At 41.6% G+C, this 144,179-nt stretch overlaps 3 protein-coding genes and 1 long non-coding RNA gene across 25 annotated transcripts; 2 read left to right on the top strand and 2 right to left on the bottom strand.

Annotated features, from left to right (window-relative positions):
* Nucleotides 1-3,606: 3,606 nt before the first annotated feature.
* On the bottom strand, nt 3,607-17,063 carry LOC124051224. Its single transcript, XR_006841791.1, has 3 exons — nt 16,939-17,063; nt 4,896-5,007; nt 3,607-4,789 (listed from the first exon to the last, which is right to left on the bottom strand). It is a non-coding gene; the product is annotated as an uncharacterized LOC124051224 (long non-coding RNA).
* On the top strand, nt 17,032-27,161 carry egfl7 (EGF-like-domain, multiple 7). 3 transcript variants are annotated; one of them, XM_046374321.1, is made up of 9 exons: nt 17,032-17,223; nt 20,259-20,516; nt 21,126-21,248; nt 22,170-22,282; nt 22,766-22,861; nt 22,958-23,176; nt 25,040-25,116; nt 25,458-25,620; nt 26,614-27,161. In XM_046374321.1, exons 2-9 carry the CDS (start codon nt 20,437-20,439, stop codon nt 26,631-26,633), a joined length of 891 nt encoding a protein of 296 aa, XP_046230277.1. In that variant the 5' UTR covers nt 17,032-17,223; nt 20,259-20,436; the 3' UTR covers nt 26,634-27,161. The 3 variants fall into 3 exon arrangements, with proteins under 3 accessions (XP_046230277.1, XP_046230279.1, XP_046230278.1); XM_046374323.1 differs by lacking the exon at nt 17,032-17,223 and adding an exon at nt 17,789-18,638; XM_046374322.1 differs by lacking the exon at nt 17,032-17,223 and adding an exon at nt 17,789-18,679.
* A 2,187-nt stretch (nt 27,162-29,348) lies between these two features.
* Nucleotides 29,349-40,005, bottom strand: agpat2 (1-acylglycerol-3-phosphate O-acyltransferase 2 (lysophosphatidic acid acyltransferase, beta)). Of its 2 annotated transcripts, none has more exons than XM_046374325.1 (6): nt 39,607-40,005; nt 35,615-35,748; nt 32,766-32,941; nt 32,386-32,481; nt 30,823-30,860; nt 29,349-30,674 (listed from the first exon to the last, which is right to left on the bottom strand). In XM_046374325.1, the coding sequence occupies exons 1-6, from the start codon at nt 39,780-39,782 to the stop codon at nt 30,599-30,601; spliced, it is 696 nt and encodes a 231-aa protein (XP_046230281.1). In that variant the 5' UTR covers nt 39,783-40,005; the 3' UTR covers nt 29,349-30,598. The 2 variants fall into 2 exon arrangements, with proteins under 2 accessions (XP_046230281.1, XP_046230280.1); XM_046374324.1 differs by having other exon boundaries at nt 30,823-30,895; nt 39,607-40,004.
* Nucleotides 40,006-44,809: 4,804 nt separating this feature from the next.
* LOC124052144 (formin-binding protein 1) lies at nt 44,810-100,862 on the top strand. 19 transcript variants are annotated; one of them, XM_046376089.1, is made up of 18 exons: nt 44,811-45,386; nt 61,635-61,750; nt 65,740-65,796; nt 66,231-66,378; nt 76,894-76,956; nt 78,196-78,300; nt 82,843-82,971; nt 83,518-83,664; nt 85,185-85,376; nt 86,954-87,142; nt 92,106-92,120; nt 92,434-92,469; nt 94,622-94,731; nt 94,839-94,971; nt 95,370-95,491; nt 95,607-95,779; nt 96,264-96,422; nt 98,150-100,862. In XM_046376089.1, exons 1-18 carry the CDS (start codon nt 45,363-45,365, stop codon nt 98,155-98,157), a joined length of 1,926 nt encoding a protein of 641 aa, XP_046232045.1. In that variant the 5' UTR covers nt 44,811-45,362; the 3' UTR covers nt 98,158-100,862. The 19 variants fall into 19 exon arrangements, with proteins under 19 accessions (XP_046232041.1, XP_046232046.1, XP_046232047.1 ...); XM_046376085.1 differs by lacking the exon at nt 98,150-100,862 and having other exon boundaries at nt 44,810-45,386; nt 96,264-97,170; XM_046376095.1 differs by lacking the exon at nt 98,150-100,862 and having other exon boundaries at nt 87,047-87,142; nt 96,264-97,170.
* The last annotated feature ends 43,317 nt before the right edge of the window (nt 100,863-144,179 follow it).

Below are 144,179 nucleotides of genomic sequence, written 5' to 3'. Positions count from 1 at the left end.
TATTTACATTGTTACACAGCACAGCAGCAGCAGATCTTTTAAAGTACTAATACCATACTTTTAAAGTACTTTGTGACATGTAAAGGTCCTGCACTTCATTATCTATAGTTCCAATACTTCTGGTGTTTTTGCTGTTGCTACGCATCTCTGTTTGTGTGCTCCTTCTCTCACCCCCCAGCCTCACCCCCTCCCTCTCTCTCTCTCTCTCTCTCTCTCTCTCTCTCTCAATGCAGACGGCCGTCCATCTTGAGCTGGTCTGCTCCGAGGTTTCTGCCTTCGACAAGGCAGTTTTTCCTCACAACTGTCACCAAGTGCTTGCTCAAGGGGGAATGCTGGGTACTCTCTGTTTCACAAAATTTAATTAAAGAATTTGGTCTAGACCTGCTCTAATTGGAAAGTGTCATGAGATAACTTTTGTTGTGAATTGGTGCCATATAAATATACTGAATTGAACTGAATTACACTGAGAATGTTACTTAAGTAAAGGCATGTTATGTATAATCAGGAAAATATACTTTAAAGTATTAAAAGTACTACCAAAAATGTGCCCTGTGAATGTTATGCTATTGTATATATCATTAGATTAATCTTACTTGTTCTCTGGCAATATCATATGTTTGTCATATGCTTCTAAGTTGTAAAAAGTTCAAAAGATTTCCTCTCTAAACTTCTCTGTTGATTTTATTTGAATAACTTGCTTCAGATCTAAAGAGGTTAAGTTGTTTCCTTTCTCATTAATCATCCCATGACCCCTCAGGTTTATCTTTTGACCCTTTGGAAAGGGCCCGACCCCGAGGTTGGCAACCAACTAGATTAAACATTTTATATTAAGTATTAAAATTATCAGCTCCTCAACCAGCTACAGGAAGTGCTGGTTTGTGTAACACTGAGGGCGTAAAACCCAGTCTTTCAAAGGTGTGTGTGCTGTTGCAGGATTTTCTGCTTTTCCTCTGGGAGGAACTGAAAAAGCAGCTACGCACCTACGTGACACTCAGCGGTCTGGCAAGCCGGATGGAGGTGAATCACTCACTAGTCCTTAACAAGCTGAAGACGTTACTGTGGAAGAAAATTCCTAACACTCAGTACTCTTGACAACAGATTGAGATTATGCAACCCGTACTTCTACATAATGAGTAAATTATTACATGAATATAGTTTGCAGATGTGCAAAATGTGGTGTTTATTAATGCATTTTCTCTTTACATTATGTGTAATATCAAAGGGGTCACTCGCCCCTCTCCTCAGCTCTACAGAGCTTTTTTAAGCCTCTTTCAGCTCTTTGTTTTGGTTCAAAAGTCTACAACTTTACTTTCACCACTCTCATGAGCTTTATCTTCAGCCACAGCCAGCTGCTTTCAGAAAAGAAAAGCTCCGATAAACCAACTCTAAGCTTCCTGTCCAGCACTGAGCCAGTAAAACAAGGAGCAGCATGTAAGAAATAAAGAGCAGAAATTTCCCCCAGGACTCCATGTGGAGCAAAACAGACCTTTAAAGAGAGTGAATATTGGACTTTATCAGGGAAACACAAACACAAAATCAATGCTAACGTTGCTCCGTGTTTGCTGGATGTGAACATGTTCTGGCAACAAGCTGCACCATCTTCATGTAAACCAACCCCAAATCAGTTCTAATGCACGTTTAAGATCTTGTGTAAACTGTTTCACATGGAGCCAGAATTTAAGTTACGTTACCCAATTCCATGAAAGTGTTTTCTTGCCTGTCGTCTGAAATGGATGTTGATCTCTGAAGGGTCTTGTTTTCCTTACCAATGGATCCTCACCGCAGGGTAGACAAGCTAACCCGTCTATAATATGACACAAATCACCCAAAAACGCTGGAGAAAATCTTTCTTCGCCCAGAGAATTCAAAACAATTCAGTGTGTGTGTTTGTGTTCATTTTTTCCAATATATCACATTTAGACAGAGTGGAGAGCAGAAAAACCCTACTGGCCCACAAGAGGGAATGAGACCATTAAACAGGCCAAGACAGAGAGGAAGGAAGAGTCCATTTGACACAGAAAACCTGGAACACCTGCTCCCGGATCTGTACTACTGGACCAGCCTGGAAAGTAATTCTGAAACAGTGCGTTCAAATGTATATGAGTCTGTTACTGTCTGCTCCCTGCAGGAGTGAGTTGTGGTTTCTACTGGCTGCCAAATAAGTGTCAAGGCAATGTTCGACCTCCAGGTGGTTTCCTGCGGCCCCCTGCAGAGAGCTGAAGGTAGGAACACAGATATCCCAGCATGCAACAGGACAATACAGAGCAACAAAGAGCTAAGTGGAGCTCCACTTAGAGACTGAGTGAGGCAGCGCATACATTTCTACAGTACAATACTTGCCGTCATCCAACAAACACGCTCTGAGCGTCCCCATTGTGTCAGGAGCCCCTGTAGTCCACTATGTAAACATCCCCTCTGTACCACATCACGACTATATTCGGACCAGGAGCAGGAAGTGATTTCATGTCCAACATCCGCCCCAGTCTTCCTCTCTCAGGTGGTGAATGTTCCTGGCAGCCGACCTCCCAGAGCGGGGGGGTTGATGGAGAGCGGGGGGGGTCCAGAGAAAAGATGGGGCTGTGGCTGGACTCTGCTAATGTACTTGAATGGTACAACACGTTGTTACCTCAGTTATTATTGTTGTTATTCACGGTTCTTTCCTCCAGATTAAATCTTTCCTGAAAACATGTTAATGCTGTTGACACAAACGTGAGCTGCTGCATGTTACATTACAGCAGTCGATTCTGCTGTGTGTTGTTGTCAACTTTTACTTTAATTTAAAACTATAACAGATGTTTTATAGAATATATCATGACAATGTGATAAGGTTAGTTTGTAATGTTTTTTTTTTAATATATTTCATCTAGCAGTCTCATTGAGATTAAGATTAAGATTTTTAAGACAGATGTGATGTACCTATAAAGAATTTTCACCTGAATCTGCAGCTAATTTTTGACATTTTGTTCATCCTGCAAGTTTAAGATTTGGTTCACTTCTTCACATTTTGTCAGAGACAGACACAAAATGCAAACAAGTTTGTCATATCGGCTTTAAGGGTGATGACATGTCACTGTTGTTTTGGCCCCTAAGTGGCCAAAAAGCCTGTTATTTCAGGTTTATGTTTAGCTTCATTTAACTTAAAATCTAGTTTTAGGAGTTACTGTAAACATAAAGGTTCAGTGAGTATTTTTTTATGGCCATATAAATTATATGTACTGTGTATTCATACAAGTGAGGGATTGGATGTGCAAATGAACAATAAACATTTTTGTGTTTGTGCTCCTCTATTTTTGTTTCCACAAAACTGTTTTGAGTTTCGGTTGTGGGGGATTTAGCATTCAGCTCGCAGCAGTTTAACATTTAAATTAAATTAAATCTGAATAAGAAATAAAACCAAAACCAAAAGAAACAATAAATATTATTAAATCTCCTGGTTTTCATATTTTTCATGAAACACCAAGAACATTTCATCCACAATTCAATCATTCTTTTTAGTAGATTCACTGTTAAAGAAAATGAATAATAATAAAGTGCATTTTGATGAAAACCAGTATTCATTTAAAGACACAAATTCTTGAAGTTAAAACATTAACATGGTTCTGTAAGGCTAACATTAAGAGGAAATATGCTCAAAGCTGCTGTGCCAGAAACTGAAGGTTTTTGTTTTCTTTAAAAAAAAAAACATGAAATATAAAATATTTGCACAACCTTTTCTTATTGCTCTGTGTATTATTTGTTGAGGTAGAATTTATTATTCTCATAACATTATAAATAATCGAAATGTCTTCTGACTTCACAGTGAATTCAGAACGTGAACCTGAACATAATGTCCACTGTGGATGTGTCCCATTGGCGAACACATTCGGCTCCACTGATTACAACAGAGCAAGTGTGAAGTTTAGCCAGCGAACCTCCAGGGAGCTGAGAGGCTGACGAACAGGACCCACATGCCTGGATGACAGTCGTAAAACCTGATGAGGGAGCTGTGAGGTTCAAGCTGAGCCGATGCCAGAAATCCTTTACCGTACTGCATAACAACATTCTCACTCACATCGAAGACTGCGTAACCCTTCACACCCTTACCTGCATATGGTAATCAGGGATGATAGAGTCAACGTGAGGCATCATCAAGAACGAAAAAGGAAAGGAAAAGCACACACCGTTTTAGTCAACTATAACTGAAGCTTTTGTTTTAAACAAAATCGAACACGCGGTTTTATCAGTACGTCACTTCAGGCTACAAAATGATCCTTAAAATGGTACAAGCGAATCAGTCCGGTACGCCTGCAAAAGCACTGAAGCTGAAAGGTGGTGTTAAGTATTATTTTTACAACAAGACAAATTTGAGTTAAAGTCCTTCAGCTGTAACTTCAATCAAAAAAAAAACTATGAGGCATTACAAACACATAAAACATGATTAATAGCCAGTTTTATGGCTACACGGCAAGTAAATATAATAGAGATTATAAATGTGTTTGATTTTTTTGAATGACTCCAGCCTGTGAGGAGCCCTGAGGTCACATGACCAAAACCAAACAAAGGCTGCCGAGCGGTTCAAGGGGACAGCTGAGACAAAAAAGTCTGTGTTTCACGAGAAGAAACAGTGAAAGGACAGGAACAGCCAAACACACCTGTGTGGTGACCTTCAAGATAACCAGCCCTTTCAGTCTTGTTTGCTTGGGTGTGTGTAGTGAGTGAGTTAAAAGCTAAATAAACACACACTGAACTGGGGGGTCGCAGATTCTTCAAACAGGTAACCTGAGGCTGACCTGAGCTACAGAGCCGCCTCCTGTTGAAGAAGTAGCCACAGAAACGGACAGAAGGACATTCAAACTTACAAATCAGTCAAAGCGGGAGATCAGAATGTGTGGGTTTTATCATTACGAGTGCCTAACCTGATCACGGTCCTCCTGAGCCAAAGCTGAACTGCAACTTGATCAGAAGCAGGACTCAAACTATCCATCTACCATCTGTGAATCCCCACTGTGAGAGGAGCTTGGGAACAACCTGCCACAGACAGAGAAGTGACGGATGAAATGAGGAAACCCAAAATAAATGAAAGGAGGAAGAAGTAACAGCAGGTGGGGATGAGAAACAAACAAACACAGGGCTTGTTTTACACCCACCTGCTCCACCGGCTGTCTTCTATCAGCTACTGACAGATCCACAGTTTGACAACTGGCGAAGTGGATCAATTAATTATTAATTCTCTTAGCTTGAGCATACCGGATGTGCAAGACTTTTTAGCCCAAAAAATCCATTATTTTAGCCATGCCAGGCACAGCTCAGGAAGGGAAACAATGCATTAATGGTCCCCAGAGGACGAACCCTCCTGATTTTGGTGATCCCCTGATTTTTCCCTCTAATGCCACCATGAGGACTTGTGGTTTTGAGTGAAATACTGAAAATGTGCACAGCTGTTGGATGGAGCAGCAAATTCGGTACACACATTCATCCATTCCCGGCAGGGTGAATTGTTATCACTTTTGGTGATACTTGAACGTCCTTTGTGTCAAGTTTGTATTTTAAATATTATATAAATCACAGTACAGAAATACTGACATTGATTATTATTACTGATGCATTAACATATTCTAATACTGTAACTGCTTCTGCTCTTTATTAAACTGAAACTGAACACAATATCCATAATTGAATAACTGTGTTTCGTTACCTCAGAATGCGTCTGGCTCTCGACGGGGCCTTTCGCTTTTGATGCATTTTAAGCAGCCAGGGGTGTTCAGTTGGTTGCAATCTGCAACCACACCACTAGCTGTCACTAAATCCCACAAACTGAACTGTACTATTCTCTGCTGTTGTAATTAATGGTTTTAATTATGGTTAAAAATCATTTATTAATGCCCTATTGATCTGCAATTTGCCATTTATACAAACTATTTTTGGGTTGCCAGGTTGTGAAAAACCAGTTCTGACAGTGTATCCTCCTCCAGCATGAATTACTGATACTAATACTGCATAAAGTACCAAAACCAAAGAGAGTTTTCATGCTGTCTGCTCGGGTGGAGAAGCTGTCTTAAACAGATAAATACTCTGAGGGCACACACACACACACTCCCACTAAAAGCCATGAAGTGACACTGAGGGACTCGATACACAGCACTAAAGGCTCAGCTGCGAGATAAGAGTTAATTGCTTTAAGTTTCCTGATGAAGATGGAGAATGAGAGGTCGCTAAAGCCATCTGCAACCTTCATACCTCGCAACTCTGGGACTCCTTTTCATTCATTCTCCTTCTTTTGCTCTTTGACCCCCATCACACACATACAAACAGACACACACACACACACACACAAACAGAGATAATAAATGCTGCTGGAGAGAGAAGAAGTCACACTCCCAGAGTGCTGACTGAACTGTGAAAGTGACTTGCAGACAGCTGATGAACCAAGACGCTGATAAGAGCTGTTGGCGAGGCTGGTGATCAATGGTCAAACACCATCTGTACAAGTGTGTGTCTGGACATTTGTGCTCCTGTTTAAACTCACCAACCCCCTCACTGTTTAAGATTAAGTGCCACCCACACCCTGCCCACATGACTGCAGATAAATTAACAGATATGTACGCATATCAAAAGTCTGTCTTCAATAAGTTTGTCTAAGTTTGCTTAAAGGCTGTCAAACTGTGAGTTCAGTTAGTCGTCGTTCGAATCTATTTATTTATCAGGTTTTTTAATATTGTCCGTCACACAGTACAGGTGCTCATCACCTTATCTCATAACTTTGAAAAGTTACTTGAATATACTCCCCCTGTTCAGCGGTTCAGCCCTCTGCTTGGCTGAACATTGTCGTTTCTGAAAGAGCTCTAAAGACACACTAGCTGCTCTGCACCACATGGCAGGTGGTTCTGGGGAACACAGCGAATGTTTAGCAGCTAAAGATCCAAATATTTCCCTCAGGAATTGGAAGACAACAAAAAAGAGCTATAAGAGACTGGATATTGAACTTAGTCCGTTGACCATAAAGCTCCACACAAATGATTATGCTGCATGTCTAACTGCCAGGAGTTTAAAAAGGGAACTTTGCTGGCATGTTCACTTTTAAAAGTAATCATATGTCAATATTGTTTCTGCCGTCCCTGGGTGGTCAAAAAAACCCAACTTGTGTGCAGTACAAAATATATGCTAAACGCTAGCCAGGGAAACATTTATGTTTCCTTCCAAAACATAACTGGCAGTTATTTGTAAATTAGTAACACATAAATAAAATTTGACAGGTGAATAATTCACACATCAGCATGCTAAATGCAACCACAGGAAATCATGGAAAGCGACTAAAACAGATTTCCTTTTTTTTATTATTTTAATGAGTTAGTGTGGTTGTGGTTTAGCTAAATGAAAACAAAGTTAGCCAGCAGCTGAGCAGCAGTTCTATCACAGCGACATCCACAATCATGTTAGGCTCCTTTGTGCCCAGTAGCCTCCGATGGCGCCTTTTCATGTGAGAGTTGGTTCATTTTTCAACCTGATAAATCCCTGAGCGCAGACTGACAGGCTCTCTGGGAAGACGGATGGGCCTGCGGAGGCTTGTTAAAGGGGGAACCTCACCGCCCTCCTTTGGCCAGGAGCTGGGTGAGGTGGGGCGGTGGGGGGTCGCTCTGGAGGTCATCGTCCCACACATTAGCGGCCTTTAAATCTCACCACCAGTCACATAGCGCAACATGCCTTCATATCATTTCTGAGTGGGAAACCTGACCTCATGTTAATGTGTGTGTGTACATGATAAAACTGAACGTGCTGGGAAATGGCTCAGATGGTGCCAGTGACAGACCCAAGAGAATGATTAAGAGGTGGAGAGACAGAAACACGAATATCTGTATCCGTCGAGCAGGAAACCAAGTCATCACGTTTGTTTTGTCCTTGAACGCAACCTAATCCAACCTAAGTATGGTCGAGGAAGAAATAAAATTTATATTTGTTGAATTATTTTCAAAAATAAACTGGCAACGGGATTACCAGCATGTCCATGTGCCTCTTGCCGTGAAATATAGACAGTGTCGGACATCTTGCCTCATTCTCTGTGAGGCCTTTGTACTACATGTCATTCACACACAATCCAATGTGCAAACATTTCCTCCTGCAGAAATCACAGCAGAAGGTATCTATTTAACACTTTTTAACTGCTAGCACAGCTACACATCACCAGACAATGTTACTGCCCAAACAGACCACCCTCTTTGCACATCTCCCCTTCGTCATAGACTTCTAATTCCACCGCTGCTGCACAGCGTGGTCTGGCAGGGCTTTTATCCCCATCTCAGTCCACCCATCCCTCCTGTTCATCTCCTCATCTATCAGCCCGCATTGTGACTCATATATTATTGTAGCGTTAACACAGGGAAGCACCGGTCAACCGGAAGATCTGTTTCTGGAGATTGTGCCAGTAACTAAACGACGCTTCCTGTCTCCCACCCCTTATTCCCCTCCAAATGTTGCCTACAGAACCATTACATCAACATTAAAAGCTTCATGCTAAAGCCTTGCTAAATGCTTTCTATCCATTTAAACTGCAGATTAGAGCTGTATGCTTGTATAACCAACAATGAAGAACAATCGTGTTATTCATGCCACAGCAAACTTATCATACAGTCAACCAACTGTACCTGTACCCACTGTACAGGTGCAGTTGGAGTGGAGTGGAAAAAAACCAGATATTTTCCATTATGGGAACAGCCAAGGTTCACATATGTTACTAAAAAGTCATTTGCATGATGAACATTTGTCACATTCAAATGAATCGTGACAAAGTAAACAGTCGAGGGGAAAGTACAGCCTTCAAGAACAGCAAAGCCGACATGAGAAGCTCTCCCTCAGCTCTGCCAAAGACCTTTTTTCTGACTGCCATTGCCCACCACCGTCCCTGCAGCAGAATGCCATATGAATCAGAGGTCAGGGGTCACAGCAGGTTTGCATTGAATCAAGTACAAAATACACTCTGACGCGTTACAGATGTATCCTCACTTCTCACCACCAATACATCTACATTTACGTCAAGGGATTGAGGAGAGATTCAAGTTTAGGCCAAAAAGGGCGGATAATCACAACCAGGCTGGTTTAGGCTGAAAGAATGAGTGAAGGCTCCGAAGATGGGGATCAAAGAACAATTGAATAACAATTGGAAGACGTCGCTTGCTTGACGTTAAATGGCAGGGTTAACTGAACCGATGTGCATGGATAAAAGGCTGGAGCAGCAAATCTGCCTGCTTTTCTTGGTGTTGGTCAGGGTGGGGCAGCGAGTGGGAGGCACGGCTGAGCAAGTCTGCAGGATTGAGATAAATTCAGAAGGGAGTCGATAGGAAGTGGTCTCACATCACTTCCTCTCTTTGTTTTCGCCGCTATTTTCAAGGCTTGGAATGTAGTTCCTGTTAAGAGGTGAAGGAATTCAAAACAAATTCATTAACCCCTACTTAGGGGAGCACTGAGGTGGGAAATGTCACTGGGTATGGATGTGCTGTCGTGTTTATGAATGAATGAGTTTGTGCAGAGGGAATCAACGAGAACGCTTTTCGCCACCTCTCTGGCATTTTAGGCACATTTTCTATAGTTGGACCAAAGTAATCCAATCATGTGCAACTTGCTCCTTAACAACTGTGAGTGTCCTGTGTCCTGTGTCCCACAGTCTGTGGGAGAATGAGAAAACTCGAGCACCACACCCTCCTCACATCCTGTGGCAGGCCTGTCCTTGTGTCTCAGGCTGGGGTCCAGGGACATACCAAAGCCCTGCAGTCCCAGCACACTGACATAAACACTGACCCTGAAAAGGAAGTCTGCGTATACATGTATTTGTGTCTGTTTGCACATGTGTACTTGCTGAGTTGTGTAAGTCTAAGCAGTGCAATCATCTGCTGTTAACTTCATGCGTAACATGTATGACTGACATATTTTTCAAAACATTTTTTTCCCATTAAACTAAACCTAATTTGGCTCAACAAGTATTTCCACAGTGCTTAACACCTGGCACTTCCATTGTGTTGCACCGGTGAGGAGAGGATGTCAGTCTCACTGTGCTCACCAACAGTTTGCCTACAGGCTTTTAATAGTAAGTGGGTATATGTCTCCAGAGACATCTCAATGATACCCAGTTCTCTGCACACAGACATCAGGAAATCCACCACTTTTCTCCAGCAAAGACCTCAGTCCCGTTAATGACTCTCTAGGAAACGACAGTCAGCAGCGCAGGGATTTAAAGTGAAACACGGCAAACTTTTTCCAAATCCAGTCTGACGACCTCTCAGAAACGTGTGCATGAATTTCCAACTTCTTCTGGGTTTGCCACTGTGCTGATACAAAGCGACATGTTCTTACAAACCCTCATCACAGACGGGTTGCAGTCTGTGAATTTTGAGCAGTTCAAACAGAGTGATTTTCCCTTCTCAGATTTGTTTAATTTTAGTCATTTTTAGAACACTGAGAGTGTGAAACTGTCCAACATTTCACAAGAAACAAAACAAAGTAGAGACAAAAACATTCCTTTTGCAGAGTTAACTTTCTTGTAACCTGGATTTCCAATATATATTCACTTTAAAACGCAATTTTAGGAACAACTGAATTTACGCCAATTCATGTACATCAATCATTAAAGGAGTAGTCTGACATTTTGAGAAACTGACTTTTACAAAGAGAAAGTGAAAGATCAATATGAAGCCAGGAGATGGTTTTCGCTTAATTTTTCCATCCATTAAACACATAAGATAAACTGTGTTAATGAGTGAAGTTTAGAGATCCCAGAAAGGCTTTGAACAGAGCCTGGCAAGCTGCTTCCCCCTGCTTTCACTCTTTATGCTAAGATAAGTTATCTGCTTGCTAAAGCTTCATATTTAGCCTCTCCAGACAAAACAGTAAGAAAGCAACTCAGTGCATCTCCCAAAATGGCTGAGTAAAGAATACGCAGGTGTGCTGCTGCACGTGGCTGCTTTTAGTCTGGTGGCATTAGATCCATCAAGGGTTTGTACTAAACTGATTTTAGGAACCTTCATGGAGAAGAAAATCCGAACTAAACCTAACAATTGTTTTGCTGAAGGCTTGTTTATGTTGCATGCAAGCTCGGCCTGCCTTCCCTTGTTTTATCACCCTCCCTTGCCTCCATTTATTTGTAAATGCAGTGCGGTTCTTACTTTTCCTCCATGCCTGTCTCCTCAGTGCCATCAGTACTGTTGATCCGCAGACAATTTGTTGATCAGGCCATGCCAGTTGCACTTTGTGGGCACATTAGGATCCCGATGCTAATGTCTCTGACATAATCACGAGAGTGCTTTGCCCCATAAAGCCTGCGTGCAGCAGCGTGCAGTAGCTGTAAACCCCTTAAGAGAGAGGCCCATTTGTCTGCCTTGTTTACTGAAGCATTTTGCCGCTGTGCGTGGCGGACTCATCAGGGGTTCACAGGTCATGATTTCTATTTTCATTCTCTCTCATTAGATTGACTGACACCATTAGGAAAAAAGGAAAGTACGTGTATATTTTTTCCAGTCTGTGTAGGTAGAGTATGTGGTGGCCCTTGTGTTACCCCTCAGTCCAACAGGCACGTTTATAGAAGTGCTGAACAAACTGTCAGTTTCGATTTGCCTTGATTTGCTTTCCATAGATACAGTGTATGATCATATTTATACTAAATGGGTGTCAAGAAGAGTGGATATCATGTAAAACCGGAGACAGACAGAAGATCAAATAGCTGTAATGCTGAGCCTGTTGCACAAGATTCCCGGGGTTCAGCTGTGGTTTGACGTAAATCTCCTCCCGGGTCTCCGACTGATAACCACAACTGCTTCTCGGCCATCTGTGCTGAGTTAGTGAACTAGATACCTTTTTAATGAACCCATCATTAAGACTTTAGGAGAAACTAACAGCACTGGGCTGGTATTCCCTCCCTGTGGTCCACTGATGACTCCCCTAAATACAACAATTCAAACAGTACTGTACTTCATTACGGAGCTGCACCGCAAGACTTCGCTCTGCACACAAAATCAATTCACCACATCAGTGAGAATCAAGTTATAACCTGACAGACAGAGCAGGGTGGGGCCTCGTACACACACACACACACACACACAAACACACACACACACACACACAAGCTGATTCTCATAAAGCTCTCATCAGCACAGGGAGTCATGCTGCTCCACTGACAGCAGCTCACAATTTGCTTGAACTCCTGCAAGTTCTGTTAAACGTTCTGCCTTTTGTCACGAACTGCGCGGACTTTGAATCTGAGAGGAATCTGAAAAAGATCTGCAGCTGAGTTGGGAAATTCTACTTTAAAATGCGCAGTGAATTTTAATATTTTGATTTTAGAAGTCGCGGAGGAAAGAATGTCTTCCTGCCAGAAGGCACGCAGAAGTTTGAAGCAAAATACTCAGGCCATTTTGACTTTTGTGTGCATATATCTACTTTTATCCGTTTGTTATATGTGAGATATACAGCATGTTAACTTTTGCCATTAACAGTAAACACAAAGCACAGTTTGGCTGATGCGACAGACTGATAGGAATGTCATTAGCGTTGCAGATTTTCATGTTTCAAAGTATTGGACAAATTAAAGATTGGCCTCATGATGACGTTTAAGAAAAAAGTCAGAGGGTCACCAAAACCGTCAGGAATCATCGTCTGGGCACCATGAATTGCTGTTGACATGCCAACTGTATAGCGATGCCACGAATGAGGATTTTAAAACTTGAAGATTTGCTTTGCTGTGTTATATTTGAAGCTATTTGAAGACTTCACCTTGAGTTTTGAGAATTTTTTAATAAAAAAGAAGAAGAAGAAAGTTTGTAAATATTAGTTTTATCACAATTAGGTTGCGTCTTACTTCTTGGGGAGGATCTGATGACGTGTTGGGTGGTCTTGGTCTTAATGGACCAGCACTCTCACTCCCAGAGGACAGCTGTGACTGAACAGAAACCTTCCTGCTCCACCCTGATGTCACTCCTTCCCTTTTCATGTCGTATTCCTCCATCCAGCAGCATGGACGACTTGCCTGTGGCTGTCATCAGAGCATTACGTTTCACATCTACAAAACACCAGCATTTAGCTCAAACTGCTGCTGTGATAAAATGCAGCCCAACAAGCCCGGCTCTCATGTGACCAGCTGGTTGAATCCTTTTAAAAATATACCAGTTTCATCTGCCAGCACAGCAAACATATTTGATTAGATGTTAACAGAATAATCTTCTACGAAACATACATTTGTTTCATGTGTCTCTGAACATGTTTGAAGTGAATTATGCTCTCATGCCAGCCTCGCTTCTTTGTTTAGTCTATTCCTGCAAAAGTAGGATCATAATCAACAGAGCACCGCTCGTAGAAACAACACACAACACAGCAGAGCGCCAAATGACGAGGCGTCATGAAGGTTGGCGACACGAAGGCGGATTTCATAGCCAAGAAATATCAGATTTCTTTTCATGCAACAGAGTTCCTTTCTGTGACACCTCAGAGTCCAGGCGATGCATATTTGTGCAGGAACAGAACATTAAATCATTCTGGATACAGGCTGAAGAAAATATTTCAGGATTAGTGCGGCAGCACGTCGAGTGTCCACACTCAACACTCTTGTAGCCTCAAGAGAGAGATGGTTGACCACAGTCAACACCTCCAAAGTGACAAACTTAAGCCACAGATCAGGAGAATTTGATTACAGCCGTAAATAAGTCAATCCGGCTCACGTGTTTCTGAGACGCTGAGTTTGTCAGAATGTCTGTAAACACCCTAATCTCTCCACATCACTGATGACAAGGGGAGCTGGCAGCATGGGGAGGGAAACACTGTGTGAAGGAGAGGCCATTGAAAGGGACATTACGACATGCACTCACACTATGCACGCAGGACAAAATTAGTCAAGGATATTTATGGTTTTGTCTATTAGAATTCTACAGAATCAGCTTTCAATTATGTATTTTCTAACCCCCTTTGTTGGTTTAAGAGGAGCGCAGGAAGTGCGGGACCACCAGCACAAAATCTCTGGATAAGCGCATGCCTCGGCTTTGTCTGAAGCCGAGGGTGGCAGGGGAGTGATGCTATTGGTGGCAGGCCTTGGACATCAGGATGTCCTGTTTGGCTGCTCAGCATGGAAATGCTACAGAACAGAAACATATGCTCCACCTCTGGTCTCAGTCCCAGTTCACTTGTGAATCAGCAGACTTAGTCGGTAGCCTGGCATTTCAGCTTTTATTGCGACAACACGTAACAGTTGAATGAATTTGGATTTCAAAAATGAATAAAAAATGAGGGAAATGTAGGAATGTTGCTGCCAAACAGCAGTGAGTGTCCATATTGACGCCACATCACCCATCACAGTAAACAACAAACCACAACACAAAGTCTGACTTCACTTCTCTAGACGGTAGTGCCTGTTACAACCATATTAAAGTATCAGATTTCTCCATGTTCTATTGACCATTTCAACCTCATGCCCTTTTACAGTTTGGGATGACAAATCATGCTGTTAACTGGAAGCTAGTTAGCTTAGCGTGCTAAGGCTCTGATTCCTGCTAGGCTGCTTTTTGCTGACATTATTGCAACATCTGCAGAGTCACGGACAGAAACACTCAGTCTGTCTCACAGACACACGTGCATGCATGGATTCTCACAACAACACACAGCAGACTGAGGTAAGCATCAAAAGCACTCAGTACACAAAGACAATAAAGACATTTAATCCACATTACGGTCTTCCCTCTCCAATTATTCCTGCAGTTGTTATTCCTCTTGTTGTAAAGCTTTGCTGCATTTACTGTAAAGGTTTTCAGTGCGTTCATACAGATGCACGCCTTGTGCAATTATCTGCACAGTACTGACTTGAAATCTCTGTTAAAATATATTAAATGTACTTTTTCAGAGTTTTTGTAGGGCACAGCTGCCCTCTTGTTCATGCCCCATCCAGGGTCACTGCTACTGCCCTTTAGCAAAATCTGTCAGGCCCTCTTTGACGCAGATCCGTTTCCTGTCAAAGTGAGATTTTTATTGTTCCAAGGGAGCAGGCTCCAGAATCTCGCTCTCCCAGCCTTTTCCTGTTTCCTCTTAAAGAGGAAGTGCTGCTTTGCTTCAGTTTTTTTCCCCTCCTCCCTCCCGCATCTTCTCTGGGACAAATCTGGAACACTGACTGCAAAGTTTTGCTCGTGTCGGGCCAAGTCTTGATTTCAAAGAATGAAAAGAGTTCCTTAAAAAGGCATACCCCTCCCACTTCGGTCTTCCTCACACGAGTTTACACACACACACAAACATAGCAGCGCATTCACAAACAAGTGCACACACTGATTTCGCATCCTATATTCTAATGTGCCCCCTCTGAGCGATCAGCCTTGATGGTGTGTGCTGGTGTGTGATCACCTGCGACCCTGAAGTGAAGCGTTCCCATGGTGCCTCAGCACGTAGCCTCTTTGTTATCGCACAGAAAATAGTTCTTTGTATGCAGGGAGTGTCAGATCATACCATTCAGCCAGTGTGGGCCCTTAAGTGAACACTGACAGAGTGCCAAACACTAAACACTCATAACAAAATGAAACAAAATTGAGCATAAAAAAAATTATTATACTTCAGGTAATTTCTCATCATAAATGTAAGGCGTGTAGACTTTCTGGTTCATGTCACCTGAATCCCAGCCACCCAACCATAAATTTCCACATACACAAAACCGTTTTAGTCCGTGCGTGTGTGTCGGACTGAGTCGAGCTCGGCTTCAAGGCAGAAGAGGAGCAGCTCGTCTGTCTTTTATACGTCGTGTCAGCCGCCGCTTAAAGCTTTTGAGGCTCACATTAGAGACCCCATTTGAACCTGGTCGCGACAGCATGTGAGCAAACTCCAGAAAACTCTTACAAGACTGGGAGAACGTGGACAAACTGGTCTCATGAGGGGTCATTTCGGATCATAAACTCTGACTGTGACTGTGAATAACTCTGACTGTGAAGGAACACAAAACAAATCCTGCACACAATGAGATTCTGAGGAACAAAATGTGATCATCAGTGTGCAGGATTTTCTATTTCAGAGCGTGCCGCCTCGACATTCTTGCAAAGTCTTCACAGGGCCAAGGAATTTCGGTGGGGGTAAATACATATAAAATGTGAGGTTTAAAGTTAATTTGTGAATTTGGAAACAATTGTTGAAACAGCAGTTGAGAAAACAATCTCAGCACAAGGTTCATTTAGCAGCTGCTCTGTTCTCTTTGGAAGCGCCAGAACAATACTGAATGGACCTCCTTTATATGATTGTTTTCTCTAAATTAGGATCAACACAAACGTAATTTAAAGCTTGAACGTGCCTTTTGCAATTCACCAAACTGTGTCACAGCATAGCATCGCCTAGCGTACTCTAAATCTTCTAATTTGTTTTCACAGAGCGACTTAGCATCGGCCCAGGGACTACGTATGAAAAATGGCCTCTTAGGTAACTCTGGTGCAAGTTTATTAATGTTTTCGTCTAAATAAAACAACAAATAACTCAATGTGAATTAATGTGGCGATAAGCCTTCACCATTACTGTCGCTGAACTGCAATGAGCTCCAGCAGAAGCACACAAGCAGCAGGAGGAAAAAGAAACTTCTCTCTTATCATGCAACTGTTTGGCCTTAACAAGCTGCAATTTGACAGATTTGATCTCACAGTGACCTTAACCACTGTAAACATGGGCCTATATGAGCTCCCACTGTGCCATCAGTTAAAATACTTAAAATACCAGTAAGCTAAAGGTGTAAGGTTCAGTAAATACAAATAACCTTCCAGTACTGACGATCCCTGTGTTTTCTCCTGGACTGCAAAGGCAGCAGAAGGCCATGAGGTGAGGAGGCTGAAGGCTCTTGCCCCCTTCAAGATGTCTGCGCCACAATGTGGAGGGGGGGCAGAAAAATGCTTCAAAATCAGATTCGCGAAGCGGTTTGAGCAGGATGGAGAGTGTTTGTGCAGTAGAGGGGTTTTATCAGCGGCAAACACTCACAGGAATTCCGGTTTGGGATTGTCCATCCAATTCCTGCGTTCCACAGGAAGCCCTGCATAAAAAGCAACTGAAAAACGCCCGAGGACATTTCATTTGCCGCCAGTCGACTCACGGGGAGCACCTCGAATTAACCGCGAGGTTTTTTATCTGAGACCAACCGAGCCGAGCTTTAAAAGAAACTGGCACCATGGAAGAGTCGCGTAATCCACCGGTGCGGCGGCTCGTGCCCCTGGCCGCCGCTCAGCCTGCGCGCGCACACGCACCTGGTGACCCCATCGTGCGAGGGTAAGATTTTTACGCACATTTTTACAGGCCAGAGCTCGCGTTCAGGCAAGCGGCTCCTGCGCAGCTGTGTGGTTTATTTCAATGATTTTGAGTTTCGTTGTACTTTTTTATTTATCTTTTAAAAAACAAATAAGGTCAAAACAGGTTTACTGAAGGATGCAAAGGCAGACGTGCAGCTAAACAAAGCTAACAAGCTAAACAGATATAATATAACATGTTATTATCTGTAATTATCTATTATATGTATGACTACAAATGGTTATATGTTATATATATATATGCATAATTATAATTAGCTGGAGAACCAACTGCACAGCCAAGGCCGGATATGAGGCTCTTCTGTGGGGTTTCAGGTCCTGCAAAGCCCGTTGTCATAAACATTGTAAGGTTAATACACAGCTGGTTTTATGTGCACACAGCACGGTCGGTGTAGAACAGTGACACAGTAAAGTGTATTGGCTTGGCAAGAGGCTCGTCAAATATTGGGCTAAATTGCTAGAGTTTCTTTTTTTTGTTTGTTTGTTTTTTCACAAATACACTACGCTCAATGTTTTGGGATTTACTAATCAACATTTTGTTTTCCTTATGACATCCAATATGGCTGCGGTTGATAGTGAATTAAAGGATATGCTCACACTTTATCAAGCCTGTTTTAAAACATTAATCAGGTGCCCATGCACATTATATGAACAATGAAACTGGTTTTGCTTGTTGTCATCATTCCTTTTGTCCATACTGGCAATTATGAGCTCAGCTCCTGATGCGCGGAGGTGATGGGAGACGGAGTCCACAGTCCTTGATGGGTGCAAAAACATAATCCAAAGTTTCTCAGAATCAAGAGGATATCTTCCACGGACGTGGTCTTTTTAGTATAAAAATTCTGCTTTTTGTTTAAAACCTTCCACTGAAACTTATCAGTTTCAACACTGCCTGTTTCTTAGGCTACAAAAAAGGACAATAACTTTGGAAGACACTTACAGCACCCAAAATGTATCAGTGTTCATCCGGGTACCTGAGTATTATTTTGAAACAGACATTTAAAGAAATGTGAAACTATCCTTTAATCAGCGCGGACTGCCTCCTTAAGACACGAGTGCAGGGTCTCTTTACCCACCAGTCAGCTGGTAAAGTGTATCAGTAGGTTATGAATGAAAAAAAAAAGTCTGTGACGTCACGCACGCGCGCTAACCCAGTGCGGGTAGTCTGAGCTCCGGGACACCCAGCTGGAGGAGTGGGAGGAGGTCCTACCATCACCCCCCATGCTCTCTGACAGTCTGAGGAGAAACCTGACGAGTCGCGGAGTTTTATCACTTGGACTTTGAACGCACCGCAGCGGAATATAACGGGACTAACTTTTGCTCAAGTCTCGGGCGTTTCTCTACTTCCTGCAAGTGTCGGACTCCGTGTGTTCTTTGGTGGGGATTAATTTTAGGAAAGGCTGATTGTGCATTGCACGGTTTGTGATTGTTATTATTTTTTTTCTGTATCCATGCATGCGCCCTTCATTCTGGTTTGTTTGTTCCTTGGTTGGTTTCCGTCCTGTGCGTGCGTGTTGCTGTTGCGTAGGGATGCGCTTTTCTTTGCGTTTGTTTCTTTATTTGTGAAGTCATCCGTTTAATGCTTGAGGTGTGCGTGTGTTACGGCGACGGTGCTCCGAGTGAAGGATGTTGCTGCACAGTGCTGTGAAATAGCGCCCCCTTATGGCGAACGTAGGAAATGCGTCTGCTCAAATTACTCCTCATGTGTCAGTAGGTCAGAACTCTTCATATTCTGACGATAACCCAGAAAACCGTGGCAGAATCAAGCATGCGCTCTGAGCCCTGTGATCACAGATGTTCACCTGGGCTACAGTGTTAATTATATTTTATGTATTTACAATTATATAGTTGTAAAAAGTTGAATCTAAAAGCATGCTATTTGCAAAAAAAAGCCTTCCTTAACAGCAGATTAAGGATTAGGTTTTGTAGAGACCCTACTATACTACATCCAACTAGTATGAACTTTTTGGACATGCGTTTTGCCCTGCGGTACCTTCATCGTGGCCGATGTAATGATGCAGGATTGTTTTACACACAGACACACACACATGTTGCCTTCAAAGTGGCCCCCTGCTGCTCTGCGAGTCACACTCGCTGTCGGGTTTTGTGAATGAGCCAGCAGCAGATCAGAGAGACATGCAAGCTGTCAAGCGAGGCTCAGCATCGCTCTCAGGATAACTCAGGATTCTCTAGCAGGCTGCCGTCCTGTAACCTGCGGTCACACCTGGCTGGCTTTAAAGCCCTGTTAGAAGTTTCCCAGGGGTTTAGTGTCTGGTCTGTTAAAATACATTCCAGTAGGATAACATCGCAGCAGGAGCAGGTCCAAGCTGACTGTCATGCACTCTGGAAGTGCTGCACCATTCCTCCTCACTGACGGATGGATTTTAATCCTGTACAGTATGTAATAATCCAAGATGGTGTGAAGGGATAAGTCAGCGTTACTGTGAAGGTAGAGTTCTTTGTCCTTTTGACCTGTCCTTTGTCTTACAGTCTCAGACAGTGCAGGTGCAGGTCAGAAAGAGTTCAATCTGCTTTGTCCTCGAGAACTCAGGGCTGTTAGTTCATAAGTACTGCACAGATGCCCACGTATGCTGCTGTCTGTGTGCTTGTGTGGGCTCTCTGTGGCTCAGCGAAGTCCAACATCTTCCTAAAAGGCTTTCTGCATTGTAGGGAACATTAACCTCAAACTGATAGTTAGGCATCTACACTTGAGATAAGCATTCAAATCCACAGTGAGAGCAAACTCACTCTTGAGTTTCAAAACACAAACAATAAGTAGATTAAGTGTTTACTGCTGGTCATGAAAACCTTTCAGACTTGCGGACATAGTGCGCCTCAGAATGCCCTATCTACGTCCCCCACTGCACTGTGACCTTTACAATCGCTCACCAGGGAATGAGGAAAAATAATTTTGATTGTTTTTATTAAGTACAACCCACGTTGCAGTGCTGAATCTCTTTTAATGCTTAATTATCTCAAATTTCCTCTCTGTTACAGGTAGCCGGCGTCATCCTCCTGGAGGAAAACATACAATCGCAGCGTGAGGAGGACTTTGGCTTCGATCCACGACACCCCCCACCCTCCTCCCCCCGTCATCCTCCTCTCCTCTTCCCTCCGACTGGCACAGAGAAGAGTGTGAGAGACTGAGCGAGGGAACGTGGGAAAGAGGAAGACGATGTACCAAACGCTGCTTCTTTCCTCCTCCCTCTTCATCCTGCATGTGATGGGCACTCCGCAGTTCTTCGCTCACCACGGGTAACAGTTCACTTAATGCTCTTCCTGTGTTTATTATGGCCTGTCATTTGGTCAGCGTGGTCCTTCAGTCGCAGATCTCCTCTTCAGCTGTCATTCAGATCTGTTTGTTTTAGCGACCCCTGCGACATTCTCGCCCACTGCGAATGTGTACAAATTGCTCGAATGATGTTTAAACGTTTAGTACATTCTCTCGGGACCAAAGCTCAGTCTTAGACTGTTAGACATTCAGCATTGCGAGGGAGTCTGCGGGCTCACCTTGTCATTTTTAGTTGATTTGCACAAAGACCAAAATAAACTCAAAGCCAAACAAAGAGGTCAAGTGGAGCCAAAGAGGTCGAAGATCAGCTCTTAACTTAACACATTCAGGAGTGATTACACGCGTCAGTCAGGAGCAATTAGGCTGCATGCCTGTTTTTGGTGGCAAACAGAAACCAAAAGGCCATAATGTGGAGTTTTTAAGCTTTCTGAACTAGATGGGAACCACTTAGGGCCTAAATATCTCCGCGGTTATTTTCATCTACAGCTAGCACAGCTTCCGGTGCCCCTTGAAGTCGAAAGTTTCTTTTTCGGGTCAGCTTTAACGTCTGAACTCGTGTCTCCCTTGCGCAGGAGGAGGGTGTGTGGCCGAGACTTCCATCACAGCGTCGTCATGGCAACAGAGTCGTACGTCCAGCCGGTGCACAAGCCCTACATCACCCTGTGTCAGGGGCATCGCCTCTGCAGCACATACAAGTGAGTGCACCGGCACGCAACAACGCGCTGCTCAGCAAACAACAACAAAACAGGACATGTTCAGCTTCCGTTGGGGGAACACCAGAGTTTGCACGAGGACTCGGGTCAGGGTGGTGTCAAAACAGTGTCCCAGTGAAGCCATCACAACATGTTTATTTAATGAAAGGTCAAACAATGACGTGTTTAGGAATGCAAAGGGTTAGATGTACAGTACGCAAATTAACTAGAAGTCCCCCCATCCCACACACACACACACACACACACACACACACATACAACAACGACAACACATGATTTACACAGAACTGGGTCATGGTGGCACATATGTGGGTTGAATCTAAATATCAAGTACTTTGTGTAACTACGGGAAATGAACTGCCTGCCCACAGAGACCTCCGCCATGTTTATTTTGGACTGCATCTCCCTCCATACTTACGCACTCTCGATCTCTCTCCAGCTCTGATGCTTTCGAGTCCCCCCCTTACATTCCCTCTATTTTAAATCTTTTGTTTTAACTCTTTCCTCACCACCAAAATTCATTTTTCACTTATGGATTTTTTTCTGTCTCCATTTTTGTGCTCAGTGTCTGCTCAGGCCTCAGGCAATTACGGATCCCTTATCCTATGGTGTTTCTCCTGACTTTGATTAAATTACTTGTTTTCAGAGACTTCAGAGTCTCAGCAGGCTGTAGCAATAGTTGAGATCTGACTTTGTATCTCTTGCTCCCTCCCTCCATCCCTTTCATATCTCTGACACACTCTTGGAAGTGAGCGGTCTGTGGTTTCAGTATTCCCATTCTCTCATCAGCGTTCTTTTGGTTTGACAGAATGCAGGAGAGGCCCACCATGTTTGTGAGGGCGATGACAGTATTATGAATAACCAGGAAAGCCCTAAGTGTGTGTCTGTGTTTTGTCTCCACAGGACGGTGTACTCGGTAGCGTACCGGCAGGTGAGCAGGGCGGCACCTTCTTCACATTTCTACCCAGAGTGCTGCCCGGGCTGGCGGAGATTTCACTCTCACAACTGCAACCAAGGTAGCCTGCATGGACATGTGAGGGGTTTATGCGTTGATCCCTACCTGTATTACCTGCATATGTTATGTGGACAAGCGGAAAAGAAGTAGTTCATGTTGATGAAACATGCAAATTTACGTTCTTGCCAAGAGTCAGATGGGAAAATTGACTCTACTCTCATGCATGTATGGCAAGTATGACGTAACAGCCAGGAGGCGCTTAGCTTAGTGTGGAAAGACCTGTGGAAGCACAGGGAAGCAGTTAGCCTAAATCTATCTAAAGGTAAAAGTGTCAAAACTAGACAAGTTGTGGTTTTATGGGTAATGCTGGACTGTTTCTTCTCCAGAGAGTCCCTTTTCCCAGCCAAGAAGCAGTCCGGCACATACCTCTCATAAAACCACAAATTGTTGTTTATACACTTTGGATTTTGCTAAGCTAAGCTAAACATTTCTTGGAACGTCTCCCCCCGAAATGCTGCATCATTCCTTTAAATGTCTCTTTCAGCTCTGTGTAGACAGTCCTGTGTGAATGGAGGTACCTGCTTGAGACCTGACCGGTGTGCTTGTCCACTCGGCTGGACGGGACACCAATGCCAAACAGGTAAACGCCGACACACACATTCACCTGCGTAGCCACAGTTCCTGTGTCCACAGTTCCACACATATAAACCTATTTCTTTGTCTTCTTTGTTGTCAGACGTGGATGAGTGTAGTGAGCAGCGACCTTGCGCTCAGGAGTGCGTGAACACTGCTGGCAGCTATCGATGTACGTGCAGAGACGGCTTCAGGCTTGCCGGAGATGGCCGTTCCTGTCAAACCCTTCCTCCTCCTCCTCCTACTCCTCCTCCTCTTCCTGCCGCTCCACCCTCTCCCACCCAGGCGAGCCAGGCAACAGTGGGTGGTCACACAGATGCGGGTAAATGAGCAGAATAGCAGCACATGTGTGTGTGTGTGTGCGTGTGCGCGTTCGTGTGGTGTAATTTTGTGCCTTGCAGCAGCAAAGTGTCTGGAGCCCAGAAGAAAAGAACATAGCCAGCTTCGCGGTCCATTATTACTTTTGGTACGCGCTATGCCACTCTCAACTCGTACCGTGAGTAATAATGCACTGCGACTGGTGCCGACTCCAGACTGATGTCTTGTGGTCTGGGCCTGTGCGGTGAGACTGGGACCAGTTGGTCTTTGATAATGACTCGATTTACTCCTATGAGTCCTGTGAGTATAGCAAACATCTGACTCTAATAGAGCTCCCATACTAATACGGACATATTTTTATCCCGCGCACTCCATTAGTTCTTTTAAAAATGTTGCAATGTCGTCTCTTACCATGTAACAGTGGATTTTTGTTTGTGTTTCCTTCCTGTATCTTAGCAACAAGATAATACACCCCCCCCCCCCCACCATGTCTACAGACGTGGTAGTTGACCCCACGACATTCCTATTTAGTCTCAGCATTATTGCTTTTTTGGGAATTAATGCAACATGAAACTTCTTTTTGCGGATGTCTCCCAAATCTTTTCACCTTTGGGGATTTTTGTGAGTCACCAAACTGTAAATCTAAAGGTGATGCTGTCTGATGTCTGACTGTTAGAAAATGAAATATCTCTATGTAAATCTGACACTGCCAAAGTTCTCGGGCTCTGCTCCAAACTCCCCATATTTATCAGTGTTTCTGTGGACAAGAAACACCAAATTCAAACAAAATGCAACTCCTCAGCTAAAATGAGACTGTTCACTCCCATGGCACCACATGAGAATTCTGCAGAGTCAGCAAAAGGCACACAAAAAGGGCGACTGGGGTGTGTGTGTGTGTGTGTGTCTGTGTGTGTGGGTGGGGGGGGGGTGAATAGACAAAGTATGACAGATCTTTCTGCTTGGTGCAAGTGACAGAGAAACTCTCTGTCGCTTGTGGGAGTGCGATCTGGTTCAGCGTTCAGCTCTGAGATGCCTAAACGCAAGGTCAGCAGAGATGTTTCTGAGGCTGCATTCCATTATCTGTTCGTAGACACACGTCAGAGGGATGTTGATGGAGATCACAAATGTAAACACAGATTTCAGTGCTCAGAAAATAGAACCTCCTCTCCAACTCTGTTGTGGAGGAGTGTTGGACTGCATTTGAGTGTCTCCATCTTACTCCTGTTTTTTTCCTCTCCATCTCCCCTTTTCACTCTTGGCCAACACTTGTGTTCTCATTCCAGCTCCATCAACCCTGTCTGCTGGGGGTCATCGACAGCCCCCCTTTTCCTTCCCTTCTCCTAACCCTATTTCTCAACTCGTTCTTGTCTCAGTAACGGGCCACATCTGGGAAAAATTGAGCTGCTCGAGGTCTGTCTGCTAAAGCACAGCCAGAAAGCAGGGGGTCCCTAATTTTGTGTCCTGAACTGGGTCCCGCCTGCTGCAGGGACATTCCCCTCGGGTGGCCAGGCTGATGCTTTCCCCTGTAACAGATTCATGTTCACAGGCTGGATGAATGGGTCCTCGTCTATTTCTGGTGACCTTTCTTTTAGCTTGTATGTCAGCTCTTTTGGCTGTTCCCATGATTCCACCCCTTGCCCTAAATTCCCCTGTCCTCTTCCTGGTTTGGAGTTTAGAGATGTTGATGTGGCAATGAATCATTTGCGGAGAGGGATTGATGAGTGCAGACTGCTCAAAGGAATCTCCTGAGATATAAACTTTAGATCTGAGAGAGAGGATTAAACATTATTCTTGCCTTTAATCTGTGCTCTAACCCGTCTCACAAATTCCTCTGATGTATATTACTTTATTTGCATGGTTTCTGCAGGTGGAAGGCTTGGCCTGGTGGAGAACGTGACGGAGGAGGTGCAGAGCCTGAGGAACAGAGTGGAGCTGCTGGAAAAGGTACACAAGAAAAGTTCAAACACAAGCACACAAATAGAAAAGCCACTTACCGATACCTCCCAGCCCCCGCTCACCACCTCTGGTGATAAATGATGATAAATTCTGTGTTGCTGTTTATTCCCCAAACTAAAGATTTTATCGTTGAAATGTCAGACCTGCGCAGTGGCTTTTTAAACTTTTATGGGTTTTATTCAATGTGAACCTTTGGTGAAACAAGCCAAAAGCATAAATGAAGACTAGCTGTTGGAAGTCTCATTGATTTTCTGTTTATGAGGTGTGCAATAGTCTTTTTTTTCTTGGGCAGCTTTCTCATTTTCCCTCATCTTTTTCCTTCTGTGCAGAAGTTGCAGTTGGTGTTGGCCCCCTTCAGCAGTTTCTTCCCGATGTCACTGGATGAGGGCTTGTCGGAGAAAACTACCTTACTGTCCCACTCCTTCCAGCAGCTGGACCGCATCGACTCCCTCAGCGAGCAGATTGGCTTTCTGGAGGAGCGTCTCGGCACATGTGAGTGACCACAGGCTGACCTTCGCTTGTTCAGAGCTCAAATTAAAGCACCTAGAGGAGAGGAAATCCAATTTTTAGTTGAACGCCACTGGTATTTTCCTGTCCCATGAAAGCAGTTTAGAGATCCAAACCCAAACTTTAGAGATCAGAGATCACGGAAAAGCTAAAATGTAAGAATTTCCCATAAGTTAATAAAATGAAAAGTCCATATTGATAAATTCTAATAACATAATAAAATCTTCTGCCTGTAATGTAATTACGTTTTTTGGCAAGTGCGTAATAGGTTAAGTGATGCAATAAAAGCAAATCAAAGTAAAAGTGAGATGACACATTTGCTCTTAAACTTCAACCTAATTGAAACATTAGATAAGATAACAAGACTTAAGAGTTTGTCTTTGAAACCCCACTTAGCCACAATGGTGCTTTGAGCTAAATGCTAACTTCAGCATGCTAACAAGCCCAAAATAACACAAGAAACATAAAGATGTTTAGCACTTAAGTTGTTTACAATGTCAGCCATCCTACTTTAGCATGTTAGCATGCCATCATTAGCCAACTAGCACTCAACATTAAGCATAGCTGAGACTGGTGGGAATGCCATTAGGTCTGCAGGTTTTTGGTCATAAATCAAAGTGTGGAACATTTTCGAAAAAAGTTTCTCAATCCATCCGTTTACTGTGAACTGCTGGGTATTTGCACAATCTGGTGTCCCCACATGGAATCCTGACCCAAACTTTGAGAAACTCTATGTTGAATATTTTTTATTATATTAGAAGCTTAATCACATTTGGTTTTATTGTATTATGGTCAATTATTATATTTTTGGACTTCAAATCATGAAGCTCCAAGTATAAAAATCGTAAACCAACAATCTTTAATTTGCAAATTCACCTCAGTTAGGATAACAGGGACTACAGTGAAGTCACAGCATGAACTAATAGCATATGATTGTTTTCAATTTGTAGTCATTTTTTACACTCTCTTTCCCTGCAGGTTCCTGCCAGGAGAATTAGCCACCGAACGCGGCCCACAGCATTTCAAGACATCTCCCATGAAGTTAATAATGAACCAAACCTGTCAGAGATTGTATGGACCAAGATGGCTGCAGCGTGTAAGAAAGGGATGGCGGGAAGCAGAAACATCCTCAGCTTTTGTTATGCCGCGAGGCAGTCATCACACAGTTCGTCTGTGGTTTTCACTACTCCCAAAGGCTTCGTTTGCTTTTCTCCTTGGATTACTGTCAAATTCTCGATTGTTGTAACAGTACCTGTGCCAGAGTCAGTTTCAACATGACATCATCTCTGTAACATCTGACTCGAACCCTCTGAGGGTCAGAGGTCAAATTGGCCACTTTTGTTTCTGTGTTTGTTTAGCATCAGTGCAGCTGCGTCCTCTGTCGAAATCCATTTCTGGAGGCTGACATGGACATCTATATTTATCTATTTAAATTATGATTACTTTTAGTTATTTCTCAGTGCTCCAATAGACATTTTTACCTAGTTTTGTAACATTTTGTAATAAAAAAAGGTCCTAATCATAAACACCATGTGTGTTCACTAATATGAAAGATTTACTGAATAATTGTTCTGTAAACACTGCAGACATGAGACTTTCCTCATTAAGCTAACACATGTTTGGCATCTCCTGTTGAAATCTTGTATGCATGTACTGGAATGACTGTGCAAGAAGTATTCTGATCATGTATTTAGTATCAAAACTGCATTGAGAAGCAAACTCAATTACAAGCAAAAATCCTGCAATTAAGATTTTACTTGAATACAAGAAGGTACTTAAGTACAAGAACTCATTACGCAGGGTATCCTTTTTCACATTTTTATGTAATGCATTGAATTTTAATGACCTGTACCTTAACAGTGTAAGCAGCTGATTTCAGTTATTTTATATGATCAGTGTTTTTCTTTAAATAAGTGAAAAAGCAACAACCAGTTGGATTATTTCAACCTGTTTTGCAGATTTTTTTCTTTTTTTTACAGTTTCATTTAAGAAAGTGAGACTTTTCAGACTAAACAATAGACAAATTACACAGTAAAATAAAGATTTTTTTTGGCAGTGTTTCTTGTAAAAACAAGCAGTCAGACTTAGTATGCAGTTGATTAAAAAGTACAACACTTCTCTGTGAAATACAGTGACATATAATCCAAAGTAATATAAAACACAAATACTGCACAAGAGTTTAAATGCACAGTCGTTTGAGAAAAACAGAATGAATCTTTATTTATTCTTTTGCAAGGCATTCACATTTACCCAGAATATGTGAAATCAAGAACACTACATCATCAATATTAACCAGATACTATAATGGGCGTCTATACCATGTGTGCATATTTACACACGCATACAGTAAGGGACCACACACATACAAAGCTCTGCAGGATGTCAGCTCTGTTTCTCGTATCCATCTAAAGCTACCACCAATTATCATTTAATAGCTTTGGTGAAAATCAGAGAAAACTTGAAGTCCTTTTTATTTTTCCACCCAAACTCAGCATGAAAAGTGCTTTATTAAAGTTAAGAATACTTTGAATCTTTTCCAATATCTTACATACGACTTTGTAAACAACTGCTCAACAATCAACCAGCAGGGTCGCTGCAGAGTCTGTGAACCACCAGTTGAAGCTTGTGACACAGAGTTTACAAATCACACATTTGTATTACAAAATAACCGAGAGATCAACAGGAAATAAATGGATAAATGCTCCATTAGCAAGATGTCTCTGGTATAGTTCATATTTGGAAGAAAACAATTTGGTAAATTACTTTATGACATTCAAACCACTCCCTGCAATGGTAAAGTCTGCTCTTAGAGATAAGAAAAGGTCAATAAATATATTCAAACTAAGGAAAAAAAAAAACAGTTTGATTAATTAGAATTAGTAGGGGCACATTATTCCATACTGGCCTTGAATACCGGTACAAATGAAACCATCACACGTATGTAAAGCAGAAAGCCCAGCTGGTATCACTAAAACTACTGTCACACTCCACCATGAACAGCAGTGTACAGGTTTCCATTCACAAGATGATCTCCTCAAGGTCTGTGTGCACAACAGGTCAGTCTAAATTTAACATTTAATAGTCAAATAAATACATTTTTTAGATTGAATGCCAACTGTATGCAAGACAACATCCCACTCTGGACTTTAATGTCATAAGATGCAGTATCCTGAATTCTGACATACATTCTCAGATGGTGCCTGATGGGCAAAAGTGGCAAAAACAATTAAATGATTTTGCAGACAGTGTAAAGGCAGTGAGCAGTGTGAAATTTAAGACGTGGATGTAAACTAAAAACAGCTCAGTCAGTTCTGTCTTGTTAGTTGTCAGTACGTATTCCAAAAAAAATAGAGCTGATTAAGGGCAACAACAACAACAAATCAAACTTAAGGCCAACTTTTAAAATAATCTAATATTCTCCTGTGGGGTGAAGTATAGCTGAATCAGGAACATCACAACTAAAATGTTATTTACTTTCATACTGATGAAAGAAAAAAAAACAAAACAAAACAGAAAACCCTGAAACTCTTCTGAGATGTGAGATAATCCTCATCCTTATGAGCACGTACTACCTTATATCATAGGTAAGGAGAAATTCTATTATCAGTAAAGAGAAATCAGTCGGTGGATGATTCATTAAGCAGGTCACAGTCAGATGATTACGGGCTCACAATGAAAACTTTCCAAAAACACTTCTGTCATGGCACGGCAGGCAGCTTGCACTTTGAAGCAGTAATTTAATAATGTGACAATGCACAAAATGAAATCACCTTTTTGACACATGTTAAACGGGTTCACTTGTTACTTCCACTGGAGGAGCATAAACATGTGATCACCTCGAGAAAAAAAAAACAAGATTATCCAATGCAGAAATAAATAGAGAACAAATTAAGCGAGAGGACGCTTGCCGCTCAAAGCTGCACGCAGGTTATTTCTAATCTTCAGGAGAGACAAACTGAATGAATGCACGATGATACACCAGCAAAGCACATCAATGAGAACTGAACAGTCTGCTTCAATCCATTAAATCAGTACAGATGGGTGCTATTGTTACACACTGTCCTGTAACCTTGAATTCCTTCATGAAGTGTGTCATGGAGCCGTTGGTCATTACAGAGCCACTGCAGATATTGAGTTGAACTCATAGCGACAAAACCAAAGAAGTTCATGGTCGACCAGCGTCGACTGCTCACCTCCACACACTCCACCGCTCGTGGAGAACCCCAATCCCTTTGACTTTTAGGCAAGAGACTGGAATGCAGAAAGGGGGAAAACACGCTAAAAGGAAAGGAAGGAAGGAGATACAGTGCTCTGAACGAGTGTGTGCATGTTTGTGTGTGTAAGAGTGTCCAGAGAGAACTAAAACAAAGGAAGCATGAGAGGAACACATGATATCCAGACATTTAAGAGACAAAGAAAATGCCAAAGTTTACCTGCTAAATCAGAGGCAGATGGGGGAGATAGTGAGAGAAAAAGGCCAAAAGAAAAGTACAAAATGGTGATAAAGTAAGACAATAATAAAGCTTCCAAAGCCAGAGAACAAAGCAACAGTGAAGGTGGACAGAGCCATCAAAAAGGCATGCATGAAGAACAACACACATCCATACTGTTCGGCTTGCCGTCCGTCACTCCGCTCACGGCGTGCAGAGCAGCGCTGCTGCAGACACAGTGAGGGTCGGGACCGACTGTCCTGTATGGTCAGGCCGAGGCGGACTGGACCAGGCGTCAACTAGACAAGAAGAGATATCATGACAGGAGACCTGTGTCATGTTGTTTCCTGGCCAGGCGATGGGACAACCTGGGGAGAGTGGCGAGGTCTCGGGGAGGAATGGGTCTCAGACAGGGGCATAGGAGGAGAAGAGGTGGGAATACTGTAAATGTTCACTGCCTCAACGGCCCGTTGCTCTGGGTTACGGAGTCAGAGATGCTCAAGAAGGCAGAGCGCATCAGGTTGTAGGATTTGTCAGAGAGGGACGATACATCCTCTGACGTCATTCCCTTTGTCTCGATCTTTGGAAGGATCTTCAATCTGATGGTCCCTGCGGAGGCACAAAAAAAACTTCGCGATCAGAAGTCTCACGGAACAAGTAGCTTTTGCCCACTGACGCAGATGTCACGCGCGACGATAAAAAGGACTGCTTTACACCGAAAAAATTTGGAAAACTGAGGTCAGTCAAGCTGAGTTACCTGATTTGAACTGCTTTTCTTTCCGCTGGTAGAAGTTGCTGTAGGAGGAGAAAACGACAGGTATGACAGGTGCCTGAAAAACAAGAAGAAATAAGATCAAACACGCTGTCCAGAATACTATCATCACATCTGAATTTTCATGCTGAGCCCATAAATCTTAACTAATCTGACCCTTACATGTTACATTTGGCCATTTTCTTCCACCTAAACCATCCAAAAGATGAGAAGCAAACTTCCAGAAATGTTAGACTGAACCAACATCACATTCTCTCTCTCACACACACACACACACACACTCCATAAGTATGACACTAGCTATCTCCATCTCCTCTGCTGCTGCTAATGGAGGCCGAGTTGCACTCTCGAAGTACCCCCGAGTGGCCCTTCAGCAGGACTGGCTGAGCCAAACGTGGCTCCCCCTGGGGGCTGTCCTGCTTCCACTCAATCTGGCTGGCTGGGTACAAATGGAAAGGCTGTGCTCTAACTCGGCAGAGGCAAACACAGAGAGACAGAAATAGTCTATGTTCACACAGAAATAGTCTCAAGTGTAAAAGCGAAGCCAACAGGGAAAACCAAAACACAGATTGTATTCCTCAAACCTCAAACGAAGTTATTCGGCCACCTCATGCCAACACAAGCACAACAATCCCAAATCCAGTACATCTGTTCAGATGAACACTGTTTGTATATCATATAAGCAGACTCTGAACTGCACAGCCAATAAAGCCCTACAGAAAATATGAATGTGTTTGTTAATAAGGAGCAGCAGGGCTTATTTTTGTAGCCTCACAACCTGGGTGCATATCACAATCGAACTGATATTAATCTTCAGCAGCCTCGGGTGAACCAAGTTGCGGCTTCTTGCCAGATCTCATTCAGCAATAATGTTTTTTTAATGCAATCCACCTGTTTGACCCTGAACATGTGCTACGAAACATCAGCTCATGAACAGAGACCTCCCACCTGCATGCACGCAGAGCTAAAGGTCATAAACGCACACAGCTGATCTGGTGATTATTCTGTAGTCAGTGTGTGTCAGGAGCAACGTCTGCCCTCCCTCTGCCGTTTGGTGTGAGGCGAGTGTGCCAAAGTTACGTCACACACAACCAAAGGACAACTTCAAAGAAGACCACAACAGAAATATCACAATAAATGCATACTGATTTGATTGATCAGTGCTGCGTGTGCATGCTGTCATTTGTATATTGAACACAGTAAAATCATAATGTTGACTTGTGCCATAAAAGGCTGCTAGCTCCCCCATGTGTCCTGAATCTGCACATTTCTGGCAACATTCCCCCTCCCCCTCTCTTTCAGGAGACAAAAGTTGGCAGAAGCATCCTGGAGCACAGCCTGTATCATCACAGCTCTTTTTGCCAGCAGGGTCAGGATGTGAATGAACAGGGTGAGGGTGTGCATTACCTTACATGAAATAATCACATGTATGGATAGGATACAGACAGTATAGATTACATGTGCTCTACCAGGAGACAGGAACCTGAAAAGGAAGGTGAATTTTAAGGTGATAGAAAAAGAAAAAGAAGAAGAAGAAAAAGTCCTCACTTGTGCCTGCACTGCCAGGTGGAAAGCTCCTTTTTTGAAGGGCAACAGGTCACCTCTCTGGTTTCGCGTTCCCTCTGGGAACACCCACAGACGAATCTGTGGAGGTCAAAGGATGAGGATTGTAAGGAAATACAGCAAATAAATTATGCCTTGTCATCTGCAATTTGTCAAAAACCAGAACCTTGTGACAGATTAAGTATAAAAACAAAAGAACTACCACAAAAGAACTTCAACTACCATTAGAAACCAAAAAAACATGATGCATGTACTAATTCTTCAGAAATGTAAACACTGTAAACCCTTTCAAACGCAGATACACTGAGCTCTCATCACCACTGATAAGACTGCATCCTCCCGTATGTCCATGAGAGCCAGATTACCTGGTCGTCCAACATGGTTTTGGCAGCGTCAGCCATGACACTCTTTGCATCGCTTGTCTTCTTGCGGTTGATAAAGACGATGCCACCCAGCCAGCAGATGAGACCTACTGTGCCAGCGTAGATTAACTCTTTCTTAGCAATCATGGTGCAGCGGTCTGGTAAGATCTCCATCAGGCCTGAGAAGCAAGGGATAAGAAGAGCACTCATGAGCATTCAATGAATTATTTTAATATCATTTATTATTTTGATGTAAAATAAATAAACCACCAACGTCAGATACTCCAAAACTAAAATGTGTTAATAAATGATTTGTCCAAGTGATGTCATGTCTGTCACACATGCCTGAGTGAGTGCAGTCTGTGACCGAGAGCAAGAGAAATAAGACTCAATTAGTGAATATGCTTAGTTAAAAATATAGTGTTTCTAAGACGGCGTGTTGAAAAAGCCTGTAACACATGCAGTCACAAAACCAGTGACTAAATGAAACTTCCACAGCCTCAGTTTGGGACGAACTTTGCCTTTCGTCTTATCTCTCTCTGGCCTTGTCAAAACGTGGATTTCATCAGGTATAAAGTCTGCTAATGCAATGCAATGCTGGAAAAGAAATTTCACTTGACTGATGGGAGTTATCTACGTGAATAACACTTACGTTGTGAAATCAGACACATCCGATTAACCTTTGCACAAAGGCAGCTGGTGCAGCTCAGGACAAGATGGCAAACACACACATTATTAGAGAGAGTAAGTTAAACTGTGTGACACGCAGGATGGCAAACAGTAGAGAAACCAAACACCAGCTATGCAGGTGAGGAAACTTACTTCCTTAGCGTATCACATCGGCTCTAGGATGAGCAGCTATTAATGGCTGGGTGTAGCAGTTGGCATGGCAACTTGGACGCCAAATCAGACTCATGCAGAGTTTTCTCAGCACTAATTAGATGCCTAGCTCTCCCCCTGCTGTCACTACCCTGGCCTCGAGCCTGCCCTCATCACTCACTGGCGCTGAAAAACACTCTTTCAGAGGAGTGAAAACATACCTCTGCTAAATGAGAGTCCTCAACACTCAGCTTTAGGGCCAAGAAGAATGAGATAACGCTGAAAGACACACTCACAAGTGCAAAAGCATGGATAAACAAAACGTGTGCTTAACTCAGTCTACAATGATTTTAAACAGCATCTAAATTTAAAACCAGCTTTTAATTCAGAGTGGGTGCTGTGAGGCCGGTGATTTATGATTTTTTTTATTAGTGTATGTATTCATCAGTGTGTTCTTTCATGGACTTTAGTGCCGAATCAAAACAATATGTTAAAATAATGTCTGTGGCTGCACAGTATTCTGCTGCAATTCAGTCTCCATTTTGTCAAAAACCCCTCAGTCACCACAGAATGGGTATAATCTTACATTTGGCCCAGTTTTAGCAAGGCCATTGCCTAACCTACACTGCAATCTGTCTTAGCAGCTAAAACAGAAAAAGGAGTTTAAAGGTCGGAGAACTTTAATTCCTGGAGGGGAGACACCACTGATGCTCCCAGCAAGATCCTTATTGTTCATTGGAGTTTGTTCTGTCTGTGGCCGATCCAAACCAGACTATGACTAACAGATCTGGCTCTGTCCCAGCTGCTAGAGACAATCCTGTCCAACATGATCACAAATACTGTTATAACGCAGCCAAATCAACAACACATTTGTTATCATTTACATATTTTTCTGTTTTGGTTGCCAGACAATTGAATGAGTATGAAATCTAATTGCAGCTCATAAATACAATGTTGACCAGTAGTCCTTTGCAAGCTGCAGATAAAATCATTATGTTATGATCTTGACATCAACAGACGACTGAATATTTAAAATTACAGGTAAATGATGACAGCTGTGCTGGCAGATTGACTGTATTAACATTCAAAATGAGGTCAGGGGTGTGTGTCTGGGCCTGTCAACTATTATACTATTATACAGGAGCTCATCCAGGTCAGCAGAGTCAGTGTAGGTACAGTATTTGAGCAGCTCGTGCAGAAACATCCCCCATTAGAATCCTCAAGGACTGTTTAAAGAGAGTGCAAACATGCTCTGTATGGCATCCCGCTCACACATGCTTGAGGCAGGATGCCAGCACTAGCCACAATAAAAGTCAGCAGACTTCGCAAAATCGATTAAAAGTTTTAAAATCTCTCATTCTGCCAAAAAAACATTCACATAAAGGCAAATTGTGCCTCTTCTTGATTTCCCTGATAGCTCTGAAATATAAAATGTCCAGCCAGGTTTTCAAGCAAAGGGCAGCAGAGACAGAACGTCTGCTCTTTGTTCCACTGAGCAGTAGCAGCTTGTCCATTTTATTGGCCAGGGAGTTGAGATACACCACATGTCTACTCAGAGCAGATTCAGAAATCCCCATTGATGGAGCTTAAAAGTACAATTCTGTCATCTGAGAATCCTGCATCTACTGCGGAGGACTGCAATGTCCAGAAAAAAAAGGCCAGAAACCTCTGTGTGTGATTCAAACACAACACATCTTCCCTATTAAATCTGAACTTGTTTGAGACACAGGAGACAAGATGTAAACACAGACAATCAAAACTCTAGCTGGTGGTTGCACAGTCATCTTATTACTCAACTTCATTAATATGAACCAGCAAAATATTTCAGTCAGCACTGGAAAACATCTACTTGGAATCCAGTTAAAATTTGGATGGAAAGCCGAAAGCCATCATCATAACGATTGTTTCATTTCAGATCCAAATGCATCACTGTTCAAATGTGAATGGACTGAAGGCAATATTATTTTTCTGCAAGCTTAGGAAAAATTACCTTTGCTGTGTGAGCTATTTATCTTCAGTTTTTTTCTACCTACCCAAAACATCCAGGGAGCTCTGGTGGTTGGAGATGATGACATATGGTCCCTCTGTCTGAAGATGCTCCCAACCGCTCACTTCAAACCGAAGACCCAGGAAGTACTTCACATGACGAACCAAGAAGCGAATAACCCTGAGGGGGAAAAGGTCACGTGAGTGCAGCCTGCAGGATACTTAACCAGAGCCCTACATGATAACGTGAACTGACTCAATAATGGCTTTTTGGTGACCGTTCTTATCCTTTTATTCTCTCACTTCCTCTGTAGTCTCCAATTACTCTTCTTACTCCTGGGAAAGTCTTTTTTACTGCGTCTTGCAGATAAAAGCATGTTTGATCGAAGGGTTGGAGACGGCACACATAAAGCCTGTTAAATACTACACTATAGTGTACTCCAAGGACTGCGACCCGAGTCCGACAATCTAATCATGACTGTTTTCAAAATATAAGAAATATGATAGGTTAGCTATGTACAACACCCCTATTAGCGTTGTTTGTTTCTTGGTCGGTTAAGTAATTGCCTGTAATAAGCTCAACACTCCAATAAGCTCTGAGAAAGCATGTCGTACCATCTGTCTGTCTGCAGGCAAATAACGCAAAATCAAAAAAGTGACATGGCCAATCAAATCGAATGAGTACCTCGATTTGTCTGTCAAATCTTCTAACCAGTTACCTCCTGAAGCTTCAAGAACTGTTCAAAACTGTTCAGGTTAAAGTTACAAATTTCAAACAGAAAAACTCATTTTTGCATGATTGTGTCTCGTTTACACGTGTTCAGTTCAGGGTTTATCTTTCGGGATTTTTAAAACTTGGCCTTTGTGGAAACAAAGAAGATAACACTGTACTCTGCTAAGCCAAAGCCAAGCTGACATCTTCTCTGACTTGGAAAAGCTGCAGTGTGAATCTAAACAACCAGCCATGGCGTGAGGCTGCGTCACAATCTGATCATTGGCCCCTTTAACACTTTCAAGAGCCTACTGTGTCCTGATTCAACTAACTTTTCCACAAACCAAAAGAAAACATTGTTTATGGGGGAAAAAAACAAAATCTATTCCCCTATAGACCATCTACTATCATCTGCCCATTTATTCTCTCATATACAGTTTGTTGATATTTTCCTAAACTCTCTCTCAGACTAGTGTCATTATTTCAGAGATCACACTCAAAGGAAAGCCACACAATGGTTTAAAATTATCCACTGTGAATCTTTCAGGGAGGCTTTTAGGGACTTTTATTGCCGATAACGATGGTACAACGGATGACTCTCAAATCTTCGGGGCAATACTATTAAGCCATGCTTTGCTAGTCAAGCAACAGAAGTTTGTTTTTCACTGATTTGAATACAGCTTTAATTGAAGCCCTAGCGTCACCTATTAAGGACCCGACCAAGTGCAGCAGAAAAGACCCCTGTCAATTCTTAATACAGGATCTTAAGTGTTTACTCTGTGCATTACTGTTTTTACAATTACTCTACTAACTCTTGCATAGAAATTTTCTGTGTTTAATATTTTATGTAATCAAATCAAACTGATTTTAATCAAAAAGGTAAGGCTTGCAGTGTTATGATAATCAAAGACAGGAGACAGCTCTAAGACTCGCTTGTGTTCATGATCTTGTGACTCCACCTAATGCAATCATCTCTTACTAGTGGCTCACTTGGAGCCAAGTTTGCCTCGCATAGACACTATACATTGGACTGGTTTGCTATAGTAAAACAACTACGACCTTTAAACCAGAATCCAGTCTTTGGGTTATCTTTAAAGGCAGCATTACAGTGATAACACACTCAGTCTAGTGTAAAAGCAACTGGTTATGCAATGACTTAGTCAGTGTTGCAGCAATTGTAAGATTGTTCCTCTGGAATGAAATGGCCTTAGTTGGATTCTTTTTATGGCCAATGCACTAGGCTTCTCTGTGGTTCATTTTGTTATCAGTGTCTAAATAAGTTCCATTTGTACCTACAGGGTATAGTGACATTAAGGCTGATCTGTTGCCAGCATAGATTCAATACAACCTGGCTGCTCACAGATAAAAGGTGAGCCTGACCTGGACAAACAAAGATCAAAGCGTCAAAGCCTATTCAGGTGCCAAAGGTCAGAGGCTTGTCGAAGACAGGGACATGGTCACAGATCAGAATGACATAGCAGAAGATTGATTCATTCAGAAAGGCAGGTACACGAAAATTAGTATTTTAAATATGTGGGATTTAAAGGGTCAGTTACCTAAAGATCTGAATGACAACATCAATGCTTAGTCAAATGGACAGCAACACTGGTAGTCTCCCACTGATGATTAAAAGCCATTACACGGTATGGAACCTGAGCTGAAGCAATTGTGATGCAGGAAACAAAGCCTCTGTCCTTTATCTGTTGTCACGAGATCCTACTTGAAAATTAAAGTTCGAGCTGTGGCCAAAAGTAGCCACGGAAGTGACAGATGAAACTGTCTGTCTGAAGACACAAAAACTAACAGTAAACTGAAAACCAACAACAGTACATCATCACAGTAGAGGCCTGTTCTGGACCATCATAGTTTACTGTTACATTCAAGTCCTCTAAGTCAGCTGTGAAGGAAACAGTTGAGCCTAGAATTCAGGCCTTTGTGCATCCGTCTGACAGCAAATGGCTGTGACAGCTCTGTCCTTGATGAATCACAGTGCTCTTTCTGCCAGAGCTGGCTAATGTGTAAAATGTGAATCCAAAACTCCATTCACTCTCTGTACAAAGCTTGACCCAGGACTGGGTCACTTTGTCACAGTCAACAGGTCCAGATAACCTTTGAGCTGACAGAATGGTACACTGGTGCAACATGACACCTCCAGCGCAGCTAACGTGACAGTAAAACAGTTATTCTTGGGGCAGTGAGGCAGTAAGGTCTAGTGTTTTAACTGACAAGGCTGCTGTCAGATCGAGGCCAAGTGAGGTTGTACTGAGGATGGGTCTAATAACTATTCAGTAGCCCAACTCTGGAGAACTTGCCATCTGGCATCCATTCCTTCAAGGTAATTACTGGAATGCAGTCATCTGTGTTCAGCAATCCACCCTCACCATCTACATTCAACCACAATAGCAAAATCTCCCCCTTTACAAAGTGGACTCTGAAACTAAAGGTGTACTACAATTCCACGAAAGCAGGTATCAGATGACCCGGTCACTGTGTCGAGTATAAACTAACATATTTCCTCCAGGGTGAGGTCAAGGGGTCATGGAGTCAATGTCTGCACGGGTGCAGTATGTTAGGAACCATGAGACAGTTTCAATTTTTCTTCATTTTTCAAATGTCCAGCCTCTAATATACTGTAAATGTTAAAAAGGTGAAACAGATACGAGAAACACCTTTCAGGATAACATTGAAAAATTATGGCCACCACACTAGTTATGGCGCAATAACCGCTTCAATGACACAGTTATACACTTTCAACAAAAGCTTCATAAGGATATGAGACATTATTTTGTTGGATCGCATATTTATAGTGCACGAGTGCCTTTAACAGACACGCACAACTTGCACAATTTGACTGAGGAAAGAAAGTTAGCAGATATTCTCACAGAAAGATAAAGAACAGATAGATTAAAAAAGGATAGTACTGTTCTATAATCACAACATATCGTGCCTTTGCTCAGCACTAAACATGAGTGTAACGTTAAATGGTAATTTTAGCGTTCTTGTTTTCAGCTAACGTTAACACGTTCCAGCTGCCAAAGTGTCAAGGGGCTAATGTTAGCATGTGTGATTAAAAATGCATCACGTATTTATCTATTATTGATTTTCCTTTAGGATGTCAGACAAATTGGCAGACCAAAAGCTCCCGGGGGGTAACAGTGCGGTTATGCTGACTTATCACTACGCTACAATAAGAACAGTTATGTTGCTAGCAGGCGCAATCTGAATATTTAATATCAACAACGGCTGCTAGTAGCCAGTCGGCTAGCATGCTAACGCTGGCTAACTGTCAGACATTGCGAGCGACATTTATTATGCAAACAAACTCACCTCATATTTTCAATGTCTCTGCCTCCGCTTTTCAATATGCACAGAGGAATGGCAATCAGGGCCAAGATCATCATCCAGGCGACGTAAAAGAACTTTTTGAAATAAAAAACAAACGTGCTGCTGGTCCACATCAGGAGTGGAATCAGCAGCAGCGGTATCATCCATAGCACATCCATAGCGACCCACCACAGTAACTCACTGCCAGCAATTACACACGCGGTTTAGACGAGGAAGTCGCTAAAACGCTGCCCAGCTATGTTGCCAGAGAGACGGAAAGCACCACGACTCTGACAAACATTACACAGTATTCCTGTCGGGCACCCTGGCGATGGAAGTGCCTGTGGCTGCACAACGTACTGCTGCTCATCTGTTGCTAAATGGCATCATGAGGTGGAGTCAAGTCGTCATCGTTTGAGTTTTTTTTCTATTTCCGGTTGTTGGACCACTATGTCTGACCTGATGTCCCAAGCTACATAAAAACATACATGTCACTACATGTTTATTTTACAGTTTGTGTGAGATTCAGTTTGCATTAACGGTCAAAGCAATCACCTTTAAGAAATGATATTTGAAGTTTGTGTTGCCAAACATCCACATTTCATTTTGCTATAGTAGCCCTGTGTGGATTCACTCTCTCCACAGGACAATCCTTAGAAACAAACCGATTTGACAGCCGATTACAAAGCAACATTTGTAATTGGATTAGCAGTGATAATCCCATTCTTGGCTATAATCTGATGCTCCCCGGTAGCCTTGACTGTGAAGTTTCACCCATGTCGAAGAGCTCTACTTGACATGATTGGGAAGATTAGGATCAATTGTTCATTCATCCTGATTTAATAGGTGCAGTGATCCTAACCATTGGCAGACTCCAATCTGGGCTTCATTTTCTTCACTGGGAAGCAGAAATGAGTCTAATTTGCTCTTTAAGCAAAGGATAATATTCAATAAGTGTGAGGTTACCAAAAACTACAATTACAAGGGGAGAAAATAAAGCTTTTCTTAAAGACCAAAAATTACGCTGCTTTTAATTAATTAAGCATGTTTCTGCTTCAAAAATACATCACATGAATGCAGGTTAAGCACTGAGTATATAAAATATGTTATTAATGCACACACACGTGTTTTTATTGTTTAACCATGTGATCTGATCTTGACGTGTGATCTTGAATGTCAATTGAAGAGGAGATTCAACACCTGGTTGTGGGTATATTTAAGTCTGATAGGTGTTGGTGCTCTTATAAATGATTATAAAGTGTACTCTGTGGCGCTGTAGGATGAACACCGACTGCAAGGGGGTCCGATCAATAAAGCCTTTGCAGGGCAAATTCTCTTCCTTTAATCTGAAAAGGGTCAACATCAAGTTAGGAAAGTTTGCCTTTGAACCAGAATGGCATGATGTTGTTAAAGGTTGGCCTTAAGTCAACAAACTGGAGTCATGGGTGGCTGAACTGTTTCGCACAGCACAACACAGCATTTTCTGACCTGATACATTCCCTGCAAGAGAGGCTCTTACCACGACATCTGCACACATTTATATAAAAGGCTTACGTTTGCGTGTCCATTAGAAATGTGTTTTCAAATTAAGTTAAGGTTACTTCAGTTTAGACCCTATGCTCCTCCTGGAGCAAAGGCCTCTGATGACTCATCATCCACATTCCTGGGTAATCTTTTCTATCACTTTCCAAATAGTGACTTTACTTTTGTGGGTGCCATGCTGTCAGACCCAGCAATTTTCTAAACCGTTAGCTGGTTAAGGTGTTTACTTCTAAATGAAACAAATGCATAGGAGTGTTTATGGGCTCTGCCATCTAAAGACTAGTGAGAACCTGAGTGAGAATTGACAGAAGGATGGCTGTTGCAGGTCTACAGGTGTTACAAGACCAGCGTTTGTTGGGGTTGGACAACTTTTACTATGCCTTCTTTACAACAGGTAACAGCCAAAATGAACTGTATATACCCAAACCAATACTGTGATTTTTGCTTGGATCTTATTGGAGGCCAGAGTCCACTGATTCAAGGCTTTTTATTAATACAAAAATAAAAACCTCTCTACATTTTATTGAAGAGAAGGCAAAATTACATGGAAAATCTACTGCTCTGCTGTGTATCAAGTGCAGACTGACACAAATACAAATGGCTGTGCCCAATTATACAGGTACACTGTAAACACCAGTTTGCTTTGGAGAGATGAACTGTTTACTTAGCAACTGTGTCACGACAAGATGTGGTACATGGAAAGAGGAAGAACCTTGTCAGGCAGAACACTGAGTTCTAACAACCAACACTGGATGTCTTCTATTGTTTGCACAAGCAGGTTATTGTTTGAGAAATGGGTGTGTTTTCAGTAGTTACAGTATGTGTGGTATATTTTTACTTATGAATGTGTTTGTTTCTTTGGCCGCGGAGATGATTGTAAATTTGCCCACTGGGTCCATATGCCACACAATGATATGGGAATCTTAGAAGGTTTCAAAAACTGTACAATTGCAAAAATGCATCCACAGTGGTGCCGTAGCTACAGAAAAATCATATGTATAAAAAACCTGATCCGGGTTGCCATTTCCATTTCTCTTACTATCCTACCACCAGCGCTGTCAAACTATTTTACTTGTGCTTAATACAAGCATAACTACTGAAAAGCCTGGCAAAAATGGAAAGGCAAACTATTCAGGCAAAGTTTCTTGAAGTAATTTAATGAGACACGTTAGAGATGAAAGTTAACAGTACATTTGTGATGTTGTCTGTGATTACATCTGTAATTTCCATCTTCAACTCTCACGAGTCATCATCAGATAGCTTTCAGTGCCCCTTAATGAAGTGGAAATGTACGGTTCCTCTGCACCAAAATCCCATTGATCTCAGCTGCACTTCTTCATTGGACCAGTTAAGATCAAAGATTTACCAGCACAGCCATGTAGGACTAAGCCACCTGAATGTAACCAGTTGAAACAGGAACAGCTCTGCATCCTGGCCCTGACTCATCTGAAACCTGTGAAGCCCGGTAAACCATCAAGGTGAAAGAGAGCAGTGAGTCTTCAGAGCTTATCGAGAAGCTAGCAGTCTTGAAATGTGGAACGGAGCCAGTGTCAGGGGAAGGATCCAGATCTTTGGGGTAACATCTATCCTCTGTGTTGGCTCTGGAATCAAACTCATCCATCTGGAGAGTGTAAGGACCTAATGGAGGTTTCATATGAGGTTTCGAGGTTCAGTTCTTAACATGTTTTGTTGTGATTGGACATCTGTTTAAGCCATGAATTGTTCAAGCCGAACATCATCCTGAGTTCACAAATGCACAAGGTATCAGCAAGGGTTAGGGAGCAAAGGATGATGTTGAATTTGGCGTTGTTTTAATAAACCTATATGCTTGAAAGAACAAAGAACCTAATTGGTCAACTGATCGCCATCTGGTGATGTGTTAGATCAGAGGAAAAGCAGAGACTCATGATCTCATATGGTAAAAGTTGTTGATATGACCTTAAGTACTTCATGTGGCTGCACTCACTCTGCTTTTTAAGCTGAGCCAGGAAGACCTCAGCTTCGAGTTGCTGTTCTCTTACAACTGGAGGAGCCAGGTTTTTTAAAATCTGGGAAAGGGTTGAATGCATTAATACTGTGATTATTATTGTGACCTGTAAATTTATTACAGTGGTGTAAGTGACAGTCCTTGTTCACCTCCTACTGGCAAGAATGTAAATTGCTATGGCTCTCAAATCGATGTTTTTAGTGTAAATGGGCTCATAAAATCTTTAAGGGATGTCTAATTTTAGTGTAAGACTGTTAAATTTTGAAAGCACTAACCATGAAGAAACTGCACGCATAAATTAAATGATGTGGTCGCATACTAATTATGGCATCATAACAGCCTAGTTCAAACTACATTTCTGTAATACTAACTAAAAGTGCAAAAGTTTGATTCTATTCTGCAGCTGGACATAAAATGTTCAAAAAAATATATATACTGGGTGGGTTTTTAAACAGTTCCATTTATAAATGCTACCAATATACGAATCTTTTCTGTTGTAGCTGATTATCACAACACACATTTTCATTTATCACGGTAGGAAAAGCACTGGGGGCAACCAGCTGAAGTGTCTCAATAAGCTGTGCAAAATCCCAAAGCCCTGGATCTGACACACCTGAAAAGAATAACGACACAGTTAATTATTATTACACCTGACAGTGAAGCAGCATGCCCCAGTACCTCACCTAAGTGGAATGCAGCAATCATTAAGCCACCGGTGAGTTTCCTGCTAGATGTCTGCTGTGTAACAAATCTATTAGCCTACAGATGCAGCAACAGTTACTTCATCAGCACTTCACTTAAAAGTCTTTGTCTCACTGCATTTCTTTCCTCTGCACTTGGTGCCCTGAGTGGTGTTGCTCCATTGCGTAAAAAAATCGAACCACTAGATGGCAGTGTTGTTATTCTAATACTGACTATTGCACTAACAACAACTGAATCTGCCTTTAAGTATGTCTAATACAGTTATTTAGTTTTGTTTAAAATGTTTTGGGCGACAGTTGTTTTCACATGTGCTCTATCATCATCAAATGTGAAGTGACTATTGAACATCTCATTTAATCTTCCCTATATCTAAACAGTTAAAATCTTGAAGAGATTAAAACATTTTTTTTTTTCAAATGAGACCATGGACAAGATGACAGCGTAAATACACTATCACAATAATCAATACAACGCATAAACACACCTCAATGACAGCCACAGAATAAAAAATATGAACAATATCCCACTAAAATCTAACACACTTGCACCTTTGTCAAATCTCCACTGTCTTTGACTATAGATATAGAAGAGAAATATAATAAAGAGGAACAAGATGGAGTTAATGTGGATCAAAAAAGTAAAGCTGCAATCTTGGCATTGATTGTTGGTATGATGGATGTGTCTGTTGTAACCCCCAGATGTTTTCATATTGATTTATAGCTGGAATCTTGCAAAAGCTTGTGCAGGGGACAGCAAAGCAGACTGGCAGCACTACATAAAATATTCCCCTTCCGTGAAGTTGCAGCAGTTTTTGTTTGCAACCCTTTTGATTGCTCAGGATTTCTTAATTCTGCACCCTCAGTGCAACATCCTGTGTGCAAAGTGGACGCTTGAGGATGCAGTGAGGTAAATGTTAAGTAATAGGCAGGAGAAGGTACGGTTGCTTGCTCAGAAGTTACTATTAAACCCTCTGGGGGTATTCAATGAAACATCTGCCATGGGTGGTGACCTTCTTGAACCCCCACTCTCCCCTCCTCCCCTGCCTCGCCACGCTCCTTCTGCATTTCAAAAAAGGGGCTTCCCATCAGTTCAAACGCACCCAGGCTGTAGTGACTGAGCACCGATATTTCTAAAGGTTTTATTGGACTGCCCTGCAGAGAGAGACAGAGAGACACCCCACCACCACCACCACCACCACCACCAACCATTTTTTTTTCTTTCTCGCATGCGCGCGCACAGGAGCAGCTGTCATCGGGTCGAAGCGGGTGCCCGTGCGCTGCATATAGCGAGACTATCCTGTTTGAAGATTACGCTGCAGCTCCTGGCCATCTTGTATCAGACAGGATGAGACGCTGAAAAAACCCCCAAACAAACTAGAGAACAGGAGGCCCGTCTCTCTCTCTCTCTTGTTTTGTCAGAATCGTTGACAGCCAACACCACAAGGGGTAAAATCACGTCAAGCTGCCGTGTGTGCTGAAAAACACCTCATACGAGTTGTGGATTATTCCGAGGACATCGTGCTGAAACCATGAGCTGGGGGTCAGAGCTATGGGTGAGTCCCGGTGCACTTGTATCGTTTCCGCTGTTCCGCAGAGCCAGTGTGGACCTAACGGTTCTCGGGTTAAATAAACGTGCGTGTGACAAGACGCAGCGGCTCCATGTTTACCGCTAAAACGACGTTTGGTATGCGCTGCTTAGCGGTCGTCCAGCCTCTGTTGCGTTACTAGTCGACTAAATTGCAGCTCATATATATATATATATTAATCGATTTATTTATCTTGGCTACGGTGATGTGATAACGTGAGGTGTGCTGACCAGGACGCTGTACCTTCGAGCTAGCTAAACGAGCCGTTTTAGTTTACATTTTAGCATTTCAAACCACGCTTTGCACACACACACCCCCTCACTTATAACACGGCTATTCGTGTAGTGCCAATTTTTTGAGGATGTATGGCCCACGTTGCAGTGACACATTTTTTGTTGTTGGCAGAAGGTTTCGTAGATGTGTAACAAGTACGTAAATTACGTGCATTTCACAGGCTGTATTGTCAAGCTGGAGAAGAGTGCGTAGATGAAGTTCTCTTATTTAACCGCACACAAAAAGGCCGTGAAAAACCGCTGTTCCAACAGTGGTGAAAGTTAGCTGGTTAACTCGGCAGTTATTGCGTCCAGGTAGCGATTCAATAACCACACGTACAGCTCCATAATTTCAAGCCTGATATATTAACCATCGAGGCAAAAAAAATGAAATGTGGTACCCTTAAATTTGCAGCCATTAAACTGTGCATGGAAATACAAATGTCTGATAGTTTAGCCTTAGATTTGGCATTTGATTTTTATCCTCAAGTGTCACAGAATCAGAGGGTCCTAAAATGACCTTATATATTATTAATGTTTGCTTTGGTTCATCACTCCTTGTGAGCAACAATAGAAGTAGAGGCCCAGTGACCTTACTACAATAAATTCCTGTGCAATGATGTCACTTTTCATCCCACTGAAATTCACTTTTAAGGATTGAACTTCTGGCAGTAGCCTTTATCCAGCCAGCCACTGTGTCAGTGGTATTTCCACATGCTGAGGCACTCAGATACTCACAAATTCAGGGCAGTGTGTTGTAATAAACAGCATTGGTATAATGACAATTACAGGACCGTGTCAGACTATTTTTACGACTTGATAATAAGCAGTTGTGGCCTGAGGAATTCCTGTTGTCGGGGTTTTGTTTCAGTGGCTCGTGTTGTTATTTTGTTGTGGAATTGATCCACTGTCTGTGTGCAGGCTAACTACCTGGCAGAGGTGCTGACTTGTTGTTACAGGACTTGTTGCACATGTAGTATGAATGTTGGTATGTTTTAAGTGTGTGTGCACTTGAAGGTCAGTGTGAACATGCATGTGCTTGCAAGTTAGTACATGGAGCTTCCAGCACCTGCAAGAAGAGACACATTTTATTGATTTAAACTTACGTTCCACCATTTGCAGGGTAGCAGCTCAGTTTTGAACTGTAAACTAATGATAAGACCAGTTGTGGTTCTGCAAAACACCCGATTACAATATCTGCAGTGTGCAGCGCATTTTTTTTCTCCAATAAAACTGCAGTTTTAGAAAAGTCAATATTATGAGTTGGATTTTTTTTCTTTGTCACCAAGCAGCAAAGGGGTCTGGAGATAGTTAAATCAAGGATGTGTTTTCCTTTCTAGGAAAAAAGCAGGGAGAGGCACTCCCTTGAATTCCCCAGTAATTTACCTGGCCTAAAGTTCACAGAGAAAACCACCAGTTCTCCACATTCTCTACATTTCCCCAGTGATGTCAGTGTATTTTTTGCTTTCCTGCTGCAATGCTCGACCGAGAAACAGAGCTGCCCAGGTAGTCATGCAAAGCGAACAGAGCCCGAAGGTACTCGAGCTTTCATGTCTACTTTAAGTCTGGAAAACATTTGAAAGTTTTTTAAACAGAGACTGAACTTATGCAGAGAATACTGTATTACAACCAGATGCTTGGTTTTTTTCCTCCTTAGCAAGCTGAATGGAATCCAGACACTTGTTCCTTTAATCTTAGTCTCTGCAAAAGGGCAGTAGACAGAGTACAGCAAAGCTCTACAGGTGGCTGTTGCCACTGGAGAATGCACATAGTTGTCCCAAACCAGATCAATCAGCAAATCATACATTGACACCAATGCTGTTACTGTGGCAGCACCCACACTTTTATATAGAACAAGGGCAGGATGCTGTGGGTGAGACTTCAAATGTCTTGTTTTGTCCAACTAATGGTCCAGAAATAAAAGGTAATAGGTTTATGCTGATATAAAACAGAGATGAGTAGCAAATTGAGCTGAAACATTTTTGTTATGTAGATCATTTTTATTAATATTTTAATGTTTTGGGTGTTAAATTGATTTTTCTGTGTTTATGATCACTGTCAGCGAGGTTAGTCAGCTGGCAAAATAAGATGGTGCAATATGACACGTGAAGGATGAGGCCCGACACATTTTATCTTGCTCATCTTGTTGTTCCCTGCAGTAAACAGGAAAGTGTATGATATTTCAGGAAGTGGCGTCACAGTAGAGTAAGGTTTCTCTACCTCTCACTATTACAAGAGAGGTTTGGTGAGGTGCTGCAAGTGTACTGTGTCCAATTATCAAGTAGTTCACTAGATTTAAACTTGTGAATGTTGGGTAGGCTATGGCTGGAAAGGCTTTTGTTTAGGCTTTATGAGTCTCCATGGGTAAAGCACCACAGTCAGTTAATTGACGCCAAAAGGCTGAATTCTTTCGGCGCAACATCACTGCTCTGATTATAGTGTTCATTGTCCACTTAAAGACAGACTCAGTATTATTTGCTCCCATGAAAATTATGACCATCCCTGGGCTGTCCCTGTAACATTACCATCAAGGTACCAACAGGAGTGTTACAGAAACATCTTCCGTTGACCTGCAAATGTTCAGGGCACCTCACTACATTATGTTTTACTAAAATGTACTGGAAGAAGGAAAGTTTGGTTGACGTTTTAAGGAAATGCTACTTGTTTTATTTTTGTGCAATCAGAGCATGAACTGAATGGATCAACTTGTATGCACAGTGAGGATTCCAAACCCCCACCATAAGAGGGATTATGTAAAATTGCAACCAAGGAAGGAGGAAGTCAAATGCGGTGAAACATGTGACTGTTTCTCAGGGGAACAGGGGTCAGAAAAAAGAAAGGAATCATAAACAGCTATTGTATAGCTAACTATAGAGGCATACGCTCTAAATAACCATTCTGAATGAAGTAAACTGTGCTTGTCCAGAGTAAGAGCATCTCTTAAATATTTTTTCCTGGGGCTCTGGTGTTAGAACTGGTCCTCTAAGCAGCAGAAGTGCCACTGACAAGGCCAGAGTTATCTTGCGAGCTCAAACACGCTGCTGGCTATACCACACACGCAGCATTCACAGAAGTGTTGCGTTGTTTGGCCAAAAATACTATCACAATCACAATCACAATCACAATCTGCATTGCAATCTTTTTTCACAGTTTTGAAAAGCCCAGTTGTCTGACTTAAAACAACCCTTGAATTTTTACATTTGCACTGTTTAAACACGATATTACTTTATCTGCTAGTCAGTGAGATTAAATGTGTTTGGAGACAGAAGCAAGAGGACGTTAAATACCACATTCTCTACAATTTGCCTGAAAAGCAGATGATCGAAAGTTGTCATATCACCCACCAGTAATTCACAGACAGCAGTACATGGTAGCTTAAAATGAAAAAAGAAGTTGAATCTTGTCCTATGGCTTGACATTAAAGCACCAAGCTAAGTACGTAACTACCACTACAACACACCTTGAACGTTTCACTTCTCTTGTGTAGTAATTTGGGAACTGGATTTAAGATACATTCTCACAGCTGGATGTAGCTGTATACTTATATATAGTCCGTAGAGTTTAGAAGTATTGTTTCATGTCACACAGCTAATTCATGACGAACTATGGATAAGGTTGAAACTCTGCTCAAACAGCAGCAGCTAAAGGTGAGTTGAATGCATCTTCAACAGTAGTTGGCATATTGGCCCGTGTGTGGTCCATGATGAATCGTGGTTTGCTAGTGACAGTGTCCAAACTGTGCGTTACTTTGTTTGTGTCAGAGAAGATGTAAATATCTGTTGCTTCAGGGGATGAATGCTCTAGTTTATCCATTATTTTTGATTGTAGCATGTGCCTATCTGTTAGCCACCACCCCCTGTGTAATTGAGAAAGGAAAGTGTTATTGTTTGGAGAGGCCTTTTAAATGTCACTTGTTTTCTCTCATGTCATTAAGTGGTGCTCCAGACTTAAACCAGAGGGGCACAAGCAGAAAAGTTTAATCAAAACCTCATGGTCTTGTTTTTTTGTGGATTTCAGTCGTGCATTCACAGCAGTGAGATTTCAGGGTTGATCTCCTGCTAGTGTTACTTCAAATTTGAAATTAGATTCTGATGTTGGAGCAAGATTTCCTCAGCCTTGTCTGCTCTCATATCTCCCCTGGGCTCAGAATCCCCCAGGGTCCAACCTCATCCCCTGCTGTTCACTTGACATTCAGGCCACTTCCAGGAGTGAAACCTGAGCTAGTTTGTTTCCTTCTGTCAGTGTGCTGGAGTCAGTGTGGGGGATTGGATTGAAACGATTCTCACACTACAACAGACATCCCTGCAACGTCCCATTAAATCTTACACCCACTGCCACCCACCTGCTGACTCAGTGATACCACCCCAAGCCCATTTTCTCTTCACCTCTTACTTTGAACCCTCCATGATGGTAAAATAGTGATGAATGGATTCACATCTGATCTGTAGGCCCCAGACTGCACCCCAGGGAATGTGAAGGAGAAAGTAAGGGAGGCGTGTTTTAACAGAGTAGGTTCACATTGACATTTGTAAGACCTGCGGATGAATTGCAATAAATTTCTATTTTAATTTTTTTTTTTTGTAATCCTGTCCTTACAAACTACCTTTGCTTTTCATTTTGGCTAAAAGTGCATCCTAATGAACAAGCTTTGGTGAAGACGGGGTTCACAAATGACAGGATGAATGAATGTACCTGGTGTGGAAGTTGGCTGCTTTTTCTTTTCTTAACATAGTAAATTGAATATATTTGTGTTTTGGACTGATTGTCACTGTTTTTTGGATGTTTTATATGCCAAGTAATTAATTCAGATGTCCTTCCTTCATGAGCGTTTTCATACCACAAGTGTCCTTCCGCTTATTCAGAACTGAATAGCAGAGGGCAAAGCTATTTTGTCATTTTGTCCACGAAAAGGTGACTCAATCCTTCCCACCACAGACTTTTTGCAGCCTCTAATCTTAAATCGTTGCCTCTTCTGTTATTTGTAAAGTCAGCCTCTAATCACTGCTGTGACAGTGGAAATTACACCGCTGTTGGGGCCCAGTCACATGAGCTCTGTCATATTGTCGCCTGAGCCCCCTAACCTTCCATGTTCTCCTAATTGCTGCTATATTGTACTATATACTGTCAGCGTAATTTGTTCTGTGGCTGTTATAGTATTAAATTTCCCTCAACAGAGTAATGGAGTAACCTGCACAGAGATTGCCTGCACTGTAAGCCATTTTACTGTTGAAGGATGGAGAACAAAGGGCTGCGACCTGATTTTTCTACAGCATTCCCACTTAAATTACACATACCTTCAAGCCTCAAGTGCACACTCATCGTAGGCTAAACTGTGTAGCTTATAAACAAGAAGTGATAATAGTGATAACGTGTATAAAAAAAGTTTGTTATTTATTTACGTAATTCTTGACCAAAACTAAAAAGTGTTCAAATTGTAACTTATAAATGGCAATAGAAATTTTTTGGTTTGAAATAAACTCTTCTCCTCCTGTAATGAAGAACTAATGAATAGGAAACATCTTAAAGAAAATGGAAAAATATATGTTTGGACTAAATGGTAATAGAATTTTCATTTTCTTGTCATGTCAGATTTCACCTCTGGAGTGTTTTTGCAGTCTGTTTTTATTATCCCCCAAGAGCTTATGTATCTGAGCGCACAGATGTTTGCTGCAGCTAGCCAGCACTCACACCAATCACATGTCTGTGTGTGCCAAAGTGCTGAAGATGCTACTGTAGATTTTATTGGCTTATTTCTCCATCTGCACTCTTTCGTGATCATGTAGGAAGGGAAACGGTGGGTTTGCAGCTTGTGTGACAGTAGTGGTCTGTTATTTTGCTTCTTGAAATCTCTTCATTTTTTAAGGGGTACCAGATGTGGTCAGCGGACATGTTTACCATGTGAACCTCTTTAGCAGTTAACTTTATGGCTGCTTAATGTTAAATGATTCAAAGCCGTAATGAAAACTGTCTTGTGTAGCCATGCAGTTACCACACGTTTGTATCCCACTGCTTGAAGATATTCTAACTTCTGGAGAGGAGAAAGTCCAGTTTCGCTGCAGCCCACTCTTGCCTTCCTTTACATTTCCTCATTTTCTCTGTTTTTCTTTTGTTCTCTCTGCTTTCATCACGCTGACTCACTGGCTTTTCCCTCTCCTGTAATTGCCTTTGTGATGTTAATGGTTATAGTCATGTGTGTTCCTTAAAATGAAGCTTGTTTGCAATGGTTTTTCACCATACTGTCTGCTTAGAATTAACCTCACGTTATTGAGACTTTGTGTGGCCTTGAGGAGGCTTCTTGGCGAGATCATCATGGTCTGTTACTGCCGTCGAAGACAATGCTGTGTCAGAACTTTGTGCTTTAGCTGGAATGTCTTGCTTAATTTAGGAGTTATATAAAATGGGGCAGTATGTGGGGCAGGTGGACATTATTAAAGGCTGTGATGCCAGACAGAGAGGGTGGAGGTCGTTTATTGTATTACTAAAATGTTTCGGCAATAAATGATATTTGAAATTATATCCATCACTTCCTCTAGTGAGGTCTGGCTTTCATGAACAGAGATAGAGTCTTCCTGGCAAACTTAATAAGTTCCATGTTACCCAGGGTAGGTGTAATCCCTCAGTATATTATGCATTAGCATAGAAGACACTGGGTGCAACTGTCAGACTGTATGTAGAAGTACACGAAACACATTTAGACATCTGAGTTTTTCCAATATGAGTATAAGAAGTTCCATCTTTACTCATATCCTGCGAAGAGACATGTCAGAGTGAAATCGCTGCCACACAACTGTCTGAAAAATTCTGGGGGATGCCAACCAAAAAGGACCACCTAGAGATTTCAGCTCATTTTGATGATACATTGAAAGTACCTACTGTTTTCCAAGTCCTATGAGGCCCTTATCCCTCTCACAAAAGGATTTCTAATGTAAATATTCTCACATCAGCATAAACCCTGCTTTTGTGCAGTAGAAGTCTTTGTGGGCTGTTAGCAGGTTAAAATGTTGTCTTTTCAACCAGAAGAATAAAAGCAGCTGTGGAACTCAAACAGCAAACTCTGTGTGTGGTGCAAGTGGAGGAGATGCAGTACAACAAAATCCATTGCTAGAGCTTGTCAGGCATCCATTTGTGGTAAAGTGTTTTCTCATTGTACAAAGTAATTTTATTTAGAGTAAATCTTTGGCAAATGTGAGTAAGGGAAACCATGCTGCTTTATGTTTATCTCTGTTAACTATTCCAGTGAAGTACAGCTCTCTGGTTTATCAGTTATTCTCCATGTTTATACTAGCAATACTCGCCTGCATGACTTACATCATATCTCATCTTCCTGCAAGTAGCTGAGTTGTTAAGCGGGTAAAAAATAAGAAGGTTTACCTGGAGAGGAAAACAAGTGTTCTGAGACTCATAGAAACAATGCAGTATGTGGTTGGAAAATCTACGTAACTGGATGATTTGATCCTCAAGGGAGAGGTTTTACTCTTGTAATCTGAAGCTAAGTTATTAATCTGTAGGTGAAACGAGTAAAGAGCCAGTTACAAGAGGACATGTCTTACGTGACAGTGACATGAAAAGGCAGTGTGTCACACAGATCTATTTATGAACTGAAACTTTAAGCAAGGCTGACAGTTGGTTACAAGTGTTAAACACAGATAAAACAAATGTTTAATATAGTCTCTCATTTACTACCATAATGTTTGCCAGCAGACTTAATTATATGCTAGTGCTGTTTCCTTGTAGGTTATTTTTTTCCCCCTTAGCATTAAGTTCCACAGCAGCTACAGTATGATTAAATTCAAAGACTGACACCTATTGGCAAGGAAGCATGGTAATCATGGAGGTATTATTTTGACCCGCTGCAAAAAAGCATCTAGTTATTATCTACAAATCATGGTTATTTTTGTTGTTGGCAGCACATAGTCTGAGTGCCTGGGTGAGAGATTCACCTGAACCATGTATAGCATGTATACTGTGAGTGGACAGCTGAACACGGGTGTCATTTACAGTAACACTGAAAGGTTAACTCTCCACTTTTCATTCCATGTGTTATCATTCACCTAATGGACGACCAGAGCATGGTGTAACCCAACCTATACCGGAATCTGATAATGATATATTGGCTGGTAGTGTTTATTATTAAACCATGTTGATGTGAATCCCTTAGATTTGTTGTTTTATTTGTGTGTGTGTGTTTTGTGTGTTTATGACTGAGATATATATTGAACCTGACTGACCTCAGACTTCTTGTTTACATACACGCCGTTACTGATATATCTGCAGTAAGCAAATATCTACTGATATTAGCTGTAGAACATAGTTTGAAAACTGACTTCATCAGTTGATGGAATGAATCAGGGTTGAAGTCAAACTGAGACCTTCAGTTTACCTTGTTATAGCAGTTTAGCATGTAAAGCGTTATGGCAGTTCTCTCATACTGGCCATTTTCTAAAGTTCAGTGTTTTCCTTAATTCCAGAGAATGTCTTATATAAGAGTTAAAGAGCTTTATCCTCCAAAAAGAACAAAAACGGCTCAACAAGAACAATAGCTAATGTGTCTTTGCAGGCCCAGCAGGATTAATCCACAGAATTGCAGCATCCTATTGGGTGGTTGAGGTAGTTACAAGGGAGGTGTAGTAATCAGATTAATAACAACGTCATTTAATCAAGTTCTGTGCAGGTTACAACGTTTCTGTTGTTCCCTCTCATTATACTTTTTATTCTGCCTGCATTTTGTGTGCTTCAGCTGATGAATGTTCTTGGACTAGGCATTACCAGGATATGTGATGCGTATGGATCCAATCTTTGCGTTGCTGTATGCAAGATCTTTAATTTGTTCACGCTGCCCTGCTTAACCGAGGATTCACCTTCTGTTGTTTTTCCTTCCTTTGAGAGATGGATTAAATAAGTTTGGGGCGCCTTTTCTCTGCTTTCTTGTTACATGAATATCACGACCATGTTGCGCAGAAGAAGTGAATTTTTCGTTTTCCTGGACACTGTACGATCTGTGAAATCTGATAAAGAAGAACAGAAGGAGGAGCAGTGTCTTAGCCCTTTTGATGAGTATCTGCAGTCGCTGCTGCAGATGAAGATGACGAGTGATGTAAGTGAGCAGAATTGATTCTTGCAGGATTATTCTTTTCATTCCAACATACAGTATAATACATCAAGTAAGAGCAAAACAAAAATGCCATTGTACAATATGGAATGAAAAGAAGTTCCTGTTGTATAAAATTAAGAACTCATTAGACACCAGCTTACTGGACTTTTACAGGACTCTACAGTAAAAGTGTCTTTTTTGATGTCCATGAATGAGTTTACCACCCTTCCAGTTACTTTGACTCACAAATGAGAGGCGGCAGTTTCCTGTTGCTTAACAAGCTTGCTGCAATAAGGGTGGGTATTTCTCGTGGACAGAACTGATTACTCATACATGACACTGTTCACGACTGTGACATGGAAAGTGTTCAAATAGCAACTGGGGTCTTACAGAGGCAGCCAGAGAAGAAATGTTTTATGGGCACTTGAGCATGATACACATGTACATACGCCAACACACTTTCTTAAATTTCAGACCAGCAGAGGAGTAATTTCTATAAATAACAAGAGCTCTCACACATAAGGTCACTCACTGTGCTAACAGCTGTTCATATTGTGGAGAAAGTTGCTATGTGGGTCTACATATTTGTGTAGTTTCCTGTGCGCGTGTGTTCGTTTTTTGAACACGAACCCTTAATCATGATAGTGAAAGTCGTTTCGCGAATCAGTGTAGTGATTGGCCTGCATTTAGAAAAATTCTAGTATTCCAGTCCTTAATTAGCATGACATTGTGTGCAAATGAAATTTTTGTTTAAACTGAGCTTCATAGATGAAGAGTTAATTTGATTGCATCTTTGTGTTAATTTAGTATACAGGAAGCTTACAAACCATTCTCAACCTTAAATAACCCAAAGAGAAATATCTGAATGCAGCTATTTAGTGGCCAAGCACATTATCATCCGTCTTTGTTAATGTGTGTGAGCGTATTTGTGTGTGTCCTGTCACTCCTCTCTGACACAGGGGTTACACTGGGCTATGGAGGCATTGTTCCGCCTCTCTTTCGTGTACAAGGCTCGGTGTGTGTGTGTGAGAGGGTTTGGCATACCCCCCCAAATATTTGCTCTTGCTGCTGGACGCCCACTGCCGCGAGACACAGTGAAGTGCTGCACTGACCGACTCCTGCACGACAGTAGATTTCAATGCTTTACTGTGCTCATTGCTTCTCTGAGTCATTTCTCTGGTCTGTCTTGTCTGCTGTAGTCAGTAGGAAGCTTCATGGAAGCATTCGGATAACCAGTAGAAGAACAACTGCAGATCACCAGACGTTTTCTGTCTGCTTTATTCGATGCCACAGAGCTAGTTTAGCTAGAACAATTGGGCTATGTGTTTGTTATCTGAGTCGGCAGGACCCTCACAGCCTAATGAACAGTTCTGGATGAATGCTGCTTCGGCCAGTTAGCAAATGAGGCCCCAGAAATAACTCATTCATGTTTACCATAATGGTTCAAACATACGAGCACAAAAAAAGCACAGTGAAACCACCTTATCTCTTTTTACTGATCGGACAGGTTTGACACAATCAGTACTTCCATCACAGTGATTCACAGCACTTTTTCTCCAACAGTTAAAACATTTAATGCACATGCTCTCCATGGGACACTGAGTTAAATGAGGTTTCCATCAGTCTTGCATTTTCAGCACAAGCCCATAACCAACAGCCAAGCCTGCTGTCCTTGTTCTTTTCTCAGCCACTAAGAAGGGAGACAAAAGCATTGATAGGCCTCTTGTCCCATTGTCCTCCTTGCAGTAGAACATCTGTCCCCTCAGTCTCTTCCCCCTGCTCTAGCGTGACGTCTGCTTTTCTTTACTTCGGCAGGTTTCCTGTCAGGGGCTCGACTTCATATAGAAACCAGTGACGCAACCTGAAAGCTTGCAGCTAAGTTTGGAAGGCGTAAAACGTAGTTGTAAAAGGTTGAAGTCAAGGTTTGGAAAGTTAATGACGAGCTTGTTCAGTTCTAGGCAGGAATTCATTCCACTGTCTTCAGTTTTGTTGTAAGTTTGCACACTGGATTTGACTGGACTTTGACTTGCTTGGAGGTTAATAGTTGTATTAATCTGATTAATGGTTACATGACAGTAAAGCCACAAATACGATTTCTGTCAGTTATGTGTTTGAGGTCAGTTCATTTCAGTCAATTCAGAAACTAATCAGTAATGCTTTCCTCCTTGAAATCTGTATACTGTTGCCCTGCCAAATGAATGAATGAAAGATCTTTTTATTTTTAGAGACTTTTTTGACCTACATTTACCATTTGTACAATTGTGTTTTCTGTCAACAAATTCTGATAAAAATATCTTTGATAAAGAGGTGAACATTTGTGGTTATTAGTCATTTAGTGTCAGCGTTGATGCTGACATCTTTTTGGGGACATGTGGGACCTTTCTGTTTCCAACACTATGTATCCATTAGATTTTTTTGTGTCTTAGTTGATGGCTGATTCACATCTGCGTTTACATCTTTTTCACTACTAGTCAGCAATTTTGTGCTGTCTTTTCATTCCCCTTAGTCGTGTCAGTGAAACTGCTCCCTTTTTTCTCTTGTGTTTTTAATGGCATATTGATTTTTTTGCTGTGATCATCAGAGCAGCAGGCCGTAAGGTTGGCAGTAAGGTTGTAATAAAACAAGAAGTGTCCCCAGGAGCGTTTGTTCAGAGATTTTAAAAACGATGCAGTCCCGTATCCCCAACCTCGTTGCAAAGGGTTTCTGCTTACTTTGCTGCTCACTTCCTTTGTGACTGGTTACCAAATACTTCTTAGTGTCTTCTGCATTCCTGCATCATGAAGCAACTCGAGGCTGAGGTGCACAGGTGCATTATTATGTGAAACCCATCTGCACTTAGGACTTTTGTGGTCACAGAACACTCCTTCCACACGCTCTATTTATTCCACAGCTTCTGTCTGGGAAAACTGCTAGGGATGAAGGCCGGATATGTAATTAAGTTAATTTCATCATCCGCAGTCTTTGTCTTGAAGATGATCACGTTCTCTAAAATAAAACATTTCTTCACTGTCATCCCTGCTGATACTGACACTGCCACCATTAGTAATAGAGTTGGTACTCTATACTGCCTTCTGTGGTAAAGAAGAATAGCATGAAAGCTCATCAGAATTCACTTGCTTTTATTGTGGTACTCAGACATTGAATTTGGTGTCAAGGCCCATTAGGTTTTTCTGACAATGAGGAATACAGAGGACCGTAATAGGTGTCTTTCGCATTTGATAAGCTATGAATAGAAAGGGTAGGAAGTTCTGAATATTTAATCATCTTCAGACACTGTAGATGAGTTTCAGACTAAAATGTTTCAGTGCAGTACGTCCAGTTGTATTTAGAGACCAACATTAAGTATTTTGCAGAGGAAAGGGAAAAAGAAAACTTCTGTGTTGTAGGGATGCAGGTCAATGGGCCCTCAGTATGAGTGGGATCAAGAGATCTGATCTGGAATGCTGGCTAAATATTATGCATTAGTTCAGATTAACTGGCAGTCTAATACATTAAACTGCACCATAATCCCCATCAGCAGTTGGGAAGGGTTGCAGGTTAGCAGGCTGATCCTTAAACAAGCATGTGTTTGTTTTTGTTCTGCACATGGACAGCCTACATATATTTAGTAACTGCTAAGTGTCTCCTTTGTTCTCTGTTTGAACCTGTTTCCCATTTCCTGTATAATAAAACAATATTTAGCCACGCAGTTCTATTTATTTTCTTTCATGTCCTACCACAATAGCACATGCATCACAGTGAGTGGGATTGGGTCCTGAAATAACAAGCAGAGTGGGGCTGGTTCGTCTCCTGAAGGGATCCCCCACTCGCTCCCTCCTGCAGGAACAGGGTCAGGTGTCAGAGGCCGCAGATGACAGAACGGAACAAGAGTTAAAGCAGGGGCTGAGTGTGTTATGTACGGGCGCCCATAGAAGGAGGTTTTACAAAATTTCCTTTGCGGGTTTGAATATGAGTGTAGCGGCTATCACTACATAATTTGCATGCAGTGCACACGCAGGCTATCTTAAAGAGACAGTTCAACCAGAAATATACATTCTGTGCTAGTTATCAGATATCTGCCATCTCTCCAATATAATCTCTAACCGCTAAAAAATATATTTAAAAAACTCAATAGCAGTGTTTCTTTCCAGAAATCATGACCAATTAGCTCAAGATAATCTACAGACCTTGTAAGCAGTTTTATGTAGGAAATGTTTTGCCAAACTAGAGATTCTAGCATTTACGTTTAAAAAGTAAAACTTTTCAAATTATTTAACATTAATTTGTTACGTGTATGTGGATTGACTAATTCATGTCCACTTCATATGCTTCTCTGTTTTGCTTTATAAAATCTACAGGACCGTATATTTTATTTTAGGTCGAAATGGCAGGAGGTTGATGTAAGCAGGGAAGCAATGACTGTGTGCTTGTGTTTGACACACTTTCACTTCACTCCGATTCATAATTTATTGATTTGCTCTTTCTCTCGAAGCTGGAGAATTGCTTTGTTGATGACTTTTCCATTTGACTTGAGGTTCTGTCTCTTCTATCCCATCTGACAAAAGAAAAGATTCATGAGCTCATTGTGACTCATCATATTGCAAATCATGAACTGTATGTAGATGTTTTAATCTATTTAATGTATGATAAAGTGAGGAGTTTATCAGGTCCCAACAGTCTAAGTTTGCCCCCTCCGCCAAATGTAATCCCCTCCTATGTAATCCCGCCTCTCTGTCATCTCTACTCCTTTCAAGGCCCCCTCTCTCTGTTTTTCCGCTCTGTCTCTCACTGTCCTCCCCTCCCATCCCACTTATTCCACCTTACGCCTGATGGAGCATTAAGCCTGAATGCTGTGGCCTCACATTCAGTGTGTGTGTGCGAGTGAGCCAGTGCTGCATCGGTTCCTCCCCTGCTCTCTGGGATTCTTGCTCCATCCAGACATTCGGGAATTACTTGCTACAACTGTGCAGGTTCTTTGTTATTGTGTGGGAGTTGGGTCAGCCGACATTTTTCCCAACCCAGGCACGCTCTTGCTAATCTACACTTAATCTGCTTCGGATGCCTGGGAAATAGTCTTCTGGCCCTCTTTAACCTAACTTCAGCCTTTTATTGTGCTGCCTTGGAAGGGTTGGGGTGGGGTGGGGGGGTGTGCATTGGATGGACATTTTCTGGATTTGGATTTTTTAAAAGGGTTCCACACGGAGACACGCTGGATAAGATGGTGCCCCCCCAAAAAAGGGTAATCTGAGTTACATGTGTGGAGGAGTGTGTTGTGAAGAGAGGAGGGTTTTATGTGCATGATGTGGCTGTAATGACGTGTGCCGATTGTTGTCTGTTCTTCCAATAGTGGTTAGTGCCTACTAGTGATACTGCAGTAAAAATGCTGTTTGATTGTTTTAATATGTCCGCCTGAGTGTGCTCTCAAGACATTAAATGGGAAGGGAAGTCTGTTGTAGAAACCAGAAAAGCAGTGAGGGCAGAGAAACTGAGAAAAACAAAAGGCAAAGCTGAGGATTTTTATTACAGTAAATTGTGTGTTTTTATCTTGTCATTCTTCATGTTGAGTGGCTCATTGATGAGTGATTGCTCATTGAAACTGCCTAACAATGCAGACTGGAAAGCCCCTCTCACTCACGGTGCTCTCTATTGTTGTCCCTGAGTGCTTCATTCAGTTGGGAGTTGTTTAGTTTGTGAATGCTGCTTCAAAGGTGTTTCAGAGATTTTATCACTTCCATATATATGTATATAGATATATATAGATATATATATCTATATATATATAGCTGCAGTAGTATACTGATCTGAATTTCCTCCGTGATTTGAACAGCTAAGTCAGCTTAACTTTTCGGTATCTCAAATTGGTGCAAGACTGTCTAGGCTGGAGTGTACCTCTTGAACTTTTCATCACCACAACCGCATCCTGTGATATGAAAAAGCTTTTAGTAGAGAGGTGCTTCCAGCAGTTGTGCACATTTTGTGATTTGCTCAGAGTATCAGAGAGCCTCTTCAAACTGACACTGTACATGGTGTGTCGGGCAAGAGGAACTATTAGCTGGACTCGGGAAGACTCTAGACATGGTAGAGGAGAGGATGGGGGACTGTTGGAGCCGCACCAAGGTTGTTTCCTTTTTTTTTTTTTTTTTGGTTCATCATTAAAATTATACCCACACTCAAAAGTAGCCATATGATCATCAGTAAATTCTGCTGTGGTGCATGTGTGTGTGTATGTTCATCAGTATCCCAGATGCAATGATCTTTCTTTTCTGAACAGACGTGTTTCAAGATGTGACCTCAGCCAACTAGAGGCTCATTTTTTCCTCACAAACAAGGAACAAATCATGAAAAATGAGTTCAGCCCCAACAGCTGTGTCTGGTTATCAGTAGTTGTTGTGTTTGTTTTTACTACGAACTGCACTTATTCTCTGTGATAGACCTCACTAATATATAATATTGGCTTAAATGAGTGCATTTCAACAGGACAGTGTCAGTCACAGTCCAGGCATGTCACCATGGGAGTAGGTCAGTTGCTTTTGTGTGATCAGTGGCTGGGAGTAACCACATTGACTGACACATACGCTGTATGTCTGATTTGTTTGGTTGAGGGGAAAATGATGCACAATATTCCTGCAACACACGAGGCCTAATTACAAGCTGAATTTCTCTGTTATGATTAATAAGAATCTGTTGCGCAAATATTAAAATGGACCCTAGTGATATTTAGAATAACTTTGATTTACAGCATATACAACACAATTTTCTCATGAAATTGATTTAAGCTTTAATGTTTTGCTTTGCTTTCTTTTTGTCTTTGATAGATTGCCGTCTCCCTTCTATTTGAAAGATTTCATCAGTACATCTTCTTTTTTCCTGTAGGATCAGTTTGACAACTTGGAGAAGCATACACAGTGGGGGATCGAGTATCTGGAGAAGTACACCAAATTTGTCAAGGAGAGGTCAGAGATTGAAATCAACTATGCAAAACAAATTAGGTGAGTACTCAAGCTGACTCCATTTTCAGGTTTGCAGGACTGTTATTGAGGTGACTGTTTTCCACCCAGCTGGCTTCAGTAAAGACCCACCAACCCCCCAGCAGGATTTGACCTACTGAAGTGTCCTTGAAACAAGAGACTGCATCCTTGCAAGCTTATTATGTAGCTGACCGTGACCTCTGATCTTCCCCTGGAAGGGAAACTGAAATGAGTATTCCCATATGGGAAGTAGTACATTAGTGTTTTACTAATTGTCGAAAAATTATTGTAATTTCACAGCCATTGTTTCTCTTCAGGGAGTCATAATTGCTTTACGCAGTTGTAGAGATTAATAAACAGACTTGAAGAAGATGTCTTTCCCTCTCCATCTATCTTCATTTTTCCATCTATGCAGCCTCTCTCTCTTTCTCTCTCTTTCTCTCATACAGATACACACACTCATGCATGCACGCTGTCTGCTGTTGTTGCTTCTGCTTCAGGCGAGAGGAAGTCAGGTTGTGGGGGGTGGGTGGGGAGGAGCTTGTGTTTCCATGGAGATCCGTAGGTATCAGCTTTATAAACCCTACATCTGACCCAGATTTTTTTCCTCCCCCTCCAACCATGAGTGTCGGCCACGCCCCCTCCAGTGCCCCACACAGACTCTGTTTTGGTGCAGTCACTGATTTTCAGAGGCAGTGATGTTAGCATGAGAAGTCCTTCTCTGAGAGGATTCATTTCCTAGGGTCTCCTGCACCCCAACACAGCAGGGGACCCCCCCCCCTCCTCCCTCTGCAAAATCCACAATCCTCTGGCCTGGCAATATGGCTAATGCTTTAAGTATTGACCCCAACCCACCATTTCATAGTGGCTGGCCAATACCAATCCAGTATTCACATAGCAACCGCCAGTCACAGATCCTCTACAGGCCATACTGCTCCTCTTTCAGAGAATTAAGTCAGCTTGAGATAATAGGACTAGTAGTCTGTGTTTACATGCATGCATTAACCATACAGCATGCACCCATTAACTTTTCAAGCTTGAAGACAGGCACAGATCAAACAGAAAATATGCTTTTCAGAATAAATGAACAGAAAGTACTCAGGTGCTTTAATGTCTCATTTATCATCTTAAGTTGGCATTTGTTAATGTGTACAACTACTGGATTATTCTTAATTTTGTCCAAACTAAACAAAATTAAACAAATTTTGCGGCCCCCTAAAAAAATACACACCCACAGTTTTGCATTTGCATCTGATCACTTACAGATTTTCCCTATAATTCAGTCAGTCAGCATTTGTTCACAGTATGTGCAACAAAAGAACGGAGAGGTAGACTCATCTTGCTATGGCAGGTTATCTTCTGTTGAACTTCAGGCTCTACAGATGGTGCGGATGTTTTCAGCCACTGTGCTTATACAGAGGATCTGCTGTCAAACTGGGTCTGTTATCTAGTAGACGCACACACACAGGCACACACACACACACAGCCACGTACACATTGGCACACTCGTCAGAAAAAGGCTAAAATGAGGAAATTGGGATATACAGACAGGATAGCTTGAGTCACAGGGTTTTCCTGTGTTCTGAACACACTGTGCTTCTTTGTTGTGGTGCTACTTAGCAATAACTCAGGACTAGTTATCCTTCATAATCAACTTAGCTCGTGAAATCAGGTTTAATCTAACGGGCACGCTCAAACCAAAAGAAACGCAGGGTTGTTAGATCCAATAAAGTAATTGAATTGGCCCCTTTGATCTAGTCCTCTTTTCTCTTATCTGTGCCATTCAGGAGAGTTTTCATTCTGTTTGTCTATTTCCTTACAGAGTTAAAAGGGCTTGGGTGTGATGTCAATATTAGCGGATGAGCCATGATTGAGTTGAGCGGGTGTATGGGTGGGAATTTGATCCTGTGGCACCACCACCCAGTCATTACTATGCAGCCTGGCTTCAAATAACATCACCACCATCCATTTTTATGCTAAAGTAAATCAAATAAGTCTGAGTTTAAGGATGTTGATTGAACAAAACAAACTATTTGTGGAGATGACATTGTGCTCTGACAAGACACAATTGTAAAAAAGTGTGACTTTTCTCTATTATCTGATAGCTTACAGACCAAATGATTAAGTTGTAACATGTTCATTTATTGTGTGACAATGTGTTTGATAGTTTCAGTCCTAATGTTATTAGTTATATCTACTTCCTTGGTATGACATGTCAATATGCTGCTGTGAAAAAGGCCAACAGAAATGGGCCAGTTAGATTATTGATCACTAGCTGTATCAGTGAGGCTCAACAGTTATCACGCAACTACAAAGAAGTTTTTTTTTAAACTATATCAAATATTCTACAGTCCCCACCTATTGAATATCTTTTATTGAATACTTTTTTACAATTTCTACCACCATACCAATCGCACACTGCGCTAATCCATGAATAATCCTCCTCTACTGCATTGGTGTAAACATGAACAATGCTTCAGTCTAGTCATTGTGGGGCAATGCATTAATGCCTCCTCCTACTCCTCCTCCTCCTCCAAATTCCAGTCTGGCATAATCCATAACACAGTGGGAATAAAGTCCTCCTAACAACAGACACTGGGCGAGGGAGAAAAATGTGTCTCTCCTTACTGTGGTTACAGTATCTAACAGTATGCAGCAGTAATGCATTCATCTTCCAAGTGGACACACAAACATACATGCAGTAGTGCTTGTTTAATCCTTCTAATTAAGGGCTATCTGCTACCCTCGTTTCCCAGCTTTCTTATATATATTATGTAGGCTAGCAGGCAAATACAGTCTGACACATGACATCTGGCTGTGAGTGAATGAATGAGTTAGTGGGAATCAGCACTATAATTAGAGATGAGGTGAGAAGGACAGGGAGAGAGAGATAGATAGATAAATCTGCCTAGCAACAGTGGAAACACCACCAGAGAGGAGAGGTGTGGGGGATGTTGGCAGAGGGAGTTGGACAGAGTGCAGACACACACTACATGTGATTTTTTTTTTCTTACATGTGAATTATTTATTTAAGCAGGGATTTTGCATGCCCTTTTACAGCATGCACAAGCTGAGGCATTTAGACTCGATCAGTGGATAAACTCATTGACCGCAATTGACTGTTAATAGCTTTTTTTTTGAAGACATGAGTGGACATGAGTGTTGTGTTTTTAATGAAAGCACTAATATGAATATATGTGCTAATAATTATTGTAGATTATCATTTTATTTTTATGCATAATTTCTAATAAGCAATGAACTGACTTAAGACATAAAGCTGTCAGCCGCAGTTTTGGTAAATGCATTGTTGACTTGCACCACTTTGCTGTTTTTGACTTGACGAGAGTGCTCCTTAATTAGTCAGAGGATCCTGAAGGCATAAGTACACAATGTGCATCCAAGTCCATCAGAAGATAGTGCATGTTATTATGTTGTGTTGACAGAGTAACCAACAGAGCATCGGCACAGTCAGGCTGTGAGTGTGTCACACTGTCGAGATAAAACAAAGGTGACATGATGTACTATAGCCTGTCAAGCAACACAACAGCTGCTAGGTTGACAGAAGGACATTGAAAGGCTGTCATAACCATAATAATACCCATTCAACCACTGCGAGTGACATCTTTCACATCTTTTACACAACCCAGTGTACTATGTACTCTTATTTTGGCTTCTCCTCCTCACACAGCACTCATCTTATGCCTCTGCTTATGCAGCCAGAGTCAAAACAAGGGCAATGGCTGCATAAGAAAAGCATGCTTCTTTCTGGTGACTGGTTCTGCATGCATACTCCTGGGGGCGATGATTTATGACCTGAAGAACGGAAAGGAGATGCAGGAGCAGAAAGCACTCTGCGGATTGAATGGTGTACTGGATGATCCTTTGGCAGGTCCATAAGGGCACTGTCAGGGAAATATAATGGGAATGGTGCACAGCCCGTCTGCAAACTGTGCTCTTTGTAAAGATATTGTAAGAAATGTCTGACATGGCCGAATTCTTCGTCCTTACAGGAATTTATCAAAGAAGTATCAACCCAAGAAGAACTCACGAGAAGAAGAAGAGAGCAAGTAAGTTAAAGGATCTCGCACACAAAGTTTTACCTTAAATTAAAGGTATATTTTGAACATTTTGGAAAATAGACATACACATTGTAATTTTTAACAATGTTTTATATGAGTTAAGAAATAGTTCAGCACATAACCCAGCATAACCATCAAATTTAAATTTTCACAAGTAGAATTTGTTAATGTTGGACGAGGCCAGGCTATCTGTTTCCTGTCTTTATGCTAAGCTAAGCTAACCATGTGCTAGCTGTAGCCATGTAGAGTCAGTATTGATATTCTTACCTTATTTTAAGTGTATTTCCCAAAATGTCAAACTATTCTTTCAACTGGTTCCTTTTTGAAGCACAAATTTGTTCCAAACAACATCTAAATTGCTGCTGCTATTACGTCTGCTATTTCTGAACTTCCCTCTGACATCACTTCCCATGTCTCACCAGGTACACCTTCTGTCGAGCCTTCCTGATGACACTGAATGAGTTAAATGACTATGCGGGTCAACACGAGGTTATAGCGGAGAATCTGATGTCTCAAATTATCACTGACCTTTCGCGCTACCTACAGGAGCTGAAGGCAGAGAGAAAATCGGTGAGACATCTCTTTACGTTCGTGCTCCACATCCATATCATCTCTGCAGAAACTGTGGCCTACAAGAAATTAAGTACCCAGTTCCCTCTGCATACTCAGTTCTGCATAAACTGAGGTCATTGCTGAGTAAATATAGATACACCCAAAGGCTCGCCAGAAGTGCAGAACGTGACTGACTGAGTCCTTTTTATGGAACAAAGTCATGGTCTCTCTATCATTACAGGCCTATTTCTCTCTTTTAAACCATCTAACAAAAGTTTGCACCACACACTATTCTTAAGCGTTGGAGTCACCTTCTTCTACTCCATTATAAAGTGATTTGGAAGAGCACTGGACCTGAAGTGCATGATTCATAGATAACAGTGTGGTGCCCATTAAATCCATAGATTTGGTGGAGAAGCAGAGAGAAAGCCGCCCAGCTGGAAAAAAGTACACTGAAAAAAATCTGTCATGGACTCTTGTGTCACGGAAGTCCAGCTGGGGGAACTGGAGTGGAAAACCAAAACCAGAGGGCTGCTCAAAGGCACGGTGACCTTTTTTAGAGTATGTTTTCATCATGTGCACAACTGGTGAAAATCTGTGTTGCACTCGCTGCTCTACCTAAATACAGGAAGCTCTGGGTCACATTTTAGTGATCAGTTTTTATTTTTGACTTAGGGAATTTCCAGTCATCCACCCCCTCTAGGCCTGTTTTGCTCTTTTGGCTTTGGTTCGGTTTGGCATAGCATCTTGGTCCCAAGTGTGCAGATTGAGGGTCCATGAAGCTGCAGGATGTCACTTTGACATCCCTCTTCCTCTTTTGCTGCATTTTCCTTTTTTTTCTCCACTTTATAAAGAAATATCACTGTTTATCTCCCCCCTGCCCTTGTTATCTCCTCATAGTTTCTCCTTCATAACTTTGTACGCCATGGTTTTTCAGCTCTCTCACCATCCTTTTTTGCAGCTGTTATTGTGCATAGTTTGTCATGTGTCTGCCTCACTTGACTAAACAATGTTTCTTTAGTTAGCCAGTGCGGGGGGTTTCCCCTCAGAACATGACCACATAATTTACAGTATCTCTTCTGAGCAGAAGCTTGTTTCATTGAATGACATTGAACAAATAGTTCCAGTCGAATTCAGACGAGTGTCCTTGTAAGTTAAATGCAGATTCACCCTCATCCTTCACATTCTCATGAATGCTGGATACTCTTTGAGATGTTCAAGTGTTGAAAGGCCACCAAGAATAATGGCAAGCTACAAATAAAAGACACCACAGTTGGACTTTACTAACAGAACATTAATAGTGTCATACTAAGTGTGCAGAAAAAGTCTGATTTTCTGAAAACTGTTTGTAAAGCATTGGAACTCCTTAGCCCGCTTCCCGTCTTTCTTTTCTCTACTTTTATCCACATGAATTTTTAAGCACCACTCAGTGCTCTTTCTGTGGTCGCCTTTTTTTTTTATTTGTGTCTACGCCAGACAAAGCTGTGCAGGCAGACCCAGACAGTGGGATTAGAGGAGGGTCAGGGCCTGCCCGTCCTGGCTTTATAGGGAGCTTTGTGGACAGGTAAACTCCAAAATATAAACCAAAGGGAGAGCAAAAAAAAAATCATTACTTTGTCACATGAGGTTGTTTTGTAACCCTCCCCATCAACCTTTGCGGAGCCTCTTGCTATGCTCAGCGTGGGGTGGCAATGGAGGCAAGGCCAGAAGTGTCCTTTGAAAGCGTTAAACCTGAGAGTTGAGAAAGTTGTTTTACAGAAGTGGAACCTTTATAGGGTAGACTACTTATACAAATGTATTTTATTTATTAGATATAGACTATGAAGGCAATGTCAGTGTGAGAAGGGAATGTCAGAATATATCATGACCATTAGTTGCACCATTGCTTGTTTATGGCCTAAGAGTATAATAGGCAATGATGAAGAGTAGGCAGGGTTAATATGGGATGAAGAGCCTAAGTCTCACTGGACTGAGATTCTGCTGAGGAATCATAATAAGGTGTTCTGTCAGCATAGTGCTGTCCTCATCGGTCCGCTGATCACAGGGCTTAGGTATCCTCTTTAATGAGGTCTGATAAAGACCCTTAAACACTCAGACCTCTGGTGACTGCTCATTTACTATAGCACTTAAATGTCATCGTACTATATTTACTGTTTATATTGACTTGAGTTACTCAAGCCCATTTAGGGGTTAGTCCAGTGTCAACTTGCACCCACAGCACAGCACATAATTATATCTTTTGGGGTTGGGGGAAGTTTGATCTGTCTTATCCTGCTGCGATGTGACATGTTTAACCAGCACTAAGAAAGGAAAAGGAAAAAAGCAAACATCTATTCAGTTGACAGGATCTGGCAAATAAACATAGCTTTTAGCGAGAAAGTCAGCTGAAAACCGTAATGGACTATCAAACAACTTTAGGTGGGTCAGGCAGATGATAGTTTACCACATTTATCCCTGAGAGGCAGAGATGAGAGAAGCAGCCACAGTGTAACAGTGTAAGAACAATGTGTCTCTCCAGAGTGGACTCACATGCCTTCTTGAGTGGAAAGACAAACAGGAGGCAGAGAATTGATCTGTGGATCTTCCCATCATTGCTGCATGCACATCCCCCCAAAGTGCAATATCACCCTGTGTGAACCACCACATGATGGTTTAAGCACAAGTAGAAAAGTCTCAGTGGGCCTTTCATGAGGTTTAATCATTTCTTTAGTCTCTAGATCTTGGATGACTTGTGGCAGTTTCTCGGACCTGCTGATTATATGTGTGTTGACAACTGTACAGGACTGCAGGTGCACATTCCTACAAACCAAGTCACGTCAATGAATGACTAACAGATCAGCCTGTGTGCTCGCACAAACGTACATGTGCACCTCTTCACACGAGTAAACTCAAAAGTACAAATGCGGTGCTGGAGCGAAGTTTTCGTTCCTCTGTTTCTCAGACAGCCGAAGGTGTTTGTAGATTTTCCCCTTTTTCATGTCATGTCGTTGTTTCGTTATAAACTTCTGGTAGTTTTCAGCGTGAATGGGACAGGAAGGGGACTGCCTGTTTGTATATCACACTCATCCCCATCAGAACATGACTGATGCCGGAAAGTAGAAGGTTCCACAGAATCACAGTTGTTTATAACCTAATATATTACATCTATCTCCTTTCATTTTTGCATACTTTCATTCTGTTTCAAATGTTATGATACTTGGGGGGGGGGGGGGGTACCCTGGCCTAGCATGAGGAACTTAGTCATAGCACAGAGAGCAATCCTGCTTCACATTATTAAGTAAATATTAAATTTTCTTTCTCTGATCTAATGTGCTTAAATGGATAATAATCATATTTTCCAGTCCCACTTTTATTATTGCTAACATATTGATGTAGTTAAATCTTGGTGTCCGGGTCAAGCATTTGTTAGTGTGTTAAGCCCAGCTCTTTTTCTCTCTCACTGCGTCTTTCAAATGCCTCACTAACTGAGAGCGGCAGCTTCAGGTCACCGACCTGCTGAAGTACCCCAGATGTCATTGGCAGTGCCAGCAGTCACAGTCAGTCACAGTCAGTTACAGAGAAAGATGGGCTGTGCCTGCTCTTTCTCTGCAGTCTGTGAGAAGCACACAGCGCCTGTGCCTAAATGGCTGCAGCGTATATACCTGCATCACAGAGGGCTGCCAGTCGTAACTGTGCTCCTTTTTATTCTGTTTTAAAATGAATGAACTTGTGCGCCTTGTGATGCGGTTGGTAGAACTTCATCCTCCAGCAGTATCTTGTGAAAATGGTGGTGTTGTATGGGGGGAAAGTGTTGCTGTGTTTTGTTTATCTTTGCTGTGTTGGAAGATTAGTTGATGCAGACAGCATGAGATGGTTGATATTTTTCAGATATGTTGTTATGGAGACAAATATTTGGCTGAAAACAGTCTCCACAATAACAGTGATGTCACGCCGTCTGGCACCGTGTGCTATGAAGAGACCTCATGATATCGTCACTGTATCTAATCATCATTTAGCAAAACATATTTTCAAAGTTCATCACTGAATAAGATTATTCTTTTTTTGTAATTATCTTTTTATTTGGAAAAAGACCACAATTAAACTTACAGCTTTTCGACATTTTACATAGCACACTCAGCCCATTTTCCTTGTTTTAGTCCTATACATATGTAATAAAAAGAAAATTTAAAAAGAAAGAAAGAAAAAAGAAAAAGAAAACATCCAGATGTCGCAGTTTTCCAGTGTCAAGACTCAGTCCTTAAATGCCTTACAGTCCGTATAATTAAGATGACACTGCTCATCCGTATTCACCCACTTATTTCAAAAAACAGTAACTATATACAATTGAACTGAAGGGAGTTTACATTTTTACATTCTTCTCAACTATAGAGGGAAAGTTGTTAAAACCGGGTGTTATACAAAGTTATACAAAATCTGTTCTCGTTGGGGTTACAAAATCAATCCATTTTTGCCAAATTTGGTAGAATTTATCTTTTTGAGCCCTCAGAGAGTAAGTCAATTTTTCCATCTTAAATATTTCTAAGGTTACCCCATACCAATCGTGTATGGTAGGCGGAGTTGTAGTTCGCCACCTTCTGGTGATTGATTTTTTACTCGCCGCCAAAAGGGCCTGGAGTAGCTTTATATCCCTCCTCTGTTTCAAACACACTATATGGCCCAAATAAAGTGACTCTATGTCCATGGGTAGATAAATTTTGAATACTGTGCACAATATTTTATAGATACCCTTCCAATATGAACTCAGCTTAGGACATTCCCAGAATATGTGTGAGTGGTTTGCCTCCCTTGACCCACACTGTCTCCAACAGATTGAACCTTCATTATTGTATCTTTCCTGGTGGGGGGTCTTAAAAAATCTTACTATATTTTTCCAGCAGTGTTCCCTCCACTCCATAGAGTTAGTTGAGGACCACTGAAAGCTGCATATTTCCCCCCACGCCTCCTCCGAAATTTCTATTCCTGCTTCCTTTTCCCATTTTTCCTTAATGTACAAGGTATTTTCATTTTTAATCAGAAACAGAGCATTATACAATTTCGAGATTGATTTGGAGGGAACCGAATCGAGGGCCGACCTTAAAATCCTGAAGAATTCCGACTCTGTTTTTGAGAAGTCAGTAGGCCTGCACTTCTGGTTGAAATAATGTCGCAGCTGAAGGTACCTGAAGAAATCCCCCTGTTCTAGGCCATGTTTGTCTCGCAAGTATTGGAAACTCTGTATTGCGTTTTTGTGTGTGAATGAAAGGTAGGTTGTAAGGCCTTTCTGTATCCAGGACTTAAATCTTTTATCCCCTCTATTGGGGATAAATTCTGTATCATAAGCACACCATCTAAAGAGCCTGAGCATGTTGTGAATTTCGCTTGTTTTAACCACTTTTTGCCAAATCTTTAACGTAAGATTAATCCAGGGGTTATTTCTCTCTTCCAATTGGGCTATCAAGCCTCTATCTACGATTACAGCCTGTAGAGGTAAATCTAAACTAATTTCAGATTCTAGTTCCTTCCATCTAGCTTTATACTCACTATTGCACCAATATAGTAGAGGGGTTAGCTGTGCAGCATAAAAATATTTCTTTAAACAAGGAAGTGCCATTCCTCCTTTCTCTTTTCTCAATTGTAGAACGTTAAATCGAATTCTGGGCTTTTTACCTTGCCAAATAAACCTAGATATCCATTTATCCCACTCCCTAAACTGATTGTCATTTATTTCCACTGGTAAAGTCCGAAAGATATATAAAAGTTTTGGGAGAGTGTTCATTTTAATTGCGCTAATCCTCGAGTTTAGATTTAGAAAAGGGATAAGATTCCATCGGTGCAGGTCTGATTTTATTTTCAACGATAATGGTCCATAATTTGCTTGAGACAATTTTGAAAGGTCTTTTGTTACCATTATTCCTAGATATTTTAATGATTCTGCTCCCCAGTCCAGGTTATATTTGTCTTGCATGCTCTTTGGTGCCGTGAAGTTCAAAGTCATGACCTGTGTCTTTAATATGTTGAGCTTATATCCTGATAGATTCCCATACTCGTTCAACAGTGACATCAAACCCGAGAAGGACCTCTCCGGTTGCCCCAAAAGAACCAAAACATCATCTGCAAAAAGCATTGCCCTCTGTTCAATTCCCGCCACCTCAACGCCTCCAATAGTGTCACTCTGTCTAATTAATTGTCCTAAGGGTTCTATAAATAAGGCAAAAAGGAGGGGGGATATTGGGCAGCCCTGCCTCGTTCCCCTCTCCAAAGTAAAAGAGTCAGAAAGATCCCCGTTAACTTTAATTCTTGCCGTAGGCTTATCATAAAGGGTCTGAATAACTCTTATAAATCTCTCCTGAAAGCCAAATTTTGCCAAAACCTTATATAGAAACAGCCATCTAACCGAGTCAAAGGCTTTCTCTGCGTCTAGACCTACAATTACTGCTGGTGTCTTGTCTTTCTTTATCTGTTCTAGTATATGTAGAGTTCTTCTTATGTTGTCCAGAGTCTGTCTGTGTCGAATGAATCCTGTCTGATCTAGATGGATGAGATCAGGTAAGAGTATTTCTAGCCTGCGTGCTAAGATTGATGTAAACAACTTGTAGTCTACGTTGAGAACACTGACAGGCCGGTAGTTACCACATTCTTGTTTGTCTTTTTGCTCTTTTGGAATGACTGATATAATTGCCTCCCTCCAAGAGGGTGGAAGTTCTCCTTGTTGTAGGATCTGGTTAAATGTGTTAAGTAGTAATGGTGTTAGTTGTGGCTTCAAGGCCTTATACCACTCTGAAGTGAAGCCGTCAGTGCCTGGAGACTTACCGGCTTTCAATTTGGAGATGGCTAAATTTAATTCTTTTACAGAAATTGGTTGGGTAAGACTGTCATTTTGTAAACTACTGAGTTTGGGTAGTCGTAATGAACTCAAAAATGTATCTATTTGAATTTCATCTGAGGCCCGGGGTTGAGAATACAGCTCCTTGTAAAATATTTCAAAGCTCTCTTGAATTTTCTCTATTGTATTTTCAACTATTTTTGTTTTTGGATTCTTTATTTTGTAAATTGTATTTTCCATTTGTTGCTTCCTTAGCCTATATGCTAGCAGTTTTGCTGATTTACTTCCTGCCTCATAATTCTTTTGTTTCAAGAAGACCCACTTTTTTTGAGTTTCTAGTGTAAATATTTCGTCAATTTCGCTTTGGAGTTTTTTAATTTCCTGTTTCAAATTGGGGTTTATTTTATTACTGTCAGCTAGTTGTAGCTTCTTTAATTTCTCCTGTAGGTCTGATAATTTCTGTCCTTTAATTTTCTTCATATGTGAAGTAATAGAGATAATTTTCCCCCTCATTACAGCCTTCAATGCATCCCAAAGAATTGCTGATGATACTTCTCCTGTGTCGTTCAAGTCTAGATATTCTCTAATGTCTTCCTTTAATTTCTCCAATAGTTTTGAGTCATTGAGTATATTTGAATTCAGCTTCCATACAGTTTTCCTTTTTTTCCTTCCTAGCGCTAATGACATAGAGATAGGGCTATGGTCTGAGAGGTCAATTGTTGCTATGTTACAATCCCTGATCCTAAATTTCTCAGAGCTGAAGACGAAGAAGTAATCCAGCCTTGCGTAAACTGAGTGCGGGTGGGAATAGTGTGTATAATCTCTACTAGTCGGGTGAAATTCTCTCCATACGTCTATTATGCCCAACTCCCTCATCAATGCTTTCAGCTTCCTAGTCAGAGGCTGGTTTTGTGTAATTGATCTTGAGGAATCTAGTGCTGGGTTCAACCTGATGTTAAAATCCCCCCCGCATATTATCACTCCCTGGGAGTTAACCATTAAGTCAAAAACCCGTCTGTATAGTAACCAGTCACTTCCTGGAGGGGCATAGACATTCAGTAAAGTTATTAAAGATCCCTCTATTCTCCCAGTGATCTTAATATATCTTCCCCCCTCATCCACAGTCTCTGATATGTGTTCATAAGCAAGTACATTCGATATAAGGATAGCCACCCCTCTCTTGTGTCCTGCCTTAAATGACGCAGAGAATACCTGTCTAAAACCCATCCTTTGTAGTTTTGCATGTTCTGATTGACTCATATGTGTTTCCTGAAGGAAGGCTATCTGTGCTTTCTCTTTTTTCAATTTTGACAGAATCTTACTTCTCTTAATTGGATTCAGAACCCCATTCACATTAAAAGAAATTATTTTCACTAGTCCGCTTTGCATTATGTCATTAGAGATGTATAATACTTGCTCTTCCTCTCCATATAAATAGTAGGTGATCCCTTCTTAACAGAATAACAGTAAAACAAACCAAAACAAAAACCTTGAACTTTTTCAACAAGAAACATTTTAAATTTTGTCCATACTTCCAGCCTTGAGGCTCTTTCACTCACCAGCCTCTGTTTTGAGGGATAACCTTTCTTCCCTAACTGGGTTAGAGGGCCCTCCGCTGTTTCAACAGCCACAACCAAACCTCTTCAGTGTCTCGACATCCCTCATAATGAATACAATTGTTTCGTCTAAATTGTTAATTTGTTAATGTTCAATTTTTACCTGCTCCGGAGTCAATATACCGTACCAATTATTTTGCTTCAAGTTAGTCTTTATCCTCTGTGTGATCGCGTCTAAACGCCTGCAGCTTCTCTCTGTATAAATAAGATTATTCTTATCAAGCAGGAATTTGAAGGTCAAGGTCTTTATGGCAGTTGGAAAAAAAAAATAAAATTCTTGATCATACGTTGGTTTGTCAGGACTTCCATAACGGCCCATTTTTGTTTGTAAATTAAATACTTCCCCTGAAACGCTGGAACACTTCCTTATTTAACTCAGCTTCCCTCGAAACTTTAGGAAATGAGAAGTGTGACAGTCCTGAGGTAAACCAGGGTGCATTCTCACTCACTACTCCCATGTTCAATGTGATTCAAGTGAAATTAACCTTGCAGGCCTTCTGCAACAGTCTCAATTTCACATCTCTTGGTTGTGCGACTGAGTTAGTAGAATACTAAGGACCTCTTGTACCGGCCAAAGTAGTACAAGCAACAGCTTTCTGTTCTTTGTAACGGCCTGTGTTCGTTATTGAATGATAGCATCGATATTCAGCTCAGCTACTGACCCTAGCTTCCGCAGTCTGCCTAACCAGAGGATACCTCATTGATAGTCAAGTCTCTATGTCATTTTCATTTTAATTTGATTCTTTTGGGGTTCTCTAGCAGATTAACATGACCACAGGAAATGGGTGAATTACTTGTATGCTTTATAAGTAATCACAATTTAAAAGCAGGTTTAAAACCGTTGCTCAGTGTTTCCAGTAGATTTGGCTGTGGTTCATACAGAGAGCTGTAGAGAGAGGTGCTCTGCCTCCGGGCCAAGAGCTCTGGTCCCCTGGAGCGAGATCGCCTTTTACCAAAACACACAAGAGTATGAACTGTGTGAGTTCAGACCAGCAGCTGCCACCTAGCCTTGTCTAATGTCCCACAATCCATTGTGACCCCCCCCCCCAGATTAAACTATCTGGCTCCTTGTATGCTTGTTTTATCACATGGTATGTTCACTGTAAGCTTCCTATTTCATGTCCAAGTGTTGTTAGCCAGTTAGCCTGTTGCTGTTTCTTATTCTACTTTCTCATATAATTGTAACTGTCATGTTACAGAGATTTTCTATCCTGTTTTGTTCAGGGACAGGCCAGTGATCCTGTCAAACACTGCTAATATTTACTAATTAATGCTAAAGACAAAGTAGAGTCAAGGCTGATGGCAATGTTATTAGTTTTGCATGTTTGATCATAAACCAAAGTATTAGACAAATTAAAATTTTGTCCTGATGATTTTGTAGTTTTCTGTAATATGTCTTCTTTCTCTTTCTTTCTTATTTTTCTTGCATCTTTCATCTCTTCTGTCTACATTTTCTAGTTAAAGAATTGTGCAGACTTCATTCATGTCTCTTATGTATACTTGAGAGTGTAAAAGGGAACACAGAGAACACAAACCTTGCCTTCGGCACCATGACATGTGACTCTGCAGCTTGACAAAAACAGCGTCTGTTTGGCGTCACCACGCTGTTGTTGGTTTCTTGGTTGTTGTCATGGCTACTTGATCTACATATACAACCTTTTTATTCTTTTGGAATTTCTAATAAACCGTTAGGTTTTTAGTATTAGCATTGAATGAATGTTAAAATTGTAGCGCTGTTTCACAGTGTTGGTGCACCTGTGCAGAACTGGTGGGCTTTGATCTGGTTGATCTTTACTCATATATAGCCATTAGCTCATGCTTGTTCAGATCTCTGAGAGTTAAGCCTGTGTTTTTAATATATATATGTAAGTATAGTGAAAATATACTGAATTTGCCCTACTTTCTCAGTTCACATTAATACTGTCACAGTGTGAGTAATATTCATAATGTTTAGTGGTATGGTGTGTGTGTGTGTGTGTGTCATTTCAGCCGCTTCAAATTTATTATCCCTATTGTGTCAAGGTCAGATTCACCTGCTTTTAAACCCCTTAAGCTTGGGAATATTACATTAATATCTCTGATGTGTTTTTTTCCTTTCCTCAACTCTTCTGACAGCACTTCCATGATGGGCGTAAGGCACAGCAGTACATCGAGAGCTCGTGGAAACAGCTGGAATCAGTAAGTGACCCGATTAATCTGTAGTCCCACAACTGTACTAAATGTACCACGGGGTAATTATTTAAAAGTCTAAAAAACTTAATTTCAGATCATACATTAAGGTCTACCATTGCAGAATAAAGGGAAAGTAAAACTAAAATCCTGCATGAAACTGTGCAGAGATCGTCTGATGATCTCAAGCACTTGGGGTAATCATCAACATTAAATCCACATGATACCAAAGCACATGCTGCAACAGATACTTTAAGTGGCGCTGTGTGACTATGGAATACATCATCAAAAACTGAAGGAGCACAGACACAAGGTGGTAAACAAGAAGACATCAGACAAGGGCTGTGCACAGAGCCCTGAGGGACTTCCTGATGTGTCTTAACCAGAAATCGCAAATAATGTGCTGTTTCTTGTGCTCAAAATGGAGACAAGGCGTTGTTTATAAGATAGGAAGAATGTACAGGACAACCTCTGACATAAGGTTGAAGTTCATATCATAGTTGAATAATGCTGTAATGTTATTGTATAATTTGTGTTTTTCTCTCCTTGAGTAGCAGCATGATGAGAATATTAAAAATCTGAAGAATCTGATAAGTATGAGCAGAAATAGAATGACAAAAGTGAGTTTGACTTGACTTATCAGTTTTAGCCATCAGTAGCAGACTAACACAAAGTTAGAAAACATTACTATATAATCCCAAGTTTTGTTAAGAACCAAGATAAGAGCCGATCCAGGAGTATCTTGTGTTTAAGTGGAGGAGCTAAAAGCAGGATTGCGCAGAACAGCGCTTCTTATCTCTGCCTGGTCCCTTTGACTGGGGGGAGAAAGAGTGTTAGAGAGATGCATAACAGCCTTGTCCTCCTCAAACTTCTCTGTGCGTTCAATGATCCCATTGTGCATGAGGCAGATAGACATAGTTCACAGTGCACGCTGACCCAACAAACACTGATTGTTCTGTTTGAGGGGTCGAATGAGGGTTGGATGAATGGTTGTTTTTCTGTACACAAATGACCGCTATGAACATTTGTTTAATCTGCAGGCTGCAGAGCCCATTGCTGTGTCAGTGACAAACTGACCTCTGTCACACACAAAGCTGCGCTTGAAATCTAAATGACGTATATGTACATGTTATGACGTTCAATGCTATGCCTATTTAAAGGTCAAGCTATAGTGTTTCCTGCTCATGGCAGGCAATTACTGATCACCGTCTGTGACTGTATTAAATTTGATTTTCTCTGTGTTTTCAGTGTAAAAGAAAGTTTGAGAGGGACTGTAAAGAGGCAGACAGAGCACAGCAATACTTTGAGAAGATGGATGCTGACATTAACGTGACTAAGGCTGACGTGGAAAAGGTATGTGTCATCTCAATCCCGTGCAGAATCCACCAATCACACAAGTTCGTCTTAAATCCTCCATGCTTAACACAACTTCCTGGCCTTCCTCACTCTCCCACCTAACACTCCCTTTTCTCTCAACATTTTCTTTGACATTTTATCCCCTTCCACCCCTTCCGTGCCCCCCTTAACTCTGACTCCTCATTCCAGTGAGCCCAAAAAGACAGCAAAGATTGAGTGACCATGTGTTTGATGCCAGCAACTGTGTGTAAAAGCTGGCATTGTTTCTGCAACACAGTGATCTGCTGCTAAACAACGCTGAAGGCAGCACCGAGTCCTCATTATCACTGCAGAACAGTTACCAAACAGTCTGCAGTGTTGAATGGGCCATAGCAACAGAGACGTCCATGGTGTCCATGGTGTTGCTTGTGTGTGTTTTTAAGTTTGGAGTATGTTATATATATCAGTTTTTCATAGTGAAGAATCTAAATATATATAGTTTGGTCATTCTGTGATCATACGTCCTTTTCAGTAAGTCATCCCATGCAGCATTCAGCCGATTCTCAGGATTTGCAGACCAGAGCCCCCTGGGCCTGTAGCTGATGTCATTTCCTGTTGTCATAAACAATTAAAAGAGGCCTCAAAATCTCAGCATTTAAACCACACAGCTCCCACACCCGTGAGGCATCATGGGTCAGCAGCGCGTGCTCCTGCTGCTTCATCAGCTGTTGGAACGGAGCTCAGGCCCAAAGCTGACACAGTTCAAACCCGATTATTATGCAAATATAGGCTGGAATAAAGAGCCTTTCTGCACTCTGGACATACAGCCAAAGAGCTACAATAGGCTTAGGCTAACACTGAACTCAACTGGAAAGACCCGGCACAGCAGCTCAAGAAAGTGGTCTTGAAACAAGAGTGGCGTTGTGCCTGATTACAGTTATTTCATTTACTGAAGCGTGAAAGACTCATACATTGCACAGAATCCAGTCCTGTGTTTTTTTCTTTTCTCATTTAGTTAGTACGACTGTTTGTGGCAAATGATAATGTAAACAGCTCTTTAATATGTTGTGTTCTTCAAAAATGGGGATGGTTTGTGTTAAGGACTAAATGTGTGTTTTTTAACTTGGGTCTCACTGTCTCACTTTCACCATTGTGGCCATGCTGACCACTGGCCATCATAACTTTGCACTCAACATCTCTGTTGGTGAGATTTGGAAAGAATAGACTTAAAGATAAGCATTTGAAATGAATTATGTAAAAAGTTTATTTTGATAACCTTAGGAGACTCGCATGGCTTGTCCTGATGTACGCTCCATAATGAAAGTGATGAAGTTAATATAAAACAACATGAAGTTAATGTAACCGATAAGGTTTGATATTCTAACCACACAGTTATGGTGTTTTTTTTTAGTATTTTAGTCTCAGATAAGTTTTCCTAAAAATGTCTGAAACACTTGACACATCTTTAAAACAGACTTCCCCTCTGTATGTTGCTCAAGCAGATCATACAATAAGATGCTGTGGCAAGCATTACCATGTACCCTTTGCTTTCATAATGAGTATGCTTTTCGTTATCTCATCCTGCTTGCCAATGTATAGATCGCTGCAGAAAAAAAAGATTTTCGTTGTTGTACCTTTCTGTGTGGGTTTTTTGACCGAGCTCAGTTCTCTTTTTCACCTACTCACATTGCCATTATTCAGAAATGAAAAACTTTAAACAGAAAGGACTGAATTCCCTCAGAACAGCTACAGTGGAAGCTGATTGGACTTTCCTCCCACATGTTTTTCATCTTATATGTGTTTTTCTAACAGGTACTTTACTGTTGTGTGTTTTCCCATATTGCATGTGTGATATCAGTTCTACCAGCTGTGATTATGTGACTGGAGTTTAGAGACAGTGTGTTAAGGTGTAGATGCATGAAGTAAGAGAAGGGAAATGTTTGTGTGTTTTATTTCTGTATCATCTGTCACTTTTGTGGATCTGTCTGTGGTTTAGACGAGCCACGATGCTGCACAACTTCTCTGCAAGCTTGGTGTTTAGATGTCTTTAGCTCAGCAGAGTACAGAGTGTAGGCACTAGTGCTCTTCTGTCATTACATTTGCTACATTATATTGAATGTAAATGTAAAATGTAATTTTAAAAGTGTCAAGTTTGCTTTTTGGTAAGAAACATATTTGGTCATAAAACTAAGCCCAGAAGAGAACAGATCATGGATATCAGTATGTTTTTGTCTTTGTAGAGGCATCTGAGCATTTCTCACCGGAAGCAATGACATGTCAGCTTGATTTTTTTTGTAGCCACAGTTAAAACCGTGGGGTCTGATAGATGTCTGATAGACGATAGTTGTCTGTGTACATTTAGATTCTGCAGCTAAGGATCACCTTAGTATTTCATAAGTGACTAATGAAGAAATCAACTTTCCCAGTTAGTGTTACTCTTCAGTAACAATAAAAGAAAAGTCCACCATATTTTGTCAAGTTCCAGGAGTTTTTGTCTGTGCTGTGATGTCTCGTAATGCTGAAAAGCTGCTGTTTGTTGAGCTGAGGTATTGTGGTTTTTCTCAGCAGCTGGAGCAAACCTCTAACTGTTCCCTCTCCTCCTCTGGCAAATAAATCCCTCAATTTGAGGTTTGGATACACAGCCCAGATATCCACCAAGCCTCTTGCAGTTCTCTGAGGGACCCCTGGCTGTCGCACACACTCACATATTTCCAAATTGTGAGGTTGTCAGAAAGCGTTTGAAAAATAACCAGGTGCCCTCCTCATCACTTCTGTTCTGCCTCCCCTTGTAGCTTGTGGCAGTGGTTTACAATACCAGTATTTTAGTGGTGATTGTGTTTACCTTGATACCAACTTCCCCTTTTGAGGGATGACACACTTGGTGGTCCAGGAAGTGTATCTATGGCAACTTTTTGTTGAGCTGGAAACGGCTAACAATCCTTTTTTTGTTTGTGTGTGTTTGTATATTTATTTTATGCCATGCCTTGAAGCGAAGTTCCCACAAGGTAGGTCCAGTGGACAGAGAGCCCGTTATATCTGTGGGAACACACACTGTCTCGACTTGTGTCTCGATAAACACACATGCGCTCTCCTGTGGAGTCTGACACGGAGCCTCGACCAGGCCCCTGTTAACACACCCTGTCCTGTCTGACTGTGATCTGCTCCCGTAGAGTGGCTTGTCTTGCTGTCTTCTGCCCAACACTTTGTCGCCTTGAGGTCTATATGTGTGATATAAGCAAAATTAAATGAGAGAAATGCTGATGTTGCATAAGGTGGCAACTCTCACACTTCATTCAAATTTATTTTTATTTCTCATACCTCATTTATAGATTAATATTTATATGCATATCTACACTGGAGTGTGAGTAACTGAAAAAGAAGGTAATTTCCAGAAAATGACAACAGGATGTGATGTGATGTGGCTGCAGGCACAGAAACCTGTTACGAGGTTTCGTGATCTGATGATGACGCGTACCCTCACCTTTTCTCAACACATGCAGCGCACTTCTCATGCAGCGCACTTCTCATGCACCTACGCCAGCATAGCAAATATCAATAAATGCATCCTCAGGAAGATTTTAAACAGCTGGTTTCTCACATGTGCATTTTAGCTTTTCTCTGGATTTCACATTCTGTTTTTGTGGGCTGTGACTATCATTTTCCACTGAAGTATTAACTGTCATCCCTCCTGTGCTGGAAATATTGTACCTTTGTGTCTGACGAGTGTCTCCACTCTGATGTCCTCCTTTTCTTCTAGTATGTCATCTATTACTTAGCCATATGTGTGTGTGAGTGTGAGAAACTCAATTCTTGCCTCAGAATGATCAAAACTGGATGAGATCTTTTAAGTGTTTCCCATAGAACTGAGACAAGGTTATGTTGACTGCAGTCTTAAGGCTGCAGGGTTTTTTTTCTCTGTTCATCTACATACAGTTGACCAAATGCGGTCAGGGGTTCATAAGGTGGCCCTTTGTCATAAATTACCCGATGAAGACACTGTTTATGCGTGGACAGGCCTCAGATCTGATGGAAAAAGGAAACAGATATGAGTACCTAGCTATACACACATACACACACCCCACATGCTGTCAGGCTGAGATAATCTCATCTCCATCTGCTTGCCTTGGATCTGTAATAGGCTGCTCCTGCTGCGTTTCTGACTGCCTGAACTAGCTTAAAATAATCAACATTATCAAGAGAAGGGATAGGCCAGACTGGGCAGGCAATCAAAATCCAAATCCCTCCATTCTGCAGCCGGTGTCTGTAGTTTCTCATTGTATATGTTTGTTCTGGCCCACATACAGTGCAGTCGAACACCAAAGACTGTTGCTGCTGCCTGACTTGGATTTGCACCTGTGACCGAGCGCTCGCGAGCTCTTATGTCTGTACATGTGCATGCATGAACACTCGTATGCACAAATGTGTCAACTCATGTAGGTTTTTATGCTCTGGCTGTGTGTGTGTGTAACCCATATGTCTGTGTTAATCAGGGGATACTGAGGGTTTAGTGAGGAGAGTGTGTCTGATGGGCATGTTTGTGTTGGTTTTTTTTTTCCTCAGGCACGACAGCAAGCTCAGATGAGGCACCAGATGGCTGCTGACAGCAAGAACGATTACTCCTCCTACCTGCAAAAGTTCAACCAGGAGCAGAATGAACATTACTTCACAGTCATCCCCAACATATTCCAGGTAAATATAACAACGTGTGGCTAACTTCCTATGTATTATTGCAGGCAATTGCACTTTAGAAGTATATTTCCAAACATTCATGTGCAATCATTATGTAGTTCATTTGCAGCCCACCACCCCAAACTTTCCTCTGGGTCGACTTCTAAAAATAAATTTTCAACATGTGAGAAACATTGAATAACAGGAGTTAGGATGAAGTGTGCAATTATTTTGTACAGGCTGTTTGGTTTGTTTCATTTTACCAGGTTGAGAGTTTGAAATACAAAAAATGGCCTTTTCACATATTTGTAAACTTTGAGTTTTCTCTTCTTACTTTCGTGCTGTTTTTCAAAGTATTTAAGCCTTTAAAAGGTGGGAAACACATAATGGATTTTCCACATGTTATAACAAATCTTTGACGCTCAATATCAAATGACAGCTCTTTTAGACAGTTTCATTCTAACCTCACAGTGTTTTGCTTTCAACAAAAGCTCTGCCCACTCAACTCTTATTCTTTAAGAAAAGCTTGTAAAGCTCACCTGTGAATATGGCTGCATTTCTGTGCAGAAACTTCAAGACATGGAGGAGAAGAGAATTGAGAGGCTAGGAATTTGCATGAAGACGTTTGCCGACGTGGACCGTCAAGTGCTGCCCATTGTGGGGAAATGTTTAGACGGCATGACGAAAGGTGCTGAGTCCATTGAGCCCAAGACTGTGAGTATACAGAAGTGGATATATGCGTGTGGCGCACACGCACACATACACACACACACACACACACACACACACACCACCATATGGGACATATTATTCACTCAGCCAGGGTGTCAGTCACAACCCACTCACACTACAGATTAGGCTTTCATTTAAACAACAAATGTTCCGGTGAGTTGCTACTCTTAAGGGGGCTTTTTGTAAATAAAAACAGCCCACCTGTGAACAGCAAAGTGCTTTGGGAGGACAGCGTTGTAACTGAGAGAACAGCTGAACCAAATGATTCTATTTATGGAATAACTGCCCTTTGATAGAACCGTAAGTAAACCAGTGAGATCTGAGCACACACTGTATGTCCCATGTGAGAGAGACTCCTCGGGCTTCTAGTCATCTAAAGATACACACCATAATTCCTTTCAACAATGAATGACAAATAAGTTTTATATGAGCATGTGAGTGATTTCCCCTTGAGTTCCAGTTAATGAGCCAGTAGCTGCAGCAGTCTGGTTTTCAGGCTCATATGATGCTAAAAAATCTGATGATAATGGCTGAACTGGGGGGGTATATTTCTTGATGCATTTTTACAGTATGAGCCGTGTCTGTGCTATTGATCTTTTCACTATGCTTCCTATAGTCTGAACATTCTGTTAAACAGACCTCCTGAGTATCTCTTTATTTTCGGTTCCCAAACTTCCATGAGGCTAATATGCAATTGTTGACTCTAGTTTCATCCTATGGCTTGTTATAATTTATTATTTTGATATTGTAATGCAAGGCTGTATTTGCCTGTGCTTGAGAGAAAATGAGTCATGCGATATATGGAGATGTCACATGTAGGCAGCTTGCCGTATGACCAAAAAAACAACACTATCCCCAGGGATTGCATAGTATGTGTGTGTCTAGCTGTGTGTATGGCCCAGCTCCAGGGAGATGACTCTGTCTTGTGAGTGGCTGCTCCAGTGAACAATGCCAGAGAAAAACATATCACATGCTCCATGTCTCTGTTCCTCTCATAGTCTCATGTACACAGTGCACAGCAGCAGATCTTTGACCCCTTATCCTAAACTCTAACCAGACCCTCTACCCTTATCAGTTCAGAGAGGCCGATGCACGTTGCACTTGATTAATGTGCTTCTTCCTGTGTCTGATGAGCTTGGCTCTGTCCCCGACCTCAGGATTTTTGTCATAACTCCTGCCTGACAGATTTAGGTCTTTTCGTCTTTCTTCTGTGGCCCACAAGCTGAACAGAGATGGTCTCTCTCCCGCTTTCCTTTCATGACACACTCGTGAGCCGTTATCAGACAAAAGCTACTGTAAACAAGAGAGTCTCCAGGCCACTATTGTGTTGCATGTTATCTCCAGACCTGCTGATTAGCTGAACAGTCTAAACAAACTGAGCAACCCACCCCACCTGAATCATTGCATTGCTTTTTATAATTCTTCCTTTGATATTCAAATTAAGTAAAATATATCAGGGATTAGGCTGTCACTGATTGCTGCAACATCTTTCCAACCGCTAGGACTCGAAGCAGGTTGTGGAGTCCTATAAGTCTGGGTTCGAGGCCCCGGGAGATGTGGAGTTTGAGGACTATGGCCAGGCCATGAAGAGGACGGCGTCTGAAACCAGCCTGTCCAACCTCAGAGAGACCAAGGAGAAGTCTGCTGGCAAAAGCAAGAGCAAACTGTGGCCTTTCATTAAGAACAAGAACAAGGTAACACATGAATGCACACTTAACACAGAGCTACAGTTACCCATGGAGCTTACAGCAAAGCCCCACTGGTTTTAGTGCATTTCAGTTTTACAAGATTTTCCTCATTTGGAGATCACCTTGCACTATGGGAAAATTTTTGTGGAGTGGGGTGGAGGGCTGGAGGGATATTGGTTCTGTTATATAATGCATTGGCTATAAGAAATATATGTGTTCAATGTCACATTTGTAGTATCTGTTACATTTCTAGCTCTGGTTGTGCATTTAATTTAGTTTCATTTTTGTGTAGATTTTTTGACTTCCGTTAAATTATTTTAATGCTCAAGAAATTTGTTGCTGGTTCATGTTACTATTGCCATTTTTGTTCTTGTTATTATTCGCCACCCATTTCCCCCCTCCCTGGCATTCACCCTCACCGATTTTGGAGCCTCCCTTCTGTAACACACACTAATGAATTTCCACCTTCAACTTGTGGATGGACTCAACTGGCAGATATTAACTTGATCTAAAATAACAGCCCTCCTTCACTGTGTCGTTGGTGATCAGCCTTGAGTAGCCTCCTTCGGTTTCCTGCTTCTGAACAGCCAGACCTATCCCTGACTGTCCTATGGGCTGGTGGCACTGTTGGTACTGAATTAGAGGAGAGCATGAGTGAGCAACTGGGTGTTCGAATGTGGGAGAGAAAGGCTGGAAGCTAGTGTTTCCAGATGAGAAACCTGACTGACTGTATAGACGGTGAAAGCGAGTGTTTGGGAGCACAGACAGCCATACAGAGAGGTATTTCTACTGTACATGCACACTTGCACTCATGCATGCAAGCATAACAGAAGCACATACCAAAATAAAACATTAGATGGATAATTTCAACAGAAAAGTATTAATATTTCCTCACAGAATCAGAGTTTTGGTGATGTCTTTGTGTTTGAAAGAAGGGGTTCTGTATCACTTGGCCATGCATGCGCATTGTGTGGTGTCTCAGAAAAGAAACTCATCGCTGCTTCATTCTCTAACTCCTCAACTACTGGTTGATGAATTATGCAGTTGGACATTTTAGGACAGCGATAAGCAATTAGATTTCTCTGATGATGACCTCAAATTGAGCTGTTGCTATCCTTGGGGATGTGGTGAATTTCTCGTCTTAGCTGGCATGTGATGAGGTCGGGAATGAGAAAAAAATAAAAAAGGAAAAGGATTCCCGAAATGGAAGCCTGCATGCGCTTTGACTGAAACTCTAAGCTGTTTGCTTTGTTGCAGCCGCTTGCTTTAACACGTTTTACGCTTCCTACTCACTCTGGTTGTTTTCTTCTTTTAACTGTTTTTTTGTGTTTTATGTATTTGGCTTTTTATTTACACAACGTAACTGATAGACTAGGTTTGAAGTTCCTTCAGTTGTCTTTTATGTTCTGTTTGGGTTTTTTGTTGTGTGTTTATTTTTAATATTTGTAGGAGGCTTATTTATTTCGTTTTGTGTTCCCTCCTCCTTTTCCTCCTTATTTCGTTGGATTCTTGCCCCCTTCTTCTTCTTCTTCCATGTTTTTCCTCCTCTTCCTCTCCGTCACGGCTCCCTCTCTTACTGGTAGCTTATGTCCCTGTTAACGTCCCCCCACCAGCCCCCACCTGCCCCCCCAGCCTCATCCCCGCCCTCACCCTCTGCTGTTCCCAACGACCCCCAGTCTCCCAAGCAGCACAAGGAGCCCCTCTCTCACCGCCTCAACGACTTCATGACTTCCAAACCCAAAATGCACTGCCTCCGGAGCCTGAGGCGAGGGGTAAGTGTGTGTGTGTCCAGCAAGCTTTGTGCATGTATGTGTGTGTGTGTATGTCTCTACACCTGTATCTGAGCTGTGTACCTGATACACTGTATGGGTGAAGTGATACAAAGGCCGAATCTTTGTATCTGTGCTCTAAAGGTCATAATGCCTACATGATTTCATCATACAGCAGATATCGAACATTACCTTTGTTACCAGTAACTGAATAAATGTAGGTAATCCACATGTAGGTAATGTGACCAGCTAGAAAACAGTGGTCCCAGATTGGCACTCCCAATGCCAAAATGATATAATTGGTGGGTACCAGCATTACAACTGGCCTCTTACCTTCACTCATACAGTACTTTGCCTTTTTGCTTCTTTAGCATGCTTGTGTAGCGCATAACTATGAATCCATGGTACTCGTCTGACTCACCAGCGGTCTCTCCATCTTGTCCCTTCATTCTCAGTATTAACTCTGTGCGCACAGTGAGTCCCACTCACCCACCTTTTCCCCTTTGACAGAAACTAGCAAGATGCCTAAACAGTCTTGGCAGCAGCATGGAGACTGCGGTTGCTCCCTGCGCTTTTCTCTGCAGTCAATGCTGGAGGCAGATTGTTTGTGTTTTGGTTTTTTGCGCATGATATAATGGAAAAGAACCTAAAGAAGAGGGTCAGGCCTTACAATATGAACAAAGTAATGAGTTATAGATAGGGCAGCTGGCTGACTGAGTAAAACCATGCGGAGTGAAAAGGCCAGAGTAATTTTAGCAGGCTTCCTGGAGAGTGGCTTTATCAGCACCAGCCCAGGGTTCTAGTGGGTGTCATCAACAGTTCCTGTTCTCGAGTCCAGTGTGTGTTGTAATGGAGTCGCTGGGCTGGGGCAGGTCATAGCATGCCTTCCCATAATGCACTTGAACCTGCCAGCTCTCCCTGACCTCAGGAATGGGCAGTAACTCACGTGTTCCTTCCGGACCCTGCAAATATAGCTTTTGTTTACGCTCATATTTTGAATGGGCAGTGGTTATTCCAAGTAAAAACATTTGCATGAATTGGTGCGAACATGACGTCTGAAAAGGCAAAAGAACAACACGGTGGAACAGTGTAGGGTGCGAGCATTTTATAGAGGAAACGATTGAAGTTTGGCAGAAGAAAAGGGAAGTGTGTGTTTTTTCTAGGGCTGCACAGATCTAGCAGGAGGCGTACATTTCTGGAAGCGGAAGTGCTGAAACAACTCTCAAAAAGAGTGATAAAACATGAACAGAGTTAAATCAGGTGCATTGTTTTTGATGTATTCACAGATGAAAAAGATTAAAGCTTGACCTTACTGTAACAATTCAGTAACACAACAATGAAGAAACTGTATCAAAGTGGAATGCTCTCAGAAACTTTGAAAATTTGAAGTAAATCAATCAGGTCCTAAACTGCATTCATTTCCATATCTCATGATAATGTATTTAATCAATTTGTTGTTTCATGTCTCATGGCAGCAACATGTTTATTTTTACATGTATATAGTTGTTGTTTGATGTGCAGAACATTTTTACAATGTAATTTCCTTCTTTTTGGAATAGTTCTACCATATATTATGGGTAACTAAAAGGAAACAGAAGGTACGTGGTTAATCCAGTGAAATAACAACAAGCCCTGCTGTCTCACTGACACAGACACTTTGGGCTAATGCCTCTGAACAGCTGCAGGTGGAGAGTCAGGGCAGTTCCTCAGCTCTTCCACAAACATGCCTGCAGCCCTCTGGTCAAATCGAGCTAACGTTCAACACTTCAATATCAAAAATACGACAATATCATTTTCAGAAGGAAGGCTCATTTTTAGAAGTTCATCTGCAGATCGTGCAAAGTCTTGGTAATCCTGTAATTTACAACAGTCTGAAATATTTTCTCATGTCTGCTAACTTTATTTATAGAATCTCTTATGCTAAAAGTTAGTTTCAGTTGGAGTCACCTTAGCTCCTTAGCTTACTAGCTGCTAGCTAAGCTATCTTATAATGGAAAAGTAACGATTTGAGAGGAAACTTTCATTTACGTCCAGGTCTTATTAACTTAGTCTATTCATTTTTATATCCTGTTAGTGAGTACTGAAAAACACATGTAATGTAATAATAAATAATTCTAGGCCTACAGGTTTTCCTTTATACTTTCATATTTTGACCAGTAAAATAGGAATTAAACAGAAATTCATTTGCATTCTACGCAGTTTGAAAATCTGTCATCCAAACTTCTGAATTTAATGCTGCAGAAACCCTGTTTAACACTTTTAAACGGTAAATCTTATTTGAACAAAAAAAAAAAAAAAGCTATTTTATTCCTCTCCCAACTCCTGCAAGGGGAACATCGTGCCACGTGAGGGATTGGAGTAGTTGCGACAGTAGAGGCGTTGTGTCTCTCTGCACAGTGGAGGGATGTCCACCAGGAGAGCCGTTATGTGGGGCACATTAGCCGTCTAATCCATCCACAGTTACTGTGTATGTGTATGTGTGCGCGTGTATGTGGTTTGTGCGGGATTGGAAAAGAGAAAGCCTATGTGTTTTGGGAGTCAAATTAGAGCTTTAAGACGTCAGTGCTGTTCTCTGAGTTCTCACTGACAAAGCTGTGTTCTCTCTGACAACCACCACAGCAGCAATCCCCGCGCTCGCTCATTTGTCACAAAGAGCTTATGAAGAGGACTCTGGGCCGACCCACATATGCTTTTGAAGCACGGCAATATGTTGTAAGTGTGCGTGTGATGGGTGTGAGTACCAGGGTGTGTGTGCCTGTGTGTGTTTCTGTGAGCGCGAGCAGGTACGTGGTGTGAATGAATTTTGAACGCGTGCAGATGTGTGTGATTAGTAAAAGCCATGTACGGCACATGCAGTAGCCTCGCTGATAATTTGTCATGTGACACATTCAGCCTCTACGAGGAGATTGTTTGTCACAGTTAATGAGGGAAAATATCCTCACCAAGGAGGCTAGTGTCTGTGCCTGGGTCGGTATTGATCACATGGCTCTGACACGTGGAGAATCGAGACGAATGATCGGAGAAGGTGATGACTTCATCCCACATCACATGTTATCAGCTTGAGGTTTCTTGTTTGCTCGCAGCTGATTCAGGGCTTCCCCACCGAGCATCAGCTAAGGGTGAATTCACAAAGTGTCACAAGCACCTCAGGCTGCATGGGATTGTGGGTGTGAGGATGCTGCACATCCCGCCCAGCAGTCGCCCCTTCTTGCCAATCAAATCTCGCTATCAGCAGGATGTGATATTGGGCGAGGTGTTGGTCACACTTTGGGTCTGGGTTCAGCCTTAAGTACCCAGAATTCACCCCTCCAGGGCTTTCTTTGTGCTGGTGTGCCATGCTGCAGCAATGTTATCTGTCATTAAGGGCCATAGTATACCTGTATATCTATGTCTGTCTGGGTGGTTGGAAAGTTTACAGGTGGATCTGTGGAGCAGGGACCATATTTATCCAACTTCTAAGAATCACACTCAAGAGCTGATGTCACCTTCAGAAGAGGAGAATAAAACACATTTGCAGCTTATCCTTACATTAAAGGAAGAACAGCTCTCAAGTGATGGCGTGATTTATCACATGTATGCTCAGAGCAGCAAAAAATGATTTTATTTTCAAGTGCAGTTCATTAACAACAATCCAGTATATTTATAAGATATAAATAGGGATAAAATACTCTGCACTGCAGTCATCTAAGGTCTGCTACTGAAGAGACCTCTGAAGCAATATCAAGTTGTAAGAAATACGATAAATAACTTTTAGACTGAGATTAAGGGCCACTCAAAGTGAAAATTTATCTTCTGCCCTGGCTCGTGAGAATATACAACTTCAGCAAACTAAAGGAAATACACTCAGTGACATCAATGTAAATGAAATTATTTTTTGTGCTCCATGAGTGGAGCTTCACACATGGCAAATGTAAGAATAATATAATAGTAGGGAGTCGAGAGGGGAGTATCTGAAGGCATCGTAGTGAAGACCATAAGAGGCCATTCCAGTTGGATGACTTGATTAGTGGACCAAAGTGAGTAGATCTCCTCTGCGCACCAGCTTGTGAGCCTCTAACAGGATTACAAGTCATCTGCTCCAGCTCGACCGGCCAATGGTTGTTAACCTGCTCCCTGTTCTGTGCTTTGTATTCAAAACATATCCACATCCTCCCTAAAACCACTGAGTTGATGGCCTAAATAAACCTTTAAAACAGTTGTTACAATCATTTCTTCTTTCCTTTCTCTCTACTTAACTTTTAGCTTCCCCTTATTTGTTTTCTATCTTCATTTAGCCGTTTTCATTTGAGCTACATATGCAGTATGTATATATGCAGACCTGGGTATGTGTGGATTTGTCTTTGTAAGTGAGTTTAGACATTTTGGTTTTAAAAGTGTCTCTCCAGCTTGTCTTGTGTATCTGCCTCCATGTCAACGTATGGAGCCGCTAATGTGATACGTGCTTTTGGCGCCATCTGCTGTCACTTGCCTGTCATTGTAATGGCAGCAGATAGGGAAAGAGTAAGAAGTAAAGGGTACGTCCGTCCCCTGTCGCAGTCACTCTCCCTCTACTTCTTTCTTTACATTTATATACATCTGTCTTCCTTTTAATTTTTTCCTTCTTTATTTCATGCTTTCGCACTAGGTTGGCCTTTTTGCCACCTTAATTCCCATTTTCATCAATCCATCATATTAGCAATGTTAAACTTCACCACGTTAGAAAAGAGTGGCAGGTTTATAACTGAAAAAGCTTTTTTTAAATGATACAATTAGCAAACACATCTAAATCCATTAGTCGCTAAGCAGCAGGTCCTCTTTTTCTTAAATGGTGAAGTTTGGCAAAGCAGTGCGTTTTCGGAAAATACATGTTTTTTAAAAGGAAAATGAGACAAATGGCCGTAATGTTCTCCTGATGTTGACTTTTGTCTGTTGTCTGTTTCTCTCTCCTGCTCCTCGCCATTTCTCTCTCCTCCCCCCCCTCATGAAGCTTTCTCTCAAGCTGGTAAGCATGACCGTATAACCGCACGACCATAGCGGCATGACCATAGCACGCATGTCACGTCCTCCCAGTTAACACATTGTGAATAACGTTGTGTTCGCCGTTATGTTTTTGTTGTGCTCTATTTTTTTTTTTTTCAGTTTTGAATTTAAGTTTATAATTTAATTTTTTTGTTGTTGTTGTTGTGACACAGCTGTGGACCTCAGACTCATGTCGCTGTCTCATTTGTGTGTTATTTTGCTGTTTGTGTGTTTATGTCGTGGTTGTGTTCTCGTCGCGTCTCTCCCAAACTGTGTGTGTGGTCTCTGTGGTGCAGATCACACTCAATTCCCACGTCCGGAATCTCATTGAGGTGATCAGATTTACTCTGTGTTACGTATGTCGTCTTGTAGTCTGTCTGGTAGTCCTTCATGTCTCGACAAACTGTATGTCCTTGTAACAGAACACTAATCTGATCTTATGTAGCAGTCGCTCACTCATGTCCTCACCCTGCATGCTGATTTGTATTATTTTTATTTGTTTATTATTTTAGAGTTCTGTTCCATAAAGCTTACATAGTGTACATGAATATCAACCATCCATTAATATTTTCATCAGGATACAACAGTTTATAAGATAAAATAGTTTAATATTTTTCTAGCTACAACCAGCAGGTACTTAACTTAGTTTAGCTTAGCTTAGCTTTAAGACTGGGGAGCAAGGGGAAACAGCTGGACTGGTCCACCTGAACCTCTAAAGCTCATTAATTAGTATATTAACTTGGTGGTATTTTATTCAGATGTTTGGATTCCAGGTGTTTTTATTCTCAAATAAAAATGTGTTTATGTTAAAGAAGAAAAAACTCCAACAATCAAGTGCAAACATATTCTCCAAGGCTCGTACCCTGTGCTAACAGTCCCACAATGCAATGTGTCACCATTTCTAAATGTGAAAATGACTTTTTTGCGACTCTGCGCCTGTCATTGATGAAGCAGAATGATGATTAATAAGTAGTAATAACTGAGTGAATTTCTTAGTGTCTAGGAAGTGAGTTGAAAGTTCCCAGTTGACAGAGCCAGGCTAGCTGTTTCCCCCTGCTTTCTCTTTTCACGCTAAGGTAATCTGACTGCCAGCTGGCTTCATTTTTAGCGTACAGACACGAGCATGTCTCTCTGCACTGAATAAAGTGTATTTCCCATAATATTGCCATTACAGTCAGACTTTTCCATGATTTCTTATGAGGTTTTCTTTTGTTAAAAGAAACTTGATTCCATACAGAACAATCAATCTGTAAATTCTTATCCAGTTTAAATTTAACAACAGATTACTTAGTGCCCACCCATAGTTTGGTCTCACATTTCACATAGATTATAGAGTTTCCATATCTTGGGGTACGTAGAGAATGTAAACACTAACAACATGACTTCTATCTCGTAATCTATAATCACTCAGAAAATATGTGTCTGCATGATGACTGACACATCTTTGTTATGTTGCATGCCCGGTAAGTGTTGCATGCTGATACGGGGAGAAGGGGTAAGGTAGCCATGTTAGCTGCTGTGTTTGACTTGACTCCTGTGCAGTGACTCCTGACCTAGCTCCTGCAGTTACATCCCGTGGTGCCACCGTGACCCATCTCAATGAGATCCAGTCGGGCCTTTACCTATTCAGTCCATGCATGCATCCATGAGTTAGTTTATGAGTTGAATTTTGATATATATATGTGATATATGTATGTTACTTACTTTGTGTGATTATTTCATAATTATAAGTTTAGAGCAACACAAACTGCTGTGCAGTCTCCTCACAGTGTGGGTTTTCACCAGGTGCTTAATTTCAGTTCAATTTAATTTTGAACTCTTTGGGCCGCCGTACCATCCGGCTAGCAAGCTTCAGAATTCTGATACATTATGTCCACATAAAGTTAGAGAGACTGCTGAGAAGTATGACTCATCAGATCAGCGTTACAGACTGGAAATCTTGTCATCAAGAAATATGACTCTTGGCCAGCCAAAAAAAACCAAACCTCTCACTCACACAACTTCCATTTTAAGAGCACATAGTCAGACATCTTCAGAGCCATTAGCCACATTCTAGTGAAAGACTATGTGAGCAATAACAGGATGTAGCAAGTACTTTATTACATTTCCGATGTATTCGCAGAGGCCACTAAATTAGGTGCAGAGACTGAATAGGTGAAAGGCCTAAAGCCTATACACAGACAAATATCCAAAATGTCAGTGAGTGTGTGTTATAGAGCAGCTGCAGTATCTCCTTCAAGTGAATTACACGGTCAGACCATAACAAGGGCTCCATTTGTGGAGGTTATCCATTTGGTCATGGTTCACGGGGTTTGCAGCAAAGGGAGATACTGCACCTAACTAGAAAATATCCCTTTAAAACAACAACAACACGACAAACAACGAATTATTAAAAACCCTTTTTTCATATTTTGGCTTCCCTTCATCTCTGTCCCATTTTTGTGTCTTTTTTCCTGTCTCTCTTCTCCCCTTTCGCCCTCTCAGGGCTCTGGACCAGAGGATTTTAGCCACCTGCCACCAGAACAGAGGAGGAAGAAGCTGCAGGGCAAGCTGGATGAACTGAATAAGGACATTCAAAAAGAAATGGACCAGAGGTATCTTTTTTGATAAGGTGTCCAATGGTGTCCAATTGGTGTGTACCCCAATAATATGCAGCAAAGACTCAAAGGCTTGTGCTAACTCAAACAATGTGCTCTCCCAGGGACGCGCTAACTAAGATGAAAGATGTATACATAAAGAACCCTCAGATGGGAGACCCGGCCAGCGTAGACCCCCGGCTAACAGAAATAGGCCTGAACATCGAAAAGCTCCAGTCTGAAGTTCAGAAATTTGAGGTTGGTTTCGATGCCAGTCTGAGCTCTTCTTTCTGTGTGAGTGTTAGTGTTGGAAAAGCCATCGTATTTGGTTTATATAAGACAGTAAATAATGAGCAGTTCAAACGCAGCTGGGGTGGCTCCAAAGAAGTCTGCGGCTCATCCATATTAGGAGAAGATGTGATGCAGCTGGAGGGTCTGGCTACGTGTTCCAGCTCTGTCCAGGGGGAGAGGAGTCCCAGAACAGTGGCCTAGTTTAACCCTGTAAATAAATGGTAACACAAAGGAGTGTCAGGCAGAGGTGTTCCTCCTGGATCAGGCATAAAAAGATGCTTGAAATAAATTGCAAGTTGTCAAACGTCTGGAAAAAAGACGAGCTTCAGCCAAACACATACGTAATGACCGTGTGTGTGTTTTAGGGCTGGTTAGCAGAGGTGGAGGAAAGAATGCCATCCAAGAGCGATACACACCGAAGAAGTGGACTCTATGAGACCCAGAACAACACAACGGTGGGCAACAACTGTGCGCAGGACAGAGAGAGGTATGGTATACTCTGACAAAATGAGCAAATGTCAGAGCCCACAGCTGTTACACATATTGCTTGTTTGGAAGAAAACTATGAATGTTTTCATAGTATATTTACTGTGTGTGTGTTGGCCCTTGAGCAGCCCGGATGGCAGCTACACAGAAGAGCAGAATTCGGAGACTGAGGTCAAAGCCAACATCAACCCCAATCCCACGTCCACCACGCCAGAGTTTGACGATGAGTTCGACGATGAGGAGGTCCTGCCCACCATCGGCACCTGCAAAGCCTTGTACCCATTTGAAGGTAACTACGAGCAGAAATGTTGTAAACAGCTGAGGACTTCAACAGTTTCTGCTGCTGCTGGTGAGGTCCTGTTATCTCTGGAGTCAAGGACCTGACGTTTACGTCTGCAGGGTGGAGGAATCTGAATGAGGAGAGGAGGGGATGTGACCTTTCTGAGAACGTGTAGATACAAATATAGTAATTTCTGTGGTAGCTGGTAGCTTGTGATGATCTTTTTATATATTCTTTTTCATGACCTCAGTGTGGTGGAGGGTTGTGAGCAGCACTCCATTTTTTGTCTCATTTGAAGAAAGTTTAGAGGTAAAAGTATCTACTATCTGACTTATTTTAAGGATTTCTAGAGGCCCCGAGAGGCAAAGGCAAGTCGTATTTATGAAGGCCTTAGGATGTGAAATATTCAGAGTATTTTCTCCAGCCTTTTTGAAGGATTTTTGGAGGCTGATGGGGCAGTTATATTTTGTTTTGTCTTTCACTCCTCTTGCAGGTCATAACGAGGGCACTATCGCCGTGGCAGAGGGCGAGCTATTGTATGTTATAGAAGAAGACAAAGGAGATGGCTGGACACGAGTGCGCAGAAATGAGGACGAGGAAGGATACGTCCCCACATCCTACGTCGAGGTCTTTTTGGAAACAAATGCCAAAGGTGCTATGACATACATTTAACTCAGCAAGTATGTTTGTGCTACTGTGAGTCAGTCAAGTTTCCATTCACTGCTTTAGGAGTGGGGCAAGATTAAGGATTGTTACTGGTGGCTCAGATAAGAGACTAACCCGCCCCCACACAAACACGCAGACACACATACTTCCTGTCTCTCCCAGAGGGAAGGACCAATCAGATCTGTCCCATTGTGCCTCTTGACGGTTGGGCCAGTTGTGGCAGATAGTGTGAGTGCGAGCCACACACTGGTGTTGAGCGCTGATCAAAACGCCTGTTTAGGAAATGACACTGAATGCAACATGAGCCAAGCGGATGTCGCATACAAGAAGTGTGTGTAAAAGCTTCACTGCAGTGCCACCTAGTGGTTAGTCAAAATAAAACACAATCACAGTGATCACGTGTACAGGATATTTCAAACACACAGTACTTGATTTGTTTTTTAATATTTTCTGTTAAGATTTAAAATGTCAGGTTACTGTATTGACTCAGATTAACATGCTTTTGATTAAAAATCTCGGTGAAATGTTTAAGTCAGTACGGTAATGAGTGAATGTATGCACCATCTGAAGTGACAATGAACATCAAGTGAGAGCTGAATCACTGTGCTACTGTGTTTTGGTCACTTGTTGTAAGGAAAGCATGCTCCATGTGCAATCATGCAAATGTAATTTAAACCTGCTGTTAAAATGTGAATACGTATGAAAAGATATTTTTGTAGGCTAAACAGAAAAGTGAAAAGAAATGCCCCTCAGATATTGCATGCCATAGCAAACTCATAGTGCAGTTACAACATGAAAAAGTTGTGAAAGCATTTATTCTCCTCGGGTGGGGACAGTTTTCTAAAAATGATTGATTTTAGTAACTAATAGCCCCCTTAAATATGTGATTTCTTTTCTTTGATCCATTCGTTAATAGTGATAGTGTTGGGCTGTTCTGGTCACTTTGTTTTCCAGGCCAGTGGTAAAGGAATAAAGAGCTGAGAATTAGCTGTACTGAGCTTTATGGTGAGACTGGACCGAGATGTGGAGCTGGATTTGACTTTAAAGCTTTGTGGTGTCTTGCATGGGTCTCAGAGCAGCACCTGTGTGACCAGTGCGTTTTTACGCATGGCGTGTACGTCTTCCATGTCATTTCACTTCGCTGCTGCAGTCAGACATTCTGCGCTGCTTCTCAGCACTGACTCAGAAATCATCTGTTTCATAACTCATTGAGTAAGCATTTGTTAAACTGCCTTTTACGTGTTTTAATCAGCTGTGATGGCTCTTTAATGGCACAGCATGGGGTTCGTATTCACAGGATGTCATGTTAGCATTATCGCTACACATTTGGTGTGTCCTCCTGTAATCGTTTACTGAAACGTGTTTTCAGATGTGGTGCATGAGGCAGCGTTTGTGGGATTTTTGTCCATTTCATGACATGATTTCAGCATGTTGTGACAGAAAAGTGGCTGCTTTCTAACATGATTTTCAGATAGAAGAAAGTGGAAAAAACTGAAGGGCTCTTAGACAAACACATCTTTGGGTTAATGGAGGTTTTTCACATACCACAGTATAAATTTAAAGTAGTTTCATTAATGAAATGACTTCTCTTCCTCTCCATATCTGACTACTTGGGTTGCTGTCTTTTCCTTTTATGCAATCTAACTTTTCTTTTTGTCATTTGTTTTTGTTTTTGTTTTTGTTTGTTCGTATTTTTCCTTTTTTGAATTGCAGATTCCTAAAAGCTCGAGGCTGGCTGAGGAATGGCAGGGCAAGCAGCCTCGGAGAAAACCACCGTGTTCCTCACGCGCTCGCAGATTCAGAGAGAGAAAGTGAAAGATGACCTGACTCTTAAAGAGAGAGAGAGAGAGAGAGTGAGACGGCCAATTAGAAGGCATCTCACTTTTGCAAACCATTACAAAAAAAACTTTGCGGAGTGGCGTTAAGAGAAATCCATCTAAATTTTAGCACTCATAACCTTTTTCCATTCTTAACACCCATACAGCAGTCACAACCACAGTATACAATTTGCTTCTTTTGTTGTTTTTAGCTTCGCTTCTTAATGAAACTAACTTCGCTTGCAACGCGCGCGGTCATGAACGTGGCTGTCGGCTTCCTCGCTCTGAACGCCCCGCTTCCCCTCTTCGCCCCCACTGCACACACACACACACACACACACACACACACACAGCAGAGGGTGTGGTCAGAGACAGGACGGAGACCAGCAGGAGCCTACGGACAAAAGGCCACCTGTGAAACACCTTCATCCAGCAGTGTGCATGCTTGTGTGTGAGTCATGACTTCCTCACTCACTCTGACGATAAGGAGAATCACCCCGAGCTCATCTGCCTTCATCTGGGGCTTTAAAAACCTCATGCTCACCCCTCCCACTAAAACCAGCTCAGTACTTACAGGTTTTCACTCATCTTATCAGTGGAAGAGGCGAAGGTGCTATTCATCTCCCTGTATCTCATGTGCTTCTGACCGTGATTTTGTTTGAATGTGTGTCTTAGCTGGACGGTCTTGTGTGTTGTAATGTCATTTTGTTCCTTTGACAAACACCCCCCACACACACACACACCCACACACACACATATCCAGGACCAGCTGGAGCGGAAAGAGACTGGTGATGGGTCGTTCGGCCATCCTTCAGATTCTGGTCTTGTCACTGGTGTTTGTTCCTCTCTCTGACCACCACCCCCTACCCTCTCACCTCCACGGCCCCCCCCTCCTCAGGCGGCTCAGGCTTTTCCTTGGCTGCTTTGAGCCCCCCACTTGTTTTGTTGCAACAGCTCAGGGCGGAGGCCTCTCAGCGTTGTGGTGTGCTGCATGCTTGCCCTGTCTTCCTCTTAGCCCCCTCTGCTGGCAACCCGTTGGAGGTAGTGGGTCAGCTTACGCCCCCCCTGCCCCACCTCTTTGCCTCCAGCCTTTCTGTTCAGTTAACCCTCATTGCCTGGTTGTACTGTTTGAATTAACCTGAATGCTACTGTTTGGGTTCAGTGCCTGTGGTTCTTTATTTTTTAAATCTCTTTTCTTCTGTTGGTTTAGACAGCATGATTTCCTGTTTTTAACAGCGAGTGAGTCATCACCTCTTCCCACTGTTTCCCCAGTTTATTCTCAAAACTGTCAGTAAAGGACGATAGGGACCCGAAAACGTTGTTTTCTGAACGATCTTATGCATAGGTAGGTCATGGATGTCTTGTGCATTTGTTTTACTGTAAGTACACAGTACAGTATGTATGTAAAAATGTTAGTATTGTATGTTTTGATCAGAGTGTCTAACGCAAGTTGTTACTTTACAGTTCAAGCAACAGTTAACCCAAAAAATAAGACCCATGAAGATATGATTCACACCTTTTCTTTAGGATGGTCCACTTTAACTGTCTACTGTATATGGAAAATATACTGTGATCAACGTTTTGTGACTGATATGTGACCCTGAATCACCTGCTGTGGGCCTTAACTGGGTTCCTGACAGACAGAATAATGCTGATGGCTTGGTTGGTGTAAGGTTTAAGATGTGATTATCTCAGAAGTTTGGGGGCAAATTTGAGAGTTTTTATAATCAGAAAACTATCAGACAAGAGAAATTGTGTTCACTGATTGCCCCTCCCCCTGCTCAAAGGCACATAATGTACATGATTTTAACATTTTTGTTTTATATTTGATGATGTTGAGATTCAACTTTCTTTATTTTGCTTTTTTTGTTTGTTTGTTTTTTTTTTGAGCTCGAGATCTGTGTTGTAGCTTATTCTCTGCCTGAATTCACTGCAAATATGGGTAACAGTTACTTTGAATGAAGCCGTTCGTAAATATCCATCTGACGCAGCAAATAATGAATTATGAACACACTTACCATTTCCAGTCGGATGCTTTACGGATTGTAAAGCACCTTGAGGTAAATCCTGATTTGTGATTGTGGACTGTATATAAATAAAATTGACTTTACTCAACCATTTGGACTCTGAATGGGAGGAACGATCAATCTCTGCTTAATCAAGCTTAAAAGTGTTGTGTTTGCTTTTTACCACCCGTCGCTCAATAGCCAGTTCTTGTTTTAATCGTTTTCAGTGCTAAATAACAAGATAACGAGATACGTTGGAGGGCAGCAGTAGCACATATCTGCCAGACCACCACAAACTTTTAAGTCGATGCCCCAGAATAACCTGCCTGTACAGTGGAAATGGCACATCGGAATTAGAGAGAATATATATGAATATATAAATAAAGTTTTAAAAAGGAAAAAACATCTATTTTAACTATTGAGAGTCTTACCATTACTTTATCTGCTTTGCAAAGTAAGACTTGTTTTCCTTTGTAAGGTCTACCAAATGGTGTGTTTTGCACTTTTTCGTTTGTGTTCCATTTGGTAGCCCACGCTTGTGTTTTGGAGCACTGAATACTTTGTATTGTGTTTACTGTGCCAATTAAATATGCCTGGAAAGTTGATGATCAGTTGTTGTGTCTTTTTTTTCTCCTCCTCTCGGGAATTTACGCGGCAATCAAGAGCCACTGAAGGCATAATAATCTACAGTTATTAATTCTGTGTCCGTGAGGACAGACTTTAGATGTTTGCAGACTGAGTCTGAACGTGAAGATTAATGATTTAATTAAATGAGGATTACTCCCAACAAAAATAGCACAAATGTCCTGACTCTTGAGTTCTGGTAAAAAAAAAAAAAAAAAATTAGTTCATCTTTTAATTAATTTTAATGAATATGTTACTTGTCAGTCAAAAGTCCATTAAAAATAAAACACAGAAAAGCAGCAAATCTTCACATTTGAGAATATTGAGCCTCAAGGTATTCGCCATTTCTCCATGATTTTAAAAACTAATAATTGAAAATTGTTTCCTATTTTCACTTGAACACTTCGCATCATTAAGAGTCCACATAAACTGTACAGAGCAGCGATGTAGTCCAGAGGAGAGACATTCGGGTTTTATCTCACTGTATCGGTTGTATCTTACAGATAAACAGCCTTGACGAGTTAACCTGGCTGTACTGAGCAGCTGAGGCAGGAGAGGATCAGTGCAGGATGATGCAGTTCCTCCTGTTGTCCATCAGATGGTGATCATGTTCCACCACAAGTTCCCACTCAGTCCTTTTCTTTGTATTTCCTATTCATTACACTGTTTAAAAACCACCAGAGGGTTGAGTCATGTAAACTGCATGCTCAAGAAAAGGCTGTTACCTCTCTGTTTGGACCCTGCATGCTGTTATTGTTGTCTTGGACTCAATATGCATTCACATTGTGATTATTCTTACATACTGTTTTGCTGTGGTTAGACTGCATTTGACCATCAGAAAGCACAGCGGCCACATGTATCGATCTGGCCCACAGACAGATCTGGAGTGCCAATTGATCGTGGCCCACTGAGCTGCAGCTGTGATCAGTCCCAGTTGCCCCACAGAAGTATGCAGGCACATGCTGTGTAGCAGATGCAGCGCTCAACTCCTCCAGCACGCTTTCACACAGCCTAATTGGCCTTTGTTCCCTGGGACTCAACGAGCTGTGCTGTGCTGTGGCTCAAAATGGCTAAAGAAAATGAATTGCTTCAGTGAATCCTGTGGGGTGAATGAGTTTCCCCTTTCCAACATGATTCAGAGCCATTTTCCTTTTGCTTTCTTAACAGGCTTGTTTGGCAAAGACAGTCTACTGATTAGTCTGGATTATTAGCACGAGTGAGTCTTGAGGGGCAAATGTTCATCCTGCTGCTAAAAACAGGAATGAATATGTAAGCTGTAAGATTACTGTTTGCAAGACGTGCGCACACGTGTGTCATGGAATGCATTTAAGTTTTAACTTAAGCTCCTACACTTCGATCAGTTTGCTGTCTGCTTCAAGTCGCTCTAAAAGAGGACACCCCTTACAATGTCACTGTGAGGACTGATTAAAGCTGCCTCAGACTGATCTTCCATCTGTCTTTAGGCCAAAATAAGAACAATTTCTGCAGACTTATGAAAACAGGATCATTCAGATGCTGATTAATCATTCACACCTTAGTAGATCTTTTAAGTTTTATTGGACTTGTAGAGACATGTTCAAGATTATTTTAATTAAAAATAATTTGTAACCCGAGGCAGGTATAAACCCAACTTTTGATCTTTAGCATTTAGTTCTGAGATTGTGGCTTCTCATTGATAAAAATAGCTTTAGTGTCTGCTCAGGTTTTTAACTGTGTGCAACAGGCTGCTTATAACAGAGAAGCCGGCACACACCTGTTGTTTACTTGCCTCAGTGGGACAGGATGAGGCCAAAGACTTCAGGTAAAGTGAAGATGAAGGTGGTGTTGTAGGGTCTGTTGAGTCTGAACAACCTGCACACGCTGAGAGGAAGGAATACACTTAACTCCATCTGAGACATCGCTTTCCACCTACGGTCCAGTACAGAGTGCATAAGGAGTTCGAGCCATCGCTCAGCACAATCGTCATGTTCAAAAAGAAAAATATGAGAAACATCCCTGAGAAGGAGAAAGGATGGAGACAGTTTCAGATTGGACTGGATGTTCCATTAAGAGCAGTGTCAGTCTGTCTGCTGATCTGAGTGCTCTGGTTACGATTGAAGCACTCAGCGTTTATTGGATGGATTGCTGTGAAATGTTGTACAGACAGTCATGGCGACTAGATGATGAATTCACATTAATATTACTAGATGGATAAGTGTAAAATGTTCTATAGACATTCACGGTTCTGTGATGATATTGGAGGCATTACCATAAAATGTGTCCCTCAGGATGAATAGAAATCCTGATTCTGTAACATTTCATCCATCATCAGGTCTGCCTACGAGGACAGCCTCAGAGAGCAGAGCAGATTGTGGCTTGTCATGTTTGTAAAGTTACTGCCAGATGCTGCAAAGTCTTGTCAAACGTGATGAAGTTCAACACGAATATGCTGGACTTGGTTTCATCTATGATTGAATAAGGTTTGAACATTTTTGCTTCTCGTTATAAGACAGGAAGAACTGAACATTTCGGCTTTTTTGCGGCCTACAGCGTTGAGTGGCAGATGCCAGATGTGTGGACTGAGGCTACATGACTTGGACTTGAGTCTGACTCAAACCATTCCTTCACAAAATGTACAGACTCGAGTCACTCAGACTTTGTCCTGATGCTTTGAAGAATTTAAGCTCCTTCTTTAGCCCAAAGTGGAAGGATTTTGACGGGACCAGCAGCATATTCAGACTGTCAGTAACCAACTGCTCCTAAAAACAGAAGGAAATTTTTAGCCTCAAAGGTTGAATTTGAACCTGCTTCACTTCAGCTCTTTAAATGATCCTCAAAAAATGAATCCGCACACTCTTATGCAAACAGTCAGAAGTAAACACTTCACGCTGCTGTCACTGTTCGCCTTTTCTGCAAATCAAACAACTTGGGGCATAAACTCAGCGCCTTGTTTTAAGGTAGTAAAAGGATTTCTGGCTGGTAACCACGGTGTGTTTTACCTGCTGCTTTCAGTCTGTTCCATGACTGCTATGTTCCTGTCTGGCCTGGTGTGAGAGCAGGAGGCCTGATGGAGAAAGCACACCTCTGGAGATCAGCCCAGTCTGGTCCGTCATTAAGGGCCAGTGGGGGCTGGCGTCTGTCTGTGAAACACATCAAGGCCGTCACCTCATGCCCTGCATGTGTGCCTGTGTGTAATGGTGGAACAGCAGTATGGTGTGTATACAACTTGTTTTTCTGCTTTTGTTTCTGGACTGAATTTAAGATTGAGCTTCACAGCGTCCCTAAATTCACCCTAAATTTTTAAAAGTCTGTTATAAGCATTTTCTACCACAAGTTATTTCAGCTTGGAGTTGTAACTATATTAACTAAACCTTATTACTAATGATGAATAATAAGATTCCAAACTATTTGTGTCCTTTGAGCAGTGTTAGCTAGAAGACCCTGAGGGCCTTGTGGACCCCCTTTCCAGTTCTTCTAGTTCTTCTGTTACAGCATAGATACCGTGCAGAATGAGAGCTGTTGTTATAGACCTTTTTTCTTTTCTTTTTTTTTTATTGACGGCAATGTCAGATCACGCCTGGAATGACTAAACATCTTTCTGAGATGAAAACCGAGCAACACTGAGCTGATCTTCACTGGAAGATCTTTGACCTTGGAGTGTATTTTCAGAGCCAAGATATGTTGAATCCATTCAAGTTTGAGAACTGTGGGAAAGGAAGACGCAAACCACCAGTCAACTCAGCAGGCCATCCTTTAATACAGAAACAAACACAATGGCATCCATGATGATGTTTCCTAAAACCAGAATAACAAAGACCGTCCCTGAAAACGCAGAAAAGAAAAGTGATCAGAGTGAAACTGGTTCCTCCATCTGGAATAGATATGCACTCAGAGTTCGGAGCTGAACTGAGACAAATACTTGGACTGAGGCTTCGGTTTTCTATAACATTCTGGACATTATGGTCCCAGCTGACAACTCAGCACTAAACAATCTACTCACAACAACATCAACTTCGTGGCCTTGTTGGGCCGCCATCAGGCAGCAAGTCCTCAATATCGTCAACAGGCACTAAAAAAGCTTAAAGATAACAGAGAGAAAGGGGAAAATAAGCTATAGGTTGTTTTGAACACCCTCTTGATGTGATTCACGGCACGTATCCATTTCGGCAGTCCTAACGGTCTCGGAGCTGTAACAGCAGGGAGTGAAAGCACCAGAGATGTGTGCTATATGTTTGCACTGAGCCTGGTGGTTGTGTCAGCAGATACTTTTCACTTTCCCCACAGCAAGCCCGGCTGCTGCTCGCCACCCATCCCTTCTCTTTAATTAGCTGCTGCTAATTAGAGACAAGGACATACAACGGTGGGTCAGAGACCATAAAACACTTCACAATCTACCAGAAAATCTTGCTCCGTGTGCCTTCAAACTCTCACTTTCCTTTTCTTTTTTTTTTCTTTGTTCTCCCGAGACATCAGCAAAATCACATTTATTCTTTGGCACAATAGTGGAAAATATGCTGCCGTAAGAGGGCAAAACTTGAGCTTGGAAGAAGCTCCCTAACAGTGGCAAACTCAGCATAACTGCATTTGTGTTCAATAGTTCTTTGAATAATCTGAAGCCACACTTTGTTCTTTGAGAGAAATAGAAAGTTTCACATTAATTGAAGGAAACGTAAGGAGACCAAGACCACGATACTCTGATTTTCAGGTTTTGGTGGGTTTCAGAAGCGCTTATTTTCTAGGATGAGTAAGCTGATGATCTCCATATTTCCACCAGTAGCTCACTGGATGTTTCAATCCTCTCTTTGTGTGGTTTTGGTATTTGTGCACTTTGGAGTTTCTGTGAGAAAGAAGGTGACAGTAAGCTAGCTGTCACATTTAAAGAACCTCCTATAGCTTGTAAAATAAATTAGAAAAGAAAGAAAGAAAAAGGAAAATCAAAGAAAATGAAATTCCTCCGCTGACCTCTCCACCTTGAGTTGTAATTTGCCCTGAGCCACGAATCCGAGTGACATTTTTACCAGACGGTGTTCTCTCCGTGTCATCGTGCTCTTTTAGATCCCACAATAAATCACACACAGACACACACACACATACACCACTATGGAAAATGACATTTGGAAACAGACGTTTGAGCGTATTCGCGTGAACACCACAGCGCGTGAGTGTCAGGAATGCCTTCACCGCAGGACAAAGGAACGTCTGTTGCTCCAGCCGCTCTTTGTGATCTTTGGACAATTTCTTAAGGGCTTTTTCTACCCTGTGTGACTGCAGCTGCGGCAAAAGTCCGCACCATTTGACCACCTCTGATTCCCAGCAGCTGTACCACGGAGAAACCAATCTCACAACCAGAGATGGTCCGACCGCCCTCATGTGGAGCCAACAGTGCAAAGATCCTCCCCAGCACTTTGAGACTAAGGACATGGGCCATACAGACAAACCCCTCATGGACATAATGATATGTCACTGCCAATTTAAACATTCAGTTAACTTGTTTCTGACGTTACTTTTGCTTGACCTTGTTCCAGTTACATCCTCCCCGAGAAAACAGACCTCTTGGGTGGACAATGTCCCATATTCAAGAGAACGATGGGAAATTATGTCGTTTTAACGAAACACCAGAGGAGTCAACATGACCCAATAGGGGCTTTTAGAGCTGACTCACGATTCCAGTTATGAATCACACACTGAAGCTGAATACTGGTCCAGCTTCTAAGGAAGTCTCTGTCCACTGCTGAGAGATGGCCTCCACCCTGGATGACCCAAAAACACGATTTAATTAAGAGGTCCTGTCACCAATGAAATCCCAGAGTGCCTGTGGGACAGCAGATCTCATTTCTTCTCCAGTTAATTCATGAGATGACTCTTGCTGCAGGGTTTGTCTTATTTCTGAACTGATTACCAATCACAAAATGGATTCCCTGGGCTCTGCTAATGAAAATCTGGCCGAAAGCAAAGTCAGTACATGCATTTAAATGAGGGATTACTTCGTTTTTTATTACTCTCTGTCCTTTGAGAGTTGAAGAGAGGAAAGCGTGGACATATGATTTAGAATGTGTCTGAATGAATCCCTCTATCTAGCACACCCTTCCTCACTCTGTCACCAGTCTTCAAGCACTCCCTGTAAATGGCCACAACGCCACATTTAACAAGACGCGACTGTTTGACTTGAAGTTGAAAAGCTGTTGGAAACATCTAGCCTGCAATTTCCAGCTTTTGTTGTACAAATCATGCACCAATAAAATCGTAAAAGGAAATTATGTACATGGGGAACCCTCTTGTATAGAAGTGCAGATAAGTACTCCCATCATTACTGTATATTCTCTTGGATGAAAGGTCCAAGGTTCTCAGTACTAGTCGGTTAGTCACACAGAAAGTTTAACAAAAGAAGCCAAAGTTCTTCAAAATGTAGTCCAAACCCAAGCATTTGTACAACAACTGATAAACTAATCAGTAAATACTGAATGTAGAAATCAATTAAATTTAACCAACTTTTGTCTAGGATATTAGGATGTGATTCCCAATACCAAAGGCACATTTCTGTTGATACCCAGAAAGTACTGAGGTACCCAGTCCTAGTTAAAGCTAAATAATATTGCCACATTTTACGAGAGCTCACCTTCTGCCCCATACACTCATGCACAGACTTGAAGAAATGTTTGTTCCATTGTCTCTTTCTCGTAGCTTGGCCTGCTGCCCATCTCTGCTGTGTAAAACCACACTGTATCACAGTTGCACTTTACTCTCTGAAACGTTTGTCTGGGCCGGTGATTCCCGATCCTCTTGAGTCAGATGCTGGTGTTTGGGTGGCCGCTGGGGACGAGGGACCGGCCAACGTGAATGTTAAAGTTTTCTGAAAGTCTTAGGAGGAGATGTATGTGTGAGTTTGAGACTGAAATGTTTTAAGCTACAGCAAGCCTGTGGACACACACCCCCACACACACATATACAAATATTGCCTATATAAACTTAACTTCCCACAGTTCACCAGGATGACTCTTGATTCTTATCAAACTGTCCATCTTTGCATTTGTTATCACTTTATTTTCCTTTCAGGAGTTTCTTGCAAGGTTTTCTCTCTGGTTTTGTTTACAGTAGCTGTATGGCCCTTTTTGGTTCTTAGATGTTTAAATTCTTCATATGCTTCTAATAGTCTGTCTTCACCACTGCTGTTTGCCACGGTGGATCGATTGGATCTATGTTCAAACTCTTGCACACATGCACTAATCTTAACTACTTTAACCTGTCTCGGGTTAGTCTGATTGCTTAGCCTTGAATTGACCTTTATGGAACCACTTTAGCCTTGACTGATTTGTTAGGTTCATTAAAGTTGGGTGTAAGATTTAACCCCCTCTTTTCTTCGCATGCTTTATGGAACAGGCCTCAGGAGGAAGAAGAAGAAGAAGAAGAAGAAGAAGAAGAAGAAGAAGAAGAAGAAGAAGAAGAAGAAGAAGAAGAAGAAGAAGAAACAATGCCCCTTGTGACGTATCCCAGCCGTCTACCTATGGTAAAAGCTATTCCCACATTCGTGAATGTTGCCATTGTAATGATAATTGCAGTGTGTGGTGACTGTGCTTCAAGCTGAAATTCAACAACATTGTAACTGAAAAGACTGCAAAGTAAATGTTTTTTTTTTATTTCATTGAATATTCCATCAAGTCTTGGCTTATTGGAAAAGTTAATATGTGAACTATTGCTATTGGCCCACGTCTTGAAGCTGTTGGACCAAAGTGGCTGGTTTCTTACTTTACAATTTTATTTTCTTCCCTCTAAAAATACAGGCAAGTGTTATTAAAAGGAGCAAGACTGGCTATTTGAGAATGTTTGGATGGATTTCAAATGGCCTCTCAATAATCTGTCATTAATATGACGCTTGTTGTGGTTGTGTTTGCTTAAAGAAAACACGGCGAAGGTTCCCCAGTGGCTCTCCAGCTCGTGGCTGATGCAGTTGCAAGTGTAGTTGTGATCCTCCCAGCCTGTGAGTCTCTGAGGGTCAAACTTCAAAGACAGATTCTGGCCAGTGTTTCAATTCACTATCACAGGAAACCAAAGCCAGGTGTTGAATTCTCCCTTTCTCTCCATCCCCGAAACTGTGGACAATAAAGCAGCCGAATCCCTCATGTCAGAGGGATTCAAAGATTACGTCTTAAATCAATTGAATACCAAAACATCATTTGAGTATGAGAATAACAGAGTACCTAAAGGTGCCACACAGATCAGGGCTGATTAGCCTCAGCTGGGAGATCCGTCACACTGCCTTTGTAGTGAAACCACTCAGCAGAGAAAAAACAGCAAGGGGATTTGGATTTAGATGGCATAAAGCTGAGATTTGTTCTTATTTAATCACAGCAGAGAATCAAAAGTAATTGTCTGTGAGCTGGTTAAATCATTTGCTTTGAGTTTTGTGTCCTCACAAGATCTTTTTATGGAGGAAGAGGAGAGTCTCAGAGACCGTTTGGTGTGTGGGTGGGCTGGGGACCTAAGCTTTACAGCTAAAGCAAAGTAATCTGATTAAAGTCAGCGATTAGCTGTTAAATTCATCTTCTCAGCTCTTTTAAACACATTGGGCTGATACAGAAAAGAGTCATGTGCCAGTGCTACATTGCCTTGTGCACAATGTGGGCAGAAAGCTACTCAGAATTTCATTTTCCTCAGATATTTGAAGGCGGGTACACTCAAGAGGTGTGGAGTGAGAGGCACAGGTGGAACTAATGACATTCATGATTCCTTTGTCCTGGAAATGAACACCTAGACATTACACCTGTGGCTTTATGTGACCATAAAAGGGCTGTTCACTTGATTCTTCCAATTCCATAAATGCAGATGAAACTGTGACTTTAGAAAGACACAGATAATTAAACTTGACAAAGAGAAGGCACATGCTATTCCACATATTTTGGTTATTTTTTGGTTTTCAAGTGTGTTCCTGGAGCTGTCTCACCAGCGCCAATTTGTTTTTAATGTTTTGCAGCTGTGAGTAGGTCCTTCAGCTGCATGTGTATAGCAATGCGGGACACACACTCAGATCTGCCATAGCTGTGTTTTTGTCCACTCGTGGGCAGCAGACTCAAGCTAACACAACACTGACTTACAAAACAGTTGTCTACTTGCAGATATGGAGTAACATTAGCATTCACGTGAATTTATGTCCACCCGATGAAAGTCAAATATTCACTATTTTTTTAAACCTCTGGAGACATGTCTGATCGTCAGAAATTCAACAATGAAATTACAGGTACCAAAAATACAAAGGTACTGCAATGTAAATGAGAACGAAAGTTGATTAAAATTGAGTTACTCATAAAGATTAAGTGAAATGAACATATCTTTAAAAAGAAATGAAGAAATTAGTTTGGTAGCAAGTTCTGAAAGTATTTAAATAGTGGACTTGTTGAACAAATTTCTTATACCAAGAATGTTCCTTTCCTTGCACAGTCTTTGCTCTGATACTCAGTTTAGTTATCACACAGGACCTGAAGTCTTGTTTTATTTATTTGCTGGAGATATTGTGAGAGTGTGATGGGATGTAGGTGTGTTTCCTCCATCCATCTGGTGTCTGTGGCCCAGATTCTGGTCCAGCTGGGGTGTGTTATAGGGACAGCTCATGTAATCCCTCACTAGTCATCTCCCTTTTCATGATCCCCTAGAGATCTCAGACAGGCCTCACGCTGAGTTTATATGGCCTGTTTTTTATTTTTTTGGTTTGTTTTTTGGCTTTTTTTTATCTGGCAATTTATTTACTCTGCAGTTGTCTGGCAACCACCACAATACTCACCAGCTCCTCCTCTTTTACTCTCTGTGTCGCCGGTAGTTATGCCGCTTTTGAACAAATCTGCTCAGGACTTTTCAGGTTTGGGATGTTCAGGTGCCGTTGGTAGTGACTCGGGGTGATGTGCACAAACATACACATGTAGACGCTTTTCCAGGCACTGTAGGGTCAGATTGTGGATTTCCGTGGTGGGAGTTCAGTGACAAACAGGCTGTGACTCAGAAAAGCCTCCCTACTCGGCTAATCAGGGGGAGATAGCTTTGCTTTTAGCTCTGTCAACTCACAATGTTGTCTGGAAACTTATCAACGCTTCACTCTTCCGCTTTGTGTGCTCTGCAATGAATGTTTTTTGAAGAGAAAGAGAAGGATCAGAGTCCACTGCCTCCGGTCTGCCATGACATCATCCCTGCACACATCTGGAACTGCTAGAGCGAGCGTGTGTGTGTGTGTGTGTGTGTGTGTGTGAAGGGGGGAGCTGCAGAAGAATAGGGGGCTGGTGACACATCAGCAGTATGGAGAAAAATGGGAAAGAGAGGAAAAAAAGGAGAGGGGGCAGACTTATCTGAAGAACATAGACAAAGATTAGATGCATAACCAATTAGAGTAAACACATTATTTTCTATTTTCTAACAAATCTGAAGCCTTTGCCAGTGCACAGTTCAACTCCAAGCCAAACACTGGTTCATGGTTTTATGGGGAAAAAACAGCACATGATGTTCTTCTTCCTCAAGGAAACACTTCGGGGAGTTCTACATGTTTTAATTTGTTTTCAAGCTGATGCAGTGTTTTTAAGATTCACGCTCAAGTTTCCTGTGACCACAGAGGGATGCTGCCAGATTCATTCATCTTGTATTTATGCTGTTGTTTGTGGAAGGTGAAGCATGCTTGTTGTCTGTTTACATGTTTTTGTTCAGGAATCCAGTGATGGGTTCAAAGGAGTAAAAGGAGATTTGGCGTCGTCATGATTTTGTTTCTTATTCTCACCACTAGGGGGGGACACTTAACTTATTGTGTATTCCAGTGTGTGATCTGAAATCATGTAAGCGATTGCCTGTCAGATCATGAGAACTGGATCCTTTTATGACTCTTATAAAACAGCTAAGGGAGAGAAAGATAATCGTGATCCGACTTGCTGATTTATGTTATTCTCGTCTCTGCTGTATTTAATTGGAGTACGTCAATTGAATCATGCAAATCTGTTACATAAAGGCAAATAAAAAGGGGGCCCTTTATAGGTGCAGAATATGCATAGTTAAACAATATCTCAACTTGCACTTCACTTTCATGCAGAACTGTACGTGAAAGAAGAGGAGAGAGAAATCGATGGTTGAATGGGATGTGGAGAAAGCTGTTAGCCAGATGTTTGGTCCAATACTGCAACATGCTCTGGCAAACAAGACCTGAGCAAACAAAATCCAAACCTAACCTCTCATTTACAAGACTGTCCCTTGATGTAAATCAGTGAAACTATGCTTCATTTTCACGGCTTGACATGGTAGTAGGAGAGAGAGAGTTTACAGTAGGGAGGAAAGTTAAGTTGATGTGAGAAGCTGAAAGTTGTAGGAGGAAATCCAAATGTATGACGCAAGAGACCACGAAATGGAAGGTCAGAAAAGGAGAGGAGAAAGAGAAAGGGTGGGTGGGTGGGTGGGTGGGGGGGGCGGCATGTTGGATGTACTGAGGTCTCCATAGCCCACGTGTACTGTAAGTTCAGGATGTGATTTATCTCTGAAAGTGAGCGCAGCATGACCCACTAAACCAACCACGAGAGCCTGTGATGCTGTTGTCTCCAGCAGGGCCCGTGGAGCACAGTGGACCACAGCAGAGTGTTGCTCTCCAGAATCCTGATCCTGAACTCTGCTGAGTTGGGATGCATTGCCAGCAGAGGCACAGACTTTGCCATGCCACATAACAAGTCTGTCTATCTGTCACTTTCTCGTGCTCCCTCCTCCTCCTCCTCCTCTTCTCTCCTCCTCTTCTTCTTCTTCTTTCTCCTCCTCCTTCCTGTCTTGTTCACTGCTTGACTGATGATGACGAAAAGCTTGTCTACAAAGTTCCTGTGAAGCAGCAGAGGTGCACCCTACTTTTTTCCATTACTGCTATCTGCCCCACATGGTCATGAGTCTCTCCTGTGGCAGGGAAAAGTGTAGGAAAGAGGCTGACGATGAGGGGTGGGGGTCCAAGGGTTGTGGTGAGTTAGCCAACTCCCACCCCCTGCCAACAGCAGAACAAGGACTGCACCCCCATGGGGTTCTCCTTCCTTCAGTCTGGAAAAGTGGAAAAAGGTCTGACTCACAGGGTGATAAATTCTTTTCCTATGTTGAAGGATTCCCCAGGGAAACCATGACTAGCTTGAGTTACCACAAGTTGCAAGATTTGATGAGTTAAAGTAAACAAAAACTGGCTTTATAATGTAATGACTAAATAACCAGCAAATCTCGGATAATAATATCTTTGCTTAAGAAGTTTTAAGCATGATTCCATTTTGTAGTCTTAGTGCCCGAAGAACATTGTTGGATTTGGCACTGAAACATGTGGAATCCTGCTCTTTTTTTCTGTATCTGCCGTTTGAAATTTTAAGACTGTGTCTCATATTTTCCATGTTATTGGATTTCGCTCATGTTGATTTATTACTCTTTGGTCTGTGTTCGGCTTTAAAACACTTGTGTCAGAACTTGGCTTCTGTAGATGCTTTACACAGTTGTGTCATGCTAAACTTGAAAAAGGTTCTTCGTGTTGCTTGGCTTAAAATTTCACTTGGAGGCATGCAAATTCTTGATGGCAACTAACTAGCGTTTACAGCCACACGTCACATAATTTACGCAAAGCACATGAGTTTCTTTTTGTAATTGCCCCTTTTTTTGTAGTAATTCAACAAATAATATCTTGAACATGACAGTGCTCTGTCCATCCAAAAAAGAAACAAGTCCAATGGCGAGCTAGTTATACACACAGCTGTGAGTTTATAAATCATCTCTGAGAATATCAGCAAAAGCAGTGGAACAAAATAATTCCCAGATGCAGTCTTAAGTTGCCTTAATCTGTTCTCAAAACATCATGGTAATGAAGACCAACAAGCTGTTTTCAATCAAACAACACAGTCCTCATTTTGCCTCCGCCTCTCAGTTATTTCCTGCTATTTTCCACTCCTCCATTCATATGGGGGGGATTGTGAGTTGTAAAAACAGCATTTTGTGGTTGATCGAGGGAGAAAATGTGCAGAGACTGTCTGGTTTTTAAGGTTGAGTAATGCTCAGAGAAGGTGGGGGGTCTGCTAAGATTCATGAGGTGACGCAACCAGGTTTGGCAGAAGAGACTCAAGGTGTGAAGGTCCGTCACTGCTGCTTGGACCAATGACAGAACCGCTGAATCATGGAGGAGGATTTCTGAAATCAGTGTAGTTGGATTTTTTATTGTCTCTGTCAATGGATCTCCAGGCCCTTGTCTGCAACGATTTTCTCATTATGATAATAAGAAAAATCTGATTTTTTGTGCATCCTAGCTTGCCAAAGTTCTGATTAAATAACAGAGGTTATGTTACGTATCCAGTTACCTCTTTATCACCTTTACACAATTTTCAAATTTTAAATCTGGCTAGAAATGATGCTTGGCTTCAAAGGACCTCATAGAAGGGAAAAAAATCTTTGTATCGCCATTAATGAACAGTAACCACGTTAAAGTACATTAGCAGAACATGGGCAGTAAAAAGCTAAAATCAAGCTAGTGGGTTGACTGACTCAGAGTCTTCCTGAAATAGCTGCTTTTTTTTCCCACAGGGATAATTAAACGTTCCCTTTAATCATCTAATTCGTCTAATTCTGCTGTCCTAAAGAAGCACAAGTTTCTTGTTCTCCTAACTTTGCCATTTTCTAAGAGAAGCTCCTACAGATTGAGGCAATATGAAGAGTCAGAGACCACAAACTGCAGGAACTACACAGTCACGATACCACCGTTTTTCAGTCCTGGTATTCCAAGCCCAGACCAGTGGACTCATGGTTTTCATTACAAGCATCACCAGGGACTGATTTAGATTTATATATATATAAGGGTAGAAAAAGCAACACTTTCAATAACAAGAGCTGCGTACCAGGATTGTAATTATGATCTGCTGTCATTCCATGGGGGTGGCTGACCCTATGGAAAAAATCTGAAAATTTCTTGCCAGAAGTAGAATTGATCTTGGACTTTGGCAAGAATAAAATCCATTTAAAAAACTAAAACCACTGTGGATAAGACAATTTCGAGTTCTGGATGGCATTCTTCTTATACCAGATCAATTTATAAAAGCAATTTCTTCCTGTCTGAGAAAAAAAAAACCCTGTACAACCACAAAAATAATCAATTACTCCCTTTTGTTTCCATTTGAACTTAAAAATTGACGTGAGAAGCAGCAGTGTAGCAGACTACTCCCTCACCAAGAGTCAGATTACTTTTTTCCGTAAATTTCCTGTCCTGTCCGAAAGAACGTGTTAAGAACATTAAACGTAAAGACACGTGCTGTATGTCTGAATGACAACACTGAATGGTATCTGCTTAACAGACAAATAAACCCAACAATGATTTTGGATTATGTACACCATGTCTGAAGAAGACAGCAAAACACACATCTACATTTTATTGGAACTAGCGCTCATAATTAGCTGTGTAGATTTGGGTGTCATCAGCGTAACAGTCAAGACGGACAACAACACAGAACTTTTGAGAGCAAGCATTTGTCCAGCCATTTAACCTTCCATCCACCAATTTTCTTCCACTTATCTGGGTTTGAGTCATGGTGGCAGCAGGCCAAGCAGCATCAGTTGATTTTATCTTCTTTCCAGAACTTTAGAAATCAAGGGAACACATCAAAACCTTGATTGTGAAGGATATCAGGATCAAGCCTAATCTTTCTGAGCAAAGGTTTAATCAGTATCACTTCATATGGATGCCAGAAAAGAAGAAGTATATATCTCAACCATTACTGTTTAGTGCCCTCTTTGCCATAAAAATCCAGAGGGCAGCAATTAACAATCAATAAATGAGTGGAGGGAACTGAATCCTGTAGACAGCCAGACTTTCATGAAATTACTCGTCTCCTGTGTTTCAGCGACTTTTGTTTTTCTTTTCTATACCTACTCCCTTGCAAATCTGTGGGGACCCTTGGCTCAGAAGCATCTCAACCAATGATTTGGGCCTTTCAAAGACCACTTTTGTTCAGGCTTTTCTGTTGGATTTGATCTCTTTTGAAAATAAACAAAAGTACCATGTAGTTACTCTTAAAGGACAACGACTGTTTTAGTTTTCTCATCGTTCTAAAATCATAGCTCACTGGTGTAACTTTAAACAGTCTGGGTCGGCAGTTAGACGCATGTCATTCAACTCGTGCGTGTTATTACAGTGAAGTGGAGTGTATGTTTGTTTGAGCCGGTATGTGTGCGACTGTACATTAGAAAGACTTAAAAGCAGGAGAGAAGCAGCATGTTCACTTTCTTGTGACTGAGATAAAAGGCAGAGAAGGGAGCACCGCGCTTTCTCATTACCTGTTGATTTCGGTAAATGCTCATCATTCATACTTAGCCCTCAGCCAGCTCTATTTCACTTGACAGCATATACCTCTGACCCGCCGCCTTCCAGGACCCCAGGCGATAAACAAATGAGCTCATCCTTTTCTCCCTCTCACTTAGAGAGAGTTAAGTTACCTCAGATATCAGCCAGGAGATCTGACCCATACTACACCTCCCTTTTAAAAGGCACCATCTTCACCCGCCCCGCCTCTGGTCTTTCAAGCCCCGCAGTTCTTCCTCTTGGCTCCTCGGAGTCTGGTAAACCCACTGTACATCAACCCAAATCATTGTGTTCTTTACTGAGATGTGCTTGGTATTTACAAACCTCCCTGAGGATGATGAGCCCTTCCAGGTCGATGTATCAATTCTCTGAAAATTTGTGTCGTGACCTCGCCGTGTTGCCACATCACAGATGTGGGCCAGCTCATCCTGTCCAAAGCTTAATCTAAACCATTTTATGAAAAGGCAGAATGGACCGCAGAACAAGAGGATGTGCTTTTTCCCCCGCTATCCCACAGTATTTAGGATCTAGATTTCATCTGACTGTTTCAGTGCAGCAGCTGTTAGATATTCTCTCGTTGGGATTAGTCAGTGTCTGTGCTTGTATCCATAGTGGTGATTACGGACTCTTTAAAACTCGCAATGAGGGAAATGTCTCCCTAAGTACTCTATGACTCATCCCAATAGCACATACTGTACAACATGTCTCTCCTCTCTGTCTCATGATGGCTTCAGCTCTGCAGTTTCTCTGGTTGTTGTTGTGTGTGTTTATATGTGTGTGCTGAACGGAATGGCAAGGAGACATACTACTTCTAATAAAGTAAACAGACTGGCTGCGCAGACTCTGCAGATGTTAACAACACAGACGCCAAACACTCACCAGATCTTGTCTCAGTGACTGTCCAGCTGCAAGATTTGTATGCTCATTTGTGAGCATGTGTTGCTGTTTGTGCATGTGTGTCAGTGACAGAGAGAGAGAGAGAGAGAGAGAGAGAGAGAGAGAGAGAGAGAGAGAGAGAGAGAGACATGTTTCAGAGAGGCCTGCGTTAATTGAAATCTAATGAGGAGGATCTTCTCCTCCATCCACAGTCTTTCCACTCTGACCACATCGATCTCTCCTGCTCCCTCCTCTTTATCCTGTGTCTTCTGTTTTAGCTGGCAGACATAAATCAAATGTCTGGAATGGAAACAGTCACGTTACTGGTGTGCCACATATGCTTATATTTAAAGCCTTTTCCTCTTTTTTTTTTCTTTTTTTTTTTGTAACTCTTTTGCAGAGAGCACCTGAATTTCACAGGAGGGGGAAACCGCTGGAAAGTGTGATTCAACCGAAAATGTCTGCCAACCTCCCCCCACCACATCTGAGGCTCGCACTCCACCAGCTCAGATCAGTTTATTAAGAAGGGGGGGGAGGTATGGTTCTGCTTGACCCGCGAGGCCGACAGAGGTGGAAAGAATGTGCTGTCCAGCCGGTGAACACGTTAACACAGAGGGGGGAAAAACTTCCTACAAGCAGCTTTCCCACCATCCCAAACGCCCCCCCTCCACCCACAATTTACACATGGAGGGAAGGAGGAAGGGAGAGTGGAGGAGGAGTAAAGCGGATGGGGAGGAGGGGAATAAAAACCAAACTGCAGTGAGATGGAAAAGGTATTGAATGGCACACAAAAAAAATAGATTGGGAGGAAGAAAGTGGGTGGCCAGAAAAAGGAAGAAGAAATGTGACAGACGCTTTATAAGCTTGAATTTTAGACAGAAGAGACACAGAGACAAGAAATGTGGGAACACAACTTCTGCAACTCAGAGATCTTGAAGGAAGGTGCACATGGCAGCCAGGTGGTCTGTCTGACCCACCAGGATTGCACAGGATAAAACTTTAAAGAAACTGGTGCACACTTTGGGAAATACATTTTTTTTTCTTGCCAAGTGTTAGAAGAGAAGATCGATACCACTTTCATACTTTCGCGACCGGCAAAAATTAGCTTAGCTTAGCAGGAGACAGTTAGTTTGGCCTGGCTCTGTCAGGCTGTTAAAAAGATTTGACTTGTTGTTCCTTTGTTTCATAGACAATCAGCCAGTAAATGTCAGTCTAGATGAGTCTCATGTTATGTAATCTGGTGTGAAAACAGATTTCCACATAGCCAGAGAGTAAAATCCCAGCTTCCTGCTGAGCATCTCTCCTGCTACTGACAGCAGAGTTGGCCAAAGAGTCAATCACGGTAGACGGCAGTAGAAGAGGTCTGGTTGACTTCACTGACAGTCATCGCTGTCAGTGATGAAAACCACAATAATCAAGTACATAATGTTGCTTGTGACAGATTTGCATTCATTCTTAAACCGACTAATGGCAAAACAATGTGGAAATGTGTCCAACAGTGGAAACGCTGCAGAACATGATGCACACCACAGTTACAACAGTAGCACTAGTTTAGCTACTGAGCTCAGGTCCAGTTTCAGAATCAGAATCAGAATTCCTTTATTTATCCTCGAAGGGAAATTCTTTTTCGTACAGACATTGCACTTGCAGTATTCCCGACCAAGAAAGAAAAGTGAAGAGTATAAAAATAGGATAAACAAAACAAGATAAGTATAAATCTAAAATCTAAAATCTAAAAGTACAGGTATTTACAATGTGTTAAAAAAAATTAAAAATACAGATATGTACATGTGTAAAAACAATATTTACATTGTATATATAAAGTAGGTGTGTCCGTTTAGCACTCAGCCACACTTTACAGGTTCCAGTCCAGCTGGACCTGTTCTAAACCGCCACCGCTAAACCAGTTGACAGCAGGATGTGTTGGATTTCATCAAAAACAAATAAGTACACTGAAAGATGCTATTCAGTGTAATGATGTGTGTCAAAAATATTTTTACTGGGACACAAGCAACATTTTATTGAAATGATAAATTAATAACAATTGGCTACACAGGCAATACTCAATAATAAGATCAAACCACTGAACTACACGGCATGATTACAGAACACAACAAGTTTCAAGAGTCTGCAAAATGATGCAAAAGTGAGTCTAATGAACGGAAGCCAATGGAGGCTTGAAATAGCTGAAAACACAATCATGTTTCGTAAAATGATGAACTGAAAAAACATGCAAATCCCTGACATGGTTCTTTGAATTACAGTACCACAGCACTTAGAAATGTCAAAATATCTGTATGTCAGTTCTGCACACAAATACTTTACATACAGCATGTAGAACAGACATTCACATGTGCACACTGTGAAGATGATTTTCAAGAGTCACAGATTTTATTGCAAACTGAAAAATGGAAGGTTGGAGGAAGTCCTCTGCATGGAGAAGTTTAGGGGCCTCATGGAGATGGAAAACCATCTGCCTGCCAATACTTTAAATGATCATTGAGGCTTTTAAAGGGTCATTTCCAAGTAACGGGGATGCCGTTCCTGGAAAGACAGGAATTTGCTGAATTTTTTTCTGTTGCAGTGCTCTAAGCAGCATGAATTTGATTCTGTCGATAAGTAAGAAATGATGTTTCTTTTGGAATTCAAGTGCACGAGTCTCTTTTTTTGGAAGAAAGACTAAAGCAAAGAGAGTAGAAAGCAGAATGACAGAACAAAATGACAGACACAAACAATCCGCACGCAGAAATGTTGACAGCCATGATGCTTCCTGTTGTTTCAGTAAACAGCAGGCCCACCCAGCAAGCCTTAGGTGTGCTATGTGTGTTATGTGTGTGTGTGTGTGCCCGTGCGCCTGCAGTTACACACATGTGTAGGTGTCAGGCCTCCCCTGGGGGTCTCTGGCCCTGTTCGAGGCAGTTTATGGGGAACAGACCCACACCTGTTGGCTGTTTGCAGCGACAGCCAATGGTCAGCCTCCATTTCCCATAGAGGAGACCCTCTCGAGTTCCACACGGAGCCAACTTCCTACTGGGGGGCCAACTCTTCGTCATGATTTGGGATGACCTCCCAGGAGAGGTGGTATCCACTGCATCAGCTAAGAGTCGCTTTGGAAGCTCGGTGTAAATCAGAGGCAGCGAGGACGACGCCTGGGAGAGAACCAGGGAGGGGTCAGAGGGGCCAGCCTGCCCAGGATACGGCTCCCTCTGCCTGGGATGACTCAACTGCAAAGCATCTTTTTCCAGGCAAAAACATCCACGTCAGCAGTCTCCCACAAGCCCAGTGGGTCTTTTAATTAGAGTCTGAACTGACATTCCTCGTCTGCGAGACTCATTTAATCCAATCTATATTTAGGAATTTTATTCATAATATTTTTTGTGTGTTCACAAATGCTTTTATAAGTGTGAAAAAAGCATATTAACATTTTTTCGTGTGTGAGTAAGAGCATTAATCTGAGCTGGCATGACGGAGATTATGCGTGAGCATTCCTGGAAGTGTTGATAGCTGAGAGGAGAGGGCTCTGATGTCTTTAGCAGACTGTGGATTCTGTAAACAGGGCCCTTCAGCCCCCTGACCGACTCACCCCTGCACCCCAGCTTCCTGTCCTCCTGTAGGACCCTGTTATCCTCCCATCATCTTTTTGATCCACATATGCAGATTTTTTTTCGTTTATTTTTTTGTATCCAACTTTGGAAAAACAGTCCATGTGGCTACACTGAAAAATGCCAACATCGTTTTGTAGTGTGGATGAGGAAAACTTTGCTTTTTGAAAATGCGGACTTATGAAAGTCAAACTTCTCAAATTTCCACATACCTTCCAACTCTCCATAATGACTCATTTAATATGTCAATGTGCTTAATCAAGAAATGGAAAAAAATAGGCCCCATATATATACAAACACAAGAAGCTGTAGCTGGAGGATGTGTTGCTTGAGGTACATTTGAAGTCCAGTTTGAAAAACAGACCTGTGTGTTTGAAAGCTGCACGCTGCTCAGTGCTTCATAGTTATTAATGCCTCACTGTTCCAACTTTGACCCTGCTTGCCAATGAGATGACAGCTGTTCATGACGTGACTGGATGAAAAAGCGACTAAGCACCCACGCCCTTCTTGATCATTAAGTTTCTACCAAGGAGCGTGATTGTCACTGTCTTGTTTTGACCCTTTGTTGTCTTTTTAAATTTTCTGGTGGTTTCATGCTACCAGGCAACAAGAACCTACACTTCACTTTGCCTCTGCACCGTGTCTGGCAGCAGGCAGAGCTCAGACTGCAGGTTACTTGTAGAAGGCCTCAACATTAACCTTAATTAACATGTAATTATGACCCTCCATTAATTTTCATGTGGTCATTTGACAAAAAAAAACCCAGAAATGAGCACACATGTATGTTGTGAATAGTCATAATGAAACACAAAGTTGAAAAGAGCTTTACTCTGCACAGACCAAGCTGAGCATTCATTCAACTGTGTTTATTTTAAAATCAGACAAAAAGGGAGAATTTTGTGGGTTGACAAACAAGAGAAGAAAAACTATTCTTAGAATTTCATTGTGGACGAAACAAATGAAAACCATCAGCTTGGCCAGAATCTTGTTTTTGCAGGAATTCCTCAACGTATCTTCATCAGTGTGGATGTAAAATGCGAACTTCCTTTTTCTTGTTATATAATAAACAAATTCTAAGCCCGTGTATTTCATGAGAACAGACACTTTGTATTGTTTGGCTTTATGGATTGCTTTAAAAAGGCAGCTGAAGTTGAGGCTCATTAAATGGCACTTAAGATTATGTCCTGGAGCTTGGGAAGACTTCAGAGTGAGGGCAAAACATGCCTCCAACAACCCACATCACACAATACAAATATGGAGGATATGTAGCCACAGGATGCCTGTCACCTCATGTCAGAGGTGTCAGATGAGGTTAATTAGGAACAAAAGTGTGCTGAAGATTTTGAATGTTTGATGGGATTGTATGTGACAGACCACAGCTGACTGAGATCCATTTGACTCATTTATTTTAACTTAAAACTTACATGTGACCACTGTTGCTGCATGGTTAATGGAAAAGGACCAGCTTGCTGAATCATGGAAGAAACTTTATTGGAGGGTAATTGCACCCCCTCGAGAGAGTTTTCCGCAAAGTACCGGATGGTTTTCTGAGAAAACCACAGTTTTCAAAAGCTTTGAGATGCTAAGTAATATGTACTTTTGTGAGTGCTGTAAGAAAAAAGAGTGAACATTATCTGCATCAAGGTAACTTCTGTGGATTTGGATGGGATACCTGATGCTTTTGGCTGAAGTGCCTTGTGAAAACTATAGACTGTGGTGCAATGCAGGAGGCTGGGCTCAGACAATGTTGGGAACTGGGGACAGCAAAGAGAAACTAATACGAAAACCTGACCCTTATAGACCTTCTGTGCTCTGCCTTGACCTGAAATTTCACCAAGGCAAGGACAAGATGGAGCAGGGACAAGCTCAGGAATCCAAACAACTCACCTCAGCTCAGCTCAGACAGAGTAGAAGAAAGGGAGAGTCTTCTGACACAGTATATAATGAGATCCATCCTCTCACCGCTCTTGCAGCAAAAGCCAAGAGACTTTCACACGATTTGTTTTTTAAAGCTGTGGTCAGTGTTGCCATAAGTCAACTTTAATTTGATATCACCTGACACCTTAATTGAGTGTCACCTTACAAAAGTTGTGTCTCAAAACAAAACAGACAGCGTCCTGGCCACATCCAACCAGTGTGACCACAGCTTCAGACCAGTGTTAAAGATGAGCATCTTCAAGAGTGTGATTTAGATTCTTATCTGACTGCAGAAGCTAAAAGTGATGAAGCCTCAACCTCACACGGTTGCGGTGTTCCCCTGTCATTTGCTAAATATGAAAACTGTCCCTAAATAGATGGACGGATGAAGTTAAATGCGTGTTCTCTTTTGTCTGTTATGGCATACATTTCTGTTTTCAACATGTTAAACACGAGGCTTTTATGGGAATCATTCATATGTGCCACTTAAGAACGAAAAGAGATTCTTACATGAGGTCCATTACCTGCTCATGGCTTGTAAGCTACATCCCAACTTTGTTTACTTTGTTGTTCCCCTGCTGGAGCTCAGCCTGCCAGCTGCCCTCAGTCAAACATTGACACAAACAAGCTTTTTCAGGAAAAGGGAATGCTTTTGACTGAAGAAATGGGATGACTAAATGCGACTTTAAAGATCAATAGATTAATTACAACTGTCAATGTGACCAACAATCCCACTTCATAAAAGAGTTTAAAGCATCCCCGAAGACATCCAGCAACTACAGTCTCCTTTTGAAGTGATTCATATTTTTTTAAATGCATCAGTGATGTGGGAATTTCTATAATTACGACCACATTTAACTTCACTGAGAGGACGTCTTGAGAAACTAATGACACGCTCTTGTAAAATGCTGCTGTTTACATTCCCCCGTGGAATGAGTGGAGGGCATGTCTGTTTCTTATCCTAAAGACCAGAGTCATCCTCCCCTTTTCAGTGAACGCCCACTCAGCCAAAAGTATACACATGAGACAAACCTGAAAGAAAATGAGCTGCCATCAAGCCTTGACAGACGTAGCTGTGACAGGCACTACTCTAACTGATGGGAGATCGCTTGTTCTCTTTGGGCATCTCTGTCCCAGTCGTCTATCCTAAATGCTGACATGTGCTCCCTCCCTGTTTTTCCTTGGAGTCACAGTCACATCACGCTTCAGCCCAGTTGGTTTAAACCAAGCTGTCAGCAGGGTACTGGATCATGGTCACAGCAAATGACAATTCTGTCTTCCAGGACAGAAATGGAAGCAAAACCAGCCTTCGGGATGGTGTCATTAGAGTCATTACAAAAGAGATATGAGAGAAGAGGGCAGCAGGGATCTGAATGGAACGGGTCATAAAGTAGGGAAACAGAAAAGAGGGGAGAGTTGAGAGAAGCTTCTGAGAGGAGAAAGAGGGCGGGAGGGAGGGAGTGGAGGAAGGAGAAAAAAGTGGCGGATAGAGAAAACGTGGGAGCTCTGAGAACGTGAGGCAGATGGAGCAATGAGTGATGCAAAAGGGTGGGATGGAATTCACTCAAAAGAAAGAGCCAAGGCAAATGTGCAGCTGTCAAGGAGTTTTGTTCTTTTTTAAAAACATCTCTGTCTTTGTGCGCCTTGTTTCAACACACAAGGTAGTTGCCGAAAATGTAAGTCAGAGAGGAAGAGAAAAACTGAAGGGTGGGGGGGGCAAAAAGGATGCAAGGACGAGTGCTTATTAGCAAAAAGAAGATGAACAAAAAGAATTGGGAATGTAGGAATTGGAAACGGAGAACCAAAGTGAAAAACAGCAAGTTTGGTTACGTATGGAACGAGCTGGAACAGGTGAGGACAATGTGGTCAGTACTGTGCACCAAGTCAAAAATGAAAAGAGCAACACAGCAGAAAAGAAGCTAAAGGAAAACAGGAAGAAAAAGGGAGAGGAAGAGAGGAATTAAAAGTATTTTTTTCAGTGCACCATGTATCCCTCACCCTCCCTGTGGACCCAGGGCCTGCGCACATGTCGGCACACAACTGCGCATATGTTTCTACTATTACATGATAGGCTGTGGAGGAAATATAGGAAAACCGTATCTGTGTGTGCATTGGGAGGGGGCAGGGAGAGAAGGGGGTGGAGTAATACTGACAAAGCTTCCTTTCCAACAATGAGCTCCACCTTCGTCTAGTGTATCTGTACGCCTGAAGTTTTCCAGTCTTGTCTCAGGAGTGCCGCCCCGTCCCGCCTCCTCCCTCCTTGGTGCTTTTTTCACTTACTGAACAATGACAGTATAACCTCAGGGTGAGCCTGACACATCAGGAGCATTATCTCAGCTGTCTTCAGACCTGAAAAATTCACTTAAAGGGATATTTCTCTTTTTTGACAACATAGCATTTGAGCAATTAAGTGAAACGTGGCTTTAGGAGTAATATCACATGTCACCGAGCTGCAGTCAAACCTGCAACACATCGCATTCGTACCTCATTGCACATTAATGGTGTGGTGAGGAAAGCATGATAACGTCATGACATGAAAGACTGCTGTGTCGCCACTTTGTCGTCTGCATGTTTGCCCCACGATGCTGATGTTTGGCAGAGCGCCGTTACAGGCGGGTTTGGTAACATATGTTGTGGTAGCAGAGGGGAAAGGGGTTCACCAAGGTGCTGCAGTGATGTCATGCCATGAGGTCATATGTGACTTCATGGGATGGTTTGACAATTGTGTTATGGAGGTTTCCTGGTGGACCAGTTGTTTAAACACATGGATTACATATTCTGTAATAACCCCCCGCCCCCTCTGCTAATTTGCTGTCACCTCTCCACTCTCCCAGGGCCTTCAAATAATCAAAGGCAAGTCAAGGCATATTAGGTTAGGTTAAAGTGAGACTTTTGCTAAACAACAGGCATTGTGGCTGCAATGCTAAAAGCCTACTCAGTAATGGAGGCTTCACAGCAATATGTTTTGGCTTCTTAAAGTTACATTAAATTAAATTAAACCTGTAATAAAATATTTTTTTGGTCATTCTGGGGTAACAAAAACAAGCAGACAAAACTAAGCTGATATATTATGTCCCTTTAAATTGATATGACTAACTTGTGGGCAAAATTTATTTACAAATCCAACAGACAAAAAGCACTGGCAATAATTAAACAGAAGTCCCATATTCACTCTCTGCTATTTTGTTTTTCCCTGAAAACAGTTGCCTGCTGCAGCTAAAAGCTACAGTATGAGAACAATATAAGAGTAGATTTGATGAAATTAATTAAAGCAGCTAGAGGTATAAGTGTTAAGCTGAGTTACATCTCATCTTATGGTTGGTATAAGTTAAATCATTAGCACCCACTAATCTTTTAAGCAGGAATGTACATCCTTTACATCCTTTAATGTTTGAATACCCCAGAGGCAGAGGAGAGGAAATAGTCTACTTTGTTACATCCATTTGTGGCTGATGAGCCTGTCAAACAAACTGTGTGTGGTACTGAATGTATACGAAAGAGAGAGACACAAAAGAGACAAAGAGACAGACAGAGAAATGAAAGAATCTGCAGCTAATGAGTTTATATTGTCACATTTTGGCATCAGTGCACAAATGCACAAATTTATGTAAATACATATGCAGAAAGAGCATTAAGCTTTTTGTCTGTGCTTTCAAAATAAATCTGTGGTCTCTAAACATACCACACATTTCAGTGTTTGTGTGTGTGTGTGTGTGTGTTGTGGGTGGGGGTGGGTGTATGAGTGGGTGGATAGAGAAAGGTTATGTGTGTCTCATGTCAACAGACCTTAAATTTAGCCAGTGCTATGTATATATAGACGGACCATCATAAATAAATCTGAGAACCCCACCCCCCACACCACCACCTTTTTATCTCTTTATCTATCTCTGTCTTTCATCAGAAAACCAGCATGCACAGGTGGCACTCAGCATTATCATACAGCTCACAGAGCATACAGGGCTTGGCTGATTTGAGACTGTTACCAGGATTATTGTGGCTGCAGAGTCTCTGGATGGTGAATCTTGATGCGATGGCAAAAGGTGTGTAGGGGGTGTGCAGTTTTGGACTGATTCATCTTTAAAAGACACAGCCACGCTAAGCAACTCTCCAAGGCAGTGTTTTGAGCTAAAGGCTAACTTCAGAATGCTAACACACAAAAGCGATGTAAACTGAAGATGTTTGAACATGATGACCATGTTAGTTTGGAGTTTGGAGTGTTAGCATGCTAACATTGGCGTACATCTACACACTGATGAAAATATAGGTGTTTTGGCAGATATTTGGTCATCAACTAAACTGTGACACTGAAGAATTGCAAAAGTTTGTGGTAATTCATCCAATAGTTTTCAGGATATTTCAAAAATGTGATGAATTTGAATGTGATGATATAAACAAAAATGTGAAGCTCATGGCGGTGCTGGAGAAAACATCAGTCAAAAACGTCTTCTTTGTGGAACCATAACTGCTTGCACAAAATGTCACAGAAATTCATCTAATATTTATATAGTTTCAGTATAAATGTGGTGAGCTGAGCAGATGACCACCACTATTTCTAGAGCCATGCTGCCAGCGCTGCCAAAAACAATTAACGAAATACAGACAAATCCTTCCGGTGAGTGTTTCTTTAGCACATGTTGCCAAGTGATCCTAGAAGCTGCATTACAATTAAAAACGCAGTGTTATTTGATTCACTACCCTTTACACGCCTCACAAGTTCTGTAAGTACATCAAGTCCTCAATCTATAAAACACACAATCTTAAATGGTGGTGAATCACAAAGTACAGGCTGTCCACAATGAGCTACTGCGAGTCAGCCAGAAAGACAGCTGCATACATATACCAAAGATACACATCTGCTTTTCATAATGCAGACTACATGAACTGATTCATATATCTCACTGAACTCTTTTAGGGGTCCTTGAAGCAGTCACTTGAGTTACATTATTGCACTCTGTCATGGGACACGCATCCATTTAAAGGAATATTCATCACTTGGGGAAATGAGCTCACTTGCTTTCCTTCCAGAAGTTAAACCAGAAGATCAATGCTGCTCTCCTATACAGCAACATATTAATCAGTAAGCTTTAGAGGTACTGGTGATCAGATTGTTTTAACCTTTAGACAGAAGCAGGGTATTTCCATCTTTGTGTTAAGATAAGCTAAAAGACTGATTGTGGCAGATTCGTATAGTGCACAAGGAGGAGGAGTATTGAGCTTTTTGTTTAACTCTCCACAAGAAAGTCATTAAAGGACGGAAACAACTTCCAGCTCTCTCTGTTCTCTCTCTCTCTTTTACTTCCTTGACCCTTTCCATTTACATTTTTCCAGTTTCACTCTGACAAATGTCAGACACTGTCCTCAATATCTAAATAGAAAAAATGTTGCTCTACACTTGCCGTTTGAGGCTACTAACATACCACAAATAGCTCAAGTAAAAAGACAACCAATGGAAAGCAGTCAAGGCAGGCGGATGCAGTCACAAGCACAAGAAGAAGAGGCGAAATGATGGCCCTCCACACCACCACAAATGGTCTACGTCACTCGCATTCTGCTTTCAGTTTGTGATGATGTGTTCAAATCAAGCTACCATTCTGATGAAGACCCCAACTAGAAAACACCCAGCATACACATCAACACCTTTGATCCTGCGTTGATGTAATGTTACAAGAATCAGATTTATGTTTATAATCCCTTTCAGTGGAAACCAGTCAAATCGATAAAGTCTCAGAAGTGAGTGATTAAGAGGTGGTGATGACAAACACATGGCTTTCTTTATAAAAATATTGGACCAGGAGAGAAAGAAGAAGCCAGTTGGCCATGGCTTTGTAATTCCTTGCAATCTTAATGACACTATCTTGATGCCTTTATTGATTTTCAGCTACGCTCACTCCACCTCCTGCTGCGCCCATCTGCCCCAGCTTGAGATTCTGGCTTGTAATGCTTTCACATAAGCAAAAACGGCGTTGATGGCTATTTAAGGCCGTTTGTACACTTCTTCAAATCGGCTCTACTGGAGCAGCAATTGACCCAGTGTTTCCATCGAGACAATGCCAAATGATGCCATGTCCTGTCGAAGAAATGGCTTGCATTCCTCCACTAGAGGTCCAGATGGTTGCAGAATCAATGTCAGCATGTGCTGCACATTTCTGCCAGTCTTTTTAGCACTCTTTTCATTTTGTGCCCTCCGTTTTCATGGCTATCTGCCCGTGTTTAGACAATATGGTGGAGAGACACAGTTCACCGTGTTCAAGCTGTGTTCACATATCAGCAAATTGGCACGGAACAGTACCTACACAGACTGCCCTTGTTTTCTTTTGCACCTAGTAAGAATCATTTTTTGATTTTTGTTTGGCATTTTTGATTGGCTGCTGTTTGTGATTAATAACAAGACCTAATTAAAGTTTATGTTAGATTTCTTACAGGTGTATTTGTTTGAAACTAACTAACTAATGATAATTAAACTGCCCTGTCAACTCAAATCTGTTGTTTGGCATTCAATTGCTTGTTTTTTTTCCCCCATGATATCAGATGGGCTGATAAAACGTTGGCGAGGACGGTTCCTTTGCTGGGCTGAGCCGGGACTCACTGGAGGTAGTGGTGGGGAAAAGGATGTCAGCAAAACTATGTGCCACATTAGACTCGGTGACCTCCTCCCTTCATGCCATGCTGTCAGTGTAATGGACCTCATTCGGTTACCAGCTAATTCCATTCGGGTGTGCCAGGGAACTCTTGAGGCTCTTGAGAAAAAACGATTTATCTGCCCATCTCTCTAACCATCTATCAACAATTTTATTTAATCTGAGCGCTAATCCCTTGTGTTTTCACTGAATCCCTCACATTCCTCTTAAATGCAGAAACTACACGTTTTATACTTCTCTTTGAGTCATCTGTCCTTCATTTTGCCAGTGTTCTGCATGCTATCGTATATTAATTCGGTGAACCTTTGTCCAGATCGTGTCTCGAGTGTGTTCTGACATCGGATCAAATCCCTTCAGCTGTGGTACAACACACTGAACGGCACAGACGCCAAACTACAACAAAACTGACCGCAGAAAATGTTAAGTCATCTTGTTTAATTCACTTAGCTCATTATTTCCTCCCCTTTTCTCTCTGAAAGAGCAGAAAGAGAGACACACACGCTCTTTGCCTGCCACGGCCTTTTAACGAGTTTCTGGGTGTACATTTCTCTCGGTGGGTTGTATAGCTTAATAACTGCCAGCAGCTCCGTGTTGGGAAGACAAACCTCCATGGTCCCTTCACTCCCCCTCTCCCCCTCCCTCCCTCTGGCTTCCCTCCCTTCTTGTAATTTTCTAAAGATTCTGGAAAGTGCTACCTCACCCTTTCTGTAACCCCCCCTTTAAACGGGGCAATACTTTATGTGTGACTCGCTGAAATGTTTCCACCACTGCTCAAACTGGATTGTTTAAGACCCTGTTCATTTGTTCAGCTACAGTACAGTTTTCTTTTTCTATGCTTTGGTAGAGTCATTACCACCGTCATGTTTTGTTTCGAGAGGAAGTGGCCGACTTTAGAGTTAGTGGCCTCGAGGGAGACCAGGGAGAAAATCAATTAGAGCATCCAGGTACGAGTCCCGTCTTCGCGTCTGATGAAAAGTACAATCCCTCTTTCATGCACACACATCTAACATCTGCTTGGAATGTGGTGGGGGCCGGCGCTGCAAAGAGGATGGAAAATGGCGTGAGGGAAGGCAAGGGAGGGAGAAGACATGGGGGGACATGAAAGGGGAAAGAGATCAGTGGAAGGAATATGAATGGAAAGGGAGGAGAGAGAGAGAGAGAGAGAGAGAGAGCAGAGTGAGGGGCACAGAGACTTTAAACCCGGAGATGACGGTCTAAAAGCAGACAATCTGGACTAAGCCTCATCAGAGCCCTGCACACATGTCCTGAGAGTGTAGCACGCATCACTAGCACACACATCAAAGAACAGAGCTTGGGCAGGCCAGGAACCGTCTAGACACGCTCTTCCCATCACACCAGTCCTCCCTCTGTTCATATTGGCGTCTCTCCACCTCTCTTAGTTTATTTTTTCCATCTATGTGTCCCCCTGTGGACTGTGTCACTGCTTTTTTGACAGCAGCAACGGATCTAAATTATATTTACGGGCTTTCTTTGTGTTCACATGCCTGAACTGGTGAAGAAGCAAGACTTTACAGCCGTGTTACAGTCTCTGTGAGGTTGTCCTGAGGCACACCTGTCTTTTCGACTAAATGCTAATGTCAGCGTACTAACATGTTGATCTTAAGCATGTACAATGTTTTTCTTGTTTGTGCTAACATTCGTGAATTAGTACTAAACTCAAAGTAAGACTGAGGCTGATGGGAATGCCATTAGTTTTGCAGATATTTGGTCATAAATAAAAGTGGTGGAAAAATTGAAAAACATCCTGGGGGGAACATGAATGTCTTTACCAAACTTTGCCGCAGGTCATTCAGTGTGGATATTTCACTCAAAATAATTGTTAATATTCGTACAACTTTTCCAAAGCTTATTGTTATGTATGTGATGTCGTCAGGATGTGTCTTAAGGCCACCGAGAGTGTCTGTACAAAATTTTACTGCAAATGAATAATTTAATTCTGAAAGAAAGTGGTGGACCAACATTGCCACCCTTGGAGATGAGTACAAAAACAAAATTCAAACAGTTTAAGTGGAAAAACATTGAAACAAGAGAAAGAAAATGGAGTGAAATGCACATAAAGTGGATGAGTAGCTCCCAGTGAGCAGTGGGAAAGTCCCCTATGCTTCCCACTCTCCACCTCCTCCTCACTCCCTCCCTCACCAGTGGCTCCAGTCCTCTGGGACAAGGTCTGAGTGGTAGCGCTGGACTGAATCAAAGTCAGACATTGAGCAGACAGCAGGCACACTCTTCCACTGAACCCCACAGAAATGTTTTTGTCTCCATTATGGTCCCATCAGTATTTCAACATCTACAGCTTATGGTCTTGTTTACGGAGTGAATTACTTGATTCTGTCTGTTGTAGTCTGGAGTTGTATTAGAGGAAAATCTTTGTAGGCTTTTTCTGTTCATTCAGAGTTTTGTTGTCTGGGCGTGTGACTGTGTCATCAGCCACATGAAACACTCAGAGAGCTGAGATTTCTGACGTCCTTTGCCGCCTGGTAACTCTTTCTCTTCAGACGGTCGTGACCTGTGGCTGTCTGCATATTTTCAACACCGTCTGTGCCCATTTGTGCATTAACAAAGACGACAAAACAGTTTTATGCCATATGGGTTTCCTGCTTTATCCCCTTACGACCCCCCAAACTCTCTTTCTTTCTCTTTGTCAACATTTTTTTTCCAACAGTACATTCACCCAGAGCCATCTGGGTTTCTACTGCAGATCATTACATGGCAACAGCTCCAGCTTTTATGATCCTATGTACAGAAGTGACAAGTAGCAGCCATAAAATGACAGGCATCCAAGGGGTGGCATCACTGTAACAGGCGTGTGAGGAATGGACAAATCGTGCCCTTGTGTTTGAGAGCTTTGATAAAAATGTTGGTTTTTTGAACATACTACAGCAATAACTTTACAGCAAGAAGTTAAAAGTGCTGCACGTCCCCTCTCCAGACATTGTGTTTATCAAGACCAATGAGCACTTTGGCATGAGCTGTAGTGTTAAGATTTTCCACAGGACTGCTGCCAAACCTCAATGAGATGTTTGTGATGAATCGCGTTAGATGGAAAGTGTATTAAACAGGCCTGAGTGGTGAGATTACTTGTAAAATGATGAGCAACGGAACAACTGTATGAATGCATGCATGCATTGTGTGTGTGTGTCCATGCTGCAGTTCACAAGGGAGCATGGATGCTTGTATAAACTTGGATTATCCCCAGAAATCCTTAAGTCTTTCTATGGAAAGCAGGGGGAGGGTTGATTGGAGGAATTAAATCAAGTCTGTGAGGTGTGCAGCATGCAGCTCCTTCTGGCTGTTGTTGCTTTTCTTTAATACGCTCATCCATGCATACAATAAACATGGATTTTCTTAACCAGCATAACGGGGGACTGAGGTAAGAGGGATTCATCCCCCAGGCTTAAAACACCACAGGGAAATAGTTTGAATGTCTGAGACGGGTGCTCCTGGAATTCAGAAAGGCCCATTAACTTCAGCAGTACATATGCAAGTGTGTGAGAGAACATCTGCAGGGCAGATATGGGATGGGAGGAAGATGTGAGGGAGGCTAGTGTCCATCGGTCCTTAGTCTCTGTGATCTTTATACCTTTGGGATGATTTGTTTCTAAAGTTGAACTCTATGATAGAAGAAAAACGTCCCACAGACTGGAATGTCTCTAATTTTTTCTAAGAGGAGATTGTTTTGTTTCTGTAGGCGTTTGAATCCAAACCCTCAGATTGGCCTTCTCAGTTAGCAAAGTAACTGAGCCAGTTTTGGGGGAAAAAAAGATGACCACAGGCTGCTTGACTCAGCACATCTCACTGTTTCCAGCATTTCCTGAACATCTCACAGTGCTCCATACATAGAGGATCTGATGACACAGAGTAAAAATCCAAACTCTAAGAGAGTTTTGGAATTTAAAAACGATATGAATACCCCATTTACACCAGTCATTAATATGCTGCCTCTCTCTAAATAAGTAAAAATGCCTGTTAAAGGTGGTTGTAAATGTACTTACATGGGACTGACATTTGTAGGTGGTCAGATATGCATTGTGATTGGAAGTCGGCCAGGTATAAATGCAGTCTGAGAGTCTACCTGCTTGTGGTGCTCGAGGAAAAGTCAGGTTACCAGGGGGGATTCATCTTCTGGGGACAATGAGTGTCTGTACCAAATATCAAGGCAACCCACCCAATAGCTGTTAAGATATTTCAATAAAAAAAGAAAAGTCACCTTGCTGGTGGTAATAGGTTAGAAGTCAGGGAATCACAAACGTCAGGACACATCCTTTAGAACAATGCACTGTACGGGTTACATAAGGATGTTTGAACATTTAAAATTTTTTTAACCTAGTCTGTCGCGTTAAAACAAGTAAGTTTTGATATATAACTTTAGTCATGCTTCATTACAAAGTGCAAATCTTGCATTAAGCTTTGTTTGTCTTTCTTATTTTTTGCAATGCACGTGTTTGCCAAATGTCCAGCTGATTGATGTAGTTTGTTCGTTTGTTCTGCGCCTTGTTACACGTGTGCCACAGATGAATCACATCATGTTTTGTCTGATCAAAATTAAAACTGTGGCACCTGCTGATATCCATACTGAAACTAATTTGTACACAGTTTCATGACAATCTATCCAAAAGTTAATGACGGTTTGGACCACAGTGGACTGACGAGTGGAGCACTCGTATTGTCATCCCTAGAGTGAGGCTAAAATGCTTCAGCATTTTTTAAAGAAAGTTTCAATAAGTGACTTTTACCTCAAACATTTTCCTTGCAATTTTGAGGAAGTGTGAGAGATTATAACGTCTTCTGCTATCATCTGGTAGACCATCGGAGCAGAGGATCTATCAGAACATCCAAAATTCATCAAAGCTCCAACAAACCAACAGAAAATGAGATGCGATAAAAAAGATTTGATCCAGATTTTGGGACAATCCCCTCCTACCTCCAATGACATTGCTAATATTTCAACTCCACCACTTCAGACATGTAATGTGGGCATTTTTCTCTGGACCACACCCACCAAGACTCCAGCTGGCCCAAGCTCTATCTCCTCTGGTTAACTGCACTGCTCTTGTGGAGTCTCTGATTAGCATATGCTGCTGGCTCTTAATTATTACAGCCTGTGTGTGATGTTTAATTTATGACATCAGCTCTCCAAAGAGTCCTAAAAAATAACAGGAGAGTGGGACAAAGAACAGCAGGACCAATGTGAGCCAGGAACAGGGGCTGCATGCCACATGTGAGACCAAGGTGGTGCATCTGAGTGGTTCGTTGCCTGCAGGGTTCACTGTACAGTCAGGTCGGGGCGAGGAATCCAAGCTGTTTCTCAGCTGCTGACAGAGTCAGTGGGGTCACTCAGTTACATAGAAGTGATGCGTAATGCTCGCCTCCAAGGTACAGTTACAGGTCATAAAAAACATGATATAAATTATATTATTTCATATTTTTCAGGTAAGAATGTTTTTTTTTTTATTGGCTGTTGTTCCTTTTTTGTGTCATGCATTTATAGAACCAGCATCCCATATGGGCTGAGATACATAACACGTCAAATATATAGCTGTGGTAAAACAAGGTTTGGAACATAGCTCCTTACATAAAATATTACTGTACTGGAGAAACAAAGAACTCTTTTCTAGAAGCTCTACAACTATATTCTGTCACATAAACAATCTTTTATGGCCATCCAGCCAGAAGAACTCAGCACATGTGCAGCACAATTAACTGAAAAGTGTAGTCCAAACCAATTGCCAATAAACAAAGAAACTTTACCTTTCTGTACATTTTAATGTTTTTTTAATTCATCTTAAAATTGTGGCAAAGCTTTGCTTACTGTATCCACACAAATCTCCGACAAAATCCTGAAGTGTCCTTTAAAATATCATTTTTTAATGCCCAAACAGCAGCAGAATGACCTGTTTGTTGACTGAATGAATTTGCCTCCAAAACTGATCCTGGAATCTGATGATATGACACATACTGTGGAAATGTTGACGTGATGCGTATGAAACGTACAAAACAAACACATGTACAGTGCTAACATGTTATTATGGTGACTGGGCTGGTAAAGTCTAATATTTTTGTCATCATATAATGAGCATTACCTAAAAAGATTCTTTCCTAAATAGGAGGCTCCCTCATAGAAACTCGTTATTTTTTGTTTTTAATTTTCTAAATCTGTAAATTTCTGGGCAAAAAACTGTTTAAAAAAGTCAAACAGAGCAAACATTCTATGGTGGTTTAACCAGTTATGCCTGTTTAACTTATAAACTCAGCAAATGATTTGTGTTTTAATCTCATTCTTCTCCTCCCTTTGACTGGAAGCATTTTGCGTCTTGTCTTCACAAGTAGCCCTTCATTCACTGTAAACAGTGAGCTGTAAGCAGTGTACGGTATCTTCCTGTAGCAGAAAACATAACATTTTTTGCAAATGCAGCCACAAAAAATCTTGTTGGAAATTATTTTAGCCTACAGTCAAAACAATCTAACCAAAAAATCCCAAACATGAAACGTAAAATCATGAGCCTTCACTATAGTTCCCGAGACATAAAAATCATTTGAGATGAGCAATTAGTGTATTCTGAAGCATTTAGCTTTCATAGTTGGTGTATTCAGGATTTTAGGTGTCGGACAGCAAAGTTTCCAATCAAAAATCACTTGGACAACATCTAGTGTTCCTTGAGTAAATGTCAAAACTTTAGCACTGAGGTAAAATTTTAGTTCATTATAAGTTTAATGAGCTGAAAATTTTCTCCACAGGGAATTCACTCCTGACTCAAGGGAAGGTTGTTCCTCCAGAGCACAAACATGCAGGCCACGGGACCCCTGCCAGTGGGGGATTTGCACTCAATTGATAACTGGCAGCTGGTGAGTTCATGACAACGTGTCAAGTGTGTAGCGCGTATGTGCGGAGTGCAGGCGTGTTTGTGTTCATTAACCTGTGTGAGAGCATGCGCATATCCACGCTTTTATGGTCTAATCTGATGTATGACTCTCCTGCGAGCAGCTGCTGAAGACTTTCACATGTGCACAGGTTTTATGCACTCATGATAATATTTATATGATCTCAGCTTCGACTGAAGGCCAATGGAAACTCACTGGGTCCTAAGCACTCATATTATCATCATCAAAACAAACACCAGAAGAAGGGGGTGTACTGTGTGAGTTTATTTTTGTCTGTGTAAGTGCCTTTTTTCTCCTACGCTGAATACGCAGCCATCAAAACTGTCTGCATGGGGAAAAAAAGCTGCTTTAGCTTAATTCCTGTTCCCTCTTTCCTTTATTTAATTGCAATGTAAATATTTTGGAATACACTAAATGCTGTCTAATTATATAATAACATCAAAAAGAAGTTGCAAATTTTAAGACAATAATCTGTAAAATTGTGCTTTTTTTAAATGTTGCAGACTGTATTTGACAACAGCATCTCGCTGCGGTTTGTCTGTTGACTCAACACAGCGATTGTTTGGAAAATGTATTTTAGAGATGAACAAGAAAGCCGAGACAAAGTCACACTTGTCTCAGTGAAGCTTAATGTTGTAACATGCTAATGGGTCCACAGACTGCAGTGTAATATGTTTGGCTACATTCACAAATAAACTGGGTCTTGTAGAAGAAGGAAATACGCAATAAATGGCCTATAACATTGTGGACAGTTACATTTTTTAAAAGATTTTTATTGTGGCTGAAAATCTTTCCATTAATTATTATTTGACTTTTCAGACTCATTCGGCCATGACGTGATGGTTGGGGTGACGCTGTACCGTATGCTGGCCCCATTTTGCGGTTGTATAAGGTTGAAAGGCCACCGTGTTTACAAAAACTTGAATATGTTTTATTCATTAAGTCGGCTGGTGTGACCAAGTTGTCCTCTTCATTTAACGAAAGTTCAAATCACAGTGCAGTTGTTCTTCCACAGAGCAGAGATGCTGAGAGTGTGTGCGCTGCCCACACAATAGCTGGTGGCTCGTTCGAGAGGCAGCAGGCCCCATGAAAGATGACCCTGACCTTAAGCTGTTTCTCTTGAATGCAGGAACGATGTCGGCATCCTGCAAGCGCAGAATGTGAAAAGCTTCTCAACCAATGATATATTCGGTTGCCATGTTACATAAATAAACTGCAAACAGCACTTTGTAATCAACACATACATTTACAGGAAGCCACTGGTGAGAGGCCCTAGCAGAGGTCATGTTTTTTTTATTTCAGTTAGCAGTCCACTGTGTCATTCAGGGAACATGAAAATATGTTGGCATTGCTTTAAAAATCACAGCTGTGAATTTATGTGAATAATATTAAGAAATCTGACCAACTCTTGTTCCGCCTTGGATCTGAAATGATTATTTTTGTTTATTTGCACTATAGAGCTGAAGGGATCACCAAAGTTATTCATTCTACACCAACACATTGCACTTTGAACCGCTAATGTTAACCACATTGGTGTTGCCAGAGGAAAATTCAGGGAACCACCAAAAACATTAAGATTCATCCTCTGGAGAAAATAAATGCCTGTACAAAAGTCCATCCAAACATTGTTGAGGTCTGGACCAAAATGGTGGACTGACTGACCAACACTGGCCCAACATGTATAATATATTATATAATACATTTAAGCAGGAGGAGAGAAACTTAAGGGGACCTACAGTATAATGAGGTTTGATTGTGTTCATTCATCATGCTGATAACAATAACGATTGTTCCTCTGATTTGAGGTTTTTCAGTGCAGTTCAGACCTCTGGTGCAAGATTATAGGAGGTCACAGACAGTTAAAAAAGCCTTTTGCTGAGCTGCCAGACCTTTAAAAGCAGAACAGAACAAAATAATCTCTAAAGAAATTAATGTAATGGAACCTGGTCTACATATTTCAGATTCTCCATAGTTAACGTTGGTTCCAACAGAAATATGCTTATTTCCACTATTCAATATGTAGGAACAAGATTTCAGTTTTGTAAACGTGCTGGAGTCAAATTATGAACAATTTACTCTTCCAAGTTATGCTTTTTAACAAATTCTCATAAGCTTTAAACAGAAAACAACAACATACAAATGTTTTCATTCTTCACTGTTCAAGAGTGCAACTTTTTAAACTTTTTTTTTTAACACAATACCATTGCACCTGTAATAAAATAAACCTCAGTTTTAACCTCAATGGACATAGACTAGCAACTTGTTTGCACAGTGTCACTCCTCAGACCTTTGCAATTATGTGACAAGCTGCCTTCAGCAGTGAGAGAAGAACGCAACGAATGGGCCTTGTTAAAACACGTGGTTATAAACTGCCTTCCGTAATTACAGCCACCACTACAAACAGCCGACAGGGTGGAGCTGAGCTCGCACGGGCGGAGAAGGAGACATGGTTAGTTAATTCATTAGACAACAGGCGACAAGTTTGGCACTTTTATCCTTGCTGCTTTTGGTCAACAGATTTAATTTAAAGGAGTGTTACGCCTCTTCGCTGGGGAGGCAAATTGGGCATGAACCCCAATCTGAATAAAAAAGCACAAAAACTTTTCCTCCAACATGTACTGCAATGGATAGTTTACACCAGTGTGGGGAAACCTTTGTAGCTGTATGTGATATTTCATCCTTTTATTTTGTGAAAACAAACATAATTTAGTCAGCAAAGAAATAATGGACTTTCAAGTGGTACACCGATGATGCTAGACAACCGTAAAGTAATTAAGATCTACATCAAAGCAAGCGTAATGACTCAACATGTAATTTGTTCAAGCGTTCCCCTCACCCTTTAGGAGAAAATGTGTATAAGCTAGCGCTTTTATTCCTCGTCGTTTTCTTGAATGTTTTGGCAACAACATCACTTTTCTTGTTCGAACTCCATGTGTCAGCGCTTAAGGCTTTATCTGTGTAGTTAAGTAGTGCTACTTTTCATTTTTACTTTGACTGCTAAATAAACATTAAACAAAACTGGACGGCGCCCCAACAATGTAGGAAGTTGCCTAACAATTTAAGGTCATGTGAAAAATGACATAATTCTGAAGAAAAACCACAAAATTAACAAGAAACTTTTGATCTGAGGCCATATATTTTATAGTGACTTTGACTCTCTAAATTGCTGTGTACTTGAATGCACTAATATGTTTATAAAATATTTTATGAACTAAATGACTAAATATCATGATGCAAGGTGTACTCAAGAGTTTACTCAAACATCATCACTTCAGAAACTGCCTTTGCCTGTTCTACAGATGCAGCTGGATTATGGACACGAGGCCACATGGCCACATTCCCATGGAGGGAAAAATATGGCTGCCTGCGGGATTTTCAAAAGATAAATGGATGCTGCTCAAGTATATCTGTTGAAGTATGACAACACAGCGTAGGTTTCAATATTCCAAATGTTTGATAGGAACTAACTTGACAATGAGAAATAACTGACCAACAACAGCATCAGTAAATTATGAGAAGCTAAGACTTTTAAAGAGCGCAAAGCAGATGGTCTACTTTTCTTGAAGAGCACAACTTGGATCAAGCTCAGTATTATTAAAATGGCAGAGATTTTGTAGCCCTCCTGAACTCAAAGTTCATGGAGGGCACAGTTTGCCACAGGCCTTATAAACTTAAACACATTAACTCTCTGCTGAGCTCTAACAAAATCATGTTGTAGTCCGTGGAACACTTGGAGGAACGTAGCAACAGCCTGCTGTTGTGCCAATAAAATCGTTCTCTGTTTCACACTCTTTAACATACAGCACAGGGCCATACATGCATGGCTGTCTCATTGGGTTTAAGTCAGATACCTCCCTACAGTGATTGATTCATGCGTGGCATCAGTATTTTTGGCAAGCGTCTGCATTTAAGATTAAATCTGTGCTTGCAAATCTTTTCCAATACAACATGCTGAAGGAGAGATGAGTTGCAAGCGGGAGCATGAGCCGACAGGTGAGACTGACATATTTAAGATTAGTGTTTTTTCTCCTCTGATGACAGACTGTGTTTTCCTCATCTTTCCAAGCGCGCACCCTTAAGACTTTTTTCTAATGCTGCACAATTTCTCCATAGTGTGCTCAGGGAGGTTTGGCATGATGACATCTGGCACCGGATGGAGTCACAATTTGTGGAATGGAAAATGTGATGTCCTGCCATGGTGCATCATGCCCAACAGACTTTGACAATCCGAGTGTGCATCAGACAGACCAGGCATTGGGTTCACTTTCTGGTGAAAGATTCTACTGCTTTAGTGGGGATTACGAACACTACTTTAACAGTTCACAACAGCTTGTTCTGCAAAGTCTTGATAATCTCATAACGAATGCAATGCCAGAAATTTAAAAAAAAAAACAAAAAAACATCTGCAATTCAACCTGGACTCATTGCACATTTGTGTTTCAGATGGCTGTCATAATTAATAATCTTTTGACTGTGATCTGAGAAAATATAGCTGCTGTCAGACTCAGGCGGTCTTTTTCTCTTTTTTCTCTCTCTTAAAGACAAAGTCAGTTTCTGGCTTTTCCTCCCTCTGATAGTGCACTTGCCTCTTTTGTATTTACGATTTGTTGCTGTGGCAGAAAACAACAGGTGAGAACAAGTGAGATGCAAGCTCACAATATGAAACTGAATTTTCAAACACACACTCCTTTTGTAAGTCTGAGATTCTTGATTTGCAGCACAACCTCCTACATTGCATATAAATCTAATCTGCGTTTGGAGCTGCTCAGTGCCAGGATCCACGATTTATCTTGTCTTTTCGGTGTGCCGTATTTGCGTTTCCAGCTTGTGGCTCCTGAGGAGTCTATCATTAAAGTGAAACCACAGAATCAACTTCGTTCTGTAATTGATCTCCATCACAACAGTGCAGAGCAATGTTTTGATGCAGGCTCTGTGAAAAATTACTGGGTGTGTGAAAAATGATTGAAAAGATCTAAAAGTCAAGTTTAAACGTGTGTAATTCAACTTGTAGAAAGTTTACGAGATCTCGACAAATGAAATGCTTCAGTTTACAGGGAAGGAAGAACACGTGCAGATGTAAGCTCCTTTAAAGTCTCGCCCGTGAAGGTGTCCCTCTAAAATCCTAAATGTATTTTAAGATGCTACTGTCAGATTAAAACCTTGTGTACAATACAAAGGAAGTCATTCTAAAAATCATTTTAAATTGAAAAACTTTTTTTAAAATTAAGTTAAACACTTTAAAAATAAAATATTTAGTAGAAATTCTAGGAATGCATCCTGTATGAATTGTGTCTGTCTTTACGGTGGATTTCCTGGATTGGGTTGAACTAACTTTTTCACTAACTAGCAGGAATATAAAGTCATACCTCAGGTCTTACTACTAGCTGAATAGTCATTCTCTCTAAGTTCTGGAACTGCCTTAATTTGAGGTTAACAGGAAGTACAATGTTACTATTGTGTGAACATTTTGCCAAACTGAAACCATTAAAAGAATGACGAATTAGCTGTCCAGATGTACAGTTCACTTTCAGCTGAATACTTTGATACTGAAGAAAGCATAAAAACGTGATTATTCTCAGGTAAGTTCTGCCATAATAAGGAATGCCTTTTTTATATGATTTCGTCAATGTTAAATCTAATTTGAAAAATGTGTGTGTGAGTTTCAGAAATGTATTATATCAGGATAACGGGGGGTCCCTGTGTTCAGATAACCCGTTACTTCTTTTACTCTTCATTCTAAATGTATTAGCCATGCATCCATGATATTAGCATGCCAACGCGAGCTTCGTCTAGCGGCCTCACATTGCAGTTACTGGGTATAAATATTTGACAGCAGCTATAACAGCTGGTTTGTGCAGTACAAATGGTTTTAATTTAGTCTTGTGTAAATTACCACTCAGTAAACACTTATGTTATGGTGAGCTAGGCTACATTTGAACTTGCAGACAGCTGGTGCAACCAGCTCCAGTGTATGTATACTGAGAAAACTGTCAAGTGAGAGTTTGAAATTTCTCAGCTGACTCCAGTAAAAGTCTTGTCATCTGTTGGTGTTGCTTTAACAGTAGAAGACAATAAAAAAAATGAATTGGATTCTCTGTGGCTTTCATATCCAGCCTGACAAACGGGGGAACGCAAATGTGGAAAATAGGACAGAGGAGACTCAATGGCTCTGAAGCACTAAATCACAATTTACTTTTTAAGCCTGCACATCCCATCTTTTGTCTCAATGGGACTTTTGTGAAGAATTATTTTGCCTGAAAGTGCTCAAATGAAGCATAACTAATAGTGGTCCAGCCTTAGATAAATCCCCATGTTTTTGGTCAAGATGCAGTTTAAGAGAGCAAGACTAGGCCTTGCACAGGAGTAGTTTGGGAGCTTGGCAGTTAGTGTGGCGTAGGTGTAGAGCCAGCCTAAATACAGGACTCAGGCCATAATTTGAACCATATATCTGACCACGTAACCATTACATGGCTGAGTGGTCAGTTTAGGGGTCAAACTATTCGTGTGATACAAATCTAAAAAATATAAACACATGGAAGCTTGTTGCCTGAGGCAGACCCGCTGTGGAGGCTGAAGGCAAAAGGCTGATATGCTTAGACGTTTACTGCACGAAAAGCAGCAGTCTGTGCGTTCCAGGTGTGTTCTTCTTGTGAAATCTCTTCATCAGTGAATGTGTTTGTGGGTTACATAAAGGATTTTTGAAATGTGAATGTAGATATGGACCAGTCATGTTACATGATGGTCCATGTTTGGTTTTTGTCTTTTTCACAAATTTTCTCAAACAATTTCACATACCAAAAAGCGGGATAAGAAACCTGCTCCTCATGACAATAACTGTAATTCTAGTTCATATAGCAGACTGTAACATAAGAGGTCATTTGCACATTTCAGAGATGGTCTAACTTTAGGGCGAGGACTGTCCATCCGCATTCAAACTCATCGTTCACATGCACACAATGTCAGATGTGGCCTCCGCCGCCGTGCTGTTTGTTTACTGTGCTTAAAACCAACTTTTACTGGGCAGTTAATGGTAGTCTGCCCCCCACTGGAGCAGCCATATGACAGCTTGTTAAAGACAGCTGCCATTTTTGGCCTTTCATGAGACAACGGCAGCAACAGTGTGTGCGTGAGTCTCACTTTGTCTCCAAAAAAAGTTGGTTTTTTTTCAGATGTATTACTTGTCAGTGTAGGTAAACGAATACAGTAGCAACATCCATGAAAGGTTTACTTTAAATGTTGTTTGGTGGGGTGACATTAAGCCAATTTGAATTTTACATTGGAACTGGACTTCATGACCAAAGCTGGAGCACCTTGCCAGAAGTGTTTATGACACTAAAGCATATCTCTGTACTGCTTTCACTGTAAGTGTTTTTAGTTATACTGTATGTGCACTACTGGATTAAGCTGCAAAAACTTGCAGTTGGGCCCCGACTGACCCCTCCGTCTCCCGCCTTCTGTGCATTATGCATGTTCGCTGTCAATTCCAAGTCCAAGTGCAGTGCACAGCGCGAAACAGCTTTAAATGAACTAATTTTAACTCAAGGTCCACTTACAGTTCTAACTTCCCTCAGAGCTTTTAACCGCGTGCCGCAGTCTTCATCAGTGGGTGGAGTTTGAGCAACAGATCTTAACGTTGACTTAAAAAACACTCTTCAAAGCAAAGCTTGTACTTTCATGATTTTCATCAAATAACTTCATTCTGTTTTTTGTGATTATTTAATTGGACAGAAATTTATTTAGAAATATGCACCCACAATATAGATGAAGATGATTAAAGTCATATAAGATACTGAATGGCTGAAAGCCAGATAATAATACAAGTAATGAATGCTGTGACTGCATCTCACACTAAAGATTTACGATTTTTTTTAATATACTTTTGATCAGCAGCCTCATGTGGAATCATCAGTCAGTCCTGGAGGGCCCAGAGCAGGAAGCTGACGTTGGTTAAGTCAGGTCAGAGCTATACGACGCCCTCTATCATTCGACTGCATTTAGACCCTCATCTGATTAGACACAGCCATGTGAGCACAATATGTCTGATATAATAAGGGTGCCTTCTTTGCAAAACATC

Source organism: Scatophagus argus, chromosome 20 (genome assembly GCF_020382885.2).
Source record: "Scatophagus argus isolate fScaArg1 chromosome 20, fScaArg1.pri, whole genome shotgun sequence".
NCBI classification, from domain to species: domain Eukaryota; kingdom Metazoa; phylum Chordata; class Actinopteri; family Scatophagidae; genus Scatophagus; species Scatophagus argus.
This window is presented reverse-complemented; position numbering and strand designations above follow the sequence as displayed.

Excerpts from the sequence above, each read along its gene's own strand:
- agpat2 (XM_046374324.1), bottom strand. The coding sequence starts at position 39,782 with ATGGATGTGCTATGGATGATACCGCTGCTGCTGATTCCACTCCTGATG. Across the intron at positions 35,749-39,606 it reads AGAGACATTGAAAATATGAG|GGTTATTCGCTTCTTGGTTC; the intron begins GTGAGTTTGTTT and ends TTTCCCCCTCAG. Across the intron at positions 30,896-32,385 it reads ACCTGGCAGTGCAGGCACAA|GCACCTGTCATACCTGTCGT; the intron begins GTGAGGACTTTT and ends CTTGTTTTTCAG.
- egfl7 (XM_046374321.1), top strand. The coding sequence starts at position 20,437 with ATGTACCAAACGCTGCTTCTTTCCTCCTCCCTCTTCATCCTGCATGTG. Across the intron at positions 22,283-22,765 it reads CTCTCACAACTGCAACCAAG|CTCTGTGTAGACAGTCCTGT; the intron begins GTAGCCTGCATG and ends TGTCTCTTTCAG. Across the intron at positions 23,177-25,039 it reads GGGTGGTCACACAGATGCGG|GTGGAAGGCTTGGCCTGGTG; the intron begins GTAAATGAGCAG and ends TGGTTTCTGCAG.
- LOC124052144 (XM_046376085.1), top strand. The coding sequence starts at position 45,363 with ATGAGCTGGGGGTCAGAGCTATGG. Across the intron at positions 94,732-94,838 it reads CAAAAAGAAATGGACCAGAG|GGACGCGCTAACTAAGATGA; the intron begins GTATCTTTTTTG and ends GTGCTCTCCCAG. Across the intron at positions 95,780-96,263 it reads AGCCTTGTACCCATTTGAAG|GTCATAACGAGGGCACTATC; the intron begins GTAACTACGAGC and ends CTCCTCTTGCAG.